Source organism: Pinus tabuliformis, chromosome J (genome assembly GCF_031772625.1).
Source record: "Pinus tabuliformis cultivar Carrire ecotype Pingquan chromosome J, CPIR1, whole genome shotgun sequence".
Classification (NCBI taxonomy): domain Eukaryota; kingdom Viridiplantae; phylum Streptophyta; class Pinopsida; order Pinales; family Pinaceae; genus Pinus; species Pinus tabuliformis.
The window spans coordinates 1,178,268,854-1,178,413,032 of NC_142295.1; positions in this window are offsets into that span (position 1 = coordinate 1,178,268,854).

Genomic DNA, 144,179 nt, shown 5'->3' on the forward strand with positions numbered 1-144,179 from the left:
CCATTGCTTGGGGCGCCACCACTTACCATGGGGGCCAAGCAATGCCTGCACAGCTTCAGGGACTGCCTAACCAAGGCCAGTCGTCTTACGCGCAAACCCCCCAAGGGCAGCAATATTACAGCCAGTCTTACCCAGGGAAACCTGGGGGCCCACAAGGACAACCCTATCAGGGACAACCTTCGGCCGCTGGTGGTCCATCTTTCACTTATCTCACCCAACCTTCTGGTAATCTAGGGCAACCTGGTATCCAGCAAGGTTACTCGTCTGGGCAACCAGGACAACCTTACATCCAACAAGGTCAACCTGGTGTCCAGCAAGGTTATCCCTCTGGACAAGCAGGACAAACTTATATCCAACAAGGACAACCGATAGTTTAGCAGGGGTACCCTTCTGGGCAGGGGGGTCAGCCTTACGTACAGCAAGGCCAACCCACTGCCCAGCCTCGTCATCCATCTGGACAAGTTGGTCAACCTCAGTGTCAACCGGTCGTCCAGCCTGCTCAACCATCCGTTCCACAAGGAAAACCCTCGGTTGCACAAGGCCAACCTAATACCCAGCAAGCTCATCCTTCTGGGAAAACGGGTCCGTCCCAAACCCAGCCAGGACAACCTTCTGGCCAGATGGTCCAACCTCAACCTGTTCAAGGACATTCTTCTGGGCCCCACACTCAAACTGGTCTTCAAATGCAAGGTGGGTTGCAATCCCAACCTTCTTACCAAGCACAGCCTGGTCACCAGGCTCAGTATGGAGCTCAGCAATCGTATGGTTACCAGCAACCCCAGGGGAAAACTTAGTTGGCCCCGTATCAAAATTATCAACAAATGCAGGTCACCCCTTATCAGAATTATCAGCAACAATATGTTGCGCCTGCAAGTCAAGTTGCTAATCCATGGGGTCCTAGGGGGCAGATCCAGAATCAACTATCTGCTTATGGACATAACCCTTATGGACAGAATCCCTATGGACAGAACCCTTATGGGCTAAGCCCGTCTGGACAAAGTCCATGGGGGCAACCGCCACCTGGTTGAAACTCTCGTACTACCTCTTTTCCACGGCCACAGATGTCCTTCAATCCTCAGTTACCTTTCTTAGCGACAATGGAACTGCCAGATGTTTCTAAATTGACTAAGGATCCATTCTTCATAATCCATATTGGCCACCAGTTCCAACCAAGATACCCGGTGATTGCCCGAAATTCGATGGCAAAGCTGGAGAGGACCCTCAAGCCCATGTCATGACCAACCACCTTTGGTGTTCATCAAACTCGTGGCTTGATGATTCCATCCGGCTCCGCCTCTTCCAAAGAATTCTCATCGGCTCGGCCGCTAAGTGGTACATTGAGTTGAATCGCGGATCCTTTCAAGATTTCAACTCGTTGGCAATGGCATTTCTGACTCACTTTCAGTTGCCCATTCGGTATGAGACAGGGACACATCTCCTTACGTCTCTCAAACAGGACATGACCACGCATATATCCGATCATATACATGAATGGAGATGGCGTCGTCGTTTGATCAAGTTCTGGATTCCTGATCAGCTCCTAACTGATTGGTTTACAACCTCCTTTGTCCCTGCGATCGCACGAGACATTGCTATGGGAGCTTGTGTAACTGAAGAGCAAGCTATCGCGCGTGCTCAGTACCTCGACTTAGTTTATTCTCAGTCAGGTACCTTATATGATTATTTGCCAGACGCCCCGAGACCCAGAACATCCAAAGCTCCGCCAAAGCCATCTGTTGACGGTGTTATTGCTTCTGTAAATGCATCTTCAAAGATACCATCTGCGAACCCTGGGAAGCAAAAACCAAATGCTCCTAACGAAAACACTTCTCAGGGTCAATCTAATTCTGGAAACACTTCCGAGGTTAACGTCGTCCAGTCCACCACGGCGGATAAATCCTCGAAAGGAAAAAAGAAGGGGAAAGCCAAGAATAAATCTGAGCAGCCCAGACAAGACTCCCTAAACCTCCACCTGAGGAAGGAGCCAAACTTAAACCTAAGTATCCTTGTCTTATCTGTGACGAGGATCACTATACTAAAGACTGCCCCAGGTGGTCCGAAGTTAGTCGATTGTTGAAAGGTGCTCCTGGGACTCCTGCTGTGCTTAAAGAACCTTTCCCCTCATAGAAAACTTAAATGGTGGCAGATCCATCACAACCCTGTTCTTCATTTGGCTCTCAAGTATTTATGGCTGGGACGATTCCCGTCCACATCACCACTAGGGAAAAAGAATATCCGTCACATGCCGAGAAAGAGCCTGAGGTCCCCTCCAGTGCTCCTCCGTCCAGTTCTAGTCCACTCCACATCGAGAGACCAAGCACTGAGACGCCCATCCGACCCCCTCCAAAAGGTGTACTCCGGAAGTCTTCTTACAACCCTAATGCTCGTGCTGCCCAGCACTACAACATTGTTGAGGACTTAGCTCAGGCTCCTTCTACTATGTCCGCCTTAGAAGTGCTCCAGAGCTGCCCCTCCCAGAGGAAGTCCTTGCTATCGGCTATTGGTGGCATAGACCCGGCTGACTTGGATCTGATTTCTTTTGACCTCGAAGGCCATATGCCGAGACTGCTGCACCAAATCGCTTTCCTCATACAGGTCATTATCAACACTAAAATGATTCATCGAACAGTCATTGATGAAGGTGCTTTGACTTGCATCATGTCTGTTGCCTGTTGGAAAGCTATTGGTTCTCCGACGTTGAGCCAGTCTCCTACAACATTGGAAGCCTTTGACAGAGGAGAGTCTCGTCCTTATGGCATCCTCCAATGATTGCCCATCTCTTTGGAAGGGAAGACAGTCGAAGTGGAGGTCTAAGTTGTCGATGCTAATCTTACCTACAACCTCCTCCTCGGACGTAGCTGGACATATGCCATGCAAGCCGTGGTTTCCTCTCTTTTCCGTGTCATTCGTTTCCCTCATCAGGGGAAGATTGTCACCGTAGACCAGCTCTCCTTCTTCACCTCCTCTTCCGAAGGCAACGTGCCCTTCGTGGAGCATACCTCCAAATCATGTGAGAGTGTGGGAGCCGGACTCTTTAAAGATCCTACCCTGATGGGTGTATTTTCCCTCCCACCTCCTAATCTCACTCCTATTAATATGATTTCCGTGCACTCTGATCCGTGGGTCCTTCCTCCCGCTAATCAGATAGAATCTTGGGGCGATATGATGCCGTTGAGTGCTACCGAGCTCAACTACGTTGAAATCGTTGCTGCATCAGCTCCCCCTCCTGAACCTGCTCCTCTTAGCAGCGTTCCCGACTCGTATGTTCATTCCCCTTGGCTTGGAGATGACGCTACTTCAGATCCATTAAAGGAAATATTTCCTTCCGATGAAGCCATTATAGAGACTATGTCTCTCGAGGAACCTCCTTGGTCTGATCATCACCACCGTTCCTTGTTTCTCCCTGCCCGTCAGGAAATGATCGCCTGTCTCGAACGGTTTGCTTCTTGTATCCCATTTCAGCCCCTTCAAACACCTATTCAAGTTTATCAAGTGTCATCTGAAGGAAATATGGGAAACATTATGCAGACCCAACCCATTGACATCTCTGTGAAACCGGGGATTGTCGAGCATATTCACATTGGAGTCACTTGTACTCCGGAGGAAGTTCAGCTCTACACCGATCTTTTTCGCGAATTTCATGATGTCTTCGCTTGGTCCTACGAAGAAATGCCCAGCATTGACCCTAGCATAGTGGTGCATGAGATACCTACGTATCCGGGTGCTAAGCCTGTTCGTCAACGTCTATGCCCCGTGCACCCCTGAAAGGCCTCAGCCATTAAAGCAGAAGTTGAAAAGCTTCTCAAGGCCGGTTTCATTTACCCCATTCCACTTACGGATTGGGTTTCTAATATTGTCCCTGTGAACAAAAAGTAGGGTACCATTCGAGTCTGTGTTGATTACCGTGACATCAATCGCGCCTGTTCTAAGGATAACTTCCCCACAGCCTTCATCGATCAGCTCATTGATGAGTGTGCAGGAAGCAAAATCTATTCATTTATGGATGGTTTTTCTGGGTATAACCAGATCAATATTGCGCCCGCTGATCAGCATAAGACTGCTTTTATCTGTCCTTGGGGCACTTTTGCTTACAAGAAGCTCCCTTTCGGTTTGAAGAATGCCGGTGCTACCTTTCAACGTGCAATGTCCTATGCTTTTCATGACATCTGTCACATTGAACAACCGTACCTGGATGATCTACCAGCTCATTCATTCAAACGCCAGGACCACCCTTCCCATCTTTGTGAAATCTTTCTCTGCTGTCGACACTACTACATCAGGCTCAATCCTCATAAATGTGTCTTCTGCGTTGAATCATGCCGACTACTCGGGTTTATCGTCTCCCGAGAGGGCATCCGCCTGGATCCCCTCAAAGTCGAAGCTATTCTGAATCTTCCTCCCCCTGCTTCTTTGTAGCAGTTGCAGAGCTTGCAGGGCAAAGAAAATTTCCTAAGGCGATTTGTTCCGAACTATGCTGAGGTGGCTAAAGGCTTTACACGGTTATTAAAGCGAGATACCCCATTTCATTGGGATGCTATCGCTCAGGAGTCTTTTGAGCATCTCAAGGGTCTCCTTGTTTCTACTCCATTACTGCGACCTCCGAATTACCATCGCGATTATACTCTGTATCTGGCCGCCGCCGATACCACTATCAACATGGTTCTCATGCAAGACGACGATGATGACACTGAGCACGTCATATATTACCTCAACCGCAACCTCTTGGACACGGAAACTCGATACGCTTACGTCAAGAAGTTGGCGTTGGCCGCTGTTTGTGCTGTCCAATGTTTCCGGCATTATATCTTGTTGCGCACCACGACCATGATCTCTGACTGCAACCCGATGACGTACATTTTGTCACGTCAGTTGCTGGGGGGAAAATACTCAAAGTGGATTGTTATCTTCCAAGAGTTTGACTTGGAATTCACTGCTGCCAAGTATAAGAAGTCCCTGGTCTTTGCTGAGTTACTTTGCTCTTTGCCATCTCCTTTTGCACCCTCTCACTCAGAGGATCATATCCCGGATGAAACTCTTTTTTTGATCAGCACCCTCGACCCTTGGTATGGGGATATTACTGTATATTTGCAGACGTCCTCTTTCCGTCCCGTTGTATCCAAGGATGCTCGGCGACGGATCTGTCATCAGTCTCAACCCTACCGTATTATCAGGGACACCCTATACCGTCTCGGCGTTGACTTCGTCCTCTGCCGATGTCTAACTCTCGAGGAAGCTGAGAGAGTCCTAAATGACTGCCACTCTGGCGCCTGTGGTGGTCACATGTTCGGATATGCCACAACTCAAAAAATCCTCTGCGCTGGTTATTTCTGGCCCTCCATTTTTAAGGATTGCATCCTTGCTATCCGTTCGTGTCATGTGTTCCAGATATACCAGCGGAAGATGTGTGCGCCACCAGCTCCGCTGCACCCTGTTGTCACCGTTGGCCATTTTGCAAAATGGGGCATTGATTATATGACCTGTAAGCCTCACTCGGCTGGGGGGCATGGGTTTATTATCGTTTCCGTCGATTACTTTACAAAATGGGCTGAGGCGATGCCCACATTAACTGAAGATGGTCACACAGCGGCGCAGTTTTTGTTCAACCATGTTATTACACAGTTCGGAGTTCCGCAGGCCATCGTCACGGATCACGGGAAGCATTTCCGTAATCACATGATGACCGAACTGACAACCCAACTGGGCTTACGACATGATAGTTCAACCCCGTACTATCCTCAGTCCAATGGCCAGGTTGAAGCCGTCAACAAGATTTTGGTTACGATGCTTCAACGTACTGTTGGCATGCATAAGTCTAATTGGCATCTGATGTTATTTCCCGCCTTGTGGGCCTACCGAACCTCTATGAAGGATGCCACTGGTTTCACTCCATTTCAACTAGTTTACAGACTAGAGGCTACCCTTCCGATAGAATGCGAAATCCCTTCGTTAAAATTAGCCACCGAGTTGCTTCCCAACACTACTTCGGTAGAGGAACATCTTCTTTACCTAGAACGGTTGGATGAGACTCGTCGCCTAGCCTCTCTAGCTATCGAAGCACAAAAGAAGAGAGTTAAAACTCGCTTCGATCATACCATCCATCCTCGTTCCTTTGTTGAAGGGAGATTTAGTCCTACTATACGACCAAACAAATGACAAGCTGGGGGAAGGCAAACTCGAACCCATGTGGCTAGGCCCTTATATTGTAAAGAAAGTTTTGCAGAAGGGGGCATATGAGCTAGTTGACTATGAAGGTAATCCTCTCGATAAGCCCCACAATGGGCTGTACTTGAAAAAGTACTATGCATGATTCCATGCACTTCGATTTGTACATGCGTGTGTTTTAGCAAGTGTGTTGTGTGTATGTGTTTTCATGTTTTTGGCTTGGTGTGAAGGCGCGATTGCCCCTTATTGTGTCTTTTTCTTCTTGTGCAAATGTCTGGTGCACCTTATGTCGGTTTTGCTAACGGTGCCTACCGCAGCACTCACAATTTGTCTTTTGTGGCGTGGGTGATCTACGATCCTCACGGTGAGTTGATAGATCTTCAAGGTGTGTGTTTAGGCTGTACTACAAACAATGTCGCTGAATATAGTGCTATAATTGAATTATTAGCCGAGGCAATTAATCTCAATATTCATACATTGGTTGTTAACCTGGACTCTCAACTTGTCATCCATCAGCTCAATGGGCGTTATTCCGCCAGAGACCGTCACACTTTAAGGTTGTATTTACGTGTTAAATTGTTAGAAAGGAATTCTGATTTCGTTACATATCAGCATATTCCACGACGATTAAACACATTATCTGACGCATTGGCTAATCATGTATTAGATAGACATTCGCGTAGATTATAATCAAGACATAATACAAGCAAGCACATAAAAGCACAATAATAAATCATAGGAATATGTATATATATATATATATATCGTGTGGCGCACCAAGGCGCTCAAAAATAAGTGTACATGTCCAGATAGGGCATGTGTTCTCTGTACATCTGAGACACATGTCTCTCAAAAAACCACCAGTAGGAAATAAAGACCTAGATATCTACTGTGGTGGGTTGTGCTCCCTATAATCTACAGCCGCTCGTGCCACCCATCTCAAAAGGCGGTGCATCCTAGGTTCTACTCCCACTGTATGGATCTGAGATGGTATGGGGACCTCCTCTATCCCCTGGTAATCTGGAATCCTTGACAGTAAGCCCTCGAGGTTCCGTATCACGGTCTCTATCGTATCGTCTCCCGGAGGAGCCAGGTCCAGAGCTCCAATGCCCTATGCATCCCTCCACGCCTCTGGGGCCAGGCCAAGGGGTCTCGTCAGTCCTACATCTGCATACCATAGCATTCATCGTTAAGACATGTACATGAAAAATAAAAAACATCACAAAAATAAAAAATCCAAAAAATGAGATCAAGTGTCTTACCATCGTCATCCCACTGCTCCCCAGTAGGCAGCGGCATGCTTGGGTCTCCACGGAAGTCTAGGCCAGCATACGGCCAGTCCTCCACAAAAATAGTCTGCCTCTTAAACCACTCTCGGAAGTATACTCCCCATGCCACTGGTCGACCACCACCTCCTCGTGGCATGACATGGCCCCATCGTGTGGCCCTCGTCTCTCAAGGGCCTCTAGGTGGGTCCACAACCATATCCTGCAGCTGCTATGCCGGTACCCACTCCATCATGAGCGGGAGTAAAATCGACTCGTAGCCAAACTGCTTCGACTCACCACGATAGCAGTTGTTCAGCTGTCTCTTCATACTGGTCGCTACTGCCTCTGCCCAGTTGAATATGGTAGGATTCAAGCATTCAAGAGCCAGTCGAAGATGGGGCTTTGAGGCCTCGTGATTGGCTAGGGAGCCCGCTACCCGAGTCACCATGAAGAGTATAGTTCGAAGGATGATGTCCTCCACCGTAGGAATTGCTATCTTCCCGCTCCGCGTCTTGCGTGCCCTTGGGCACACCTGGGCCATCAGCATGTCTAGAGTATCACCACCAGGTCTCTGCCCCTCCAGAATAGGCATCTCACCTCGACGTGATAACCCGGTCAAAAAATAGATATCTGTGTGGTCAAACTCGATGTCTTGGCCTTGGATCACAAACTTCCCATCAGTGGGGTTGCAGGCTCTGATCAAGAATTCAAGAAGGTCAGGCTGTGCTCGTAGGCACGGAGTTAAGAAGAATTTAAACAACTCGCACCACCGCAATGCATTCCGGCACCCAACATTGGCAAATGCCGCTATGTCCTCGTTATCATGAGCTCGTTCCTGCCAAACGAACTCCATTTTACCCTGCATGATCAAAAAATTTCATTAGGGCCCTGTTCATAAAGTTTCATACGTTCAATTTGTCAAAAACTTGTTGCGCGGCGTCAGCGCGACTGTTTTTAAAACAGTCGCACTGATCATGGGCGCCCTTTGATATTTTTTCCGGGTCAGTGCGGAAGTACATCACTCTTTCGCGCTAATCTGGGAGTGGCCTGTGGAAGTTTTTTCGATCAGCGCGGACCCGATAGGGAAATCCGCACTGACCGAGAGTGGAATGAGTTTCAAAAAATCCACCCAAACCGCCACTTCCCACCGTTAAAATGCAGCAAAAAGACTTCAAAATGGAGTGTAAGGGAAGATGAACCTACCTGGGACAGACTGCGGGATAGTTGATGCACGTATGAGGTGGAATTTGGCTCGTCAACCTCACAGCTCCAAGTCGTTTTCCAAAGCTCCAAATGGTAACAATGGTAAAAATTTTGTTTACCCCCCTATTTATGGTAAATTTTGAAAATTAAATATTATTTTTCATTAATATGGGTTTTTTATGATGATTTTTACCATGTGCTTGGTTCCGATATAGTTTCACTATGTTTTTATGCATGTTGTCTATATTATTTCGAACAGGTTTACGCGTGCAGTGTTCCTTGTGCAGATTCTCATACTGGTGGAATTACGACGGTTCTATACACACTTGATCCCGAAACGTCATCTTTAAGCTCTTTTTCGACATGAAATAAGAAAAGATAGCCGATTTTCCCTCTCGACTCGTTAAAACAAGTGAGAGGTGGTCGCTTTTAAGCTCTTTTTTCGACCGTTTAAACTTAAAAAGATTGTCGGGTTTTTGTCGTTTCGAACTCGTTATTGGCTCCTAAATGACGTGCTTTTGACCGCTTTTCTACTTTTTCGGGTCGAAGTCACTACTTACGAAAAGTACTCCTCGATCATACTGGTCAGGCGGTTCTTTCGAGCATCGTTTTATACTTTTTCGAGCTCGAGAGACACAACTTTAAAAAAAAGGACCCCCCTGGAGTTCACTTTTCTGTTGTCTTTTCAGACTCTCTAAACAGGAAAAAGACACCGAGTTCTTCCTTTGTTAGACTCGTTAAAACTTAATGACATCGGATTCTGTCGAAATAGCATATGCTATCCTCGTCAAGCTTGTCATCAAAAAATAATCGGGGTACTCGCCAGAAATGGTGGGGAAAATGGTACCATAATCATTGTCGTGTTAGCAGTATGTCACTCTTGAACATGGCACTTGTCTACTTTCGTGTCTGGGTGGGACCCTCTCATCTTGCTTTGCACTGGCCTCCGTGGGTTTGGGTTATCCTGTTTGACCTCTCATCTGCTCATTGCCTTGTCGCCATGACCCTTGATCATTTAATGTAAAATACTGCCAAGTCCACTGTCATGTCGCCGATATGTTCAAGAGAAGTTGACCTCTATAAGAATACTCAACCTCCCTCTGATACCTCACGCAAAATATCTTATCCTTCTCTATCTCGTGTCGATGATGTGGGAAACATTATGGCCCACCTTCGATCAAGGTCACCTCCTGTCGACTTTAGCTCATTATCTAGGAAGTTGACCTAGAGACTCCCTTCCAGTGCCTTAGAGCCTGCATGACCCAATGGCAGGTTCTTCGTGTTCGACGTGAGGTTTTCATCATTGGCCTCCGACCGAATGATTCTGCGGGTGCCCGATGCCAGCTCATTGATTCACACACCGTAGATTGTACCTATAGTACCTTGAGGACCATTGTCATTATTGGTGGTACCTCTCGCGTCTGTTAACAGTTTTCATCATTGACTGGTAATCAGATGATGTTCTTGCATGTTCGACTTCAACTCCTATATTCACATGCTTGAACTTGTACTTTGTTTGGGTCGAGATGGAGCGCAAGACCCTGGATTTTGTCTATTGAGATCCAGGTTGTGATTTTGTGGACTATTATGATCATTACATGACTCGTTGATGGATGGGAGCGCCCATATCTGAGTCTTCATGGATGGCTGTGGCCATATCTTTACTGTCATCATGGTCTCATTAGCTAGGGGGCTACGTCCATACCACAGACCTCTTCCGTATGTCTTTTGGATGGCTGCGCCCATGCCTAGACTACATGTAATTGATTATCAGAGATATCAGTTGTACTTGCGTGTAGATTCTTCCAGGTGATGTTCCAGTCCAGTCGGTTTCATAAAGCATTTCACCCCTCCCACTCTCTCGGGCTTCATGCTTTAGGGGGCATCTGTTACACAGTAATTTGTTACTGTCTCCCTGTCAGTCTTCCTGCTGTGTCATGAGACCAAATTAATCATGCTCATGCTCTCTAATGCTGCCAAATGACCCACTTTTCCAAAGTTTTGCTATCATCGCGACTGTTGTAAAAATAAACGTGCTGATGAGCGCTCCAAAATAGACCAAATGCGCTGCCAGCGCAAAAGTACACGTGATTCCCGCGCTGGTCGAATTTCATGAGACATCGCATCTGTTACTTATATCTGATCATGCTAATATGACTTTCTTTGTTATTCAACAGCGATGTCAGTGCTCCAGTGCAGTTAGTCACCCGAGATGATCCAGTCTGGGCGAGTTTGTTCTAACAGCCAGCCTTTCAGATGACTCCAGACCTGGTTGTTGGCCTTGTAAATGTTGCCCTCCCTTCTCTGGCATGTTTGTTTCGTCATTTGAGCCACCTTCCTTGGAGATAAGCTCATCCTCCCACCATTCATGGAGACTTCTTCTCCTATTTAAGCTTCCACCATTGCCATGAGCTGCTAGTTTGGAATTCATAGTGTTTAGAGTGTTGCTGATAGTGTGTGAGCTTGATAGGTAGCTGGTGTGACAAGTGTGGGATTGCTAGAGAGCTTAAGGAAGGTTGTGAAGTGTTTCTTTCTTGTGTAAACTTGTGTGAGAGAGAGTTTTTGTCTTGGGAGATTTACCTTCAAGGGTGAATGCTTGAGAGACTTGTTGGCTGGGCCCTCTTGAGAAGGATTTGACGTCAGAACTATGGTTGTATTATTCTTTGTTTATTAATAATAGACGACTATCATTATGGTTCCACTCTTATTGTATTTATGATGGTATTTGAGTTATATCCTTTCTGACTGATATATAGTTACATCTACTGGATTTTATGCTCGTGTTTGTATCGTTCTTTGCAGGTGCAGGTGTACGTGCACGAGGATCGTGAGGATTGTGACCAACCGGGGCAAAGGAACGGGAGCATCAACTCTTCTACAAGTACTAGCGTTGGAATCTAGGTAGGCCTTCATCATTGGTCTTTTATTTGTAATTAGGAACCTGCGTGTTAGCGTTGTTTGATTGTTGCTAGACCTTGTTTGGACTAGTAGGGATCGCCTCTATCCGTAGATGGGATTTACCTCCACAACAATAAGTTATAATGGAATCATTCCACATAATCCTCCAAGATTTCTTCCTCCTTTTGTGTCATCTTGAATATTTCATCCCTCAAATCCCTAGTCCGACAATAGTCCTGATACTTGGATAGGAATGTATCTCTCATGTTGCCCCATGTCTGAATAGTAGTAGAGCCTAGTCACATAAACCATCTCATTTATGCTCCTTTTAGAGTAGTAGGGAACAATTTCAGCTTTTGAGCATCTAAAGTATAACCATAACTCCTGGACAAGACATCAAATTCAAACAAGAAGGTGTCAGGGTCTTCTACATCCATTCCTTGAAAAGACGGAAGAGATGACAAAGGAATGTCTTTCATGGGAGCTTCGCCCCTTATATCACCTATTGGGAACTCAAAGGTGGTAATGGTACCATCTTGTTTTTTTTTGTTATTGTTATTGTTGTCCTCCATTGTTGATCCTCCTGACTCTTGCTGTGATGAGTCTCCTTCTTCAGACCGTCTAGGTGACTGTCCTATGGGTGAAGTTTGTGAGATGATAGCTCAGGCTGCTCTGAGACTAGTTGTTTCACAGTGTTGCCTAAATATGGATATTGATAAGTAAATGAATGCTTTTCCGATTCAGGCCCTTGGTGTTCCCCACTTGTTCCCCCTTAGGCCTCAAACCTAAGGTCTTGACCACTAGTTTCCCCCTGTTTTTCTTGAATTGAGTCTACGATTTTGGGAGTGGATATACTAGTTTGAGGATGATGAGGTCTGTAGACAGAGGAACCTGATTATTCTGGCCTTACTATGGGGGTAACAGATTTTTGTGGCCCTATTTTTCTTGTATCCCTCTGTCAGTTTGACTGTATTTTCTCTACTTTTGAGATTCGTACCTGAATAAATGTTTTTATCCCCAAATCTGCTCTCTTCTTGTTCCTTTTATGACCTATTTTCCCTGTGATTTATCAGATTTGTTATGTTTTGGTATCTCTACTACTCCTACACCTTACACATGGACCCTATGTGTATTTATTTCACACCATAAGTGTCTCAGCTTCTGTAGTGGTGAGCCCACTCAAATATATTAGAGAAATGTGCAGGTTCTTACCTCTCGTCTTACTGCCTAGTGCATGTAAAGCTAAAAAAATGTATAAAGAAAATCCAAAAATTTTACACACCCTAAGTGTCCTAATGATCACAGTGGTGAGCCCACCCAGGAATGTTAGAGCGATGCATAGGTTCTTACCTCTCGTCTTACCGCCCAACACTTGTGCACTAGAAACACTATATTAATGAAACACACTTGGTTGATTATACCGTCAACTGCATTTCCCTACAACGATGCCAAAATTTTGTGCCAGTTTAATCACTATTTAATTGACTAAACTGCAACTATTTAATTGTCAACTAGGGTAGGTCTATTTATTTCAAAGGTGTCTGCACTATCTGTGTTGATACATAACAACCAAAGGTAGAAATAAAGAACTGAAATAAATGTCACTGAAACAATTGCAGAAATTAAACACTCGTGCAAAAATCAAAAGAATTCTATAAGAATGAAATCACAGTTCGTGTTTTACCAAGAAAAGGGTGCGCCACACAATATAAATTACTTAACCAACTAATCAATTATTACATCTTAATAAATCATGTGTAGTAGCATATCATAAATCTGAAAAGCATAAGTAATATGCTCTATGAATTATATAGCAACAACAATAACTTCACACTTACGAGAAAGAAACAATTAATCTACTTCTATAACTACTACTACAACCCTACTAAAGAGGAAGACCCTTTCCCCCTAGCACGACGCAGGGATGAATTAAGAACTAGTTAGGGATTCAACGTAAAATCTATAAAAGCATCACCACGATGTTCTTGTATTAAAAGAGCTGTGAATTACATAATCAAAATGACAATACTATCTCGTGTTGCCTTCCTATTTTGCTTTCGTTGAACTGAATCCTTTTATAAAGTTTACATGCCTAAAATAGGGAACATATCAGTCATGAGAATCAATATTAAAAGAAAATAGAAATTGTTACAACTGGTTTCTAAATACAAGGCATATTTAGGTTACATCATTTTCTAAAATCATAACCACCTAGATTCCTTGACCACCGACAAATAATTCATACTTCATGATAGTTGTCTTGTGGAATAGTACCCATGATCTTTGACAGATGCGGTGTAACAAGAACTTGAGGTGTAACAACAATGGTCTATAACAAAAAAACCTCAAAGCATATTTGTGAATTAATAGCAAAACTATCCATCCTTTGGCCTTGAATTCATGGGAAACACCTGAAAGAAAAAGATCCATAGAACTTCTTCCACAATTACCCTAGTTAGCCATCAAAAATATATCACTTCATTCATATTTAACAAAAATGGAAAAAAAATATGTCACAACAAGAGTTGCTTCTTATAACCAGAAAAATGATAATTAGGATGTAAAGCTTGTAGGTTGAAAGATAAAATTGTCAAAAAAGGGAGAAAGAGGTATCTAAAGTATGCACAAAAGTTGCACCCAATAATGAGGTCCTAGCCACACGCATAGGCATGCCTCCATGCAGTTATGATTGAAATTTCCTAGTTCAACGCATGTGGTCATGAGATCTATGCCAAATTTTCAAGAAATCCTCTGGACTACTGCCCAGAACTACCTGTAACATTCTAGAAACATAAGCAATATGTTGACAGTTCTAACCATTCAAAACTTGAATAAGAGCTTGACCTATCCATGCCTAATCCATGATAGACATTTCATCAAACATATGATAAACATATAAGATATAGGTCATGAATTCATATCTGATGATAAACTTTTAAAATTCATCTGAGAATCCCTAAGAAGGCTCCAAGCCCTCTCTAGCTAGGTGCAATAACACTTGTTAGATCATGCATTCATCAACCATTTAGTAATTTATCAAAACGTATGAAGAGCCTAACATAAAATACACCATATAAAAAGCATACAACTAATTAAATTAAAAAAAGTCTTTTGGTAGAAATCAAATGAGAAATTTTTTTGGTCGACACGTTTCAAACCAACAGGTGTGGTTCATCATCAAGACTAGATGAAGAGGCAGACCATGGCAAAGGCTTAAATAGAGAGCAATGTAGAGACATAATTTCAAGTAACGGCTATATTTGAACAATAATGTTTAAATTATAATATTAATTTATTAATATATTAAAAACAAATATTATTAAGTATATTAAAATAGTCGTTTAATATACTTAGTAATATTTGTTTTTAATATATTAATAAATTAATAGTATAATTAAACATTATTGTTCAAATATAGCCGTTACTTGAAATTATGTCTCTACATTGCTCTCTATCTAAGCCTTTGCCATGGTTTTCCTCTTCATCTGGCCCTGATGATGAACCACACTTGTTGGTTCAAAACGCGTTGGCCAAAAAATTCTCTCATTTTATTTCTACCAAAATACTTTGTTTAATTCGTTATGGATCACAGAAGCTTGAATACAGAGAAAAGCATACAACTGTTGGATGTCATATATGACCTAACATTTAATTTTCAATCTGAGAATTCATAAACTTGGATGCACATCACTATAAATGTGTGAGAGTCCCTAGCAATCTACAAATGAAATTCCTACAATAACTTCCTTATCAACACCCTTCTAGATTCCTGCAAACACTAATTAATCATGCACTTGAAAGCATTCATCAGAACTGAAACCCTTAACTACATCAAACACTAATCCTTCACTAGTTTATCAATCCTTCAAATATTGGAAGTTTATTTAATGGAAAGACCTAAGCTACCATTCAACCTTCAACCTGGAAACTACTTCCTACACTTGCCAGGCACACCAACCAGAAATATTGCTCAAACCAAAATAAATCACTCTCTGAATGTAATTAAAGATAAAAAAAATAATTAGATTTATCTTCAAACTTCATCAAATGAATTATCTATCGAATCAACTGGAGTATGCACCCCACTCAACCAAAAAGAAACTATTGTGCATTCAAAGAAAATATTCCCCTGTCACTCTATTTGCATTTCAACTCATTCCACAATAAAAATATTATCTTCAACTCACTATCAATATAACAGAGTCTGTAATGGTTTTGCACATGCAAATAGATGAATAAACCAAAATGAAAGTTTTGGAAATAGAACATCAAACCATCACCTTGTAACAAAAAACAAATATCTCCAAACATTGAATCTCCATACTCTATTTTAACACAGTCTGCCTACACTCAATGTCAGTTTAGCACTCAGTGTGACTCCTGCACTACACACATAGTAGAGGTAATATTTTACTTAGAAGGAATGCATAAATGGTCTAAGTGTAAAGAGAAGGGATAAACATCATAGTTCAAGCACTCTAGTTCATTATGAAAATGTTAACTTAAGTGAACATCGTATGAATAACAGAATACTCACAACAATCTACCATAAAAGATGCAAACAAATCAACTCACCATCCTTACAGGTTTCACACCTTTGGAAATAATACTTTGTCACTGCTCATAGGAAAGAAGTGTTAAAGAGATAGAGAATAAACCATCCCTCAAAATTTCTTGGAGAAATAATCGAACAATTCCTTGAACCACACACTGAGAAAAATGGGACAATGCATCACATATATAGTTGAGAAACCTCAAAACAACAAGACATATAGTGCGCAATACATATATATTTTTAGCTTTTATTTCAACACATCACATCTATTAAAATTCCACCATTGGGACTTTCGTAAGGCCAATGAACAATATATAAATAGGTCAAGGCATTACACGTTCTCCAATATCACAATAAACATAATGCAACTCAAAAACTCTTAAAACAATTCATGTTACTCTTCAATATAGAATTTAAATTCTAATGGATCTAATGCAACCTGAAAGGAACTTCAAACTGCAATAAATAAATCTTTATCATGTTTAGGATTACACATATTGTAAATCAATGAAATGGTCCATCCCAAAATGACCTTCACTGAACAGAATGATACAAACTTGATTTACTCAAATTTAAATATGATATTTATAATATTGGCTTTATTATCATCATATTACCAAATCCAGATATATGAAATTAAGACATAGTATGTAATATTTCGTTGAAATAAACCAATAAGTCTGAAAGTAAAAATACTAGTCTCGAAAATACTGAAAATTAAGTGTAAATCTAAAACCTATAATACTAAATAAAATAAAAAGGGAAATGAGGAGGACAAAAAGGTGAGTTGTGGGTCCCTCCCAACCACCTTGTTTCCTCTTTAAAATAAATCAAATTACAAGATCACAAGTTAAATAAATACCAAAAATAAAACCTAGCACAAGATGCCTGCATCGAAAATATAATTCAGCCTTCTACACCATGAGAATATCTCTGAGTTCCAAAATGAAAAATAGGGTTTCCTCTGAGCTTAAACCAACAACATAAGAGTATGAAATGGCTTCCCCCTCTCCTTGATGCCATAACTCTGCTTTTTATGCATTTCATAATACAAATTTGGCTTTAGTCCAAAAAATCCATTACATTAAGGTGAAAAATAAAATCCCAACTATTTTCAATTGATGGATACCCATTACAACCATAATATAATCAAAGAAATACAAATATGTTATGTAATTTTATATCTTTTTGAAAATCTAGGCATGATACTAGAATTCTGGAAAATGTGTTTTTTTTCAAATTTTCCTCAAACAACCCTATGTAACTCTCAAACCATGAACAATTTTTGAAAAATGTTGAAGGAGAGCTTAATTTTCCATATTGTCAACAAAAGCCATGTTTTATAATTTTGGGACAAAGTTGGTAGTTTGGAAACTATGCCAATTTTGGGGTTGATCTATCGATTTCATTCTAGAAACTCATGTGTGCAGCCTAGGTGCATTCTAACTCATGTGGAGTGCTAAAACATCATTTTGAATAAAAACCTTCCTCAAGTTTCTTCAAAAGTGTGCCAAGATTTTGAATCCTGAAATTTTAATGTAGGGAGATCTTACATACACACAAATTATATTTAATCATGATTTTAATGTTAAATTTTGTTAAAATAAGGGAAATGTGCTAAATAGTAAATATTTACCCTATAATGAAAAAAATGATGATAGTAACCAAGTGAAAACATGAAGGACTTCAAAGAAAAAAGTAATGTAAAATCGGACAAAACAGAGGCCTGACAATAGCCAACATATAACCAAAATCAGAGCCATGGAAAATCATCCATAATATCTCCATCATAATCAATACAAATGATCATAAATTACAATAAGAAAATAACTCATATTAACATATGAAAATGCCAACCAAGTCAGGGAATTCTACATACCACCTAACCATAGATCATGCCAAACCAAATATCTCTTTCATAAAATCACCAGCATGCCCTATTCCAATCATGAATGTGGGATCATAAGGATTAAACCGAAAAAAACCAATCAAGGCTTTCAAAGGCCAAACCACCTCAACCATAGTGATCTCACCTACACAGTACATAAATCACACTAACCATACTAGTCTCTACCCAAGTTGTCCAAGGCTCTAGGAACTAGTAACTCAATCCATAACCAATTTAGGGATCAAGATCATTTTTCCAATCCACGGCTACATGGAATAGTAACTCAACCCTTAAGGCTCCATAGCGTTTGTCCCAACCAACATTCTCTAGGAACTAGTATCTAAACCCAACTTGTTCCTAGGCTCCAAAGAATTTGTTCCAACCCAAAGTCATAGGGAACTTGATTACCAATCAAAAAAATAAGTGGGAAACCAACAACACCATGGCTATCCAGGAAATAGGAAGGAAATGTTGATACCACTGTCAATCTAGGAAAAAGTCCATGCTAATAATGACTCCTAACCAAGGAATCACATACATATACCATACATCTAAAAATAAATAAGGAAAACACTCGTGCAACCTATTACCTGAAAGTATCCTTATTGTAGATTTTGATATAACTTTTTCCTTGTGCTCCCTTTCTTTTGTTTTATTTCTTTCTCCAATCCAAGTTAATGCTATAGTTCTACAAGCATGCTCCAAGGATGTTCTAAGTGTGTAAGAGTATGAGAGTATGAGAGAATGAAAGGAGAGAAACAAAAACAAATTGACATAAAGTCTAATGAACAAAAGGTTTGAATTGATTCTCTGATGCATTTTTATTTTTGATTTCTCCCTTTTCTTCATTTTCCTTCATTTTTCCTCTAATTTCCCTTGCATGTAAATTTGTGTATCGTCACCTTCCATTTCTCCTAGTTTCCTTTATTTTGATATTTAAATGTCAATTATTGCCTCTTTTCCTTTGCCAATGCCTTTTCCAATTTCCATAGCCATTAGTAAACCATGCATTATTTCCACTATAATGTTTTTCCCACCATCTAGCTTGGAATATGTGTCCCATGACCTTGGTTTTATTTTTATTTACAAGAAAAAACAACCAGGGGTTATTACAAACGCCTCCCCCTTGGGGGAACACCATCCTTAGTGTTCAATGGCACTTAAAACTAGCAAAACATCCCACCCATGGAGCTTTATAATACATCTGGATGCGACATTTATATCATAGAAAACTAGCGAAACCATGAACACCATACACTAGTTATTAGAGTGTTATAAGAAAACTCGATGCAGTATTTACAACATATTTCTTATTTGAGATTTATAGCACAACTCATTGCAGTATTTACAATACACATTTACATATATATAATTATAAACCAAAACAGATATAACAAACACATATGTTCAACTAGAAAATAAGGAAGGAAACAAAGCTCGCATCTTATCAACTATCAATCATGTAGGTTCATCGGGTCCAAAGTGCTTCTCCTACACTTTAACTTGCTCTATTGCTCGGCTCTGAAGCATGAATTGTTTCCATTGCAAAATGCACTAAGTTTCTGGCTAGAACTGTCCCTCTGGTTCCACCTGCAATACAGACCAATTGATCACATGATCAACATCCCGAACATATCTCTTATGCAATGAAACATGGAAAACATCATGGACTTTCACTATTGATATTAGTGCAATTTGGTAGGATTTTGGTCTAATCCTCTCAAGGATATCAAAAGGTCTATAATACCAATGTTCTAGCTTGGCACATGATCCAATCCTCAAGGGGATCCTCTTAGGATTGATTTACGAATACACATGCTCACCAACTTGAAACTCATTGAATGCTTTATGTTTATCTGTGTAACTCTTTTTCCTATCCTATGTTTCCTTTAAATTCCTTTTAATAACCTGTATTTCCTATTCCATCTCAACCAACATATCCATTCCAATCAGTACCCTGTTCATTGGATCACTCCAACTGATAGGTGTATTGCAATTCCACCCATAAAGAGACTCAAATGGACTAATCCTCAAGGAATCCTGATACGCATTATTATATGCAAACTCCACCAATGGAAGATACTCCTCCCACTTCCTCTATTGATGGATGACATACATCCTCAACACATCCTTAAGAATCTTATTCACCCTCTCCATCTTCCTATCTGCTTGCAAATGATAAGTTGTACTGAAAGCTAATTCTATCCCTAAACTTGCAAACAACTCCTTCCAAAACTTGGAAGTGAACTCAACATCTCTATATGATATAATCTTCTTGGGAACACCATGCAATCTCACTATCTCCCTAATGAATATCTAAGCTACCTCACTTGTTGAATTTGTAGAAATCATCCCAATTAACTAACCTACCTTAGTCAACCTGTCAACCATAACCATAATGTAATCATGTTGCCTCGATGTTCTTGGAAAGCTTGTAATGAAGTCCATGGAAATGACCTACTATTTTGATTCTAGAATTGAATTTGGTAGTAATAGACTAGTTGGGTGCTTACACTTAGCTTTCATCTACATATAGTCTAAACATATAGAAACAAGCTTAACCACCTCTTTCTTCAAGTTTGACCAATGATAAAACTTCTTAATTGTTTTCAGAGTCTTATGATATCTTGGGTGACCGAAAAACAAGTTGACATGAAACTCTGTCAAGATAAGCTTGTTGAGCTCCCTAGTATCTGGCACATAAATCATGTTCTTGAATCGCACCAAACCATCTCCAGTGAGGTGATACTACTCATCTTGATCATCTTCATCCTACTGCTGCAATATCTGCTTCAGTAAATTTGTCCCATATGAACTCACAGCTCAAATATGATTCACCTGCACTCTTCTACTAAGAGCATCTACAACCATTTTATCCCTGCCCTTGATGTATCTGATCTCAAAGTCAAAATCATTGAGGGTAGCCAACAGGGAAAATTTTAAGGATGGAAATTTATCTTAAAGTTTATAAACCTTGGCGAATATTACTAGTTTTAGATAGAGGAGGAATGACTTGTTATAGAGTTTTGTAATATGCAAATTGTAAATTCTTTTGTGATATTTTTGTAGAAATATTTAGACTTCCAATGATTTTATGGTATTCAATATAATATTTTGGCGACTTTTTAAGGTAAAATAATGGTGTATTATAAAATTTGGATGAATCATTTTAGAAAAAAAATGGAAATTGGCGAATCATTTTTTTGGGAAAAGCATGGAAAATTAGACCACTTGCGAATATTAGCCCCTAAAATTTTCCCTGGTAGCCAACCATGTGGCTTTACTAGAATTCAAATTGGGTTAGTCAAACAAGTACCTCATCCCACTGTGATCACTCATCAAGATGAGCCTCCTGCAAAGAAGATAATACCTCCACATATTTAATGGATGAATGATAGCTTCCAACTCAATATCATAAGTCACATAGTTACTCTTGTGCTTCTTCAACTTCCTTGAATCATTGCATACCACCTGTCCTTCCTGCTCTAGGAATCCACCAAGTCCTTCCTTTGAAGCATCTATGCAAACCACAAACTCCTTATCAAGATCTGCAATCTTAAAAAATGGAGCATTTGTAAGAAAATGCTTTAATTGCTCAAAACTAGATGCACACTTCTTAGTCCATTCAAACTTTTGCCCTTTCCTTTGCAAAGATGTTATAGGATAACCAATATGTGAGAAGTTCCTGATGAACTCCCTATAATAACCTACTAGTCCTATGAATGACCTCACCTCATCCGCATTCCTAGGAGTTCGCCACTCCATGATAGCTTTAATATTTTTTGGGTCCACTGATATCCCATAGTTGGAAATAACATGTACCAAGAATGAATCTAAGACTAAAAGAAATTGCACTTGCTAAGCTTGGATTACAATTGATTCTCTCTCAATAATATCAACATTGTTGCCAAGTGCTCTGCATTCTCTTCCTCATTCTTGGAATATATCAATATATAATCAATACACACTATCACAATCTTGTTCATATAAGGACACAACACATCCTTCATCAAACACATGAAAGTAGTTGGAGAATTAGTAAGACCAAAAGGAACCAGTACAAACTAATAATTCCCATACTTGGTGGTGAGCCATGGTATTGCACCAAGAGAGTTGTAACTCCCAAGGGCTCCTCAACTCTATTTATCAACTCGGGGTTCATACAAACTTCAAGGTGACAATGTTATATGCACCGTAGATGGGATTTTACTCATGCCACCCTAAACTAGGACATCTGATCAATAGTGTTCCAATACTCTTCCTCCTACTGAATTAGAATGAAAACGAGCTAATGAAGATGCAATTTAGAAGCTACCTCTAATTATGAAAAGTAAAATGTTTTTAACTTCAACCTGCAAATTCCATATAAACAATTCATGAAAAGAAAAGATCTAAACTACTTGCAAAAAGGAAACCAAATTATCTTGCAATCATCCATCTAGTTATCAGATCTACTTGTAGATAAGAAGATAACCTACCAAATAATAATTCAAGATTCGATGTACCATATAACTAGCTCACACTTGCATATAAATCAATGTTCTATTTGTGCCAAATTTATGATAAGGAAACTAAAACTATTATGTTTTTACAGTGAAGGAAAAATATGGTTTGGAGTGGCCTAGGAGCTTCTCTTGATCGTGAAGTCACAGTTGGAGGTCAACATCCTTCTAAACTAAGTCAAAATTGTAGGAAAGGTCAAAATTGGTGAAGAAAAAGGCCACTACATGTGTGCTATAGGAGGTTTCTACATGTGCCCTGTATTGCTACATGAAGGTCTGTAATGCTACATGAGGGATACCGAGAAGGTTCAAGAGGTGGACATTATCGTATCAGGGTATGGAAAGGTGGATGGAGGTTGAGGTAGATAAGTGAAGGGTAGCCAAATCCCCTAGCCAAGATCAGAGCCTTTTGGAGGCCTGTTTTTCACTAGGAGGGATGCTCTTGGTGATCCTAGGAAAATGATCTCATGAACATAATTTTTAGGAAAAAATTTGGGGTTCACAAAAGAAGGTGAGGAATTCCAAGATGGAGGTGATGAATGTTCCCTTGCTTTCAGATCCAAACATCCCTACAATCATCACATGCATATACCCATTTATCATTGACAAAATGAAACAACTAGTAGTGGAAACAATGAGTTGAAATTAAATGTTATCCAATCTATGCCAAAAGCCTGATCTAATCAATAAACCAACTCCTAAGATACATCAAGCACGTGCACAATAAGATGACTAACACAAATATTCTTCCAATAAATCATAAACATAATACTTTTAGACTGTGGCCGTAAATCCTTCTATTCATGCTCCTATTAGAGAGATGAGGTAGAGGTTGCAATCAAATATTTTTATCGATTATCCTGTACTGAAATTAAAGAAACTAGAAGTTCTATGAACTAAAAAGAGATACAAATACATAAGAGGGACCTAAGCCACTAGGGTTGGGCCCAAACCTAAGAGCCTCAACCCTCTAGAAAAAACTTAATGATGAATCAATAAGAAACTTCTCATTATCATTTAATCGATGTCTAATACATCATATAACAATAGAAAATAATAGTGGCAAGTTCTTGAGCCCAATGGCTACCTAGCTGAAAAAAATCCAATCCTAATGACCTATTTTACATGCTTATTTATAAAAGAGGGTAGCTACTAGAAGCTACCTAGAAAATAGGAATATTTTTCTCCCACAACTCAAGAATGGTGGATCTTGTTCCTCATTACTTGCACTTTATTGACTGCCAATGGCGTCATTACTTTCACTTGCTTGGTTTCCAATGACCTCGAGCTGATGAGGGAGAGAGTGTTGTGATCTTGGGCTGATTGATGGTGTTAAAGAGGTAGACAACCCCCTATATTCTCTCCTTGTTGTCTACTCTGAGCCCCTACATAGAAATCATCTAAAAAATTGCTCCATTTCCTGCAATTAAACCATATTAGGCCACATGACATAACAAACATCTTTTATCCTTCTCACTAAGCATAATATAACAAAAAATGTAAATAAATGCGAGAAAGAGACAATTATAAAGATGGATGATGGCACCATGACTCTTATAATGTACCTATTGATGCATCTCATCATCACCCACCTACTGAAATTGTTTCTCATCCTCTCAGAAATTGTATCTCTCTCATGGACCTGGTGGCCTCCCTGACATCCCAAGGCTCCTCAGATGGCTTGCCTTCTTCAGGATAAAAACCTGCATTCTTCTCTATTCTTGTCCACTCCTACTCTTCTGCTTCATCACTTCCTTCCTATAGGCATAGCAACAAGGGTGGACTGAGATTGAGTCCTATCCACTTGAATTTCAACTTTTTCATGATCCTCTTGTATAAGGGTGTTCTCTCCAAGGAATTCCTTAGCATTTTAGGAGAGTGATATTCTCTTATCTGGAGGTTATGGGGTAAGGCATGCCATTTGGTGAACACTAGTATTGCAGCAATAATGTTGCAACTCATGGGGCTTCCTACTTTACTTTTATCAACCAAGTAGTTCGTAACAAACCTGGAAGCGACGGTGCTGTATGCACAAGTACTAGTTCTTACTGCAGGCTGTCACTTTGTCAGCTGGCGCAAGATCCCTAGGAGCTCAAGACAACTTCTATGAATTCCAGAAGAAGTTTTAAATGTGATGAAAGAAAGGAAAGATTACTCTACAGAGGATATTCTACTTGCAGAAAGAGAAAGAAGACTAGAATGTAAAGCAAAACCTAGAAAACCCTAATTTACCAACTAACCCTACTTTTGCAGAAAGAGAGATGAAAACCTATGAAATGAATTCCATTACCTACTAAGGAATTAAACAACATCTATTCAAGCTATTTCTTGAAGGAAATGAGAAAAAAACATCTTTCTGGATTTTTATGTGTTTTATGTGAAATTGTCATGCATGTAATTTATATGTTTGTGGATGTGGCAGCGATTAGGTGGCTATGGAGATGAATTTTGAATTTTCAGAGGTGTAGGAAGGTGTGGAGGGGTCCTAGGAGGCCTTTGGTAACCTTCTGGTGGCTTTCCCTGCAATCGGACTTCAAAAAGTATCCTAAAGGAAATTCTACAGGAGGCTGTAGGGGATCTACAGGAGGATGTCGAGGGTTGTTTTAAAGGTTTTAAAGGTGGAAAAATGGTTGGAAAGGGTAGCTAAAGGCTTAGAAGGATGGGTTAAGGTGTCTAAGGTTCATCAAGGAGGATTAGGGAAGGGAATGATGGGTGGATTTGTTGAAGAGATGAGAGGAAAGTTTATGAAAAAAATGCAGAAAATTAGGGCAGATTCATGAGGGGCTGTGAGTGACCTGTGGAACATGTAGCAAAGAGATATGGTGATGTCTAATTTATTGAATTATTATGAGCAGAGAAGTACTACAAAAGAGCTGCAAATCAAACACTAAAATTGAGCAAGAAAAGAAACTAGTTGTACCAAAAAAACAGAATTGTATCTCATGTTAACATAAATTCTGATCTAGGAAAATAGAATGTTGAACAATGCTATATGGAAAGGAAAGCATGGAAATAAATTTATTACAGAAACAAAAATGAGTATGGAAAAATGGATCTAAATCAAAGCATTAACCTCTAAATCAAACTATAACACTATAAATTGCATGGAGAAGGCAAAACTGTGTTTTGTGGTAGTAAGTAGATATTGACCTTAGTGCATGGTCTGAAAGGGAGGAAAGGAGGTCAAGGCTCTATTTATGGCCTTTTTGTATCTTTTTCCTATCACTACTTTACCTACTTCAACAAACCGAAATGGAAACAACTATGTAAATCACTAAAAAGCAACCTATTCTACTAGGGAAGAAATCTGTCTAACAACAACTAATTCATGAACTGAAACAAAACATATAAATACAAAACAGGAGGTGTTGGGTAGCTTGGGTTGGGCCCTAACCCAAGAGATTCAGCCCTCTGAGAGGACTCATTTCTGGCTCAGAAAAATCTCATCTTCATTATCAAAATAATAGTCACATTACATAATATTGTCCACAAAAGTAAGCTCGAAAATGAGTTGAACAAAAGCTGCAACAAAAGTTCAAAAATTTGACTAACATCCAAAAACCTAATGAGGCCCTAGGCCTCTCTACTTATACAACTAGAGCTCCCAACAGCTCCCCTAAAATCAAGGAGGCTTGCCTCCCAAGACTTGAGATAAACAACAGTTATTCTTCACTTGCTCAGTTGCCTCTTTGATGCATTGATGTGGCTGCTTGCGCTCTGAGATTTTTGAAGGAGGATTCAAAGGAGGGAGTCATAAATCAGGGGGACACCCTCCTACAAATCCTCTCCCTTGTCTTCTTCGAATATTTGCTGCCATATGCTCATTAAACCTTTGACTTTGTCTCCAAAATTGAACAAAAATCTACATTAAGCACACATTATACTTCATGGCATAATGACTAACCCAACTCACTCTATTAGCATAAATATAATAAAAAACATGCAATAAACTAATGAGGATGGTGGATTAAGCTAATTTAGGAGACAAAATGAGCCCATATAATTACCCATTTCTGGGGCTCATCATCACCCCCTACTGAATGTGTTGCTCATCCTCTAAGCAACTAGTCCATCTCTTCATCTTTGATGGCCCTGATGGCCTCCCTGACATCCCATGCTTTTGATGTGAGATCCTCTTCTTTATCATGGAATCCTGCCTTTCTGTCTACCTCTTCCCACTGTTGTCTTTCTTCTTCTTCTTTTATGCCCTCTAGCAGTCCTAGTAGTAGTGGGGGGCTCAATTTGAGGCCAATCCAATTGACCCTCAAACTCTGCATAGAGTGCTTGTATAGTGGCACTCTCCTGAATGCTTTTTTCATCCTGGTTGGGGAGTGATACTCCCTGATCTACAAGCTGTGTGGCAGTATATTCCACCTTCTCATATAGGCATGAATGCAGCCATCTCCAAGCAATCTCTCCATGTCCTCGAAGTGTGTAATTGCCTGAGCGTGATCATTAATATATTTAAGGGCAATTTGATGATTATTTGCAAGTAGCTAGTGGCTACTAATGAGAGCCATAGGGTTTTATGGCTCTGCTCTAATCATGAGGGGTTCATTTTGTTCTTTTTCCATCAACTTTTCAATTTCTGCTGCCCTTTTCTCCTCTTGACTCATCCATGATGCCATGGCCATCAGCTGCAAATCCCTTAACCTATTATTGGGGTCACATAGGTTCATATTAGTTAGGGCCATGTTATGCAAATAGAACTCTGCTATCTTTGCCTTGTCTTCCACTGAACTGTGGTCACATAGGTCCATGAACTGTTTATAATACTTAAAAGGCATGATGCCTCTCTGTGCCAATGTCTTGATTTGAAACTGTAGCCACTGGTCTTTGAGGTATACTCCATATGATTTTGCTGGTGTCCTACACTGTAGTGCCTCCATAGACCAGCTGGCCATGCATGCCAATTGTGTTTCCATTTCTTGCAACTGTTTTCTTAACATTTCATTTTCTACTTCCAAGTGAGATCTTTTGATTGATTTTGTATGTCTTACAGTACTTAACTCCTTACCCATTTCTCTCAGCTTGCTCTCCATGTGGCCAATGTCTTCCACCCCTTTGGACTTGGCGATCTGCATCCATCTATGGCTCCTTATCCTTTCTTTTTCCAGTTCAAAGAAAAGTGGGACTGCAAATTTCTGTGGAATAATTTTCCCCCCTTCAAGAAGATTGTAATAAGAGCCCAAACTAGGTTGGGGGTCAGGTTCTTGTGTCTCTGCTACCTCATCCTTCCCCTTGGTCTACTCCTCTACCCTTTTCTCAAGTTTTTCAGTCTCTTGTAGCTTTGTTAGGGTCTCCTGTAGAGTAGTCTGTGCCTCCTGTAGGACTGCCTTTGAGTCCTATAATTTTATCCTTTCTTTCCAAGTGAAAGATCTAGGGCTGCCTCTTTCATAAGTGATGGGGGTTTTGGAGGGAGATTCTTCCCTTTTGACAGTAGGGGAATATTCAATGATTATAGGCTCTTTTGAGGATCGTTGTGGCTTCCCTATTTTTATTCTTGTGCTTTTTCGAGCCCTGAAATACATTGATGGGTATCTTTTCCTCTTTTGTGTGTTTAACTGGGGTGCTGAGGGCAGAAAGAACAGTTGATGCCTCATTTTCTAGTGTCTCAAGAGACACTTCTATCTTCTTTGCCCCTTTTTCTTCTCCTTTTGTCTTCTCTGCCTCTGCTAGCTTTGTTTCCTCTAGCTTTGTTTTGGTTTCCTTCTCATCCTGTTCAGTTTCTTTCTTTTCTGCTTGGGTCTTTTTTTCTCTGTTTTAGGTTTTGGTCTTTTTCTTCTCCGCTTTGGTCTTTTTCTTCCGTGTTTTAGGTTCTTCCTTCTCTGTTTTGGTGTCTTCTTCCTTTGTTTTGGTTTTTTTCTTCTCTGTTTTAGTCTTTTTCTTCCCTGTTTCAGGTTCTTCCTTCTCTGTTTTGGTATCTTATTCCTTTGCTTTTGTTTCTTCCTCATCTTCCCCTTTTTTCTCTTCCCCCTCACTTTTAGAAGGTTTGATGTCATATGTGAGAGCTTTTATATCATCTTCTCCTGTCATATTTCTAAAGATCTCCCAGGCTATGGGGATTGTGAAGGTGTGGAGGGCTTCCTCCATCGGCAGTTTAATTAGTCCATGGTGGGCCAATTGATTTGTACCTCCTGCCTTCAATTTAATGCTGGAATCCATAATGGACTGTAGGAGAAAATAGGGAATACTAAGTTTTTGGGGTGTGGGAGTATCCATGCCATATCTCAGCTCATGCAAAAGTCTGAAATGGTAACCATAAGCTATGTTATACCTCCCTTCATAGGAAATGTACTTGATAATTTGGTAACTGACCTCATCCCAAGGGTAAGGTACGATTGTTCTTCTGATGCCATTTTTGTCCTCTATATGGTGCTCATTTGGTTGGAAGAAGGCTTTCTTGGGAACTTGACCCAGTGGCTTTTCATATTTGCTCTAGGGTAGTCCAAGTGGAAGACTGGTAACCCTACTGATAAAATTTGGGGTGATTTCCATGGTGAGACCTCTGAAGGTAATAGTGGCATGGGTCTTTGAGTGGGTACCAAGGAAAAGGAAAACTCCTGAGTCACTTCTTAAACATACCCTCGAAATTTTTCAAAAAATGGCATCCAATTGGCTTTAGTAAAAATGGCTATTACCTTAGGATGTTCATGGAGCCTGACTAAATTTATGGGTTCCTTCTTCATGAATCCCCCTATCATTATGTTTATAATATTTTGGAATACCCCAGGTGGAGAAGGAGACAACAATTTTTGCAGAAACAGGAAACAAATAAAAAATTGTGTTCTTTTCTCTTTTAAGAAATAGGCAATTTTTTTAATGCAATTCCTCTTCTTTTTCAGGCTTAATTCTTCCCTAAAATTGCATCACTCCTTGTATATATGAATATACAAAGTGGATTTGTACCAAGCCTACCTCTTCAAGCCAGAATTCGAGCAAAAACCTCGTGTTTCTTTCTTAAAAATTGCTTACTATCCCTCCTCTAGAACTGGGTGTAGGTGCTTCTGTATAACCCGTTCCTGTAGAACCTATTACTACTCTTGTACGACTTCGATAGCAGAAGGTTGGTTGAAATCGATAGAGAACGATGTTTTCGAGGCTATGGAGGTGGTATGGAGCTTGCTATAGCTAAGTGGATGAGGAAAAAATGGAAGAAAAGGTGGTGAAGGAGTTTCGAGGAGGAATACTTATGTCTTCTTTGAGATATTTCCAGTGATGGGGTGAGCTGGAAAAAAGGTACGTTTCCAGATTTGGACCACTGGTCCCCACTACTCTGTCATCATGGCTCTTCATGACTCTTTCCTGCAATCACTTCCCTTCATTGCATCGGAGTTCATTGAAGTTTGTATAACCTCCACTACCTGTCCTTTGGATTTTCTATGAGTTGACTAGGCACATGTGTGGTGGCATCTCCGGATGAGCACAGTCAACTGGATGAGGGTGGCCAGTTAACTGGCCACCTTTCTAGTTTAATCCCAACCATTTCATTTGTTCATGCAATTTTTGAATTATACAGATGCAATAGAGGAGAGGGTTAGATACTTACCTGCAGGTTGAATGCTCGTGTTGCAGTGTTGTTTGGCTCTTTTGTTGCTACATGCTCGGATTTCCATGCTGCATGCCTGTATCTCCTCTACTGTATGCTTTCTGCTCCCTGATGTGTGGCTTGCTTGCTTTGTTCAGGTATCCTTTGGCTGGATCTAGCTTCAAATGTTTGCTTCAACCTTCAGATTTGCATCCTCATGTTGCTGATGCTATATTTTAATGGGATAGTGACTTATTTTGTCCATATCTCCCAAACGGTAGATTGGATTGACCTAAATTTTTTTGAGCATGTTTCCATCATCATTATGCACCTCCCATAGAAACATTTTGGTCAATGGATGCATGGATATCGAGAAAAATTGAAAATTGTTGAAGGTGATGGAGGCTGATTTCTTGGAAACCGTGCACTAGAATTGGCTAAAATTGCTTGGGCATGTTACCATGATCCATATGCATCTCCCTGTGAATTTTTTTTTTAAATGGATGCACGGTTTTCAAGTTAGAGGAAAAACAAATTTCTGCTCTATGTATTTTTGTATGAGAGCATCCTGCATTTTTTTCTTGGACAGTAAAAAAAATGAGCTTGGGGTGTGATGCAGAATTGGAAATGATGCAAGAGAGGTTTGAAGAGTGCAGGAGGATTTATAAAACTTTTATGAAGCTTCCTTGTTCCCCAAGCTACTTTTAAAATCCATTTATGGCTCTCTGTAATTTCTATAGGAGCCTCTTGTAGAAAACACAATTTTTGAAAAAGAAGCACAGTGAGGTGAAAAGAATGTCAAGAATGATGGAGAAAGTTGAGGGAAGGTAGGATAGGTGCTAGTATTTGTTTCAGAGCTCCCTCAGCACCTACTGCTGCTTCCTAAAGTCCTCCTGCAAACTTGCAATACAACTAGAAATTCATTTCTCTTTTTCTTTTTGCTCTTTTTTTTTTTTCCTTGAAAACAACTAGGGTGCCTCAGAGAGGTTTTCACCCTAATTGCCTGCCCTGGGGGCCTCCAAGGGAGGTTTTCACCCAGGGATATTATTCTTTTTCCTCTTTTTTTTCTTTCCAACCTATTGACCACCTCATGGAGGTTTTCAATCAATGAGCCAATCAGAGGAACCTCCAAGGAGGTTTTCACCTTAGATTTTTATTTTTTCTCTTATTTTTCACTTTTTCCTTTTTTTTCTCTACCCTACCCTGCTTGAAAAACAAAGCCACTTTCAAGTATAAGAATACTTCCAATGGAGCCATGTGCACATCGAGATGATAGACAAAATGATGTGGAGGCTGGAAATGTATGCTTTGACATATATCCAGATTTTAGAGACCAAATGATTTGACTTAGAAGGGATCAAGCATAGTTGAGGAAGAGAGTGATGCTGCAACTTAGTGACTGTTTGGAACCATATCTCAATATAGTTGTGATGTCCTTGGCCCTTCTGCTGATCTAGATCATTCTTCATGTCTTCTTCTACCATGAACTTCATATCTTCCTCTTTTTGTCGATTTTTCTCTTGAATACATGGAGGATTTGATGGTAACCATGAGGGAGCTCTCTCGATATCTGATTTTGATGTTTTCTCTTCATCAAGTGTAGTCCATGGTTCTTTGATCTTCTATTTTACATCTTCTTCTGCTGGATGTGGTCCTTCGATGATATTAATATAATCTCTTTTTTGCAATACTCTTCCTAAGCTATGATAAATACCATTGAGCCCAAGAGTAGTTGTTTGGAAGTGTTGTACCTCAACATTGTAAATGGGTTGAGCTACTTCAATGTGTGGGTTTGGAAATGGTGGTACAGGTAGTCATGTGGGAGTGTATATTTGAGATGGATGTGGATGGAGTTGTGGTTGGGCAGGTGGTGGGGGCAGAAGAGTGGGAAGAGACATGTATTGGGGCCTCCACCCCTGATGAGGTGCATTCCACTAAGGTTGCAACTGAGCATAGGGTTGAAATGAATGGGTGGATGGTAAAGCATGATATGGAGATGTGAAGGACCAAGGAGGAGGTGTGGACCAGGAAGGATGAGTGGGGGAGCCCAAGAAGGTATGGGTGTGGCTTAGTTAGGGTTGTAGTATGCCTGAGATGTCCCTTGCATCTCCTGCTGATATGGTCTAGGTCCATGCAGCCTCCTTTGGTATATGTAATAGATCTATTTAGTGGCTCCTTCGGCCCCTTAGTATACAGCTTTAAGTCCGGGCAAGGATGGGCACTTGTCGGTATAATTATTTTCTTCACAGATTGAACAAACCCTTATAGAGTTCAATGGGCATTCATTCCTAGGATGCCTCCTGTGCATCTAGGGCAAAAAATGGCCAAAGCCCTCCTCTTGTTTCCATTTGATATGTAAGGCATCCATTTTCATGGAAAGAATCTACAACATCTCACTCTTGAGGTCTTCCAGCATGTTTCCAATTTCACCTTTAATGGATGAATTAGAAGAAAAGGTAATGCTCCCAACATTTCTATTTTCAGTCATTGGCTCCAGAGGAATGTTTTCTTCTTCTTCTTCCCCTATAGGTTCTTCAAATATGTTTGGTTGTTACCTAAGGGTTTTTCTTGATTGCAGCCATCGAAGAAGAGAGAAAGTTGGCTGTGTGAAGCAGTGGGGGTGTTGGGCAAACATTTTCCTAAGTTACCTCTACTCCTACGAGGCATGAAATGAAATCTTTTTGGTTGGTTTTTGTTTCTTTTTTCCCACTGACAGTACCTGCAAAACTAAAATTGATTGAACAAAATAATTTGCAACTAACTGAAATGAACTCGCTGAAATGGAATTGCAAAACTAAAGAGGAAAACAAAATGAAATGCAAAAATGAAAGTAAGGAAATGACTAATATACTTTTGCTGAAAGGGAAATTGCAGAATTCAAAAGGAAAGCAAATGAAATGAAGAACTGAAAGCAAGGAAATGACTAATCTACTTTTGTTGAAATGAAGTTGCTGAAATGAAATTTGCAGAATTGGAAATGAAAGCAAATGAAATGCAGAACTAAAAAAAAAGGAAATGACTAATCTACTTTTACTGAAATGGAAATTGCAGAATTGAAATTGAAAGCAAGGAAATGCAGAAACGGAAAGAAACAACTATTCTACTTTCACTGAAATAAACTACTTTGCAGAAGGTTGTGATAGAAAATAGAAGAAAGAATTAATCACAAAATACTCTGACACTTCCCCCGCAACGACGCCAAAAAGTGGTGAGCACCAGTATTATAGCAATAATGTTGCAACTCATGGGGATTCCTACTTTACTTTTATCAACTTGATAGTTTGTAACAAACTTGGAAGCGACGGTGCTGTATGCACAAGTACTAGTTCTTACTATAGGTTGTCACTTGGTCAACTGGCATAAGATCCCCAGGAGCTCAAGCCAACTTCTATGAATTTTAGAAGAAGCTTTAAATGTGATGAAAGAAAGGAAAGCTTACTCTACAGAGGCTATTCTACTTGCAAAAAGGGAAAGAAGACTAGAATGTAAAGCAAAACCTAGCAAATCCTAATTTACCAACTACCCTACTTTTGCAGAAAGAGAGATGAAAACCTACGAAATGAATGCCATTACCTACTGAGGAAGTAAACTACATCTATTCAAGTTATTTCTTGAAGGAAATAAGAAAAAAATATCTTTTTGGAGTTTTATGTGTTTTATGTGAAATTGTCATGCATGTGATTTATCTGTTTGTGGATGTGGCAGTGATTAGGTGACGATGGAGGTGACTTTGGAATTTTCAGAGGTGTAGGAAGGTGTGGAGGGGTCCTAGGAGGCCTCTTTTAACCTTTTGGTGGCTTTCCCTGCAATCGGACTTCAAAAAGTCACCTATAGGAAATTCTACAGGAGGCTACAGAGGATCTACAGGAGGATCTACAAGAGGATGCCGAGGGCTGTTTTAGAGGTTGTAAAGGTGAGAAAATGGTTGGACAGGGTAGTTGAAGGCTTAGAAGGATGGGTTAAGGTGTCTGAGGTTCATCAAGGAGGATTAGGGAAGGGAATGATGGTTGGATTTGTTGAAGAGACGAGACGAAAGTTTATGAAAAAAATACAGAAAATTAAGGCAGATTTATGAGGGGTTGTGAATGACCTATTGTTATAGACATTTTTGGGAACTGCAACCCCAAGAATAAATGTCCATAAACTAAGGGCTCCTAAGTCCCTAAAATTGTTGTTCCAACCCCTAAAAGAACAAGGTCAACTGACTACAGCTTCTCCCAGAAGTTCTCCATGAAAAACTGCTCAGAACTGGTCAAAACTAGACCATTTCACCTGCTCCATAGGCAAAGTGCGTTGCATCTCACCTAAATATACACAGTAGGTGCATTGCATTTCAAAAATCCCTTCTATGGGGTGCGATGGGTGAGAAGGGACAAATGGCAGTTGTTAGGACTCAGAATTGACCTATTTTGACCTTATATTTTTGCCATAATATTATCCTTTTCAGTCATAAGTTGTAAGCTTTGATTACATAATGACTTAATCACCCCAAGGTACGAAGTAACTTTCCGCATATCTATATGTTTAATTGTTCATTGCATATTCGTGAGTATCTTTATATTTATCTTTGAAAAGCTGACTAAGTTGCCAAGTAATTGTCTTAAGCCTGCAGGAATTATAATTTATAGTTGCTGTAACACCAGAAACAGCAACCACGCAGTTGCTGCAACACCAGAAGCAACAACTACGCAGTTGCTACAGTCAGCAACAGCAACTATCTAAAGCAGGCTATTTTGCAACAGCTGGGAATAACAAACGGCAACTATCTGAAGAACGCTGATGCGACATGATCACGCAGCTGTCTAAAGCGGGAAGAACACAGTTACCATTGCCTAAATCAGGAACAGCATGGGGAAACGGCAAAGGAATGCGAAGATCCCAAGAAGACGGTCGAAGACAGTTACCAGCTGTGTAACAGCCAGAACCTAAGAAAGAATATGTTGTTATACTGTTGTAACAACGGTCTGTAATTCTTATTTTTGATAGAATGGGTTAACTGAATGAACTGTAATAATCTATTGTAATAGATGTCTCCTCTATAAAGAGGAGACATCTACATTAGAAGGGGTTAATGTGTAATCTGTAAGGGAGATTTTGAGAGACATCAGCAAGTCTGAACTTTATTGTACTTGAATCTTTTGGCAGATGAATAGAAGATTGTTCTGAGCACTTAATCTAGCCTTTGTGTTCTGGGGAATCTTGTGAGAGGGACTGGGCCCGCCTTCCTCACAAGATTCACCCATTTACTTTTCTGTCAAAGTGTGTAAGTGTGTGATAGATTCTTTCCGCTGGTACTCTGTTTGGATTCTGTATCATTACCTCTGGTATTTCCGCTTTGCTAGTACTCTGTTTCATTCATTGCTTGAAGTTGTGCAAGGATATTCCACCGGTGAATTAGAGTGCAGTGTGTGTTAGCAATCTGGTTACAGAGGCAGGTGCTGAACGTCCTCACCTGGAGGATAGGGTCCTAATCCTCTGCCAACAGAGCATCCATCATTTCACTTTTCAGATTTGTAATCTTAATTAATTACTTTCATTTTATCAGTACAGTGATAACTTAGCGTAAGGATTACGTATACTACAGTTTTTTAATGCTTTTATGATTAAGTACATACAGTACGCGGTAGCCTTTGGAATAAAAAGACTTTCCCATGTTGACAATTAATGTGGTACTTGATTGTTTAATCAATAAACAATTCAACTAGCCAACATTTTGGCGCCGTTGCCGGGGAAGGCAACTAGAGATTTCTAAAGGCATTAATGATTTCTTTTTGAGAATAACAAATGCATGAGAGGACGCAAGAAACCTAATTTCACAGGTGGCAAAGGAGGAAGAAAAACTTATATTGACGAAATCATCTCAAAGGCTGAAACATCACAGAGGACAAGTTCCCGGAGACCTCAGATCCAATATTCCTCACAAACAGACCGACAGACGGAGGAAGTAATAGGACCTGAAAGGAAGCTGGAAGTACCAGAATACACCGAGGAACCGGTAGAAGAACCTGAAGAAACAGAAGACACAGAAGATAAAGCAAGTGATTCAGGAAAAAGACCAATGGAGGATAACAGAACAGAAGGAAGAGGGGAAAATTCGCTCTCTACCCTGGAATTCCCTATTGGGGAGCTCCCGAGAGGAACAACCCCCATGAAAAACATTCCACTCTCAGCATTACCCAACTTTCATGGGTTATCCTCTGAAGACCCGGATGAATTCCTCTTCGAATTCGACATACTATGTAGGAGTTATGATTATGTGAGCGCTAATCAGAAACTAAAACTATTTCCAGCAACACTGAAAGGGAATGTGCTAAGATGGTTTATGAGCCTAGGAGCTCAGGCAATCACTACCTAGGACCAGATGAAAGAAAGCTTTCTGGCTAAGTATCAAGACTACTGCCGGACGAGAGAAAGGAAGGAAGAACTGTTTAAAATGGTTCAGAAAGAGGACGAGAATTTGGAAGATTTTGTGGAAAGACTACAGTATAATCTGTAGCGGTTTGATCATCCTAATATGAGTAAAGATATTCTGAAGACTATATTGCTAAAAGGAGTACAAGATGACTGCCTGGACATGTTAAACATGCTGGGAAAAGGGGACATTTCCAAAGAACCCTTTGATGAAATTATCAATCTCTGCATGAGATGTTCAAGGGGAGCAGTAGGCAGATCAAAAAGCAGAGATAATGTATATTCAAGAGTTCAGAAGTCAGCAAGTGGAGGAGCAACAAGGGCTGAAATAGGTAATTTATTAGAAGAATTTAAAACTGAGATGTTAAGCTCTTTTGCTTCACAAATTGATGCTCTGCAGGTTAAGAAGAAACAGGCGGAAGCAGAAGCTGCTCTGGCTATTTTCTGTTCCAAATGCAGAGAAAAACATCCACTCAGGGAATGCCCACTGGATAAGATACCTATCTACACAATCTGTGAGAAGGACCATGAAACCCAGCAATGCCCCTCCCTGCCTGGAATCAAAGCAGCATTGCATTCAACTGAAGAAGAGGCTGAAGCAGTGTACCTGATGACACAGAGGAGGCAATGGCCACAAAGACAAGGTATGAACTCTAACACAGCATTCAGTCGTTGGAATAATAACTCTCCTTTTCAAACAAACTACCCACCCATGAACCAAATGCAGTACCCACCCTTTAATACAATGAATTTTCCACTTATGCAGCAACCAAATCTTCCTTTTCCTGATCCTACTGTGTGGAATCCTTGGGCTCCCCAGCAACCGTATTTTAATCAATGGAATCCAAACTGGGCAGCCCAACAGATACCATTTCCTCAACAACAACAGTCTCTTTCCTTACCATCCAATACTCCTCCAAATAATCAGGCAATGAGACCACAGCTGCCTGTGCAACCTAACCCCAATCCAAATAATAATAAAGCCCTGCAAGTTATTGACATTCAAAATCAGCCTGTCTCTCCCCTGCAATGTAATGATATTCATCTTCGCTCAGGGAGAATTGTTGAACCCATTATAGATGATATTACTGACTCTGACAAAGAAGAAGCTAGAAAAGAGAAACCAGCTAACAATAATGCTGAAACATCAGAATCAACACCTAATAATAATGATCAAACAATAGATCCGCCATTCCCTGGACGGTTGGCTCTCACTAAAACACCTGAGCAACCTAACTTTAACCTTTTAGGAGAGCTACAGAACTTGTATGTTAAAAACCCATTATTGCAAGCATTAAGGGATGTTCCTATTTATGCTAGACCTTTATCTCTAAAGTCCTAGTAGATTTAGGAGCTGCAATAAATATTATGACACTCGAAACAGCACAATTGCTCCAGTTAAAAAACTTTATCAGGGAAACTCCAACTATCTTGGAGTTGGCTGACCGTTCTACGATTAAACCTGAAGGGGTCATTGAAGATCTTATAATCTCTATAGAATCCTGGAATTACCCGGTTGACTTTGTGGTGTTACAAACTAAAACAAAGTTGGGGGGTCATCCGTTGATTCTAGGGAGACCTTGGTTGGCTACAGCAGATGCTTTCATCAGCTGTAGATCTGGATCAATGACCATCTCTAATGGACAGGAAACCAAACAGCTTACCCTCTATCCTCATGCTACACCCATGATTAATAATGACAATTCTGTATGGGTAGACTATGAGGATGAAGAGACCCAACCTATATTAACTATTGGACAAGCCTTGACTTTTAAGGACTCCACCGAAGATGAATTAATCAGCAGCTTTATTTCTGAACCCTCTTCGGTCAGCCCTGAAACATATAATCACTTCACTGCAATCTTAGAATCTGAATCCCAACAGAACATGAAAGATGAAAACTTATTTCAGACAGCAGTAGGCAACCCTTCCAAAAGTACAACAATTGAAATTGAACCTGGCAAAACATTAAATATAAATCCTGATTTGACTGATAATGAAAAACAGAAATTAATAAAGTTACTCCAAGAAAATAAAGATGCATTTGCATGGGACTACACAGACATGAGAGGGATCTCCCCTGAACTATGCACTCACCGTATTTATATTAAGGAGGGATCCCAGCCAGTCTGCCAACCCCAGCGAAGAATGAACCGAAACCTTAGAGAAATTGTGAAGGAGGAACTTCAAAAACTCTTGAATGCAGGATTTATATACCCTATATCTGATAGTGAGTGGGTTTCCCCACTTGTAATTGTACCCAAGAAAAATGGGAAATGGATAGTATGTGTGGATTACAGAGCATTGAATAAAGCCACCCAAAAAGACCATTTCCCTTTACCATTTATTGATCAGGTATTGGATAATTTAGCAGGTAAGAAATTCTTTTCATTCTTGGATGGGTTTAGTGGATATAATCAGATTAAGATTGCACCCCAGGACCAGGACAAGACCACATTTACTAGCCCATGGGGGACCTTTGCTTACAGAGTACTTCCATTTGGGCTATGTAACGCTCTAGAAACATTCCAAAGAGCGGTGATAGGGATCTTTTCTGATATGTTAAATGATTCATTAGAAATATTTATGGATGACTTTACTCCCTATGGAGTGACCTTTGAGGATGCACTGCAAAATCTTGAAAAAGTACTTAAGCGGTGTATAGAAGCACACCTTGCTTTAAGCACTGAAAAGTGCCATATGATGATGAATCAAGGTATTGTATTGGGTCACTTTGTTTCATTTTTAGGAATTCAAGTCGATCCAGCTAAAATACAGGTAATTCAGAACCTTCCTATCCCCAAAACACAAACTGATGTAAGAAGCTTTTTAGGACATGCCGGATACTATAGAAGATTCATTAAGGATTTTTCCAAAATAGCTTCTCCTCTATTTGTGTTGTTAATGAAAAATGCTGAATTTAAGTGGACTGATGATTGTGAAAATGCATTCAATAAACTTAAACATCAGTTGTCCGCAACTCCCATTTTGAGAGGACCTGATTGGGCATTACCCTTTCATATCTTCTCTGATGCCTCAGACACGGCAATTGGAGCTGTCCTGGGTTAGGAAGAAAACAGTCTCCCCTATGCCATCTATTTTATTAGCAAGAACATGACATGAGCTGAGCTAAATTACACAGTTACTAAGAAGGAATTTTTAGCAGTTATTTATGCTATCAACAAATTTAGACATTATATTACTGGCTACACTACCTTTGTGCATACTGATCACTCGGCCATTAAGTATTTAATGAATAAATCAGTTACAAATGCCCGAGTCACCAGATGGTTATTACTGTTACAAGAATTTGATATCACAATTGTAGATAGGCCAGGAAAAGAAAATGTAGTTGCTGATTTCCTTTCTCGTTTAAAAACTGATGAAAATGCTCGAGTAGATGATTCTTTTCCTGATGAGTATTTATTTGCAGTATCTGCTCACTCACCTTGGTATGCAGACATTGCCAATTATCTAGTTGCAGGAAAATTACCATCACACCTATCACACAGGGAAAGAAGAAAGATCATTCAGCAAAGTGCTAGGTACAGCTGGATAAGCGGGTGTCTGTTCCACACAGGAATAGATCAAGAAATCCGGAGATGCATTAGGGAAGACGAGATTTATGATATACTAAAAGCTTGTCACGATGGCCCTTGTGGAGGACATTTTGTAGACAAAAGAACAGCACACAAGGTACTTAGAATGGGTTATTATTGGCCATCACTTTCTAAAGATGCTAGAAAATATGTGAAGGCTTGTGACAGTTGTCAAAGAATGGGCCAGCCTAACCATAGGGATGAAATGCCACTTAATCCCCAGGTAACTCTTGAACCTTTTGAGAAATGGGCATTAGATTTTATAGGTCCCATTAATCCTCCATCTAATCAAAGAGTCTATATATTAGTATGCACGGATTACATGACTAAATGGGTAGAGGCCAAAGCACTCATTAAAGCTAATGAAGAAGCAGTACTAACATTCTTATTTGAAGAAATCTTTGTTAGATTTGAACTACCCAGAGAATTAGTCACTGATGGAGGACCTCCTTTTAATTCTCATGGCTTCAAAAATACGCTCCAAAAATATCATATCAAGCACAAAATGACTACACCGTACCACCCCCAAGCAAATGGGCAGGTGGAAAGTACCAACAAAGTCATAGAAGCTATCTTAACGAAAACGATAAAGGAGAATAGAAGGGACTGGTTTCAGAGGTTTCTCGAGGCTCTATGGGCCTATAGAACCACTTGGAGGAATACAACAGGCTTTTCACCCTATGAATTAGTTTTTGGAAAGAATGCTATTTTCCCTGTAGAGTTTGAGATTAAAACCTTAAGAACTGCCTTAGCTGTTAACCTTGATTTAACTGATGCACAGACATCCAGGTTGCAGCAGCTTCAAGAATTGGATGAGAAAAGACTGGATGCCGTCCATCAAACAACTATGATACAGCAACAAAGAAGCAGATGGCATGACAGAACCATCAAGCAAAAGCAGTTCCAGAAAGGTAACTGGGCTCTACTTTATGATTCCCGTTTCGAGAATTTCCAAGGGAAGCTAAGAACAAGGTGGTTAGGGCCGTATGAAGTGGATGCTGTTTTTCCAAATGGAACAGTCAGAATTTTAACAATTGATGGAAGCAGAACACCACTGTTAGTGAATGGCTACCGACTTCGGTTATATCAGCGGCCGGTTTCCAAAGAGGATTTTAAAGCCACTTGCATGGCAATAAAATAGTATTCTTTTCCAGGGGAACTTGCTGTCCCTCAAAGCACTTGAGTTTCTATTATTTATGTAATTTTTTTTAGGTTAGATATTCTTTTTTTTCTTAAGAAACTAATAAATCCTGCCAAGGATTGCGATATTACATTTCAGTATTTTGCAAATTTTAGCCTGGGAAGTAGCTGAGAACAAAAGTTTCAAAGGAATTACTTTGCGGACTCGGAACTCCTGTTGCTGCAACACCATTTCCCTGTTGCTGCAACACCATTCCCTGTTGCTGCAACACCATTCCCCGTTGCTGCAACACCACTCCCGTTGCTGCAACACCATTCTCTGTTGCTGCAACACCATTCCTATTGCTCCAGCACAATTCCCGTTTTTACAAACGTCTCACATCATTCCCTGTGGCCACATCAGCAATTTTCCGTTGCTGCAACACCAATCCCAGTGCTACAACATCACTTCCCGATCACGGAATATCTTTCCCAGCAAATTCCTTCATGTACGAAAATGCCAGTCTTACCACTTCAGCCTCAAGGAACAAATTTTGATAAAATATACCACTTCTTATGATGATTACAACACCCTACTATCACTTCCTGTCATTATCATTACAAATCACTGGTATTCCCATGCTTTTAGATCCGCGGTAATCATTATAATCCAGCACAAGACAAGACAAGACTTTTTGACGCAGCAATCAAAAAGGTAAAATACAAAGGTACGCATGATTATGTATGGACATTAAATAATAGATAATGCAGAGAAGTTGATAGGACTATCAAATAATTGTACTTCCAATCATATCGTTTACACGTAGGAGGGGGGGGATTACCAAAGCAACTCTCATAATGACATACTACGCCAACTACCGCCACCCTTAACTCTCCCGGTAATATGTAAAAGCCACCCTATCACGGCATGTTACCATTTGCGACGTTCTACTCTGAACTGAAATTGGAAGCTCGGCTCTGAACTCTGAAATTTACTGAAACAATAGCTATGGGAGGAACCCTCATTACACATGAGCCTGGCACGACAGCAGTCCTTGAACTCTTTCCGGAGATTTATCAAATTTTCTTGCAAGCGGGATGGATAGAGTACTTCAGGAGACTTCTGGACTTTGACGAGCATCAAGTCCTTGAATTCACATGCAATTTAACAGAAGGATTCTCTGTCGTCCAGGGAATTCAAGTTCCAGTCACGGAGGAAATCATAGCCGAAGTTACCGGGCTACCAGCTAATGGCACACGGTGGTTCAGCAGAAAGCACCTGATTCTTAATGCGCAGCAGGATTTTCTCCGACCAGGTGAGCAGGTAGAGCCCAAAGGCAGAGGCGTAGCACTTCGGTCGTTACCTCAACCGTGGCCAAAATTCGCTGAATTTGTCAAGCAATATCTGACGTGCGAAGGCCGCTACTAGGTAATTTACCAGCATGATTTCATCCTGTTAAATCATTTGAGAAATGGTCAGTTAATAAACATGCCATATTATCTATTGGGTTGTCTCCAAAATATGTCACGTTATGCTGTGAAAGTGAAGCATCCACTAGTTTCCTTAAAACACTACTGCTTAGCCCAATTGCTGATTAATAGAGCCCTCGCTCTAAATAACCCTCCACCCCCCATTAATCCCCACCAGGAGGCAGAAATTCCACAGCCGGAACATGAAATTCCTCACCAAGAAGAGGAAATTCTTCACCAAGCTGAGGACACACCTCAGCAAGATGAAGAACTCCCTCAGCAAGCAGAGCACATTCCTGAACAAATCCAGCAAACACCCCCGCAAGTTGCTGAGAATGCCACAAGAACAACCCCATCTCCCAAAGGAACCAATCCTTCCATTCCCATACTTGGTATTTCTACTAATGACTCCGATGACAATATCCCTATTACCCTGCTTAAACGAAAAAGGCAGCAGGAAAAGAAAACCCCATCGAAAAGAAGAAGAACTAGGGTTTCAGCTAAGGCACCTGCTACTCCGGCTACTATCCCCATCCTAAAGAAAGCTAGCCTAAAGAGAAAAACGCCTGAATTCCCTTCTTATCTACCAAAGAGAATAACTCGGTCATCGGTAGCAGCTAAATCTCCTAATTCCCCTAGTTCACCGCCCATCACTATAAGGATCCGCACTCCCACCAGTCCTCAAAACTCCTCTCCCTCACCCTCGGAAGCTAAGATGCAGAGTGTTCATAGCTTCGTGACATCATACTTTAAGGCAGCTGACACACAAGAACCAGCTGCCGACACCCAAGGTAATAGTGACCAAGTGGCTGCAACACAAGAAACAGCCACTACCCCAGGTGACACACAAGAACCACCTGTGGGGAATACTGATCAGAATGATGAAACACAACCTCTGCCTCCATTGGAATCTACTGCTCCGCAGGACCAGCCTACCATACCTGCCCTACAGGAAGAAATTGAATTCCTGAAATCTCAGATTCAGGACTATCAGGAGGAAATAATAAGGGTTAAGGAAGCATATCAGAATGAATTCAGCCTGCATGTTTTAGCACGAGTAGCGTCTGCAGCAGAGAAAAGTAAGGATAATGAATATGTGTGTACCAATTGTGGTGAAATATACACTCAGGCAGGATATAAGGTAGTGGCAGAACCAATGAAGGAAGCCTCTGATGCTGTAGATGAAACAAAAGAGCCTGTTGTTACACAGACGGAAATGCCACAATCCTCTGCTGAAATAAAAGAACCTGTTGTCACACAAGAACCAACAGGTACTCCAGAAGAAGTGCAGACAGAAGAACCTGTTGTCACACAAGAACCAACAGGCTCTCCAGAGAAGATGCAGGACCAAACTGAAGAACTTACTGACACACAAGAACCAGTAAGTTCCCCAGAAACTGCACAAGACCAAACTGAAGAACTTACTGACACACAAGAACCAGTAAGTTCCCCAGAAACTGCACAGGTCCGAACAAAAGAGCTTACTGATACACAAGAACCAGTAAGTTCTCCAGAGATTGCGCAAGAACAAGCAGAAGGGCTTGCTGACACACAAGAACCAGCAAGTTCCCCAGAAATTATGCAGGAAGAAACAAGGAATGAGAAAGAGGAGAATACAGATTCACCCCGGCCTACCCAAATTGCTATGGAAGAAGTAGTTACACAAGAATCAGGAAATGCAGAAGAAAACACAGACTCATCTCGGCCCACTCAAAGTGTCATGGAACGAGAAGAAGAAGAAGAAGAAAATCAGGAAAAAGGTATAGACTCACCCCGGCCTACCCAAACTGTTATGGAGGAAAAAGAAATAGTTTCAGGAGGAAATGAAGAAAAACTGGACTCACCCAGCTCTATTCAAATTGCCAACAAAGCAGAAGAAGAAGAAGGAAATGAGGAAAAAGGCACAGACTCACCCCGGCCCACCCAAATCACCATGGAACAAAATGAATCAGAACAACAGGAAGAAGAGACACTAGCCAGAAATGAAGAAAAAGATGTTGGATCATCCCAGCCTACTCCTACAGAGCAGGTTATCCTTGTCGATGCCTTTACACAAATAGAGCTCCCCTTCGTTAGTGATGTATGCACGGAAATGGATAGTTTTCAAACATTAAAGGGACAGTGGTGGAGAGAATATGAGCAGTCACAAGGCAAGGCATTCCAACAGCAAAAAGGGATCTGGTTTAGTCATGCATACAAGAACTGGGAAGCACTTGAGCAGTGCAGAGCCCAGTACAAGGAGATCAAGGAGCTAAAAGCCAGATTGACCCAGATGTTTGAGTTGTTCCAAAGACTACTTGCTACAAGGAAACCCTCTTTTAATTATGCAACATTTCTGAGGGAAAGACTCACATTTTTGCAGATAAAGGCTGTCAAAGAAGGTAGACCTCATCAGGTAGTTACATCAGAGCAGTTTATGCAAACCTTTGCAGAGGCACCTAAAAATGATCAAAATTTGTTATGCGAGCTTTATCTCCATAATGAAGCCATGTCCGAAGAAAGAAATATGAATATGATACCTGTAGTTGGCGACATACAGCTGAGAGCCTTTATCTCCTTTTTAGCTAATCAACTTACATGGCAGAACGCCTTTGCTTCAGCTCAACATAATGAACAGAATTGTCTTCTGTGGATTAGAGCTGAACCGCAGAACACAGCCACCTTTATTGCACAACACCTGAGAATGGTAAGTGATCCTGAAATGAAGGACCATGTTAAGCAACTGCAAGCAATGGTCCTGAAAGACTGTCAGCATTATGTAAAGACTAAGGCATCCTTGGCTGTCAAAGCAAACAAACTGTTTTGGGAGAACTGCCCCAAGGAGAGGCAGGAATATCACCCTTATAATCCACCTAATTTGCAGGTGGAACTCTCAAGGGTACCTCATTATGTTAATTGCATGCAGCACTGTGCTGAAAATTGGATGGGTTACAGATTTAGATTTCCACTTTTATGGCTATCTGGTGAACAATACAAAGGACAGTTTGGATTATCCAACAGGGAAGAAGCAGCAGCATGGAGGCAAATACAGACTGCCTGTGGATTCAGAAAGAAGTTTGATGCCACTTCCTATAACTATTGTCTCAGTAATCTACATTGTTCATCCCAGTACTCCGACTCAGACTCAGAGTAGGCATTGCATAGGGACATGCAATCTCTTCAGTTGGGGGGGATGTTAGGACTCAGAATTGACCTATTTTGACCTTATATTTTTGCCATAATATTATCCTTTTCAGTCATAAGTTGTAAGCTTTGATTACATAATGACTTAATCACCCCAAGGTACGAAGTAACTTTCCGCATATCTATATGTTTAATTGTTCATTGCATATTTGTGAGTATCTTTATATTTATCTTTGAAAAGCTGACTAAGTTGCCAAGTAATTGTCTTGAGCCTGCAGGAATTATAATTTATAGTTGTTGTAACACCAGAAATAGAAACCACGTAGTTGCTGCAACACCAGAAGCAACAACTACACAGTTGCTACAGTCAGCAACAACAACTATCTAAAGCAGGCCATTTTGCAATAGCTGGGAATAACAAACGGCAACTATCTGAAGAACGCTGACGCGGCATGATCACGCAGCTGTCTAAAGTGGGAAGAACACAGTTACCATTGCCTAAATCAGGAACAGCATGGGGAAACGGCAAAAGAATACGAAGATCCCAAGAAGACGGTCGAAGACAGTTACCAGCTGTGTAACAGCCAGAACCTAAGAAAGAATATGTTGTTATACTGTTGTAACAGCGGTCTGTAATTCTTATTTTTGATAGAATGGGTTAACTGAATGAACTGTAATAATCTATTGTAATAGATGTCTCCTCTATAAAGAGGAGACATCTACATTAGAAGGGGTTAATGTGTAATCTGTAAGGGAGATTTTGAGAGACATCAGCAAGTCTGAACTTTATTGTACTTGAATCTTTTGGCAGATGAATAGAAGATTGTTCTGAGCACTTAATCTAGCCTTTGTGTTCTGGGGAATCTTGTGAGAGGGACTGGGCCCGCCTTCCTCACAAGATTCACCCATTTACTTTTCTGTCAAAGTGTGTAAGTGTGTGATAGATTCTTTCCGCTGGTACTCTGTTTGGATTCTGTAGCATTACCTCTAGTATTTCCGCTTTGCTAGTACTCTGTTTCATTCATTGCTTGAAGTTGTGCAAGGATATTTCACCGGTGAATTAGAGTGCAGTGTGTGTTAGCAATCTGGTTACAGAGGCAGGTGCTGAACGTCCTCACCTAGAGGATAGGGTCCTGATCCTCTGCCAACAGAGCATCCATCATTTCGCTTTTCAGATTTGTAATCTTAATTAATTACTTTCATTTTATCAGTACAGTGATAACTTAGCGTAAGGATTACGTATACTACAGCTTTTTAATGCTTTTAGGATTAAGTACATACAGTACGCAGTAGCCTTTGGAATAAAAAGACTTTCCCAGGTTGACAATTAATGTGGTACTTGATTGTTTAATCAATAAACAATTCAACTAGCCAACAGCAGTGTCAATCCGCGAGGTGGAGAAGCATGGAATCTTCTAGAAACTTCTCCTGTGACACTTGCCTCTCTGAATTTGACCAGGGATGAGTAAGAGATCATCAATCTCCAAGTGGAACCAAGAACTATCAGAGGGAAGACACTAATCAAATCTCAAAATCTGACTCACCTCCCTTGCAGACATCTATATGGATCCCTTATCCGAGAGATCCAGAGGCTGGAATTTTGCATCTTGTAAGGAATTGTTGTTGGTTTCTTGAGGCAAAATCATAGTGTTGGGTGATCTAAGCTTTCCATGAGGTGAAGAAGGGCTCACTTGCTGAGAGGATGATGCTGGGTTAGAACGATTGGTTGTAACTCTCTTGGCTCTTTCTTGATTATCAATAAAGCTATTCAAGTTTTCCTCCATACTCTTGTGTGATTTATGTTTTATGCATTTGTATGGTCAATTTACATCTGATCCTAGATTGTTTATGATAATAGATCCATGTTCTCGTATAGTGTTATGCTGCTTTGATTCTACAGGTACTTTGTGAAGCTGGGTATACAAGAAAGCAAGTAGCAAAGGACTATCAGAAGAGAGAGGAATCGAGCAAGGAACCAAGTGCAAGAGAGAGGTTGGTCTCCTTTATTCTTCTCTCATCTATCTTTCATAAAGGAAAACGAAAGTAGTTTTACTTTGTTTGTTTCTAAGGTAGCTACCAGCCTTAGTGGGATTAGCAGTTCTGCATAGACACTTTTCCCTGTAACAAAATGGCGACTCCATTGGGGAAAAATTGGGAAGAAAACTTGAAAAAACTTTGTTGGTAGCAAGTCACTCTTGAACATGACACTTTCACTCCGCATCCAAGTCGGGTTGGGTTGTTAACGATAAAGCTGCCAAAGGGAGTAGTACACAAATCGACATTTAATCCTCGTGCCAGAGCAGCACAACATTATAATATAGTAGGGGACTTGGCCCAATCGCCGTCCGCTATGTCGACACTTGAGGTACCGCAAAATTTCCCCTCCCAAAAGCAAGCTTTATTATCAGCAATAGGTGGGATTGACCCAATGGATTCCAATCTTGTGGCCTTTGATCATAAAGGATATGACCCTCAGTTACCAGCTCAACTAGCTTTCCTTATTCAAGTGAAAGCCCTCAACAAAACTATTCATCGAACAATTATTGATGAGGGGGCATCTACATGTATTATATCGATGCGTTGCTGGAAAAATTTAGGCTCACCACCCTTGTTGAGATCGTCAACGACGTTAAAAGCATTTGATGGACGATCAGACACTCCATACGGGATTTTAAGTAACTTGCAAGTTGAACTGGGGGGAAAACAGTAGAAATTGATGTTGAAGTAATCAACGGAAACCTCGATTACAACATCCTACTGGGAAGGCCCTGGATATATGCCATGGTCGCAGTTGTGTCGACCTACTTCAGGAAGATTGCATTTCCCTTCCAAGGAAGAATTACAATCATCGACCAACAAACATTTCTCCCCAAAAGTTCACAAGTTACGAGAAGCATTCCAATGATCCATGGAAGCCCCCATACACTTCAAAATATTAGAGTAGGCCTCCTAAAAGACCCTGCCTTAATGGGTACTTTTGCCCTACCGCCTCAAAGTAATCTGGCGAAAGTGGCCACAGTGGAAACCTACAATATGAAATCTTCTATATCTAATGGATTCAGAAGATTCCTAAACATTTTGTCAGCATGGATCATCACCATTTTAGAAATATTGTAGCAATCAATTTTCTTGGCCTGGGGGGCAAACCCAAATCAACGCTCATCGAGTGTTTGGATAAATAGGTCTAAGGAATATGGCACCTCTTCAGATCCTTGGTCGCATGTAAATTCTACAGACGAAGGAATCATTCAATCAATGATGATAGGAGAGGCACCATGGGAAGATTACCACCATCACTCCCATCTTCCAGATTACCACGAAGATTATTCCAGCAACCTTAATCATCCTTCAGTTTTTGATTTTCTATCAAATACTGTAAATATGGTGGATTTCGAAGATGGTTCTTATCTCGTGTCGACCTCGTTAAAAAATGAAACATGGAGTCATGAGGATAGTTCTTTTACTGTGTCAAACTCATTAAAAAATGAAACAAATCCCCTTTCCAAATCTCAAAGGTAAACCTTCATTCCAACCACCGAGTTGAATACAATGAAGCTTGGGGGGCATGCACCTCGATTTGCGTTATTATGCTGGGGGAATGTAAACTTATCATGAGCAGTGTTACTGCAGGGTTCAATCTCGTTAAAAAATAAACCTGCATCGAGCAGTTTTATCGCGGAATTTAAGCTCGTTAAAAAATAAACATAATCCATGAGCAAGTTTTTCCCCTAGTGTTTAAGCTCATTAAAAAATGAACTAATTTCCAGTAAATAACCATCGTGAATGTAGTACTTCAGCCTTTAAAGACTTGTTCGTGTTCTCATCATCACCTCCACTCTATATTGGCCGATCATTCACCTCCACTTGATTGTTTACCCCTTTTGAGGAACAACTGCGAAGAGTGATCTTGTTAGCCATCCTTGTGACACTGCCGTGATTGGAAAATTCCAAACCTTACCTGGAATCAACTGCTACCCGAATTTATCACTCGTTCCTCAAAAAACGAGTCTCCCTTAACCTCTTTTCAACTGACTCGTAAAATATGAAAAGATTGCCAAGCAATTGGCCTCTCCAGCTCGTTAAAGTGATTGGAAGTGTTATCCCTCCTTTAGATTTTAATCTTTTTTGACTTGAGGGATTATTACAGAAAAAGATTGAGCGTTTGTCTTGTTCGGCTCGTTAAAAGTACCGAAAATTCATCCCTTCTGTATTGTTTTATACTTTTTCGGACTTAAGGGATTAGATGACAAAAAAGGATTTATTGGAGTCTCCTTTACATTCCCTTTCAGACTCTCTAAAATTGAAAAGGACCGAGTTATCTTTGTCGTTAAAATTGCTAAAACCTAATAGTGAGAAACTTGTCCATAACAGACAAGAACGAGTTTCACTATCGCTAGGCTCGTTAAAACATAGCGATGGGTTTGCCCGAAGGGAAAATTATAGAACAAGCATATGTTATCCTCCTCAAGCTTGAAAAAAATAAATAGGTACTGGTCAGCAATGACTGGGGAAAAATTGGGAAGAAAACTTGAAGAAACTTTGTTGGTAGCAAGTCACTCTTGAACATGACACTTTCACTTCGCATCCTAGTCGGGTTGGGTTGTTCCATTCACTAGTCATATTACCATGGTTCCATCACACCATCCACATTTGGGGTTAATGCTACCAATCCATCATGTCAGTGTCGCCGATATGTCCAAGAGAAGTCATTTAGAGAATTCACCTGTGTCTCACCCACTATAATACATTTTCGCTCCATTCTTTCATGACCGCCACCCTGAACCGTATATCACCAGATTGTTTTCACCTCCATTAAAATCATTTGCTCCATTCTGTGTCATTGATGTGGGATTCATTAATGCCCTCCTATAACGGATCGCTTCTTGTCAACATCAGCTCATTATCCAAGAAGTCGATCTAGGAACAACCCTTTTAGTACTTTGAAGCTTGCATGCCTCAATGGCAAGTTTCTCACTTCCGACAACAGGTTTACATCAATGGCCTTCGACCGAAATATTTTACGTGATGTTTGACGCCAAGTCCCTTACTCACACCACGTGAATTGTACTGCAGTACCTTGAGGATCATTATCATTATCGGAGATTCCTCTCGCGCCTGTTAACAACTTACATCATTGGTTGTTAATCAGGTGATGTCTTTCCATGTTCGACTCCAGAACATCTCTCACATGGATCGACTTGTACTTTGAGTGAAGATCGAACGAGATTGAAGACCCCGGATCTAGTTTCATCCATCCGGGCTGCGATATATATTCAAGAAAATAAAGACATCAAATGTACATCATTGTTGCACAGATAATAATCCAATCTAAGGGATGATGGCTCTACCAGAATCATCAGTCTACACTCAGACGATTGTCTGTCTCATGTACATGAAAAATGAATTTATAAAGCTGAGCATGGGAATGCCCACCTCAGCTAGATCATGAAAAAATTATGAAGATAATGTATTGTATTGTATCTTATTACAGGTCTCCTTCCAACTTGAAAGAATTTCGGATCCTCATGATAAAGCATTTCACCAGACATCAAAAGATTAACGACCTCATGCTTTAGGGGGTAATTGTTATAGACATTTTTTGGGCACTGCAACCCCAAGCATAAATTTCCATAAACTAAGGGCTCCTAAGTCCCTAAAGGTGTTGTTCCAACCCCTAAAAGAACAAGGTCAACTGATTACATCATCTCCCAAAAGTTCTCCATGAAAAACTACTCAGAATTGGTCAAAACTAGATCATTTCACTTGCTCCATGGCTAGGGTGCGATGCATCTCACCTTGTACACACGGGAAGTGTGTTGTATTTCAAAAAGCCCTTCTATGGGGTGTTATGGATGAGAAAAGACAAGTGGCGGAGACAGTTTGCGAGGTGGATGATCATGGAATCTTCAAGAAACTTCTCCTGTGACACTTGCCTCTCAGAATCGCCCAAGGATGAGTAAGAGATCAATGAGATCTGCAAGTGGAATCAAGAACTATCAGAGAGAAGACACTAATCAAAAACCCAGAGCTGACTCACACCTCTGAAAATATCTATATATAGATCTCTCATCCCAGAGATCCAGAGGTGGGGAGGCAAGAATTTTGCATCTTGTAAGGAATTGTTGTTGGTTTCTTGAGGCAACATCATAGTGTTGGGTGATCTAAGCTTTTCATGAGGTGAAGAAGGGCTCATTTTTAGAGAGGATGATGTTGGGTCAGAACGATTGGTTGTAACTCTCTCGACTCTTTCTTGATTATCAATAAATCTATTCAAGTTTTCCTCCATACTCTTCTGTGGTTTATGTTTTATGCATTTGTATGGCCAATTTACATCTGATCCTAGATTGTTTATGATAATAGATCCATGTTCTTGTATAGTGTTATGTTGCTATGATTCTACAGGTACTCTGTGATTGTCGATTACCCTATTACTATTGTATTTGATCTGAATTAATTGGTTTCTATTAGTTCAAGAAGACAATGGAATTGAACATCCTATATATTATTTGAGTAAGAACTTAAATGATACAGAAAGCAAATATTTCTATGTTGAAAAGCTAGCGCTCGCAGCTATTCAAGCGATACAAAGATTTCGACACTATGTCCTCTTTCGGAAAACTACCATTCTTTCAGATTGCAACCCCATGACTTATATATTGTCGCGATAGTTGCTGGGGGGCAAATATTCAAAATGGATAGCAATTCTACAAGAGTTTGATCTGGAATTTGTAAAATCCAAGTCAATAAAGCCCTGGTTTTTGCAGAATTATTATGCGATCTCCCATCGTCATCCAATGATGAAACGTCCAAAGAAACAATCGTGGATGAATCTTTGTTTCTGATATCTTCAAGCAATCCGTGGTATGGAGATATAATCATTTATCTCCAAACCCAAAAATATAGGCCTAATACATCCCGCTCCAAACAAAAACATATTCAATACCAATCAAAAGACTACATGATCGTCGGTGATACACTTACCATCGTGGTGTTGATACAGTTCTGAGGAGGTGTCTCACCCATGAGGAGGCCGAAAAAGCCCTTAATGATTTCCATTCGGGCGCGTGTAGGGGGAATCAATTTGGTTACACTACGGCGCAAAAAAAATTACGAGAAGGATACTTATGGCCAACAATGTCCAAAGGTTGCATAACCACAGTCAGGAGTTGCCATGCATGTCAAATTTTCGATAGCAAAACCAGAAGACCACCCGCACCTCTGCAACCAATAGTTTCTGTTGGGCCATTCACCAAATGGGGCATCAATTTCATGACATGTAATCCCACCTCGACCGGGGGGCATGGGTATATCATAGTCGCAGTTGACTATTTTACCAAATGGGCCAAGGCGATGCCTACATTAGATAACACTGGTGAAACAGCTGCCCTTTTCTTTTTCAATCATGTAGTCGCCAGATTCGGCATTCCACAGGCTATAGTCACAGATCATGGATCACATTTTCACAATCACATGATGGCCGAATTAGCTGCCAAATTAGGGTTGTCTCACGACAGCTCTACTCCATATTACCCGTAGGCCAACGGACAAGTTGAAGCAATCAACAAGGTCCTGAAGCGCGTGCTGCAAAGCATGATTGGAGTCCACAAAAGGAGTTGGCACCTGATCCTGTACTCAGCCATGTGGGCATATTGAACATCAGTAAGGAATGCAACTGGGTTTACACCTTTCCAACTGGCGTATGGCCTCGAAGCAATCTTACCAGTTTAGTGTGAAATCTCGTCCCTCAAACTCGCAATTGACCTTCTCCCCGGAACTTCAGAAGAGGAAGCTCGTTTCTTGGAATTAATCCAATTGGATGAAACCCGTCGTGATGCCACTTTGGCTAATGAAGGCCATAAGAAATGAGTCAAGGCGTAGTTCGACAAGAATGTCAACCCCCGTGTCTTCTCAGAAGGTGACTTGGTCTTGCTTTATGACCAGGAATCCGATAAATTGGGAGCAGGTAAATTCAAGTCTTTATGGATGGGCCCCTATATTGTTAAGCGAGTGTTATCAAAAGGAGTCTACGAGTTAATGGATTATGATGGGATTCCACTGGCACAACCTCGTAACGGGTTGTAACTTAAGCGTTACTATGCATGATTCAGTGTAGTAACCAATATGCTTTTGTTACATTTTTGTTTTCGCTAAAGTATTTTTTTTGGTCAAGTAAATCAACTTTTTACATTTGTCACAGATGTCGAACTTGTTAGAATCATTTGTTGGATATGCCGACGAAGCAAGTCGTAGTTCGCTAAACCTATCTTCTGCGGCATGGGCCATTTTTGATCCAAGCGACGAGTTAGTAAGTTTCAGAGGGGTATGTATTGGTCGATCAACAAATAACATCGTTGAATATAGCACGTTGATAGAACTTCTCTCTGATGCCATCACACATGGCATATGCCGACTGGTCATCAGGCTAGACTCACAGCTCATCATACTACAACTCACTGGTATCTACTCCGTCTAAAATCCAGCTATCTATCGCATGTTCCTAAGGGTCAATATTTTGGAAAGGGAATTTGATTTTATTCAATATCAGCATATTTCCAGAAGCTTAAACACATTAACTGACTCATTGGCAAATTATGTGTTAGATAGACTTTTGCAACATTTATAAAAAGAAGCATTTCATCAATTTTTGCATGTGGATCATATAACTTAACCAAAATAAAACTCCGAAAATAAAAAATATATATATAACTGTTTATGGTTTACACATAATGTTCTGTAACCAAGACAAAATTGGTCAAATGACCCAAAATGCAAAACGCTAGGGGGCACCCTATTCTAATGATGCTGGTGATAACAAGTCACCACCTTTGCAATCATGCGTAAAAGCCTAGTCCATCAACTTGGCATGCCAGTGGTATGTCACTGCAACCTCAGGGGCAGTTCGTCAGTCCTCACATCTGGAATACTGAGAGTGAGGCCCTCGTCCTGGTCCTGTAATGCAGAAAGAGTCTCGGCCACATCAAGGTTGCGAAGGATAGCCGTTCCCACAGCCTCTCCTACTAGAGCAGCGGCTGGCCCTCTCAGGCGTACTACTGGCCAGATGAGACCCACATCTGCATGAGCACATGAGTTCTGATTAGTCTTGACAGAATAAAGCACAAGGAAATTATAAAAAAAAAAAAACGATAAACAGAAATATGGTCAAGAATTTACTAATGGCACCGCACTACTCGCCAGCCGGCAGTACCAAATCCGGGTCACCCCGGAAGTCCATACCAGCATATGGGTAATCAGAATAAACCATCTCCTGACGATCAAACCATGCGAAGAAGGTATCAGAAAAAGAAATCTGAGACTGACCAGCATGTCTTTGACATGTGGTCGACCCATCTCTGCATCCGTGGTTCGGTCGGTGGAGGTAAACCAAGTGCAATATACTGCGGCTGCATCAATGGCCTTTCTAAGGCGAAGGTGGTCAAAATAGAACCATACCCAAAGTTCTTCAATCTCCCATTTTTCACCTTGGTCAATTGTTCTTTATCACAAGGAGTATTGCATCACACCAGTTGAACACCTTCGGTTCAAGACATTCCAAGGCGTACTGCATATAAGATCGGTTGGCCACATGGAGAGCCGCACCACCAGCCATCCTACCAAAATTGAACATAATGGTCCTCAAAGACCTATCAGTGACATCTCGGATGATGATCTTGTCATCTTTACTCAGCTGAGATCCCTCTCTGCAATACCTGCGAACATAATCTCTCACAGATTCACCTCCACGGGCCGAACCTGATAAAGAGATAGGGGCACCCTGCCTCGATAAGCTGGTCAAAAAATAGATGTCTACTATAGTCAAGGGGATGGATTTGCCCCTAATCTAGAACACCTGGCTGGTAGGATCACAAGCATCGAGCAAATACTGTAGCAAGTTGATTTGTTGTCTCATGCTAGAGATGCGGAAAAACTTCAACAGGCCACATTTCCGCAGTGCGTTTACTCTAACCGGATCATGTAAAGCAAGCATGTCCTCTTCTTCATGCTCACGTTCTCGCCATGTAATCATCATCTTACTCCAATAAATCTCTAAAAGTAAACAAGAGAAGAGTTAGATCATGATTCGGTGAGAAATAGGCAAAAATTTCCATTAAAAATTGTGCACAAATTTCCCTCCTTTCGCCCATCACACCTCCAGCTTAGTCCTGGGTGCGTTTCATGTCAACTGCCCAGTGAGTAGGCCAACATGCAACGCACCTTTCGATGCAGAAAGGGTGCGATGGGGCTAGAGTGAGTTTTTCAAACCCCAAAGGCTCAGAAAAACCTGAAATCAAGCTCAGAATGCAAAATGGAAAAGATGAAATAAAAGAGCTCAAGTTTAGCTCCTACCTGGTCCAAACAGCACCAAAAATCGTCCACCAAATCTCTCGAAATCAGCTGGTGAAAATCAAGGGGGAAAAGCACCTCAAATGCTCCAACAAGTCAAAGTTCAAATGAAATGGTAAAATGAGAGGTAAAATCACTTTTAAATTACTTTTTTTTCGTAATTCAAGTAAAATATTAGTGTCTTAACTCATTTTTCAAACATATATTGTTCATTTCTAACTAGTTTGATGAAGCAATTGAGCATGCAGTACAATCTTTGAAGGAACAAAGCTATTAATGGTAAAGTCAGGAAATGACCGTTATATCGAGCAGTTTTAACGCGGACTTCATGCTCGTTAAAAAATAAACATAATCAATGAGCAAATGTTTCCCCCAGTGTTTAAGCTCATTAAAAAATGAACCAATTTCCGGTAAATAACCATCGTGAATGTAGTACTTCAGCCTTTGAAGCCTTGGTCGTGTTCTCATCATCACCTCCACTTTGTATTGGCCGATCATTCACCTCCACTTGATTGTTTACCCCTTTTGAGGAACAGTTGCGAAGAGTGATTCTATTAGCCATCCTTGTAACACTGCCATGATTGGGAAATTCCAAACCTTACCTGGAATCAGCTGCTACCCGAATTTATCACACATTCCTCAAAAAACGAGTCTCCTTTAAGCTCTTTTCAGCCGACTCGTAAAATATGAAAATATTACCGAGCGATTGGCCTCTCCAGCTTGTTAAAGTGACCGGAAGTGCTATCCATCCTTTAGATTTTAATCTTTTTGGACCTGGGGGACTATTACACAGAAAGATCGAGCGCTTGTTTTGTTCGTCTCGTTAAAAGTACCAAAAATTCATCCCTTCTGTATTGTTTTATACTTTTTCGGACCTAAGGGATTAGATGACGAAAAAGGATTTTTGGAGTTTCCTTTATGTCCCTTTTCAAACTCTCTAAAATTGAAAAGGACCGAGTTATCTTTGTCGTTAAACTCATTAAAACCTAATAGCGAAAAACTTGTCCATAACAGATAAGAACGAGTTTCACTATCGCTAGGCTCGTTAAAACATAGCGATGGGTTTGCCCGAAGGGAAAATTATAGAACAAGCATATGTTATCCTCCTCAAGCTTGACAAAAATAAAGAGGTATTGGTCAAAAATGACTGGGGAAAAATTGGGAAGAAAACTTGAAGAAACTTTGTTGGTAACAAGTCGCTCTTGAACATGACACTTTCACTCCGCATCCAAGTCGGGTTGGGTTGTTTCATTCACTGGTCACATCACCATGGTCACATCACACCATCCACATTTGGGGTTAATTCTACCAATCCATCATGTCAGTGTCGCCGATATGTTCAAGAGAAGTCACTCAGAGAATTCACCTGTGTCTCGCCCGCTGCAATACATTTACGCTCCATTCTTTCATGACCACCACCCTGAACCTTATATCACCAGATTGTTTTCACCTCCATTAAAATCATTTTCTCCATTCCGTGTCATTGATGTGGGATTCATTAAGGCCCTCCTATGACGGATCGCTTCTTTTTGACATCAGCTCATTATCCAAGAAGTCGATCTAGGAACACCCATTTCAGTACTTTGAAGCTTTCATGCCTCAATGGCAAGTTTCTCACTTCCGGCGACAGGTTTACATCAATGACCTTCGACTGAAAGATTTTTCGTGGTGTTCGATGCCAAGTCCCTTATTCACACCACGTGAATTGTACTGCAGTACCTTGAGGAACATTATCATTATCGGTGATTCCTCTCACACCTGTTAACAACTTACATCATTGGCTAGTAATCAGGCAATGTCTTTCCATGTTCGACTCCAGAAGATCTCTCACATGGATCGACTTGTACTTTGAGTGAAGATCGAATGAGATTGAAGACCCTGGATCTAGTTTCCTCCATCCGGGCTGCGATATATATTCAGGAAAATAAAGACATCAAATGTACATCATTGCTGCACAGATAACCATCCAATCTAAGGGATGATGGCTCTACCAAAATCATCAGTCTACACTCAGACGATTGTCTGTCCTATGTACATGAAAATGAATTTATAAAGCTGAGCATGGGAATGCCCGCCTCAGCTAGATCATGAAAATATTATGAAGATAATGTATTGTATTGTATCTTATTACAGGTCTCCTTCCAGCTTGAAATAACTTCGGAACCTCATGATAAAGCATTTCACCCGACATCAAAAAAGATTAACGCCCTCATGCTTTAGGGGGCAACTGTTATAGACATTTTTGGGCACTGCAACCCCAAGCATAAATTTCCATAAACTAAGGGCTTCTAAGTCTCTAAATGTGTTGTTCCAACCCCTAAAAGAACAAGGTCAACTGATTACAGCTTCTCCCAGAAGTTCTCCATGAAAAACTGCTCAGAACTAGTCAAAACTGGACCATTTCACCTACTCCATAGGCAAAGTGCGTTGCATCTCACCTAAATACACACATTAGGTGCATTGCATTTCAAAAATCCCTTCTATGGGGTGCGATGGGTGAGAAGGGACAAATGGCAGTGTCAATCCACGAGGTGGAGAAGCATGGAATCTTCCAGAAACTTCTCCTATGACACTTGCCTCTCTGAATTCGACCAGGGATGAGTAAGAGATCATCAATATCCAAGTGGAATAAAGAACTATCAGAGGGAAGACACTAATCAAATCTCAAGAGCTGACTCACCTCCCTTGCAGACATCTATATATGGATCCCTTATCCCAGAGATCTAGAAGCTGGAATTTTGCATCTTGTAAGGAATTGTTGTTGGTTTCTTGAGGCAACATCATAGTGTTAGGTGATCTAAGCTTTTCATGAGTGAAGAAGGGCTCACTTGTTGAGAGGATGATGCTAGGTCAGAACGATTGGTTGTAACTCTCTTGGCTCTTTCTTGATTATCAATAAAGCTATTCAATTTTTCCTCCATACTCTTGTGTGATTTATGTTTTATGCATTTGTATGGTCAATTCACATCTGATCCTAAATTGTTTATGATAAACTTCCGACAACACTTTATAGATACTGTTTCTAGTGCTCCCCAGCAGATGGCACCCCTTTAGATCCTTGGTCGCGAGTGCATTACACCGACGAAGGAATTGTTCAACCAATGGTAATTGAAGGGGCACCATGGGAAGATTACCACCATCCTTCCCTTCTTCCGGATTGTGAAGAAGATACTCTTGAAGACCTTCATCGTCCTTCAGTTCTTGATTTCCTATCAAATACTGGAAACACGGTGGATTCCAAGTGAAACTTGTCCAACATTGAAGAGTCTATCGCCATAAATATCTCGACCAAAACAGATGTCGTAGAGAATATTTATGTTGGCAAATGTTGTTCTCCTTCAGAACTGGAAATATATAACGCTCTTTTTCGCGAATTCAGAGATGTCTCTGTCTGGTCATATGATGAAATGCCAGGCATTGACTCGAGTATCGTTGAACATGAAATTAAGATGTATCCAGACGTCAAACCAGTACGACAACGGCTACGGCAGGTGCACCCCAAGAAAGCCGCTGCCATCAAGGCAGAAGTTGAAAAACTTCTCCATGCTAGTTTCATTTACCTGGTTCCTCTAACCAATTTGGTATCAAACATTGTTCCTGTTATGAAAAAATAAGGAACGATTAGAGTGTGCGTCGATTATAGGGATGTAAATCAAGCTTGTCCAAAAGACAACTACCCTACACCCTTCATTGACCAGATAATTGATTAGTGTGCCAGATGTGAAATATTTTCATTTATGGATGGATTCTCCAGGTATAATCAAATAAATATCCGCCCACATTAGCAGTCAAAGATTGCATTCATTTGTCCGTGGGGCATATTCGCATATCGCAAATTACCCTTTGGTTTAAAGAATGCAGGGGCAACTTTTCAGAGGGCAATGAATTATGCCTTCCATGACATCAAAAACATCGTTCAACCATATCTCGACGACCTTCCAGCTCATTCGTGAAAGCGGACTGATCATCCGTAGCATTTAAGAGCGATATTTCTACGTTGCCGACACTACAAGATACGACTCAATCCACACAAATGTGTGTTCTGTGTCAGTTCTGGTCATTTACTTGGCTTTGTAGTCTCAAAGGACGGGATTTGTCTCGACCCATGTAAGGTTTAGGCAATCATAAATTTGCCTCCACCTTCAAATTTGCTTCAGATTCAGAAACTCCAAGGGAAAGCAAACTTTCTGAGGAGGTTCATTCCAAATTACGCTGAAATTGCTAAAGGTTATACACGTCTATTGAAAAAGGAAGTGCCCTTCATTTGGGATCAGGTTGCACAAGCTTCCTTTGATGCTTTAAAAGAATCCCTAATGAAAGCATCATTAATGTACGCTCCCGATTATCAAAAAGACTTTAACCTGTATCTGGTTGCAGCGGATACAACCATCGCAATGGTTTTAGTTCAAGAAGACAATGGAATTGAACATCCTATATATTATTTGAGTAAGAACTTAAATGATACATAAAGTAAATATTGCTATGTTCAAAAGCTAGCACTCGCATCTGTTCAAGCGATACAGAGATTTCGACACTATGTCCTCTTTCGAAAAACTACCATTCTGTCAGATTGCAACCCCATGACTTATATATTGTCGCGACAGTTTCTGGGGGGCAAATATTCAAAATGGATAGCAATTCTATAAGAGTTTGATATGGAATTTGTAAAATCCAAGTCAAAGAAAGCCCTGGTTTCCACAGAATTATAATGTGATCTCCCATCGTCATCCAACGATGAAACATCCGAAGAAACAATCGTGGATGAATCTTTGTTTCTGATATCTTCAAGCAATCCATGGTATGGAGATATAATCATTTATCTCCAAACCCAAAAATATAGGCCTAATACCTCCCGCTCCGAACAAAAACGTATTCAATACCAATCAAAAGACTACATGATCGTCGGTGATACACTTTACCGTCGTGGTGTTGATACAGTTCTGAGGAGGTGTCTCACCCATGAGGAGGTCGAAAATCCGTGAATGATTGCCATTCAGGCACGTGTGGGGGGCATCAATCCGGTTATGCTACGGCGCAAAATTTTTTACGAGCAGGATACTTCTGGCCAACAATGTTCAAAGATTGCATAACCGCAGTCAGGAGTTGCCATGCATGTCAAATTTTCGATAGCAAAATTAGAAGACCACCCACACCTCTGCAACCAATAGTTGTTGTTGGGACATTCGCCAAATGGGGCATCAATTTCATGACATGTAACCCCACCTCGACCGGGGGGCATGGGTATATCATAGTCGCAGTTGACTATTTTACCAAATGGGCCGAGGTGATGCCTACATTAGATAGCACTGGTGAAACAACTACCCTTTTCTTTTTCAATCATGTAGTCGCCAAATTCGGCATTCCACAGGCTATAGTCACATATCATGGATCGCATTTTCGTAATCACATGATGGCCGAATTAGCTGCCAAATTAGGGTTGTCTCACAACAACTCTACTCCATATTACCCGCAGGCCAACGGACAAGTTGAAGCAATCAACAAGGTCCTGAAGCACATGCTGCAAAGGATGATTAGAGTCCACAAAAGGAGTTGGCACCTGATCCTGTACTCAGCCTTGTGGGCATACCGAACATCGGTAAGGAATGCAACTGGGTTTACACCTTTCCAACTGGTGTATGGCCTAGAAGCAATATTACCAGTTTAGTGTGAAATCTCGTCCCTCAAACTCGCAATTGACCTTCTCCCCGGAACTTCAGAAGACGAAGCTCGTTTCTTGGAATTAATCCAATTGGATGAAACCCATCATGATGCCACTTTGGCTAACGAAGCCCATAAGAAACAAGTCAAGGCGTAGTTCGACAAGAATGTCAAACCCCATGTCTTCTCAGAAGGTGACTTGGTCTTGCTTTATGACCAGGAATCCGATAAATTGGAAGCAGGTAAATTCAAGTATTTATGGATGGGCCCCTATATTGTTAAGCTAGTGTTAGCAAAAGTAGCCTACGAGTTAATGGATTATGATGGGATTCCACTGGCACAACCTCGTAATGGGTTGTATCTTAAACGTTACTACGCATGATTCAGTGTGGTAACCAATATGCTTTTCTTACATTTTTGTTTTCGCTGAAGTATTTGTTTTGGTCAAGTAAATCCACTTTTTACATTTTTCGTAGATGTCGAACCTGTTAGAATCATTTGTTGGATATGCCGACGGAGCAAGTCGTAGTTTGCGAAACCTATCTTTTGCAGCATGGGCCATTTTTTATCGAAGCGGCGAGTTGGTAAGTTTCAGAGGGGTATGTATTGGTCGATCAACGAATAACATCGCTAAATATAGCGCATTGATAGAACTTCTCTCTGAAGCCATCACACATGGCATATGCCGACTGGTCGTCAGGCTAGACTCACAGCTCGTCATACTACAGCTCACTAGTATCTACTCTGTCTGAAATCCAGCTATCTATCGCATGTTCCTAAGGGTCAAGATTTTGGAAAGGAAATTTGATTTTATTCAATATCAGCATATTTCCAGAAGCTTAAACACATTAACTGACTCATTGGCAAATTATGTGTTAGATAGACATTTGCAACATTTATAAAAAGAAGCATTTCATCAATATTTGCATGTGGATCATGTAACTTAACCAACATAAAACTCCGAAAATCAAAAAGATATATATAACTGTTTATGGTTTACACATAATGTTCTGTAACCAAGAACAAATTGGTCAAATGACCCAAAACTCAAAACGTTAGGGGGCACCCTAGTCTAATGATGTTGGTGATAACACGTCACTGCCTGTGCAATCATGTGTAAAAGCCTAGTCCATCGACGTGGCACGCCAGTGGTATGTCGCTACAACCTCAGGGGCAGTTCGTTAGTCCTCACATCTGGAATACTGAGAGTGAGGCCCTCTACCTGGTCCTGTAATGTTGAAAGAGTCTCGACCACATCAAGGTCGCGAAGGATAGCCGTTCCCATAGCCTCTCTTGCTAGAGCGGCGGCTGGCCCTCTCAGGTGTACTACCGACCGGACGGGACCAACATCTACATGAGCACATGAGTTCTAATTAGTCTTGACAGAATAAAGCACAAGGAAATTATAAAAAGAAAAATGATAAACAGAAATATGGTCAAGAATTTACCAATGGCACCCCACTGCTCGCTAGCCGGTAGTACCAAACCCGGGTCACCCTGGAAGTCCATACCAGCATATGGGTACTCGGAATAAACCATCTCCTGACGATCAAACCACCTGAAGAAGGTATCAGAAAAAGAAATCTAAGACTGACCAGCATGTCTGGACATGTGGTCGACCCATCTCTGCATCCGTGGTTCGATCGGTGGAGGTAAACCAAGTGCAATATACTACGGGTGCATCAGTGGTATCGTTTCCAAGGCGAAGGCGGCCAAAATATAACCATACCCAAAGTTCTTCAATCTCCCGTTTTTCACCTTGGTCAACTGTTCTTTCATCACAAGGAGTAATGCATCACACCAGTTGAACACCTTCGGTTCAATACATTCCAAGGCGTACTGCATATAAGACCGGTTGGCCACATGGAGAGCCGCAACACCATCCATCCTACCAAAAGTGAACAGAATGGTCCTCAAAGACCTGTCAGTGACATCTCGGATGATGATCTTGCCGTCTTTACTCGGCTGAGATCCCTCTCTGCAATACCTGCAAACATAATCTCTCACAGATTCACCTCCACGGGCCGAACATGATAAAGAGATAGGGGCACCCCGCCTCGATAAGCCGGTCAAAAAATAGATGTTGACTATAGTCAAGGGGATGGATTTGCCCCTAATCTGGAACACCTGGCTGGTAGGATCCCAGGCATCGAGCAAATACTACAGCAAGTTGATTTTTTGTCTCATGCTAGAGATGCGGAAAAACTTCAACAGGCCACAGTACCACAGTGCATTTACTGTAACCGGATCATGTAAAGCAAGCATGTCCTCTTCTTCATGCTCATGTTCTTACCATGTAATCGTCATCTTACTCCAATAAATCTCTGAAAGCAAACAAGAGAAGAGTTAGATCCTGATTTGGTGAGAAATAAGCAAAAATTTCCATTAAAAATTGTGCACAAATTTCCCTCCTTGCGCCCATCGCACCTCCAGCTTAGTCCTGGGTACGTTGCATGTCAACTGCCCAGTGATTAGGCCAACATGCAACACACCTTTCGATGCAGAAAGGGTGCGATGGGGCCAGAGCGATTTTTTCAAACCCCAAAGGCTCAGAAAAGCTAGAAATCAAGCTCAGAATGCAAAAATGGAAAAGATGAAATAAAAGAGCTCAAGTTCAGCTCCTACCTGGTCTAGACGGCACCAAAAATCGTCCACAGAATCTCCCGAAATTAGCTGGTGAAAATCAAGGGGGAAAAGAACCTCCAAAGCTCCAACAAGTCAAAGTTCAAATGAAATGGTAAAATGAGATGTAAAGGCACTTTTAAATTACTTTTTTTTCATAATTCAAGTAAAATATTAGTGTCTTAACTCATTTTTCAAACATATATTGTTCATTTCTAACTAGTTTGATGAAGCAATTGAGCATGCAGTACAATCTTTGAAGGAAAAAAGCTATTAATGGTAAAGTCAGGAAATGACCATTATATCGAGCAGTTTTAACGCGGACTTCATGCTCGTTAAAAAATAAACATAAGAAATGAGAAAATGTTTCCCCCAGCGTTTAAGCTCATTAAAAAATGAACCAATTTCCAGTAAATAACCATCGTGAATGTAGTACTTCAGCGTTTGAAGCCTTGGTCGTGTTCTCATCATCACCTCCACTTTGTATTGGCCGATCATTCACCTCCACTTGATTGTTTACCCGTTTTGAGGACCAGCTGCAAAGAGTGATTCTATTAGCCATCCTTGTAACACTGTCGTGATTGGGAAATTCCAAACCTTACCTGGAATCAGCTGCTACCCGAATTTATCACTCGTTCCTCAAAAAACGAGTCTCCTTTAAGCTCTTTTCAGCTGACTCGTAAAATATGAAAAGATTGCCAAGCCATTGGCCTCTCCAGCTCGTTAAAGTGACCGGAAGTGCTATCCCTCCTTTATATTTTAATATTTTTGGACCTGGGGGATTATTACACAAAAAGATCGAGCGCTTGTTTTGTTCGGCTCGTTAAAAGTACCGAAAATTCATCCCTTCTGTATTGTTTTATACTTTTTTGGACCTAAGGGATTAGATGACGAAAAAGGATTTTTGGAGTTTCCTTTACGTCCCTTTTCAGACTCTCTAAAATTGAAAAGGACCGAGTTATCTTTGTCATTAAACTCGTTAAAACCTAATAGCGACAAACTTGTCCATAACAGACAAGAACGAGTTTCACTATCGCTAGGCTCGTTAAAACATAGTGATGGGTTTGCTTGAAGGGCAAATTATAGAACAAGCATATGTTATCCTCCTCAAGCTTGACAAAAATAAAGAGGTACTGGTCAACAATGACTGGGGGAAAATTGGGAAGAAAACTTGAAGAAACTTTATTGGTAGCAAGTCGCTCTTGCACATGACATTTTCACTCCACATCCAAGTCGGGTTGGGTTGTTTCATTCACCGGTCACATCACACCATCCACATTTGGGGTTAATTCTACCAATCCATCATGTCAGTGTCGCCGATATGTTCAAGAGAAGTCACTAAGAGAATTCACCTGTGTCTCGCCTGCTGCAATACATTTACGCTCCATTCTTTCATGACCACCACCCTGAACCTTATATCACCAGATCGTTTTCACCTCCATTAAAATAATTTGCTCCGTTCCGTGTCATTGATGTGGGATTCATTAAGGCCCTCCTATGACGGATCACTTCTTGTCGACATCAACTCATTATCCAAGAAGTCGATCTAGGAACACCCATTTCAGTACTTTGAAGCTTGCATGCCTCAATGGCAAGTTTCTCACTTCCGGCGACAGGTTTACATCAATGACCTTCGACCGAAAGATTTTGCGTGGTGTTCGACGCCAAGTCCCTTATTCACACCATGTGAATTTTACTGCAGTACCTTGAGGATCATTATCATTATCGGTGATTCCTCTTGCACCTGTTAATAGCTTACATCATTGGCTGGTAATCAGGCGATGTCTTTCCATGTTCGACTCTAGAACATCTCTCACATGGATCGACTTGTACTTTGAGTGAAGATCGAACGAGATTGAAGACCTCGGATCTAGTTTCATCCATTCGGGCTGCGATATATATTCAGGAAAATAAAGACATCAAATGTACATCATTGTTGCACAGATAATCATCCAATCTAAGGGATGATGGCTCTACTAGAATCATTAGTCTACACAGATGATTGTCTCTCCTATGTACATGAAAATGAATTTATAAAGTTGAGCATGGGAATGCCCGCCTCAACTAGATCATGAAAATATTATGAAGATAATGTATTGTATTGTATCTTATTACAGGTCTCCTTCCAGCTTGAAAGAACTTCGGAACCTCATGATAAAGCATTTCATCCGACATCAAGAAAGATTAACGACCTCATGCTTTAGGGGGAAACTGTTATAGACATTTTTGGGCACTGCAACCTCAAGCATAAATGTCCATAAACTAAGGGGTCCTAAGTCCCTAAAAGTGTTGTTCCAACCCCTAAAAGAACAAGGTCAACTGATTACAACTTGTCCCAGAAGTTCTCCATGAAAAACTGCTCAGAACTGGTCAAAACTGGACCATTTCACCTACTCCATAGGCAAAGTGCATTGAATCTCACCTAAATACACATAGTAGGTGCATTGCATTTCAAAAAGCCCTTCTATGGGGTGCGATGGGCGAGAAGGGACAAATGGCAGTATCAATCCACGAGGTGGAGAAGCATGGAATCTTCCAGAAACTTCTCCTGTGACACTTGCCTCTCTGACTTCGACCAGGGATGAGTAAGAGATCATCAATCTCCAAGTGGAAGCAAGAACTATCATAGGGATGACACTAATCAAATCTCAAGAGCTGACTCACCTCCCTTGCAAACATCTATATATGGATCCCTCATCCCAGAGATCCAGAGGCTGGAATTTTGCATCTTGTAAGGAATTTTTGTTGGTTTCTTGAGGAAACATCATAGTGTTGGATGATCTAAGCTTTTCATGAGGTGAAGAAGGGCTCACTTGCTAAGAGGATGATGCTGGGTCAGAACGATTGGTTGTAACTCTCTTGGCTCTTTCTTGATTATCAATAAAGCTATTCAAGTTTTCCTCCATACTCTTGTGTGATTTATGTTTTATGCATTTGTATGGTAAATTTACATCTGATCCTAAATTGTTTATGATAAACTTTCGACAACACTTTATAGATACTGTTTCTAGTGCTCCCCAGTGGATGGCACCCCTTTAGATCCTTGGTCATGAGTGCATTACAACGACGAAGGAAATGTTCAATCAATGGTAATTGAAGGGGCACCATGGGAAGATTACCACCATCATTCCCTTCTTTTGGATTGTGAAGAAGATACTCCTGATGACCTTCATCATCCTTCAGTTCTTGATTTCCTATCAAATACTGTAAACACGGTGGATTCCAGGTGAAACTTGTCCAACATTGAAGAGTCTATTGCCATAAATATCTGGACCAAAACAAATGTTGTAGAGAATATTTATGTTGGCAAATGTTGTTCTCCTTCAGAATTGGAGATATATAACGCTCTTTTTCGAAAATTTAGAGATGTCTTTGCCTGGTCATATGATGAAATGCCAGGCATTGACTCGAGTATCGTTGGACATGAAATTAAGATGTATCCAGATGTCAAACTAGTACGACAACGGCTATGGCAGGTGCACCCCAAGAAAGCCGCTGCCATCAAGGCAGAAGTTGAAAAACTTCTCCATGCTGGTTTCATTTACCTGGTTCCTCTAACCGATTAGGTATCGAACATTGTTCCTGTTATGAAAAAACAAGGAACGATTAGAGTGTGCGTCGATTATAGGGATGTAAATCAAGCTTGTCCAAAAGACAACTACCCTACACCGTTCATTGACCAGATAATTGATGAGTACGCCGGATGCAAAATCTTTTCATTTATGGATGGATTCTCCGAGTATAATCAAATAAATATCCGCCCACAGGACCAGTCAAAGACTGCCTTCATTTGTCCGTGGGGCACATTCGCATATCGCAAATTACCCTTTGGTTTAAAGAACGCAGGGGAAACTTTTCAGAGGGCAATGAATTATGCCTTCCATGACATCAAAAACATCGTTCGACCATATCTCGATGACCTTCCGGCTCATTCGCGAAAGCGGACTAATCATCCGCAGCATTTAAGAGCAATATTTCTATGTTGCCGACACTACAAGATACGACTCAATCCACACAAATGTGTGTTCTATGTCAGTTCTGGTCATTTGCTTGGCTTGGTAGTCTCAAAGGACGGGATTCATCTCGACCCGTGTAAGGTTCAAGCAATCATAAATTTGCCTCCACCTTCACATTTGCTTAAGATTCAGAAACTCCAAGGGAAAGAAAACTTTCGGAGGAGGTTCATTCCAAATTACGCCGAACTTGCTAAAGGTTATACACGTCTATTGAAAAAGGAAGTGCCCTTCATCTGGGATCAGGTTGCACAAGCTTCCTTTGATGCTTTAAAAGAATCCCTAATGAAAGCATCATTAATGTACGCTCCCGATTATCAAAAAGACTTTAACCTGTATCTGGCTGCAGCGGATACAACCATCGCAATGGTTTTAGTTCAAGAAGACAACGGAATTGAACATCCTATATATTATTTGAGCAAGAACTTAAATGATACAGAAAGAAAATATTGCTATGTTGAAAAGCTAGCGCTCGCAGATGTTCAAGTGATACAGAGATTTCGACACTATGTCCTCTTTCGAAAAACTACCATTCTATCAGATTGCAACCCTATGACTTATGAATCTTTGTTTCTGATATCTTCAAGCAATCTGTGGTATGGAGATATAATCATTTATCTCAAACCCAAAAATATAGGCCTAATACCTCCCGCTCTGAATAAAAACGTATTCAATACCAATCAAAAGACTACATGATCGTTAGTGATACACTTTATCGTCGTGGTGTTGATACAGTTCTGAGGAGGTGTCTCACCCATGAGGAGGCCAAAAAAGCCCTAAATGATTTCCATTCAGGCACGTGTGGGGGCATCAATCCGATTACGCCACGGCGCAAAAATTTTTACGAGCAAGATACTTCTGGCCAACAATGTTCAAAGATTGCATAACTGCAGTAAGGAGTTGCCATGCATGTCAACTTTTCGATAGCAAAACCAGAAGACCACCCGCACCTCTGCAACTAATATTTGTTGTTGGGCCATTTTCCAAATGGGGCATCGATTTCATTACATGTAACCCCACCTTGACCGGGGGGCACGGGTATATCATAGTCGCAGTTGACTATTTTACCAAATGGACCGAGGCGATGCCTACATTAGATAACACTGGTGAAACAACTCCCCTTTTCTTTTTCAATCATGTAGTCGCCAGATTCGGCATTCCACAGGCTATAGTCACAGATCATGGATCGCATTTTCGCAATCACATGATGGCCAAATTAGCTGCCAAATTAGGGTTGTCTCACGACATCTCTACTCCATATTACCCGTAGGCCAACGGACAAGTTGAAGCAATCAACAATTTCCTGAAGCGCATGCTGCAAAGGATGATTGGAGTCCACAAAAGGAGTTGGCACCTGATCTTGTACTCAGCCTTGTGGGCATACCGAACATCGGTAAGGAATGCAACCGGGTTTACACCTTTCCAACTGGTGTATGGCCTAGAAGCAATCTTACCAGTTCAGTGTGAAATCTCGTCCCTCAAACTCGCAATTGACCTTCTCCCCGGAACTTCAGAAGAGGAAGCTCGTTTCTTGGAATTAATCCAATTGGATGAAACCCATCGTGATGCCGCTTTAGCTAACGAAGCCCATAAGAAACGAGTCAAGGCGCAGTTCGACAAGAATGTCAAACCCCGTGTCTTCTCAGAAGGTGACTTGGTCTTGCTTTATGACCAGGAAATCCGATAAATTGGGAGTAGGTAAATTCAAGTCTTTATGGATGGGCCCCTATCTTGTTAACCGAGTGTTATCAAAAGGAGCCTACGAGTTAATGGATTATGACGGGATTCCACTGGCACAACCTCGTAACGGGTTGTACCTTAAGCGTTACTACGCATGATTCAGTGTGGTAACCAATATGCTTTTGTTACATTTTTATTTTCACTAAAGTATTTGTTTTGGTCAAGAAAATCCACTTTTTACATTTTTCGCAGATGTCGAACCTGTTGGAATCATTTGTTGGATATGCCGACAGAGCAAGTCGTAGTTCGCGAAACCTATCTTCTGCGGCATGGGCCATTTTTGGTCCAAGCAGTGAGTTAGTAAGTTTCAGAGGGGTATGTATTGGTCGATCAACAAATAACATCGCTGAATATAGCGCATTGATAGAACTTCTCTCTGATGCCATCACACATGGCATATGTCGACGGGTCGTCAGGCTAGACTCACAGCTCGTCATACTACAGCTCACTGGTAGCTACTCCGTCTGAAATCCAGCTATCTATCGCATGTTCCTAAGGGTCAAGATTTTGGAAAGGCAATTTGATTTTATTCAATATCAGCATATTTCCATAATCTTAAACACATTAACTGACTCATTGGAAAATTATGTGTTATATAGACATTTGCAACATTTATAAAAAGAAGCATTTCATCAATATTTGCATGTGGATCATATAACTTAACCAAAATAAAACTCCGAAAATAAAAAATATATATATAACTGTTTATGGTTTACACATAATGTTCTGTAACCAAGACAAAATTGGTCAAATGACCCAAAACTCAAAATGCTAGGGGGCACCCTAGTTTAATGATGCTGGTGATAACAAGTCACTGCCTGTGCAATCATGCCTAAAAGCCTAGTCCATCGACTTGGCACGCCAGTGGTATGTCGCTGCAACCTCAGGGGCAGTTTGTCAGTCCTCACATATGGAATACCAAGAGTGAGGCCCTCGACCTGGTCCTGTAATGCTGAAAGAGTCTTGGCCACATCAAGGTCGCGAAGGATAGCCCTTCCCACAGCCTCTCCTGCTAGAGCGGCGGCTGGCCCTCTCAGGCGTACTACTGGCCGGACGGGACCAACATTTGCATGAGCACATGAGTTATGATTAGTCTTGACAGAATAAAGAAGAAGGACATTATAAAAAAAAACGCTAAACAGAAATATGGTCAAGAATTTACCAATGGCACCCCACTGCTCGCTAGCTGGCAGTACCAAATCCGGGTCACCCTGGAAGTCCATACCAGCATATGGGTACTCGGAATAAACCATCTCCTGACGATCAAACCATGCGAAGAAGGTATCAGAAAAAGAAATCTAAGACTGACCAGCATGTCTGGACATGTGGTCGACCCATCTCTGCATCCGTGGTTCGGTCGGTGGAGGTAAACCAAGTGCAATATACTGCAGCTGCATCAGTGGTATCCTTTCCAAGGCGAAGGTGGTCAAAATAGAACCATACCCAAAGTTCTTCAATCTCCCATTTTTCAGCTTGGTCAATTGTTCTTTCATCACAAGGAGTACTGCATCACACCAGTTGAACACCTTCAGTTCAAGACATTCCAAGGCATACCACATATAAGACCGGTTGGCCACATGGAGAGCCGCACCACCAGCCATCCTACCAAAAGTGAACAGAATGGTCCTCAAAGACTTGTTAGTGACATCTCAGATGATGATCTTGTCGTCTTTACTCGGTTGAGATCCCTCTCTACAATCCCTGCGAACATAATCTCTCACAGATTCACCTCCACCGACCGAACCTGATAAAGAGATAGGGGCACCCCGCCTCGATAAGCCGGTCAAAAAATAGATGTCCACTACAGTCAAGGGGATGGATTTGCCCCTAATCTGGAACACCTGGCTGGTAGGATCCCAAGCATCGAGCAAATACTGCAGCAAGTTGATTTGTTGTCTCATGCTAGAGATGCAGAAAAACTTCAACAGGCCACAGTTCCGCAGTGCGTTTACTCTAACCGGATCATGTAAAGCAAGCATGTCCTCTTCTTCATGCTCACGTTCTCACCATGTAATCGTCATCTTACTCTAATAAATATCTGAAAGCAAACAAGAGAAGAGTTAGATCCTGATTTGGTGAGAAACAGGCAAAAATTTCCATTAAAAACTGTGCACAAATTTCCCTCCTTGCGCCCATCGCACCTCCAGCTTAGTCCTGGGTGCGTTGCATGTCAACTGCCCAGTGGGTAGGCCAACATGAAATGCACCTTTCGATGCAGAAAGGGTGCAATGGGGCCAGAGCGAGTTTTTCAAACCCCAAAGGCTCAGAATGCAAAATGGAAAAGATCAAATAAAAGAGCTCAAGTTTAGCTCCTACTTGGTCCAGACGGCACCAAAAATCGTCCACAGAATCTCCCGAAATCAGCTGGTGAAAATCAAGGGGGAAAATCACCTCCAAAGCTCCAACAAGTCAAAGTTCAAATGAAATGGTAAAATGAGAGGTAAAAGCACTTTTAAATTACTTTTTTCGTAATTCAAGTAAAATATTAGTGTCTTAACTCATTTTTCAAACATATATTGTTCATTTCTAACTAGTTTGATGAAGCAATTGAGCATGCAGTACAATCTTTGAAGGAACAAAGCTATTAATGGTAAAGTCAGGAAATGACCATTATATCAAGCAGTTTTAACGCGGACTTCATGCTCGTTAAAAAATAAACATAAGCAATGAGAAAATGTTTCCCCCAGTGTTTAAGATCATTAAAAAATGAACCAATTTCTGGTAAATAACCATCGTGAATGTAGTACTTCAGCCTTTGAATCCTTGGTCGTGTTCTCATCATCACCTCCACTTTGTATTGGCCGATCATTCACCTCCACTTGATTGTTTACCCCTTTTGAGGAACAACTGCGAAGAGTGATTCTATTAGCCATCCTTGTAACACTGCCATGATTGGGAAATTCCAAACCTTACCTGGAATCAGCTGCTACCCGAATTTATCACTCGTTCCTCAAAAAACGAGTCTCCTTTAAGCTCTTTTCAGCTGACTCGTAAAATATGAAAATATTGCCGAGCCATTGGCCTCTCGAGCTCGTTAAAGTGACCGGAAGTGCTATCCCTCCTTAAGATTTTAATATTTTTGGACCTGAGGGATTATTACACAAAACGATCGAGCGCTTGTTTTGTTCGGCTCATTAAAGGTACCGAAAATTCATCCCTTCTGTATTGTTTTATAATTTTTCAGACCTAAGGGATTAGCTGACGAAAAAGGATTTTTGGAGTTTCCTTTACGTTCCTTTTCACACTCTCTAAAATTGAAAAGGATTGAGTTATCTTTTTCGTTAAACTTGTTAAAACCTAATAGTGACAAACTTGTCCATAACAGACAAGAACGAGTTTCACTATCGCTAGGCTCATTAAAACATAGCAATGGGTTTGCCCGAAGGGAAAATTATCGAACAAGCATATGTTATCCTCCTCAAGCTTGACAAAAATAAAGAGGTACTTGTTAGCAATGACTGAGGAAAAATTGGAAAGAAAACTTGAAGAAACTTTGTTGGTAGCAAGTCGCTCTTGAACATGACACTTTCACTCCGCATCCAAGTCGGGTTGGGTTGTTTCATTCACCGGTCACATCACCATGGTCACATCACACCATCCACATTTGGGGTTAAATCTACCAATCCATCATGTCAGTTTTTCCGATATGTTCAAGAGAAGTCACTCAGAGAATTCACCTGTGTCTCGCCCACTGCAATACATTTACGCTCCATTCTTTCATGACCGCCACCCTGAACCTTATATCACCAGATCGTTTTCACCTCCATTAAAATCATTTGCTCCGTTCCATGTCATTGATGTGGGATTCATTAAGTCCCTCCTATGACAGATCACTTCTTTTCAACATCATCTCATTATCCAAGAAGTCGATCTAGGAACACCCATTTCAGTACTTTGAAGCTTGCATGCCTCAATGGCAAGTTTCTCACTTCCGGCGACAGGTTTACATCAATGGCCTTCGACTGAAAGATTTTGCGTGGTGTTCGATGCCAAGTCCATTATTCACACAATGTGAATTGTATTGCAGTACCTTGAGGATCATTATCATTATCGTTGATTCCTCTCGTGCCTGTTAACGGATTACATCATTGGCTGGTAATCAAGTGATGTCTTTCCATGTTCGACTCCAGAACATCTCTCACATCGATCGAATTGTACTTTGAGTGAAGATCAAATGAGATTGAAGACCCCGGATCTAGTTTCATCCATCTGGGCTACGATATATATTCAGGAAAATAAAGACATCAAATGTACATCATTACTGCACAGATAATCATCCAATCTAAGGGATGATGGCTCTACCAGAATCATCAGTCTACACTCAGACGATTTTCTGTCCAATGTACATGAAACTGAATTTATAAAGCTGAGCATGGAAATGCCCACCTCAGCTAGATCATGAAAATATTATGAAGATAATGTATTGTATTGTATCTTATTACAGGTCTCCTTCGAACTTGAAAGAACTTTGGATCCTCATGATAAAGCATTTCACCCGACATCAAAAAAGATTAACAACCTCATGCTTTAGGGGGCAACTGTTATAGACATTTTTGGGCACTGCAACCTCAAGCATAAATTTCCATAAACTAAGGGCTCCTAAGTCCCCAAAAGTGTTGTTCCAACCCCTAAAATAACAAGGTCAATTGATTACAGCTTCTCCCAGAAGTTCTCCATGAAAAACTGCTCAGAACTGGTCAAAACTGGACCATTTCACCTGCTCCATAGGCAAAGTTCATTGCATCTCACCTAAATACATACAGTAGGTGCGTTGCATTTCAAAAATCCCTTCTATGGGGTGTGAGGGGCAAGAAGGGACAAATGGAAGTGTCAATCCGCGAGGTGGAGAAGCATGGAATCTTCCAGAAACTTCTCCTGTGACACTTGCCTCTCTGAATTCGACCAGGGATGAGTGAGAGATCATAAATCTCCAAGTGGAAGCAATAACTATCAGAGGGAAGACACTAATCAAATCTCGAAAGATGACTCACCTTCCTTGCAGACATCTATATATGGATCCCTCATCCCAGAGATCCAGAGGCTGGAATTTTGCATCTTGTAAGGAATTGCTGTTGGTTTCTTGAGGCAACATCATAGTGTTGGGTGATCTAAGCTTTTCATGAGGTGAAGAAGGGTTAACTTGCTGAGAGGATGATGCTGGGTCAGAACGATTGGTTGTAACTCTCTTGGCTCTTTCTTGATTATCAATAAAGCTATTCAAGTTTTCCTCCATACTCTTGTGTGATTTATGTTTTATGCATTTGTATGGTCAATTTACATCTGATCCTAGATTGTTTATGATAATAGATCCATGTTCTCGTATAGTGTTATGCTACTTTGATTCTATAGGTACTCTGTGAAGCTGGGTATACAAGAAAGCAAGTAGCAAAGGACTATCAGAAGAGAGAGGAATCGAGCAAGGAACCAAGCGCAAGACAGAGGTTGGTCTCCTTTATTCTTCTCTTATCTATCTTTCATAAAGGAAAATGAAAGTAGTTTTACTTTGTTTGTTTCTAAGGTAGCTACCAGCCTTAGTGGGATTAGCAGTTCTGGGGAGCGAATATATTGATTGTTTATCTACATTTGTTTACTTTATAAACTTACAAACGGAGCCTGAAGTCAAGCTAGCTAGCCTTCGAACTGCATTTGCTATGCAATTGCAAAGTAGATCAACGCTACTTCAGTTAATCTTCGGGCTTTATTTATGAATTAAACAATTAATTTACAAGCTTTCTAATTGCCCTCATGGTGGCTCTAGTAACCTCCTTAGATCTACCCCTGTGATTGATTTACTGATTACCACTTGCTCGGCCAAAATCCCTGAACTGAACTGCAAACTGTGACCCGGAACCCAATCAAAGTCTCATCCCTGGTCCAACGTACTGTCTTTTCTGTGAATCTCAAATTCGGCGCACTTCCCGAGTGTAGTAGGTGCGTTGCATTTCAGTTTCACTGTGTTACAGGTGCACTGATCAGACTAAGCATTGTTCCTAAATTTTGGTTTCTGTGTTCACTCTTTTCAGATCTATTCAAGAGTTTTGTTTCCTGTAGTCAGTACACCTTTGTTTGAAGCCCCTTTCCTTGTTGTTATTCTTCCTCCATTGTGCAAAGAACTGTAAATGTTTTTATGTATTTTTTGATTCATTTTTAGTTCTCCTTTCAAAGAAGTAACGTAATTGTACTGTAGTTTCTTGATTTGAAAGTGTCGCAAGTGTCATTTTCAGTCATAGAAGAGAATATGATTGTTCTTGATAGTTGATTACCCTATTACTATTGTATTCTATCTGAATTAATAGTTTTTCTAGTGCATTACACCGACAACAGAATGCACTAGAAAGCGCTTGGTTCGCCATCGCTTTTGCCTGAGATGAGAAATCTGACAGGCTTTGACAAAGTAACCAGTCGACCATTAGGGATCCTTCCCAATGTACCCTTAACATTGAGAGGGAAAACCGTTCACATGAACGTAATGGTAGTCCAAGGACCCCTGGATTATAATCTACTCCTTGGGCGAGACTATATTTATTGCATGGGAGCCATTGTCTCATCACGCTTTAGAGTAATGTGTTTTCCGCACGAAGGAAGAGTGGTCAAGCTCGTAGACCAGCTTTCATTCCCCGGTTCACGCATAGAAAATAGTCATATACCATCCCTGAATGGTCTTTTCCTGCAAGGAATGTCTCATCAATCCCCAGTCCGTCCACTTGATGAGCGCGCGTAATTCGGGGGACATGACTAAAACCCAGGGGGCATGCACCCTGGTTTGCTTCGGCAGGAAAAATCCAGGTATAGGGTAGGTTTTCGCGACAGATATATGACTAGTCTGACACTCCCGTCTGAAATTGGAAAAGGGGGTTGGACTAGAACAAGATTCCCTCGTCAAAGTTATGTGAGTGGAGGCGTCTGCACCATTCACCTTTGTCTATTTCGGTAGACATCGCCGAAGAAGTGTTTTGTTTGTGGTACAAATAGAACAATCTTTGGTAACCTGAAAGAGGTAGGCCTTTTTGGAAAAACAAATGTTTTGTCTGCGAAATTGCGGGGTAACCTTGAAACTCTATGTCTCTATACCTGGGGGCATGCAAACCTTTTGGCATGCAAGCGAAGAGCGACCATTTCTTTTTTAAATTTGTAGGTCCTCTAACACCTTAAACTCATAGGATTGGTCGTTTCCTAACTTGCATAAAGAAATGATGTGGGGCAAAGCTTTGAAATAATGCCGTTTTTATATATGAGACATTCTTATTATACGACTGGATTAATCGAGCAGTTTTAATGTGGACTTCATGCAAGTTAAAAAATAAACATAAGCAATGAGCAAATTTTTTCCCCAGCGTTTAAGCTCATTAAAAAAATGAACCAATTTCTGGTAAATAACCATCGTGAATGTAGTACTTCAGCCATTGAAGCCTTGGTCGTGTTCTCATCATCACCTCCACTTTGTATTGGCCGATCATTCACCTCCACTTGATTGTTTAGCCCTTTTGAGGAACAACTGTGAAGAGTGATTCTATTAGCCATCCTTGTAACACTGCCATGATTGGGAAATTCCAAACCTTACCTGGAATCAGCTACTACCCAAATTTATCACTCGTTCCTCAAAAAATGAATCTCCTTTAAGCTCTTTTCAACTGACTCGTAAAATATGAAAAGATTGTCGAGCCATTGGCCTCTCCAGCTCGTTAAAGTGACCGGAAGTGCTATCCCTCCTTTAGATTTTAATCTTTTTGGACCTGAGGGATTATTACACAAAACGATCGAGCGCTTGTTTTGTTTGGCTCGTTAAAAGTACCGAAAATTCATCCCTTCTGTATTGTTTTATACTTTTTCGGACCTAAGGGATTAGATGACGAAAAAGGATTTTTGGAGTTTCCTTTACGTTCCTTTTCAAACTCTCTAAAATTGAAAAGGATCGAGTTATCTTTGTCGTTAAACTCGTTAAAACCTAATAGCGACAAACATGTCCATAACAGACAAGAACGAGTTTCACTATCGCTAGGCTCGCTAAAACAAAGCGATGGGTTTCCCGAAGGGAAAATTATAGAACAAGCATATTTTATCCTCCTCAAGCTTGACAAAAATAAAGAGGTACTGGTCAGCAATGACTAGGGAAAAATTGGGAAGAAACTTGAAGAAATTTTTTTGGTAGCAAGTCGCTCTTGAACATGACACTTTCACTCTGCATCCAAGTCGGGTTGGGTTGTTTCATTCACCGGTCACATCACCATGGTCATATCACACCATCCACATTTGGGGTTAATGCTACCAATCCATCATGTCAGTGTCGCTGATATGTTCAAGAGAAGTCACTCAGAGAATTCACCTGTGTCTCACCCGCTGCAATACATTTACGCTCCATTCTTTCATGACCGCCACCCTGAACCTTATATCGCCAGATTGTTTTCACCTCCATTAAAATAATTTTCTCTGTTCTGTGTCATTGATGTGGGATTCATTAAGGCCCTCCTATGATGGATCGCTTCTTGTCGACATCAGCTCATTATCCAAGAAGTCGATCTAGGAAAACCCATTTCAGTACTTTGAAGCTTGCATGCCTCAATGGCAAGTTTCTCACTTTCAGTGACAGGTTTACATCAATGGAATTCGACCGAAAGATTTTGTGTGGTGTTCGATGCCAAGTCCCTTATTCACACCACGCTAATTGTACTACAGTACCTTGAGGATCATTATCATTATCGGTGATTCCTCTCGCGCCTGTTAACAGCTTACATCATTGGCTGGTAATCAGGCGATGTCTTTCCATATTCGACTCCAGAACATCTCTCACATGGATCGACTTGTACTATGAGTGAAGATCGAACAAGATTGAAGACCCCAGATCTAGTTTCATCGATCCAGGATGCGATATATATTCAGGAAAATAAAGACATCAAATGTACATCATTGCTGCACAGATAATCATCCAATCTAAGGGATGATGGCTCTACCAGAATCATCATTCTACACTCAGACGATTGTCTGTCCTATGTACATAAAAATGAATTTATAAAGTTGAGCATGGGAATGCCTGCCTCAGCTAGATCATGAAAATGTTATGAAGATAATGTATTGTATTGTATCTTCTTACAGGTCTCCTTCCATATTGAAAGAACTTCGGATCCTCATGATAAAACATTTCACCCTACATCAAAAAAGATTAACGACCTCATGCTTTAGGGGGCAACTGTTATAGACATTTTTGGGCACTGCAACCCCAAGCATAAATGTCCATAAACTAAGGGCTCCTAAGTCCCTAAAAGTGTTGTTCCAACCCCTAAAAGAACAAGGTCAACTGATTACAGCTTGTCCTAGAATTTCTCCATGAAAAACTGCTCAGAACTGGTCAAAACTGGACCATTTCACCTGCTCCATAGGCAAAGTGCATTGCATCTCACCTAAATACACACAGTAGGTGCATTGCATTTCAAAAACCCTTATATGGGGTGCGATAGGTGAGAAGGGAAAAATGGAAGTGTCAATCCGTGACGTGGAGAAGCATGAAATCTTCCAGAAAGTTCTCCTGTGACACTTGCCTCTCTAAATTCGACCAGGGATGAGTAAGAGATCATCAATCTCCAAGTGGAAGAAAGAACTATCAGAGGGAAGACACTAATCAAATCTCAAAAGCTGACTCACCTCTCTTGCATACATCTATATATGGATCCCTCATCCCAAAGATCCAGAGGCTGGAATTTTGCATCTTTTAAGGAATTGTTGTTGGTTTCTTGAGGCAACATCATAGTGTTGGGTGATCTAAGCTCTTCAAGAGATGAAGAAGGGCTCACTTGCTAAGAGGATTATGTTGGGTTAGAACGATTGGTTGTAACTCTCTTGGCTCTTTCTTAATTATCAATAAATCTATTCAAGTTTTCCTCCATATTCTTGTGTGATTTATGTTTTATGCATTTGTATGGTCAATTTACATCTGATCCTATATTGTTTATGATAATAGATCCATGTTCTCGTATAGTGTTATGCTGCTTTGATTCTACAGGTATTCTGTGAAGCTGGGTATACAAGAAAGCAATTAGCAAAGGACTATCAGAAGAGAGAGGGATCAAGCAAGGAACCAAGTGCAAGACAGAGGTTGGTCTCCTTTATTCTTCTCTCATCTATCTTTCATAAAGGAAAACGAAAGTAGTTTTACTTTGTTTGTTTCTAAGGTAGCTACTAGCCTTAGTGGGATTAGCAGTTATGCATAGAAACTTTTCCCTGTAACACCTGTGGAACATGTAGCAAAGAGAGATGGTGATGGCTAATTTATTGACTTATTATGAGTAGAGATGTACTACAAAAGAGCTGCAAATCAAACACTGAAACTGAGCAAGAAAAGAAACTAGTTGTACCAAAAAAACAGAACTGTATCTCATGTTAACCGAAATTATGATCTAGAAAAATAGAATGTTGAACAATGCGATATGGAAAGGAAAGCATGGAAAGAGATTTATTGTAAACACAGAAATGAGTATGGAAAAATGGATCTGAAGCAAAGAATTAACCTCTAAATCAAACTATAACACTATAAATTGCATGGAGAAGGCAACACTGTGTTTTGTGAGAGAACTCATTGCTGTCTCAGAAAAGATCTCATCTTCATTATCAAAATAATAGTCACATTACATAAAATTGTCCACAAAGTAAGCTAGAAAATGAGTTGAACAAAAGCTGCAACACAAGTTCGAAAGTTTGAATAACATCCAACAACCTAATGAGGTCCTAGTCCTCTCTACTTATACAATTGGAGCTCTCAACAACTCCCCTAAAATCAAGGAGGCTTGCCTCCCAAGACTTGAGATAGACATCAGTTATTCTTCACTCGCTTAGCTGCCTCTTTGATGCATTGATGTGGCTGCTTGTGCTCCGAGCTTTCTAAAGTAGGATTCGAAGGAGGGAGTCATAAATGAGGGGGACACCCTCCTACAAATCCTCTCCCTTGTATTCTTTGAATATTTGCTGCCAAATGCTCATTAAACCTTTGACTTTGTCTCCAGAATTGACCAAAAATCTACATTAAACACACATTAGACTTCATGGCATAATGACTAACCCAATTCACTCTATTAGCATAAATATAATAAAAAAAATGCAATAAAATAATGAGAATCATGGATTAAGCTAAGTTAGGAGGCAAAATGAGCCCATATAAGTACGCATTTCTGGCGCTCATCTTCACCCCCTACTGAATGTGTTGCTCATCCTCTGAGCAACTAGTACATCTCTTCATCATTGATGGCCCTAATGGCCTCCCTGACATCCCATGCTTCTGATGTGAGATCCTCTTCTTTATCATGGAATCCTACCTTTCTGTCTACCTCTTCCTACTGCTGTCTTTCTTCTTCTTTTGTGCCCTCTAGTAGTCCTAGCAGCAATGGGGGGCTCAATTTGAGGCCAATCCAATTGACCCTTAAAATCTACATAGAGTGCTTGTACAGTGGCACTCTCCTGAATGATTCTTTCATCCTAGTTGGGGAGTGATACTCCTTGATCTGCAAGCTATGTGGCAATGTATTCCACCTGCTCATACAGACATGAATGCAGTCATCTCTAGGTAATCTCTCCATGTGCTCGAAGTGTGTAATTTCTTGAGCTTGATAATTAACATATTTAAGGGAAATTTGTGGATTATTTGCAAGTAGCTGATGGGTGCTAATGAGAGCCATAAGGTCTGATGGATCTGCTCTAATCATGAGGGATTCATTTTGTTCTTTTTCCATCAACTTATTGATTTTTTTTGCCCTTTTCTCCTCATGACTCATCCATGATGCGATGGCCATCAGCTGTAAGTCCCCTAACCTAGAATTAGGATCACATAGGTTCATATCAGTTAGGGCCATGTTATGCAAATAGAACTCTGCTATCTTTGCCTTGTCTTATGCTGAACTGTGGTCACATAGGTCCATGAACTGTCTATAATCTTGAAAAGGCATGGTGCCTCTCTGTGCCAATGTCTTGATCTGAAACTGTAGCCACTAGTCTTTGAGGTATACTCCATATGATTTTGCTAGTGTCCTGCACTATAGTGCCTCCATAGACCAGCTGGCCATGCATGCCAATTGTGTTTTCATTTCTTGTAGTTGTTTTCTGAACATTTCATTTTCTGCTTCAAAGTGAGATCTTCTGATTGCTTCTATATGTTTTACAGTGCTTAACTCCTTACCTATTTCTCTCAGCTTGCTCTCCTTATGGCCAATGTCTTCCACCCCTTTGGAATTGGTGATATCTATCCATCTATGACTCCTTATTCTTTCTTTTTCCAGTTCAAAGAAAAGTGGGACTACAAATTTCTGTGGAATGATTTTTCCCCCTTCAAGAAGATTGTAATAAGAGCTCAAACTAGGCTGGGGGTCAGGTTCTTGTGTATTTATTGCCCCATCCTTCCCCTTGGTTTGATCCTCTGCCCTTTTCTCAAGTTTTCAGTGTCCTGTAGCTTTGTTAGGGTCTCCTATAGAATAGTCGATGCCTCCTGTAGGACTGTCTTTGAGTCCTGTAGTTTTATTCTTTCCTTCCAAGTGGAAGATCTAGGGTTTCCTCTTTCATAAGTGACTGGGGTTTTGGAGGGGGATTCTTCCCTTTTGACAGTAGGGGAATCTTCAATGATGATAGGCTCTTTTGAGGATGGTTGTGGCTTCCTTTTATTTATTCTTGTGCTTTTTCGAGCCCTGAGATACATTGATGGTTTTCTTTTCCTCTTTTGTTTGGGTATAACTAGGGTGCTGAGGGTAGTAAGAAAAACTGCTACATCCCTTTCTAGTGTCTCAGGAGACACTTCTGTCTTCTTTTCCCCCTTTTTCTTCTTCTTTTTTCTTCTCTGCCTCTGCTAGCTTTGTTTCCTCTAGCTCTATTTTGGTTTCCTTCTCATCCTGTTGAGTTTCTTTCTTTTTTTCTTAAGTCTTTTTTTCTCTGTTTTAGGTTCTTCCTTCTCTATTTTCGTCTTTTTCTTCTCTACTTTAGTCTTTTTCTTCCATGTTTCAGGTTCTTCCTTCTCTATTTTGGTGTCTTCTTCCTCTGTTTTGGTTTTTTTCTTCTCTGCTTTAGTCTTTTTCTGCCCTGTTTTAGGTTCTTCCTTCTCTGTTTTGGTGTCTTCTTCCTCTGTTTTGGTTTCCTCCTCATCCTCCCCTTTTTTCTCTTCCCCTCACTTTCAGAAGGACTGAGGTCATATGTGAGAGATTTTATATCATCTTCTCCTATCTTATTTTTTAAGATCTCCCAGGCTATGGGAATTGTGAAGGTGTGGAGGGCTTCCTCGACCAACAGTTTAATTAGTTCATGTTAAGCCAATTGATCTGGACCTCTTGCCTTCATTTTAATGCTGGAATTTATAAGGGATTGTAGGAGAAAATGGGGAATACTATGTTTTTGGGATGTGGGAGTATCCATGTCATATCTCAGCTCATGTAGAAGTCTGAAATGGTAACCATAAACTATGCTATACCTCCCTTCACAGGAAATGTACTTGATAATTTGGTAACTGACCTCATCCCAAGGGTAAGGTATGATCGTTCTTCTGATGCCATTGTTGTCCTCTACAGGGTGCTCATTTGGTTGGGAGAATGTTTTTTTGGCAACTTGACCCAGTGGCTTTGCATCTTTGCTCCAAGGTAGTCCAAGTGGAAGATTGGTAACCCTACTGATAAACTCTGGAGTGATTTCCATGGTGATACATTTGAAGGTAACAGTGGCATGGGTCTTTGAGTGAGGTACCAAGGAAAGGGCAAACCCCTGAGTCACTTCTTCATCATACCCTCAATTTTTTTTGAAAAATGGCATCCAATTGGCTCTCGTAAAAATGGCTACTACCTCGGGATGTTCATGGACCCTGACTAAATTTATGGGTTCCTTCATCATGAATCCCCCTGTCATTATGTTTATAATCTTTTGGAATATCTGAGGTGGAAAAGGAGACAACTATTTTTGCAGAAACAGGAAACAGATTAAAAAACTGTGTTCTTTTTTCTTTTAAGAAACAAGCAAAAAAAATTTAATGCAATTCCTCTTCTTTTTCAGGCTTAATTCTTCCCTAAAATTGCATCACTCCTTGTATATATGAATATCCAAGGTGGGTTTGTACCGAGCCTACCTCTTCAAGCCAGAATTCAAGCAAAAACCCTATGTTTCTTCCTTAAAAATTGCTTATTGTCCCTCCTGTAGAACTGGTTGTAGGTGCTCCTATAGAACCCGTTCCTGTAGAACCTGTTACTACTCTTGTAGGACTCCGATAGTAGAAGGTTGGCTGAAATCGATAGAGAATGATGTTTTCGAGGCTATGGAGGTGGTATGGAGCTTGCTACAGCTAAGTGGATGAGGAGAAAATGGAAGAAAAGGTGGTGAAGGAGTTTCGAGGAGGAAAACTTATGTCTTCTTTGAGATATTTCTGGTGATGGGGTGAGCTGGCAAAAAGGTATGTCTCCAGATTTAGACCATTCATCCCCATTGCTCTATGCTCATGGCTCTTCATGACTCTTTCCCACAATCACTTCCCATCATTGCATCAGAATTCATCGGATTTTGTATAACCTCCACTACCTATCCTTTTGATTTTCTGTGAGTTGACTAGGCACACGTGTGGTGGCATCTCCGAATGAATGCAATCAACTGGATGAGGGTGGCCAGTTAACTGGCCACCTTTCTGGTTTAATTCCAACTATTTCATTCATTCATGCAGTTTTTGAATTATACAGATGCAATAGAGGAGAGGGATAGACACTTACCTGTAGGTCGAATGCTCATGCTTTGGTGATGCTTGGCTCTTTTGCTGTTGCATGCTCAGATTTCTGGGCTGCATGCTTGTATCTCCTCTACTATATGCTTTTTTCTCCCTGATGTGTGGCTTGTTTTCTTTGTGTAGGTATCCTCTGGCTGGATCTAGCTTTAAATGTCTGCTTCAACCTTCAGATTTGCATCCTCATGCTGTTGATGCTATATTTTGATGGGATAGTGACGAGTTTTGTCCATATCTCTCAAACGGTAGACTAGATTGACCTGAAATTTTTTGAGCATGTTTTCATCATGATTATGTACCTCCCATAGAAACATTTTGGTCAATGGTTGCATGGATATCAAACAAAATTGAAAATGGCTGAAGGTGATGGAGGCCAATTTATTAGAAATTGTGCACTGGAATTGGCTGAAATTGTTTGGGCATGTTACCATCATCCATATTCATCTCCCCATGAAATAGTTTTTTAAATGGATGTACGGTTTTCATGTTAGAGAAAAAAAAAATTCTGCTCTATGTATTTTTGTATGAGAGCATCCTACAATTTTTTTTTTTGGATAGTAAAAAAAATGAGCTTGAGGTGTGATGCAGACTTGGAAATGATGGAAGAGAGGTTTGAAGAATATAGGAGGATTTATAAACCATTTATGAAGCTTCCCTATTTCCCAAACTACTTTTAAAATCCATTTCTAGCTCTCTGTAATTTCTACAGGAGCCTCTTGTAGAAAACATAGTTTTTGAAAAAGAAGCACAGTGAGGTGAAAAGAATGTCAAGAATGATGGAGAAAGTTGAGGGAAGGTAGGATAGGTGTTGGTATTGGCTTCAGAGCTCCCTTGGCACCTACTGCTGCTTCTTGAAGTCCTCCTGTAATACAACTGGAAATTCATTTTTTCTTTTTCTTTTTCTCTTTTTTTTTTTTTTTGAAAATAACTATGGTGCCTCAGAGAGATTTTTGCCCTAATTGCCTGCCCTGGGTTCCTCCAAGGGAGGTTTTCATCTAGGGATCTTATTATTTTTCCTCTTTTTTCTTCTTTCCAACACATTGACCACTTGATGAAGGTTTTCAATCAATGACCCAATTTGAGGTGCCTCCAAGGAGGTTTTCACCTTAGATTTTTATTTTTTCTCTTATTTTTTATTTTTCCCTTTTTTTTCTACCCTACCCTACTTGAAAAACAAAATCACTTTTAACTATAAGAATACTTCCAATGGAGCCATGTTCACATCAAGATGACAAACAAAATGATGTGGAGGCTAGAAATGTATGCTTTGACATATATCCAGATTTTAGAAACCAAATGATTTGACTTTGAAGGGATCAAGCATGGTTGAGGAAGAGAGTGATGCTGCAACTTAGTGACTGTTTGGAACCATATCTCAATATATTTGTGATGTCCTTGGCCCTTCTACTGATCTGGATCATTCTTCATTACTTCTTCTACCATGACCTTCATATCTTCCTTTTTTTGGTTATTTTTCTCTTGAATACATGGAGGATTTGATGGTAACCATGAGGGAGCTCTCTCAATCTCTAATTTTGATGTCTTATCTTCATCAAGTGTAGCCCATGGTTCTTTGATATTTTCTTTTGCATCTTCTTCTATTGGATGTGGTCCTTCGATGATATCAATATAATCTCTTTTTTTCAATACTTTTCTTGAGCAATGGTGAATACCATTGAGCCCGAGAGGAGTTGTTTGGAAGTTTTGTACCTCAACATTGTAAATGGGTTGAGCTACTTCAATGTGTGGGTTTGGAAATGGTTTTATAGGTAGTTGACTGGGAGTGTATATTTGAGATGGATGTGGATGGAGTTATGGTTGGGCAGGTGGTGGAGGCAGAAGAGTGGGAAGAGAGATGTATTGGGGCTTCCACCCCTGATGAGGTGCATTCCACTGAGGTTGCAGGTGAGCATAGGGTTGAAATGAATGGGTGGCTGGTTGGGCATGATATGGAGATGTGAAGGACTAAGGAGGACGTGTGCACTAGGAAGGATGAGCAGGGGGGGGCCAAGAAGGTATGGATGTCACTTGGTAGAGGTTGTAGTATGCCTGAGATGTCCCTTGCATCCACTGCTGATATGGTCTAGGTCCATGTAGCCTCCTTTGGTCTATGTAATAGATCTATTCAGTGGCTCCTACGACCCCTTAGTATACATCTTTAAGTCTAGGCAAGGACGGGCACTTGTCTATAGAATGATTTTCTTCACACATTGAACAAACCCTTATAGAGTTCAATGGGCATTCATTCCTAGGATTCCTCCTGGTACATCTAGGGAAAGAAATGGCCAAAGCCCTCTCTACCTCCTCTTGTTTCCTTTTTATATGTAAGGCATCCATTTTCATGGCAAGAATCTACAACATTGCGCTCTTGAGGTCTTCCAGCATGTTTCCAATTTCACCTTTAATGGATGAATTGGAAGAAAAGGTACTACTCCCAACATTTCTGTTTTTAGCCACTGGGTCTAGAGGAATGTTTTCTTCTTCTTCTTCTCCTATAGGTTCTTCAAATATGTCTGGCTATTTCCTAAGGGTTTTTCTTGATTGCATCAACCGAAGAAGAGAGAAGGTTGGCTGTGTGAAGCAGTGGGGGTGTTGGGCAAACATTTTTCTAAGTTACCTCTACTCCTACGAGGCATGAAAGGAAATCTTTTTGGTTAGTTTTTGTTTCTCTTTTCCCACCGATAATACCTGCAAAACTGAAATTGATTGAAAAAAACAATTTGCAACTAACTGAAATGAACTTGCTGAAATAAAATTGTAGAACTGAAGAGGAAAGAAAAATGAAATGCAGAACTGAAAGCAAGGAAATGACTAATCTACTTTTGCTGAAAGGGAAACTGTAGAATTGAAAAGGAAAGCAAATGAAATGCAGAATTGAAAGTAAGGAAATGACTAATCTACTTTTACTGAAATGAAGTTGCTGAAATGAAATTTGGAGAATTGAAAATGAAAGCAAATGAAATGCAGAATTGAAAGCAAGGAAATGACTAATCTACTTTTGCTGAAATAAACTACTTGGCAGAAGGTTGCAATAGAAAATAGAAGAAAGCAGTAATCACAAAATACTCTGATGCTTCCCCGGCAACGACGCCAAAAAGTGGTGAGCACCGGTATTGCAGCAATAATGTTGCAACTCCTGGGGCTTCCTACTTTACTTTTATCAACCTGGTAGTTCGTAACAAACTTGGAAGCGATGGTGCTATATGCACAATTACTAGTTCTTACTGCAGGCTGTCACTTGGTCAGCTGGCGCAAGATCCCTAGGAGCTCAAGCCAACTTCTATAAATTCTAGAAGAAGCTTTAAATTTGATGAAAAAAAGGAAAACTTACTCTACAGAGGCTATTCTACTTGCAGAAAGAGAAGGAAGATTGGAATGTAAAGCAAAACCTAGAAAACCCTAATTTACCAACTAACCCTACTTTTGCAGAAAGAGAGATGAAAACCTATGAAATGAATTCTACTACCTACTAACGAAGTAAACTACATCTATTCAAGCTATTTCTAGAAGGAAATGACAAAAAAAAACACTTTTTGGATTTTCATGTGTTTTATGTGAAATTGTCATGCATGTAATTTATCTGTTTGTGGATGTTGCAGTGATTAAGTGGTGATGGAGGTGAATTTTGAATTTTCAGAGGTGTAGGAAGGTTTGGAGGGGTCCTAGGAGGCCTTTGGTAACCTTCCGAAGGCTTTCCTTGCAATCAAACTTCAAAAAGTTACCTACAAGAAATTCTACAGGAGGCTGCAGGGGATCTACAAGAGGCTTCCAAGGGCTGTTTTAGAGGTTTTAAAGGTAGGAAAATGGTTGGAAATGGTAGCTGAAGGCTTAGAAGGATGGGTTAAGGTGTCTAAGGTTCATCAAGGAGGATTAGGGAAGGGAATGATGGTTGGATTTGTTGAAGAGACAAGAGGAAAGTTTATGAAAAAATGTAGAAAATTAGGGCAGATTTATGAGGGGCTATGAATGACCTGTGGAACATGTAGCAAAGAGAGATGGTGATGGATGATGTATTGAATTATTATGAGTAGATATGTACTGCAAAAGAGATGCAAATCAAACACTGAAATTGAGCAAGAAAAGAAACTAGCTGTACCAAAAAAACAAAAGTGTATCTCATGTTAACCTAAATTCTAATCTAGGAAAATAGAATGCTAAACAATGCTATATGGAAAGGAAAGCATGGAAAGAGATTTATTGCAGAAACAAAAATTATTATGGAAAAATGGATCTGAAGCAAAGCATTAACCTCTAAATCAAACTATAACACTAGAAATTGCATGGAGAAGGAAAAACTGTGTTTTGTGGCAGCAAGCAGATCTTGACCTCAGTTCATGGTCCCAAAGGAAGGAAAGGAGGTCAAGGCTCTGCTGATGGCATTTTTGTATCTTTTTCCTGTCACTACTTAACCTACTTCAGCAAACTAAAATGGAAACAGCTATGTAAATCACCAAAAAGCAACCTATTCTTCTAAGGAAGAAATCTATCTAACAACAACTAATTCATGAATTAAAACAAAACATATAAATACAAAACAAGAGGTGTTGGGTAGCTTGGTTTGGGCCCTAACCCAAGAGCTTTAGCCCTTTGAGAGAACTCATTGATGGCTCAGAAAATATCTCATCTTCATTATCAAAATAATAGTAACGTTACATAAAACTGTCTACAAAAGTAAGCTCAAAAATTAGTTCAACAAAAGCTGCAACAAAATTTCAAAAATTTGACTAACATCCAACAACCTAATGAGGCCCTAGGCCTCTCTACTTATACAAAGCTCCTGATAGCTCCCCTAAAATCAAGGAGGCTTGCCTCCCAAGACTTGTAATAGAAAGCAGTTATTGTTCACTTGCTCGGCTGCCTCTTTGATGCATTGATGTGGTTGCTTGTGCTTCGAGCTTTCTGAAGGAGGATTCAAAAGAGGGAGTCATAGGACACCCTCCTACAAATCCCTCCCTTGTCTTCTTCGAATATTTGCTGCCAAATGCTCATTAAACCTTTTACCTTGTCTCCAAAATTCACCAAAAATTTGCATTAAGGACACATTAGACTTCATGGCATAATGAATAACCCAACTCACTCTATTAGCATAAATATAATAAAAAAAATGCAATAAAATAATGAGAATGGTGGATTAAGCTAATTTAGGAGGCAAAATGAGCCCATATAATTACCCATTTCTAGGGCTCATCATCACCCCCTACTGAATGTGTTGCTCATCCTCTGAGCAACTAGTCCATCTCTTCATCTTTGATGGCCCTGATGGCCTCTTTGACATTCCATGCTTCTGATGTGAGATCCTCTTCTTTATCATGGAATCCTGCCTTTCTGTCTACGTCTTCCCACTGTTGTCTTTCTTCTTCTTCTTTTGTGCCCTCTAGCAGTCCTAGCAGCAGTGGGGGGCTCAATTTGAGGCCAATCCAATTGACCCTCAAAATTTGCATAGAGTTCTTGTATAGTGGCACTCTCTTGAATGCTTCTTTTATCCTGGTTGGGGAGTGATACTCCCTAATCTGCAAGTTGTGTGGCAGTGTATTCCACCTTCTCATATAGACATGAATGTAGTCATGTCCAAGCAATCTCGCGATGTCCTCAAAGTGTGCAACTGCCTGAGCTTGATCATTAACATATTTAAGGGCAATTTGAGGATTATTTGCAAGTAGCTGATGGGTGCTAATGAGAGCCATAAGGTCTGATGGCTCTGCTATAATCATGAGGGGTTCATTTTGTTCGTTTGCCATCAACTTCTTGATTTATGTTGCCCTTTTCTCCTCATGACTCATCTATGATGCCATGGCCATCAGCTGTAAGTCCCCTAACCTAGCATTGTGGTCACATAGGTTCATATCAGTTAGGGCCATGTTATGAAAATAGAACTCTGCTATCTTTGCCTTGTCTTCTACTGAACTGTGGTCACATAGGTTCATGAACTGTCTATAATCCTGAAAAGGCATGGTGCCTCTCTGTGCCAATGTCTTGATTTGAAATTGTAGCCACTAGTCTTTGAGGTATACTCCATATGATTTTGTTGGTGTCTTGCACTATAGTGCTTCCATAGACCAGCTGGCCATGCATGCCAATTGTGTTTCCATTTCTTGCAGTTGTTTTCTTAACATTTCATTTTCTGCTTCCAAGTGAGATCTTCTGATTACTTTTGTATGTCTTACAGTTCTTAACTCCTTACCCATTTCTCTCAGCTTTCTCTCCATGTGGCCAATGTCTTCCACCCCTTTGGACTTGGCATTCTGCATCCATCTATGACTCCTTATCCTTTCTTTTTCTAGTTCAAAGAAAACTAGGACTACAAATTTCTGTGGAATAATTTTTCCCCCTCCAAGAAGATTGTAATAAGAGCTCAAACTAGATTGGGGGTCAGGTTCTTGTGTCTCTGCTGCCTCATCCTTCCCCTTGGTCTGCTCTTCTGCCCTTTTCTCATGTTTTTCAGTCTCCTATAGCTTTGTTAGGGTCTCCTGTAGAGCAGTCTGTGCCTCCTGTAGGACTGTCTTTGAGTCCTGTAGTTTTATTCTTTCCTTCCAAGTGGAATATCTAGCACTGCCTCTTTCATAAGTGATGGGGGTTTTGGAGGGAGATTCTTCCCTTTTGATAGTAGGGGAATCTTTAATTATGATTAGCTCTTTTGAGGATGGTTGTGGTTTCCCTATTTTTATTCTTGTGCTTTTTCGAGCCCTGAAATACATTGATGGTTGTCTTTTCCTCTTTTGTTTGGGTTTAACTGGGGTGGTGAGGGCAGCAAGAATAGTTGTTGCCTCCCTTTCTAGTGTCTCAGGAGACACTTCTATCTTCTTTGCCACCTTTTCTTCTTCTTTTGTCTTCTCTGCCTCTGCTAGCTTTGTTTCCTCTAGCTCTATTTTGGTTTCCTTCTCATCCTGTTGAGTTTCTTTCTTTTCTGCTTAAGTCTTTTTTCCTCTATTTTAGGTTCTTCCTTATCTGTTTTGGTCTTTTTCTTCTCTGCTTTAGTCTTTTTCTTCATTTTTTTAGGTTCTTCCTTCTCCGTTTTGGTGTCTTCTTCCTCTGTTTTGGTTTTTTTCTTCTTTACTTTAGTCTTTTTCTTCCCTGTTTCAGGTTCTTCCTTCTCTTTTTTGCTGTCTTCTTCCTTTGCCTTGGTCCTCCTCATTTTCCCCTTTTTTCTCTTCCCCCTCACTTTTAGAAAGACTGAGGTCATATGTGAGAGCTTTTATATCATCTTCTCCTGTCATATTTCTAAAGATCTCCCAGGCTATGGTGATTGTGAAGGTGTGGAGGGCTTCCTCCACCAGCAGTTTAATTAGTCCATGGTGAGCCAATTGATCTGGACCTCCTGCCTTCAATTTAATCCTGGAATATATAAGGGACTGTAGGAGAAAATAGGGTGTACTGAGTTTTTGGGGTGTGGGAGTATCCATGCCATATCTCATCTCATGTAGAAGTCTGAAATGGTAACCATAAACTATGCTATACCTCCCTTCACAGGAAATATACTTGATAATTTGGTAACTGACCTCATTCCAAGGGTAAGGTATGATTTTTCTTCTGATGCAATTTTTGTCCTCTACAGGGTGCTCATTTGGCTGGAAGAAGGTTTTCTTGGCAACTTGACCTAGTGGCTTTTCATCTTTGCTCCAGGGTAGTCCAAGTGGAAGACTGGTAACCCTACTGATAAAATCTGGGGTGATTTCCATGGTCAAACCTTTGATGGTAATAGTGACATGGGTCTTTGAGTGGGGTACCAAGGAAAGGGAAAACTCCTGAGTCACCTCTTCATCATACCCTCGAAATGTTTCGAAAAATGGCATCCAATTGGCTCTGATAAAAATGGAAACTACCTCGGGATGTTCATGGAGCCTGAATGAATTTATGGGTTCCTTCCTCATGAATCCCCCTGTCATTATGTTTATAATCTTTTGGAATACCCCAGGTGGAGAAGGAGACAACAATTTTTGCAGAAACAAGAAACAATTAAAAAAACTGTGTTCTTTTTTCTTTTAAGAAACAGGCAGAATTTTTTTAATGCAATTCCTCTTCTTTTTCATGCTTAATTCTTCCCTAAAATTGCATCACTCCTTGTATATATGAATATCGAAGGTGGGTTTGTACCGAGCCTACCTCTTCAAGCCAGAATTCAAGCAAAAGCCCTGTGTTTCTTCCTTACAAACTGCTTACTGTCCCTCCCATAGAACTAGTTGTAGGTGCTCCTATAGAACTTGTTACTGCTCCTGTAGGACTCCGATAGCAGAAGTTTGGCTGAAATCGATAGAGAACGATGTTTTTAAGGCTATGGAGGTGGTATGAAGATTTCTGTAGCTAAGTGGACGAGGAAAAAATGGAAGAAAAGGTGGTGAAGGAGTTTCGAGGAGGAATACTTATGTCTTCTTTAAGATATTTCTGGTGATGGGGTGAGCTGGTAAAAAGGTACGTTGCCAAATTTGGATCGTTGGTCCCCACTTCTCTGTCATCATGGCTCTTCATGACTCTTTCCCACAATCACTTCCCATCATTGCATCAAAGTTCATCGAATTTTGTATAACCTCCACTACCTATCCTTTGGATTTTCTGTGAGTTGACTCGGCACACATGTGGTGGCATCTCCGAATGAGCACAGTCAACTAGATGAGGGTGGCCAGTTAATTGGAAACCTTTCTGGTTTAATCCCAACCATTTCATTCGTTCATGCAGTTTTTGAATTAAACTATGTAAACTTTGAAACGGGAACTATAAACTCAAAACAGGAACTCTGGCCAAAAAACCCCGAAGAACATCAAAAATAGTGCTAAAAATGAAAAGTGTGTATACTGGAAGGATGATTTTATTTTTTAGGGGTCAATTTTGAACATGTTTTAAAAATGGTAGTGATTACGAAATTTACTATGAAAATTTCGTGCAAAATATAGCTTCAAAACGAAAGTGATGATACTAGAAAAATGATTTTTTTTTTAGGGTCAATTTTCAAACTTTTTAAAAAATGCTAGTAAAACCAAATTTTTATGTGCCAAGAAAAGTTGTTTATGAGGAAAGAAACACATTAATGTTTTTGGTAGAATATCATTTTTCTTTCCTAAGTATAAATTCAACATGTTTTCAACCATAACATGCTAGATACAAAAGAAATTGAAATTTTTTCAACTATAAAATTAAAAAACCATGACATTATGAACAAATTACATCACTAAATGAATTCAAAAGCCATTATCTGTATATTGAATAAAACATACATTATATCTCTAATTTAATATTGCATTGTAGATATTTTAAACAATCAAAATTACCATAATTAAGACATATAATCCAACAACATAAAAATGCCTCACAACTTCTCATTTAACACCATATGGAAATCATCAATTTTATTTCAAGATACGATGCATACATCAGTTATATAAACTGTTTTAAACAATTATTCAAAATCACTCATATTTTCTTGCACACCATCAGAATTCACATCTTCAGATGAGTGACTAGATGCTGACGAAGATGTTCCATATTCTTCTCTTTCATCAACTAGTGCCCCATCTGAGTCCACATGCATGCCCAACATTTCAGGTTTCAAAATTCTTCTAGATCTACGACTGGTTTCAGCAGACTCCCATCTCAACACTGTTCCTTCTGGTAACAACCTTTTCAGAATCTCTATCATCTTGAAGTGAAGAGTTCCTCTCTTTGTTAAATTGAAGTCATAAACAAGTATGTCAACATCCTCCAATTTTAATATGTCTGTGCGGCGGTGATTTATATTTGTACCCTTTCTTTTTCTCTTTCTGCCATTTTTTTGTCAACTACCATCTCTGGCTTATACACACCATTGAATGGGTGTGTATTTGTGGCATACCAATGTACTTCAAAACTTGTAACATCCTCATTTTCTGTAAGGACCTTTATAACTTTAGCATCCCAGAATGAATAGCCATTGGGATCTCCATCTGCGAGCACTGCAATTATGCAACCCTCCTTATTATCCTGTACTGAACCCCTGTAAAGGACTTCCATGGCTTCACGTTGTGCATGAGATCTTCTGGAACCAATATACATCTCTCTTTCCACTTCCTGTGAATAATTAATAATACCTTGAGATTGTTGCTGTTCAACAATGTTTATTTCCTTATGTTCATTCGACACATTTTGTGGCCAAATAAATGGAATTTTGAAAGGTATATCTTCATTTTTTGTTGTCGAAATGATATCACTTTGATTATTGAAAAATGACTCCCACCAAACTGAATCAGCAATGTCAAAGTACTCATATGTATATCTAATACATTTTTTAATTTCTTCCAGGCAATCAGAATAATTTATATCTCTATTTTGTCTGCATGCATTCTGAACTTCACCAAATGATTGTAATAACAATATTTTTGATGCAAATATTGGATGATCTGGAATGAACTTCAAAAATTTCAAACACGATGATGGTGCCCATTTTGCAGTAGTTGAATACTTCTTGCCCCATATTAGTGTTTTCCCATCAATTTTTTTGATACGAAATTGATGTTGGAAGCTAATGTCATTAAGTTGTTCAATGCATTTCCCCTCACCATATGATCCCAAAATAAACCTTCGCCTATCAATAGTTTCTTCCAACACATCAAAAGTAGGCTCTGGCATGTATGATTTCTTAAGACATTCAATTAGTGATGGAAAGCTCCCAACTTGCTTCCTCCCCAATATGACTGAAAAATGACTGAACATCTGATCAATATGGTCATGAGTGTGCCTAACAAGAAGGAAACCAACCTTTACCTTTTGAAAAATTCTCAATTCAACAAGCATGTTTAGATATCCAAAAATAACCTGATTTTTGTTTCCACGGCAAGTGTTGTCCAATTGTAGATACAGAACTTCAGGAAGATTACCAGACCAATGAGAAATCACATCATGAATTATGGTTATGGTCAGATTTGCATCATTATGAATATTTGGAGCTGTGAAGTACACCCTTGGCAACATTTTCCCATTGAAGACCATACAACCTACCAAGTGAAACTGAATAAAATTTTCGTCCTGTAAATTTTTGGGTGTGCGAACAAAATGTGGTAAAAGTGTTTTCTTTTGGTCCATACCATCAATTATCAAACCCAAATATTTATTTGGATTATCATAACACTTCTTTCGATGCTTGTACAACTTCTTTCTTTCATTTTTTTTTTATTCGTGATGCTCCTGAAGTTCTTTGACAATTAAATCTACACAACATAAAAAAAATTCATTAAGAAATATGTTTTTATAGTTGATGACTTACAATTTTAAAAGTTAAAGTTATGAATGCTTACCTCTTTCTAACCCTTCACATTTGTCCCTTTTTGATTTAAGATAAGTACATGTACTACAAATCCCAATCCTTGTCTTCTTAGGAATACGGACATTGTTGAATTCTTTCTTCCATACTTTCAAAAAATATTGATATGTAATAAACCTACCATGTCCCTCAGCAGCTTCTACATATTCTTTGTATAAGTTGTAGATTTCTCGTTTTGAAAAATTATCTAGAATATGTATTGTCTCTCTATTTGGCATACACTCTACATGCTCTGAAACAAAATCTTTCATCCATGACATTGCAGTATTTGATAATGGCCCAAACTGTCTTTTATGATGTACTTCTGAATAAAATGTGAGATCCTTTTCCAAATTTTCTTGAATTCTCGAGAGACGAAAATTCCCAATCGAATGCAACATTTTGAAAGCTTTTCTATAGATAAATAAAGTCCTAATATGATAATCACAACTTGACAATGTAGATTGCATGCACCCAACTAAATATGAATTCTGCATGCTTTTATTCATTGACAAATATCTCTTCCTGATTTCTAATGCAAATTTTAAATCCATATGTTTCAAGCAATCTTTTTGGTAACATTCACTTGAAATGAGAGCACTGATAGAACTTCTTCTCATCAGATATTCTAGTCTACCCCTTGTATAACTAGAATAGCTTGCATTGATATGAAAATCTCTGCTCCTACTCCTCGATACAATATTTCTTGGCAACATCTCCATGATTGGATCATCATTTGTATAAGGATTTCATCATCATTAAGAGGAATGTTATCCACACTATGATCAGCTCTGCTTTTCAAATATTAACTTGGAGGATATTCTTCATCTGCCCTTTCTTCAGTGCTACTGTCATAGTCCTTAGAATTCGAACTGAATGGAAAATTTGACTCGATGTTTAATGGATATTCTTCCTTATGTGCATTGTCAGTGCTACTCTCATAGTCCATAGAATTAGGACTACATCGAAAATGTGACTATTTACTTATTAAAGATGCTACATCCTATCCTTTGTCACTGCTACCTTTATACTCATTAGAATTAGGACTAAGTGCATCATCCTGTCTTTCATCACTGCTGCTCTCATAGTCCTTAGAATTAGGACGAAGAGGACACTATGACACTCCATTCTTTTGAAATTCATCATCACACTCTTCATGACTGTTGCTCTCATATTCCTTAGAATTAGGACTAAGTGGACACCGTGACACTCCAATCTTTTGAAATTCATCCTGCTCTTCATCACTGCTGCTCTCATAGTCCTTCAAATTAGGACTAACTGGACACCGTGACACTCCATACTTTTGAAATTCATCATCATGCTCTTCATCACTACTGCTCTCATAGTCCTTAGAATTAGAACTAAGTGGACACTTTGACACTCCATTCTTTTGAAATTCATTATCATGCTCTTCATCACTGTTGCTCTCATAGTCCCTAGAATTAGGACTAAGTGGACACCCTGACACTCCATTCTTTTGAAATTCGCCATCATTCTCTTCAAAACTACTGCTCTCATAGTCCTAAAAATTAGGACTAAGTGGACACCGTGACACTCCATTCTTTTGACCTTCACCATCATGCTCTTCAAAATTGTTGCTCTCATAGTCCTCAGAATTGGGACTAAGTGGACATCGTGACACTCCATTCTTTTGAACTTCACCATCATGCTCTTCATCATTGCTGCTTTCATAGTCCTTAGAATTAGGACTAAGTGAAATCTGTAACTCTTTATTTATTTGAAATTCTCCATCCCCTCTTTCATCAGTGCTGCCCTCATAGTCCTTAGAATTAGGACTAAGTGAAAGAATTGACTTTCTATTCATAGTGGAAGAATTCCCGCTATATTCATCAATATGAATAGAGTTGTTACGAGATGAAGATGTTGATGGTGTATAAATCGAGACTTCACTATCAGAACAATCCATCCCTTTCAAAAAGAAGATGTTGAATGATATAAATGGAGAGTCTCCTAAAGATATTATATAGATTAAAGAATGAAATTTTCGCGAAAATATTTCCCTCCAAAAAGTTTGTTATATTTATTTACTTTCATTATTTTATTCTACAATTTATTGAAAAATGTAAACTAATTTTTTTTATGAAATAAATCATTAAAATTAAAATTGTAAACTACAACTTCTACATTAATTATTTTAATAGTTAAAGTATATAATATTTACTAAACAATTGAATTTTTTTTTAATTTTTATAATATATTCTAAAATAAATTAATCCCACATTCAACCCATTGTAAAACAATTCTACAATATTCGCTTTATAATATTTTAAAACAAATTATCCCACATTAACCGTACGGTAAAACATCTTCGTAATTTCACTTATATATTAAATTTCATTATCACTATTACTCACATCACATCCACATTTTCTGAAGTTTGTTGAAAGACTCGTGAATTTGTGGAGTAGCTACATTGCTATCAACAACATATTCAATGAAGAATTCTCGCAATTGAAAGGTAAGTTAAAATTTTTTCCTTGAAAATTTTCATATTAAATTACTTTAATGAAGAAGATTTTTTTTTTTAATTAATAATTTTTCTGAGCCAAAATAACAATTACGTCTGTCGTGAGGATGGTGGGCCCGATTAAACTCAATTGCCCAATAGCCATGGGTGGGCTGCTATGGTGTTGCAGAGTGGGCAGGGAGGTCAGGCGAGCGGGTGGGGTGTGAGGGCAAGGGGCGTGGCGGCGGCCTGGCGGCTTGCCCGTCTGTCACAAGGTTTGGGCAATTCTGAGAATCGCCCAACCCCCGTAGTGGGCGGGTGAGCTGCCGGGCTGGGCGCCGCAACCCGACTCGCCCCCTACCACCTTCCCCCCTTACCAACACCCTTACCCCCTTCACCCACACCCTGCGCCCCTGATCCCTTAACCCCCCCTCCAAATTCCACCCCCACATCGACCCCTCACCCACCACCCTAACCCGCACGCCTACCCCCTCACCCCCCCCCCCAACCAACCCACCCCCTCACTCGCCCTTCTCCCCCTCCCCCTAACCCACTCTCCCCACCCCACCTTCCCCTCACCCACTCCTCTCCCCATCCCCCTCCCCTCATGCCTCTCCATCCTCCTCTCCCCTCCCCTTCCCCTCACGCCTCCCCTTCCCCTAACCCTCTCCTCCCCCTCACCACCCTCCCCACCCCATCCCCTTCCCCCTCCCGACCCTCACTCCCCGCTCCCCCTCACCACCCTCACGCCTCCCCCTCCCCCTCACGCCTCCCCACGCTCCCTCCCCTCCCCCACGCCCTACCCTCCACTCCCCTCCCCTCCACTCCCCTCCCCACCTCCCACATGCCCTCCCCTCACCTCTGCCCCGCCCACTACTCGTGCCCTCCCCTCTGCCCCTGCCCACCCCCCCCTTGCAGGCTCTCCCCCTCACCTCTGCCCCGCCCGCCCACCGTGCCCTTCCCCTGGCCCCTTCCCACAGCCTTTGCCTCCACCCACGGCTCCCACCCCCCGCTTATGGCCCCCACCCACCACCTTCGCCCCTGCCCACATCCTCTGTCGACGCCCCCCGCCCACGGCCTCCACCTCCGCCCCCCTTCCACGGCCTGCCTCCCCACCCAACTGGTGGTGGGCGATTCCCAAAATCACCTGGCCATCAGTCGGGCAGTGGGGTGGGTCATCGGGGTGGCTCCGGCTGAGGCCGCCCCATAGCCGGCACCACCCTGGCGGCCCGCCCCCCACCCGACTGGTGGCTAGGCGATTCCGGGAATCGCCCGACCACTAGTCGGGCAGGGGGGTAGGCCACCGAGGTGGCACTGGCTGAGGCTGCACCACCCCGGCGGTCCACCCCCCCGCCCGACTGGTAGCCGAGTGATTCCAGGAATCACCCAGGCACCAGTTGAGCGGGGGCAGGGGGTAGAGGCTGTGGGTGGGGGCAGGGGTGGAGAGCGGTGGGCGGTGGATGGAGGGGGAGGCCCGTGGGTGGGGAGGTGAGCAATGGGCGAGGGCGAGGGGTGGAGGTGGAGGCCGTGGGCGGTGGACGGGGTAGGGGCTGTGGCGGTGGGTGGGGTGCGGAGGACCGTAGGCGGGCCCGGGTATGGGGAGGCCCGTGGGCGGAGGGCAGGGCAAGGGCGGTGGGCGGAGGGGGAAGCCCGTGGGTGGGGGCAAGTAGGGGGAGGCCTGTGGGTGGTGGGTGGGGCGGGGGCCGTGGGCGGTGGGCGGAGGGGGAGGCCTGTGGGCGGTGGCGGGTAGGCGGAGGCTCGTGGAAGTTGGCGGGTAGGGTGCGGCCTGTGGGTAGGGGGAGGGGAGGGGGCGGGGGTGTGGAGGGGAGGGGAGGGTGGAGCGGGTATGGGAGGCATGAGGGGGGGAAGGGTAGGGGAGGGTGGAGCGAGTAGGGGAGAGGGGGCTAGGGAGGGGGGTATGGGAAGGGAGCGTGGAGCGGTCAGGGGAGAGGTGGCAGGGGGGAGGGTATGGGAGGCAAGAGTGGAGAAGGGGTCCTGCATGGGGGGGGAGGGGAACAGTGGGTGGAGCACGTAGGGGAGGAGAGGGTGAGCAGGGTGAGTAGGGGAGGAGAGGAGAGGGGAGGGGAGGGGGGAGGGGAAGGGTGAGTAGGTCGATGGGGTGGGTGAGGGGAGTCTGGGTTAGGGGGAGAGGGACGAGGTGAGGGGTTGGGGAAGGTGGGTTAGGGGAGAGGTGGAGAAGGGCATGGGGAGGGCGAGTGAGGGGGAGGGTTGGTTAGGAGGGGGGGAGGAGGTGAGGGTGTGAGTGAAGATAGTCAGCGTGGGGGTGGAAGGGGGCTGGGTGCGGGTGAGGATGGGGAGGTTGGAGGCCGCCCCCCCCCCTCGCATACTTGCCCCCATCCACCGCCCGCCCACCCACACATGCGTACCCCTCTCACCCACACCCACTCGGCCCACCCGCCGACCCTGCCACCCTCACCCGCCCGACTGCCCACCCCACCCCGCCATCCCTCACCCGACCTCCCATCCACCCACCGACCCACCTACCCCCCCGCCCGTTAGGGATGGCTCGGCGATTCTGATTATACAAATAAGAAATTTATGATATATTTTTGTTGTTAATTTAAGTTAATATGTGTTTGTTATTTACTAGTTTATGTGTTTCTATTTTTCAGGAAAATGGCATCAAAGAAAATTTCTGTGAATCTTTCTGGACCAAAGACTCTTAAAGGTACATCTTCAAGAAACATTAGTGAATGAACTCTTCCTGAGCTCATGACTACAATTCTTTCAAGTGCCTCAAGTGATAAGAAGATGATTTCAGACTGGAAGAATTCAAAAGAGGTGAAATTTCCATCAAGAATCTAGCATGTGAAGGAAAAAGAAAGAATAAATGTGAATATATATCTATATATTGATATACCGAATGATAATGGAATTTTTGAGGTGATGGAAGAGTCATAGATATGTGTTCGTACCGGACACTGAAGTTGTTTACATACTTACGAAAGCTCCCAAGTCACATGAAAGGATTAAATACAGACTATCATATTCATTGTATGACACGAGAGAGGTATATACAAAGTTGTGTAAACAAATCGTAAATGATATGACACAAAACATCGTAAGTATTGTTATTTATATTTGTATTTTTCATTCTTTAAAGTGTCTTGCTATACTTTTTTAACTTTGTTTTTATTGACATATGATATTTTGTTTAGCAGAATTTTGTTGAAAGTTGTTCAATTAGGCTGGGAGGCGTTCATTTCATAGAGCATGATATCATGAAAATTGTCAGCAGTTTTTACTCAGTGTCAGAAGAAGATATGGAAAACAAGAAAAATGTAGTAATTGATGATGCTACAAAACTACATCCAAAGAATCAGAAGAAAAAAAGGCCTCTGGTGGATAAATCTAGCAAGAGTAAACAAGTTACTTTTGGGGACGATGAAGTTGAAACTGACAGTGAAGCATATGTTTCCATTACTTAAGATGACATTGGAACTGAGAAGAGTCGTAAAAGACAAAAAGTAAAAATTCCCAAGAATAAATCTATTGAGAATGTTATGACGAAGAAAAGTAAAGTTGAATATTTTGATGTAGTCATTACCAGCAGCCAAGAACCTATTGAAACTTCAAATGAAAGCAGAGAAATCATTACACCATGAGTTGATTTAGATGATGACATTATCAAAACAAAACAAAATGCCATTCGACAGAATTTGACAAAGAGAAACTTAATTGATGGTGGTCGTACATTTCAACTTAATGTTAGACAAACCTATAAGGCAAGTGAAGGACAATATCAATATCAAGTCAGAAAGCCACATCATCTGCATGTTCACAACTTGAAGACATAGATGAGGTAGAATCCATATGCTCATGTGGTTAGTTATGTGCTTCTTGTTGATCCACTTCAAGTTCCCAACAAAGAAGCATTTGATAAGTCAAAATGTTTTGAATACAATTATTATGTGCTTGGGGGGAACCATTCTGTAGAAGCTCAAAGACAATTGATGGAGGAATATCCTAATAACCCATGTTTTGAAACAATGAAATGTATCATTTATGCTGGTTTATCAGATACAGAAGAAAAGTTAGTGGCATGGGATCATAATTTAGATAATGAATATAGGATGTCTATGACTTTCATCCAAAGGGTTAGATTTATTCATAGTGAATTTCAAGAAAAATGTGGTGGGGATAGGATAAATGTTACTGCAGATTTCCGAAAGGAATGTTGTATGGAAATAGGCTATCAAATTGAAGAGAAAACCAATTCAAAAGGTGGAAAAGGCAACAAATATAGTGATTTACTCAGAGGTGTTGATAACATTTTCCAATTGGAATTTATAACTAGAGATGTTTAGAAGTTGATTGATGAGATTTTTAGCATGTGGGAAGACATTGCCATTAAAAACCAGAGGGTCAAAAAGTCTAAGCCATTGATAAGTAGCAACAATAAATCAGCTCCTAAAATGAAGCAGCTTCCAGACGATATGACTATCACACCTTGGAGGGTGATGCAAGGAGTGAAAGATGAAAACATCATCAAAACAATATTATCTTGTGTAAATTCAGGGGAATTATCATTGGAGGAAATGTCTGAAGAATTTCAAAAGTAAGTTTGTTGAATTATTTTTATTTATTTCTAGATTATATCTATCTTTTAAATAAAACATGTTGTTCTCGGTAGTATTTGTTATACAAATCATTATATTAACTTTTTGTTACTTTATCTATGCAGTCACAAAGTTTACATGAAAATTCAAGAACAAATGGTTAGATTGTTGAATGAAGATAGTTGGGATGATGTTGTACGCAACTATCCAGATTCAAGTTTTACATCAAAATTAAAAGCTTTTTATCTTGCATTTAAAAAGGTATCCTGATTTATACATTTATTTTTATTCATTTGTGTATTATTTTTAATTTATAACTTACAAATATATTTGTTTATTTTATAAAATATGAGGAAGGATGATAATGGAGCACCAAATAGTTTCAAAACCTTTATTGAAAAAATAAAGATCGAAAGACTAAGGAAGCAACGTATTAAGAATGTTGAACTTGATCCAACTCTTAATCATTTCATTTGGAATGGGCTAGACACCATCCAATATCAAGTAATACAAGGTGATTGTGAAGACATTGCTAAAATCATACCTAAAATGGATTATGCCCTAGTCATTGCAGATATTCCCCACGGTTTCAATATTCCAAACATTGACTATGATAGTGACCCTTATACTTATCAAGCTCTTAGTAAAGTGGTTGTGGGATTTGTAGAAGTCACGTCATCACCATTATGGAGATTTGTGACATTTCATTCAGACACACAATTGGCAATGATATTGTCAAGCTTCAAGGAGAAAAGAAATTCAAGGATGCAGCTTACATGGTAAGACATTTAAAATGTATATTTGATTAATGTTGAAAAATTCATTTATGTAGAAGTTAATTCATAAATGATTGTGAGTTCATTCATATTGATAGTTGGGCAAAAGATGATAGCCATATGTCTATGATTTTTAATCGGGTAGACAGAAAGAGTCATAGCCAAATACTGACTTATGATGCTATTGTGAGAAAACTAACATATGAAGACAAAGAAGCAAAAGGAGAGATAGTTAAAGTTTATCAAAAACCACAATTATTGATTAACTATCTTATAGACATATGTTCAAATGAAGGAGATTGGGTTCTGGATTTATTTTCTAGCTCAGGTAAGTTTTATTATATGGAATTTAATTTCAATATGTTATTTTTCAATTAATATGTCATTGTACTAATTTAGTTCATTATTTCTTTTGTGCTTGATAATTAGGTACAACACTAGCATGTTGCCTTCAAAAAGGAAGAAATTGCATTGCAATTAAAAAAGATCCAGTACAGTGCAATATCATTCAGCAAAGAATTACTGCTCTTCAATTTCTTCCAAATGCAATGCAAGAAATTGGGTTGAAGAAAGGGGACTTTAGTGAATCACATGTGGCAAAAAAGGCAAAGGAACCCCAACCACCATTACATGGAGTGTTTGGAAAAACATACATTGGGAGATTCACAGACATCAAAGATCCGTTAGAAGAGGAAGATGAGCAAAAGAAAGCAGAAAATATTGTGGAAGAAGACAATGCTGAAACTCTAGAGGACGAAGAGTTTGGATTACGTGACATTGTTGATTAAATTTAAGCTATGCTTGGAAATCAAACTTTGCTATGTTTTGACTTTGACATTTTATGAGAAGAATAAATACTCAATTAGGGTTGTTATGCGTTCAATATTTGTAATATGTGATTTTCGCATTGATTTTTAAGTTAATCATTATTTTTTGAAAACAAAAGTGATTATTATTATTTTTTTAACATGAAATTCATAAAAAAACTATTATTTGACCATTTTTAGTTAAAATTTTCGTATAAAAATTGTGATTTTGACATGTCAATTCTAGCAAAAAATTATCAAAACGTGTAGTTTTTTTGTTATATTTATGTTAAAAATGGTTATTTTTATGTCCATTGTTAAAAAATATTGTTTTTTAGAAACAATTATTTCATGTGGTTTGAAATATTAATTAAGGATGTAGAAATATGTAGAATAACGAAAATTCAAAATATCGACTTCTAATTTAAAAATGCAAAACAATAAAAACCTCACTACAAAAAAAAAAAATTAAAATAAAAAACAAGAATATATGAAGAAAACGACCACTTAAAAAATTATCAAATTTACAAAATAATTATTTACATTTTATACATTAGAAAATTTAAAGCCAAAAAACAGGTTTTTTAAGAAAAGGGTCTGATGCAGAATACCCACTTTTCAAATCAGCATGAAAATCAATACCATTCTAAAACGTAATGTACATAAAAAAAATTGAAGTGCCAAAAACTATGCTCTAAAAAAAACATGTGTGTTTTGCATCAACCCTTTTCAAAATGAGGTCACTTTTTTGCTATCTCTACGAAACGGGTAACATTATCAGTTCCCGTTTCAAAGTTTACATTGATATTATACAAATACAATAGAGGAGAGGGTTAGACACTTACCTGCAGGTCGAATGCTCTTGCTACGGTGCTATTTGGCTCTTTCACTACTGCATGCCTGTATCTCCTTTGTTGTATGCTTTATGCTCCCTAACGCGTGGCTTGTTCGCTTTGTGCAGGTACCCTCTGGCTGGATCTAGCTTCAGATGTCTGCTTCAACCTTCAGATTTGCATCCTCATGCTGTGGATGCTAGATTGTAATGGGACGGTGATGTGTTTTGTCCATATCTCCAAAACGATAGACTGGATTGACCTAAAATTTTCTGAGCATGTTTCCATCATCATTATGCACCTCCCATAGAAATATTTTGGTCAATGGTTGCACAGATATCGAACAAAATGGAAAATGGCTGAAGGTGATGGAGGCTAATTTCTTGGAAACCATGCACTAGAATTAGCTGAAATTGCTTGGGCATGTTACCATCATCCATATGCATCTCCCCATGAAACAAGTTTTTAAATGGATGTACGGTTTTCGAGTTGGAGAAAAAACAAATTTTTGCTCTATGTATTTTTGTATGAAAGCATCCTGTAGTTTTTTTTTTTTACATTAAAAAAAATGAGCTTGGGGTGTGATGCAGACTTGGAAATGATGGAAGAGAGGTTTGAAGACTATAGGAGGATTTATAAACCCTTTATGAAGCTTCCTTGTTTCCCAAAATACTTTTAAAATCCATTTCTGGCTCTCAGTAATTTCTACAGGAGCCGCCTGTAGAAAACACAGTTTTTGAAAAAGAAGCACAGTGAGGTGAAAATAATATCAAGAATGATGGAAAAAGCTAAGGAAAGGTAGAATAGGTGCTGGTATTGGTTTCAGAGCTCCCTTGGCACCTACTGCTACTTCCTGAAGTCCTCCTCCAAACCTACAATACAATTGGAAATTCATTTTTTTTCTTTTTCTTCTTTTTTTTGAAAACAACTATGGTGCCTTAGAGAGGTTTTCACCCTAATTACCTACCCTGGGCGCCTCGAAGGGAGGTTTTCACCCAGGGATCTTATTCTTTTTCCTCTTTTTTCTTCTTTCCAACCCATTTACCATCACATGGAGGTTTCAATCAATGAGCCAATCTGAGGCACCTCCAAGGAAGTTTTCACCTTAGATTTTTATTTTTTCTATTATTTTTCATTTTTTCCTTTTTTCTTTTCTCTACCCTACCCTACTTGAAAAATTAAATCACTTTCAAGTATAAGAATACTTCCAATGGAGCCATGTGCACATCGAGATAATAGACAAAATGATGTGGAGGCTGGAAATGTATGCTTTGACATATATCCAGATTTCAGAAACCAAATGATTTGACTTCGAAGGGATCGAGCATGGTTGAGGAAGAGAGTGATGCTGCAACTTAGTGACTGTCTGGAACCATATCTCAATAGAGTTGCGATGTCCTTGGCCCTTTTACTGATCTGGATCATTCTTCACGTCTTCTTCTACCATGACCTTCATATCTTCCTCTTTTTTTGATTTTTCTCTTGAATACATGGAGGATTTGATGGTAGCTGTTAGTATCGGTATCTTCATCTCTCCATCAGTGATCAAAATTCTCTTGCTGCATGCATTTTAGGTCTCTCATCTGATTTACTGCATTCCATTAGGTCATGGATCATCTGATGGTAGTGGCATATTATCAATTTTCCCTCATGATCTTTACCTGCTGGCCTATTTTCACAAATTCAGGTCATTTACAGTCATTTTATATCTTTACACTTGCAAAAGCCATTTTTAGGGTTTTAGGTCTCATTAGGTCTAGGGTTTGTCATCAAAGTCTTGTAAAAGCTCAATAATGGTCAGCAAGCACATGAGGAGGTCAAATAAAGTCTTAGCATCAAAAATTTCAATAATCACATGCTCAGTGACTGATTTTTCCTCAAAACAGGGTTTTGAGGAAAAACAAAGTTTTATAGTTTTATGTATAACATTTCATATAATTTTATTCTTCCTATATGTAATAAGTCTGAAAATGTAGCCTTGGTCACCTTGCCAAAATCCTGCACTTCAGCTCTTCCAAAAGGACAAGAAATTCAAAGCATTAGTCCATCAAAAGTCAAAAAGAGAGCCAAACTGCAAAATAGAGTTTTTAAAGAACCAAGTGAAAAGCACACTTTATAAAGTGGGTTTTCTAAATGCAAAAATTAAAGTCAAAAGGGTATACAAAGTTGTTTTCATGTTATAAACTTCATTTGTGCCAAAGAGTGAGAGAACAAAGTGGAAATCATGATTTGAGGTGAAGGAGAGGAAAATCGCAACAAAAGTTTGAAGTTTCCTGGGCGCAGCGCACATGGGTAGTGGCACGGCACATAGAGCGCATAATTTGCAAAGAAACTTGAATAGGTGTGGTGCACCTGTGTGTTGGCACGATGCACCTGTGTGTTGGCGCGGCGCACCAGTCCTGCAAGCCTAAACTTCACTCAATCGACTTTGCCAAGCTCCAAAATCTTGCAATCTTTTTCCACAGAAAGTGAAACATTCCACTTTGCCATTCCAAGAGATTCACTCCTCATTGATGGTGTTCTAATAGGTAAAAGATAAAACCCTAGTTTGCTGCACAGTTACATTACAAAAATTGTCTAGGGTTTGCAAAGTTGTCATTCTTGCTATTAATCCCCTGAAATCATTTTCACATTACTGACACTGAAATTTCCCCTCATTTCATTTCCCTTTTTCCCTCTCTCATTCACACTCATACTACCCCCTATCCCCAAAAGCCTATAACCCTATCAAATTCCCACTATTTCCAAACCCTAATTTACATCCTAAACCCTATCACTTCTCAAAAACACTACAACCATCATCAAAATCGCTCATTCACTATCCCCCTCATCAATCCCATTCATTAAACAACAAACACTGATTCTTGATATAAAATCTCTCCATACTTATCATTTTACACCAAACAATGGAAAATATGCAAATAGATTCAACTTATGAAAGGGATGAGGAAACTATGAGTAATTCCTCCCAAGAAATTCATGCACCAAGAAAACCACATAAGGGAGGAAAACACATTCGGGAGTAGCCCACTACACTCACAGAGCTATTGGCTTGTCCTCTTGTAGTGGCATGTTTGAAACATCAATTTTGCTACTAGTTTTGTGAGATGGTGGAAAGAGTGAAATACCACCATGATCTTGCTAGACTATTTTTCCTTCATCTTCACAATAGCTAGGTCAATTTAGCAGGTGTTACCTTCACTTTGACACCTGAAACTATAGCTGAAGCAACAGGTATTCTGAAAGTCTGTGAACAATGGAACAAAGGACAGCTTATGGACAAAGAGCATTATGAGCCTTATATCAAGGCTAGCTATTAGAAGAAAATCAGTAGGGTCTTTCCTTTCAGATACCTACAGGACACATATGCTCGACTCATGAAGCTCATTATCAAATACTTCAGCTGCGAAGGGAGATTTTCTTGCTTGTACACCTATCATGTTAGACTATTAATGCATTTCACTAAAGTGAGGATGATGAACCTACCCTATTTCATATGCAGAAATATTGAGAAAATGACCACATTGGTGCAAAGGAAACCTCCTCAACAACAATACAACAACATTTATCACTTTGGATTATTCAAGATTGTTGTTTTGCATCAGTTGAGTTTCCTGAATGTTTCATGAGATGATTTCATTTCACATGAGGTTTTCAAAATCCCTCAAGTTACCCCATAAATATTTCATGAGGTAGGAGGGCCTTCAAATCAGCAAGAAATTCATGAGACTCAAACTACCAGTGTGCCAATATTTTTCACTTATCAAAAAGGCACAAGGAGATTATTTGCAGCAGCCAAACGAGTACTATCTCCATCCAGGGTGGAAGGGATCTCATTTCCTTCATCAGACCATAGGCAAATGTTATCTTCACTCGAGGTGAAAGGGGCTTTTCCTTCTTCTTCAGCAAAGTAGGTATAAGACAAAGGTAAACAACCATTGCTTGATGAAGAGCCTTCTAAAGATCAAGAGAAATATTTCATTTTGATTCATGATGAGGAAACTGATTTCAACTCCCAAAGCTCAAAACTCAAGGAGATCATCAAAGAACAAGAAGCTGACATTCATGACATATCTCTTAACCTTGAAAGAGCTAAGTGGATCATAAATTACCTTGAGCAATGGAACAAGAATTGGAAGACTAGCAGACAATCATGGAGCTGCAAAACATAAGGGAAAACAGGCAAGCAACAGAGGAGGAAAGTCAAGTTGACACTGCTTAAGCAAGAGTTTGATTTTGATCAGGAATCTTGGTTAGAGAGGGTAAACATGCACTTGGAGAAGCAACTTGAGAAAGCAAATAAGGATAAAAAGATGTTGAGGCATATGGCTTTTCATCATTTGGCAAGAAACAAGATTTGCAAAGCGAGGATAAGGAGCTTAAAGGCTAAGTTGAGGAAAAATTTGAGGAGCAAGAAAGAGCAAGATAAGCTAAAAATCTTGGCTGAAGCTTCCTTGGCCCAACCCATTACTTGATGCAGGTCACTCACCCCAAAGTTCAAGAAATTTGGCACACTTTTTGAAAATTTTGAATTTTTGAAGGAAAAAACAGGTTTTTCTGCCTGGTGCGTAGTGCCACCGGTGCTCGCTTTTGTGAGAGACCTCCTCTGGAGGAAAATTCTATTTTTTTGGATTCCTTGTGAAAAATCATGCATACCCAAAAATTACTAGAAATGTTTGATAGGTTTTGAGCTTCCAAAAGGGTCAAAAAGACATCAAAAATGCCCTCTCTGCCCCTTTTTGGCTGCACAGGAAGCAGTGTTGGGAGAACTAATTTTTGGAGTGGAAAATGGACACCAAAATCAGAAATTCCACTTGTTCTGGAAAGTAGACAGATATACCTTTCCAGCAAGCCTACTTGGAGCAAATTTGGTGCATGTGAAGGCTTCCAAAATCAGTTGGGAAAAAGCGCTACGCATAGGAAAAGTGGCGCGACGCATAGGATGGAAAATGGTCATTTTTGCCAAAAAACTCTGTTTTCGCCGAGTTTTTTCTCAGTTTGATTTATTTTTTTTCTCTCTCATGGTAAAAATCATGATGTAATTTGATGTAACTTGATGGAATTTGATGTAAAAATGTTGAAAATTCACTCATGGAGGTAGATACATCATAAATAGGTGGTTTTGAACTGAATGAATTAGTTTCCTAGGTTTTAGAGGCAAGCTGTTCTACTCCCTACTTTTCAGTTCTTAGTTTAGATCTTATTGAAATAGCTCCTAAAATCATGAATTCAACCCCTAAAGGCTAGCATGAGTTTTTTTTTGCCTATATCTAGTACATTTTCAGTCATTTGTAAAGGTTGGACTCTTGTGAATGCTTTAAGCATTATTGTACATTCATCTCTGTAGTTTGGCAAGAAAATAGACCAACGTTTGCAGCATTTTGTGGGATTCTTGTGGAAAGGTGATTTAGTATTATTTTTCCTTCTGTGATTCAATTTTACATGTGTTTATGTGTGCCATCATCTCTCTCTTTTCAGCTTAACTAAATGAATCAATGATAAAGGTAGAAATCATTGATGTTACAGTGCTCTACCTAGGGTTTGTTTATCTATTTATGTTTTCAATAGTTTGAAGAGGATTCCTGATACTTTCATGCCTTCTCCAACTCCTCAACAGTCTTAAGACTCTCCATTTCACTTAATTAAAAGTACTAAACCGTTTGCCTACCTCGCCCCATAGAAACCTCTGCAAGACTGAGTCGATTCCCCAGACCCAAAACTGCCTTTCACATTTGATCCAACAAAACAACATTAAATCCAATCAAACTCCTCTGTGCATATACCTAGCCTAATATTAGTCTTTATATTAGTCATCTCCTACCTCGTTTGCTATATTTTCCTGAGATTGACAAGAAGAGAACCCCCTCCAAACCTGGTAGGGCTAGCTACCAAGTTAAGCGTGGTTTGATGTTACCCTAGACCTGCCTTTCTTTAGCCTGAGGTAGATTTAGGCCATAACATATTGGCAGCCATACTGGGGATGAAAATTTTGTTATTTGCTTTATAAACTACAGATGGAGCTTGAAGTTAGCTAGGTAGCCTTCGAACTGCTCTTGCTTTGCAAGTGCATAGGAGATGAACACTGCTTCAGTCAATCTCCGATTTAGTTTATGAACTGAACATCTGGTTTCCTCAGCAAAATGTAGTTAAGTTCATATTTGATTGTTGATGGTGAACAATGATCAGACACTAGAAGGCTAAAATCATTCACTTGGCAATTCCAAATCAGTTTTGAGATCAGATCCAAGGACTCCACTGGAGGATGATCCCGACCAGCAGAAACATGAAAGGACAATATGGAAAGATTAGGTATTCAAGTTGGAATTTCATCCAAGACATTTTGTTCTTTGTTATAAGTTATTTCTACTCTTATCCTGAGAATTTCAATAAGGCTTTGCAAAGTATATTGTATTTGAGAAAAGATCTTGGGCTTGCATTTGATTCCTTCCCTTTGAAGATTGCAAATACCAAAGATTTGCATGCCTTTGAGTTTGATCAAGACCCTTTTTCTGAAGCTTGTGATGACCGTCTTCAAACTGATGAGCTTAAAGAGACCATGACTGATTATATACCTTCTGTACATACCCCTATACCTCGTACAATTCCAGAACGATACAATATTTTGATTTTACCTCCTATATTCCATGCTTTCCCCAAAAATCATGACCTATATCTACCAATATTTGAATGGTGAATGCGACAATATCACTGCTGAGAGACATCTATTGAATTTTGATTATTTTATTGACCTTTTTGAAGTTGATGAAGAAGATGTCATTATTAGACTTTTTTCTCTTTCTTTGCAAGGCAAAGCCAAGAGTTGGTTCAAGACCCTGCCTGATGCGAGCATCTCAGATTTCCAGCAGTTTGTCAAAGTTTTCCTCGATAGGTGGGTGGTTAGACAAAACCCTTTCTTGATTCTAGAAGAGTATAACCAGCTGAAAAGACTACCAGGGGAGGCAGTACAATAATTTTCTACCATATTTAACCAAGTCTTTTTGTTAATGTCGGTTAATATAAGACCTCCTCTTGGATCTGCTCTCTTGCACTACCCAGGTGCCTTTGATCCAGAAATGGAGTTTCAGCTGAGAGAAAGGAATCTTGCAACACTTGAAGAGATGCAAAATAGTGCAGTAGATGTAGAGGCTCATTTGCTAATTAGAAGGGCAAAGTTTAAGGAAGAAGAGATGAAAAACATAGATCTAGAGGAATCGACATCTCTAGAGGTAAAGCTTGAAATTTTGGTAAGTGCAGTGGAAGAGATGATGCAAAGGATCACCACAAGGAATGAGTATGATGTTCAAGACCATGGCTCGGTGATTGAAGAAGAACAAGTGGCTGATCCAAAACATTTTCTTTCTTGTCCCAGTTGTCATAGATTAGATAATGATAGTTTTATATATCATCTTGGAGAAGAGAGATCTATTGATATGACATATATGCTTGATGATGTGTTTTATACTAACGATTTGCATCAATTTGATCAGTATGATGATGATTATGTTCTCCAAACAGAAGCTAATCTTGTAGACGAATCAACAGCTAGTCTGTGGGAGGAGGAAGTTCACTTTCAACAGTTTGAATATAGTGATCAGTCATTGCATATTAGCTATGGAAGTGAGGAGGAAACTGCAGCAAATTTTGAAGTAAGTGAAGGATATTTTCCTTTTTGTTTTGCTTCATTTCAGTTCATCAGAGACAACTTTCATGCATTTATAAGTCAATCATCGACAATTCTTGATCTGGACCATCTTGAGGGCAATGAAAACCTTGTTCAAGACTTCTCTTATCTAGAGTTGTAGCCTCCAAATGCCATCAATTATGAAGTTACAGATGAAGACTTGGAAACTGGGCTATATGATCAAATGATGCTAGATGATTCTGTACCATTTTGTTTTGAATCATTTCAGTTTTTGAAGAGTAATTTGTATAATATATCTTCAAATGGGCAGACTGTAGAAATCATGCAATCTCATTGGAACCAATAGAAAATGGGTTGTAGAAGTTTTTTCACGATCCAATAGCTGATGTGTTGGATGATGTCTGTAGTCAAATTCCGTCTCCTATCTATGAGCTTGACAATAGTATTAATACAAACTTGATCAAGTAGCTGGTTTCTTTGTCATTTTCAGCAGGAGTCTCGTCACAAAGCTCAGATCAAAGTTTTCATTCATGGTATGAGGAGAAGAGAAATAATCCATTAGATGAGCTAAGTCGTGTGCATGAGTTTCAAGATCCTTATGCAATGTTTTTGGAGGCGGATAGAGAATCCATAGTATTTAACGGATCTGTTCACAAGTTTTCATGGGAGTTGCCTTTCAATAGTTCTCTCTTGTTGTTCATAAGCAAGCACTTGCAGAGAATTCAAATAGCAGCCAAAATACTTACTTGGTTGCATTGGTTGTTTCATTTCACTTGATCAGGTGATGAATGGAATAGTTAGATTAGGATTTATTTAATAAGCTCCATTTTGAGCATATTTTCTAGTTTGTTAGTTTTGTTTTAGTGTTGAGTCAATTTCAAGTCAATTTGTGTCGTCAAGTCGTTAGTTTTCAGTTTGATCTTTTGACTCCATAGCCGAATGGAAAAGGAATTGTCTACTTTCCAGAGATCTGTTGTTCTTGGCACCTCCAAGGAGCTACCATCCCCATTGGAGCCAACGTTAGTATCGATATCTTCATCTGTCCATCAGTGATCAAAATTCTCTCGCTGCATGCATTTTAGGTGTCTCATCCGATCAGCTGCATTCCATTAGGTCATGGATCATCTGATGGTAGTGGCATATTATCAATTTTCCCTCATGATCTTTACCTGTTGGTCTATTTTCACAAATTTAGGTCATTTACAATCATTTTCTATCTTTACACTTCAAAAGCCATTTTTAGGGTTTTAGGTCTCATTAGGTCTACGATTTTTCATCAAAGTCTTCTAAAAGCTCAATAATGGTTAGCAGGCACATGAAGAGGTCAAATAAAGTCTTAGCATAAAAAATTTCAATACTCACATGCTCAGTGACTGATTTTTCCTCAAAACCCTGTTTTGAGGAAAAACAGAGTTTTATTGTTTTATGTATAAAATTTCATGTAATTTTATTCTTCCTATATGTAATAAGTTCAGAAATGTAGCCTTGGTCACCTTCCCAAAATCCTGCACTCCAGCTCTTGCAAAAGACACAAGAAATTCAAAGCATTAGTCCATCAAAAGTAAAAAAGATAGCCAAACTGCAAAACAGATTTTTTAAAGAACCAAGTGAAAAGAACACTTTATAAAGTGGGTTTCTAAATGCAAAAATTAAAGTCAAAAGGGTATATAAAGTGTTTTTCATATTATAAACTTCATTTATGCCAAAGAGTGAGAGAACAAAGTGGAAATCGCGATTTGAGGTGAAGGAGAGGAAAATCGCAGCAAAAGTTTGAAGTTTCCTGGGCGCGGTGCACTTGGGTAGTGGCACGGCACACCTGCCTGGTGCGGCACACAGAGTGAAAAATTTGCAAAGAAACATGAACGGGCGTGGTGCACTTGTGTGTTGGCATGGCGCACTGGTCCTCCACGCCCAAACTTCACTCAATCGACTTTGCTAAGCTCCAAAATCTTGCAATATTTATTCCACAAGTAAGTGAAACATTCCACTTTGTCATTCCAAGAGATTTACTCCTCATTGATGGTGTTCTAATAGGTAAAAGATAAAACCCTAGTTTGTTGCACAGTTACATTATAAAAACTATCTAGGGTTTGCAAAGTTGTCGTTCTTGCTGTTAATTCCTTGCAATCATTTTCACATTACTCACAATGAAATTTCCCCTCATTTCATTTTCCTTTTTCCCTCTCTCATTCACACTCATCCTACCCCCCATCCCCAAAACCCTAAAACCCTATCAAATTCCCACTATTCCCAAACCCTAATTTACATCCCTAAACCCTATCACTTCCCAAAAACCCTACAAACAGCATCAAAATCTGTCATTCACTGTCCCCCTCATCAATCCCATTCATTAAACAACAAACACCTATTCTTGATATAAAATCTCTTCATACTCATCATTTTACACCAAAAAGTGGCAAATATGTAAACAGATTCAACTTATAAAAGGGATGAGGAAACTGTGAGTGATTCCTCCCAAGAAATTCATGCACCAAGAAAACCACATAAGGGAGGAAAACACATCCGAGTAGAGCCCACTACACTCACAGAGTTATTGGCTTTTCCTCTTGCAGTAGCATGTTTCAAACATCAGTCTTGCTACCAGTTTTATGAGATGGCGGAAAGAGTGAAATACCACCATGAGCTTGCTAGACTATTTGTCCTTCATCTTCACAATGGCCAGGTCAATTTAGCAGGTGTCACCTTCACTTTGACACCTGAAACTATAGCTGAAGCAATAGGTATTCTGAAAGTGGGTGAACAGTGGAACAAAGGACAACTTGTGGACAAAGAGGATTATGAGCCTTATATCAAGGCTAGCTATTAGAAGCAAATTAGTAGAGCCTTTCCTTTCAGATACCTACAGGACACATATGCTCCACTCATGAAGCTCATTATCAAATACTTCAACTATGAAGGGAGATTTTCTTGCTTGTACACCTATCATGTTAGACTATTGATGCATTTCACTAGACTGAGGATGATGAACCTCCCCTATTTCATATGCAGAAATATTGAGAAAATGACCACATTGGTGCAAAGGAAACCTCCTCATCAATAGTACAATAGCATTTATCACTTTGCATTGATCAAGATTGTTGTTTTGCATCAGTTGAGTTTTCTGAATGTTTCATGGGATGATTTCATTTCACATGGGGTTTTCAAAAGCCCTCAAGTGACCCCATCAATATTTCATGAGGCAGAATGGCCTTCAAATCAGCAAGAAGTTCATCAGACTCAAACTACTAGTGTGACAGTATTTTTCACTTATCAAAAGGGCACAAGGAGATTATTTGGAGCAGCGAAACGAGTACTATCTCCACCCAGGGTGGAAGGGGTCTTGTTTCCTTCATCAGACCATAGGCAAATTTTATCTTCACCCGGGGTGAAAGGGGTTTTGCCTTCTTCTTTAGCAAAGTAGGTATATGATAAAGGTAAAAAACCATTGCATTATGAAGAGCCTTTTGAACGTCAGGAGAAAGATTTCATTTTGATTCAGGATGAGGACACTGATTTGGGCTCCCAAAGCTCAAAACTCAAGGAGATCATCAAAGAACAAGAAGCTGACATTCATGACTTATATATTAACGTTTAAAGAGCTAAGTGGATCATAAATTACCTTGAGCAATGGAACAAGCAGTTGGAAGACCAGAAAACAATCATGGAGCTACAAAACATAAGGGAAAATAGGCAAGCAGCAAAGAGGAGGAAAGTTAAGTTGACACGCTTGAGCAAGAGGTTGATGCTGATTGGGAATATTAGCTAGAGAGGGCAAACATGCACTTGGAGAAGCTGCTTGATAAAGCAAATAAGGCGAATAAGATGTTGAGCATATGGCTTTTCATTATTTGGCAAGAAACAAGAATTGGAAAGCGAGGATAAGGAGCTTAAAGGTCAAGTCGAGGAAAAATTTGAGGAGAAAGAAAGAGCAAGATAAGCTCAAGATCTTGGATGAAGCTTCCTTGGCCCAACATAGTACTTGATGCAGGTCACTCAATTTCAAGAAATTTGGCACACTTTTTGAAAATTTTGAATTTTTGAAGGAAAAAACAGGTTTGTCTGCTTGGTGCATAGCGCCACCCGGCGCTCACTTTTTCTAGAGACCTCCTTTGGAGGAAAATTCTATTTTTTTGGATTCCTTGTGAAAAATCATGCATACTCAGAATTACTAGAAAGTTTTGATAGGTTTTGAGCTTCCAAAAGGGTCGAAAACACCTCAAAAATGCCCTCTCTAACCCTTTTTGGCCACACAGGAAGCAGTGTTGGGAGAACTGATTTTTGGAGGGGCAAATGGACACCAAACTCAAAAAATCCACTTGTCCTAGAAAGGAGACAGTTGGACCTTTCCAACAAGCCCACTTGGAGAAACTTTGGTGCATGGTAAGGCTTCCAAAATTAGTTAGGAAAAAGCACTATGCACAGAAAAGTGGTGCGGCACACAGGATGGAAAATTGTCATTTTTGCCAAAGGACTCTGTTTTTCGCCTAGTTTTTTCTCAGTTTGACTTTTTTTTTCTCTCTCATGGTCAAAATCATGATTTAATTTGATGTAACTTGATGGAATTTGATGTAAAAATGTTGAAAATTCACTCATGGAGGTAGATACATCATAAATAGGTGGTTTTGAATTGAATGAATCAGTTTCCTAGGTTTTAGAGGCAAGCTATTCCACTACCTACTTTTCAGTTATTAGTTCAAATCTTGTTGAAACAGCTCCTAAAATCATGAATTCGACCCCTAAAGGCTAGCATGAGTTGTTTTTTACCTATATATAGTACTTTTTCAGTCATTTGTAAAGGTTGGACTCTTGTGAATGCTTTAAACATTATTATACATTCATCTTTGCAGTTTGGCAGAGAAATAGACCAGGGTTTGCAGCATTTTGTGGGATTCTTGTGGCAAGATGATTTAGTATTGTTTTTCCTTCTGTGATTCAAGTTTACATGTGTTTATTTGTGCCATCATCTCTCTCTTTTCATCTTAACTAAATGAATCAAGGATAAAAGTAGAAATCATTGATGTTGCAGTGCTCTACCTAGGGTTTGTTTAGCTATTTATGTTTTCAACAGCTGGTGAATACCATTGAGCCCGAGAGGAGTTGTTTGGAAGTGTTGTACATTAGCATTGTAAATGGGTTGAACTACTTCAATGTGTGGGTTTTGAAATGGTGGTACAAGTAGTCGAGTGGGAGTGTATATTTGAGATGGATGTGGATGGAGTTGTGGTTGGGCAGGTGGTGGAGGCAGAAGAGTGGGAAGAGAGATGTATTGGGGCCTCCACCCCTAATGAGGTGCATTCCACTAAGGTTGCGGGTGAGCATATGGTTGAAATGAATGGGTGGATGATTGGGCATGATATGGAGATGTGAAGGACCAAGGAGGAGGTTTGCACCAAGAAGGATGAGCAGGGGGGCCCAAGAAGGTATGGATGTAACTTGGTTGGGGTTGTAGTATGCCTGAGATGTCCCTTGCATCCCCTGCTGATATGATCTAGGTCCATGTGGCCTTGTTTTATCTATGTAATAAATATGTTCAGTGGCTCCTGCAGTTCCTTGGCATATAGCTTTAAGTCTGGGCAAGGACGGGCACTTGTCTATAAAATGATTTTCTTTACAGATTGAACAAACCCTTATAGAGTTCAATGGGAATTCATTCCTAGGATGCCTGCTAGTGCATCTAGGGGAAAAAATGGCCAAGGCCCTCTCTGCTTCCTCTTGTTTATTTTTGATATGTAAGGCATCCATTTTCATGGCAAGAACCTGCATCATCTCACTCTTGAGGTCTTCCAGCATGTTTCCAATTTCACCTTTAATGGATGAATTGGAAGAAAAGGTACTGCTCCCAACATTTTTGTTTTCAGCCATTGGCTCCAAAAGAATGTTTTCTTCTTCTTGTTCCCCTATAGGTTCTTCAAATATGTCTGGCTATTATCTAAGGGTTTTTCTTGATTGCGTCCACTAAAAAAGAGAGAAGGTTGGCTGTGTGAAGTAGTGGGGTTATTGGGCCCTCTCTGTTTCCTAAGTTAACTCTACTCCTACGAGGCATGAAAGGAAATCTTTTTGGTTGGTTTTTGTTTCTTTTTTCCCACTGATAGTACCTGCAAAACTGAAATTGATTGAACAAAACAACTTGCAACCAACTGAAATGAACTTGCTGAAATGAAATTGCAGAACTGAAGAGGAAAACAAAATGAAATGCAGAATTGAAAGCAAGGAAATGACTAATCTACTTTTGCTGAAAGTGAAATTGCAGAATTGAAAAGGAAAGCAAATGAAATGCAGAACTGAAAGCAAGGAAATGACTAATCTACTTTTACTGAAATGAAATTTGCAGAGTTGGAAATGAAAGCAAATAAAATGCAGAACTAAAAGCAAGGAATTGACTAATCTACTTTTTCTGAAATGGAAATTGTAGAATTGAAAATGAAAGCAAGGAAATGTAGAAAGTGAAAGAAACAACTATTCTACTTTTGCTAAAATAAACTACTTAGCAGAAGGTTGCGATAGAAATAGAAGAAAGCAGTAATCACAAAATACTCTGACACTTCCCCGGCAACGGTGCCAAAAAGTGGTGAGAACCAATATTGCAGCAATAATGCTGCAACTCCTGGGGCTCACTACTTTACTTTTATCAACCTGATAGTTCGTAACAAACTTGGAACCGATGGTGCTGTATGCACAAGTACTAGTTCTTACTGCAAGCTGTCACTTGGTTAGCTGGTGCAAGATCCCTAGGAGTTCAAGCCAACTTCTATCAATTCCAGAAGAAGCTTTAAATGTGATGAAAGAAAGGAAAGCTTACTCTACAGAGGCTATTCTACTTGCAGAAAGAGAAAGAAGACTAGAATGTAAAGCAAAGCCTAGCAAACCCTAATTTACCAACTAACCCTACTTTTGCAGAAAGAGATATGAAAACCTATGAAATGAATTCCATTATCTACTGACGAAGTAAACTACATCTATTCAAGCTATTTCTAGAAGGAAATGATAAAAAAACATCTTTTTGGGTTTTTATGTGTTTTATTTGAAATTGTCATGCATGGAATTTATTTGTTTGTGGATGTGGCAGTGATTAGGTGGCGATAGAGGTGAATTTGGAATTTTCAGAGGTGTAGGAAGGTGTGGAGGGGTCCTAGGAGGCCTCCGGTAACCTTCTGGAGGCTTTCCCTACAACCGGACTTCAAAAAGTCACCTACAAGAAATTCTACAGGAGGCTGTAGGGGATCTACAGGAGGATGCCGAGGGCTGTTTTAGAACTTTTAAAGGTGGGAAAATGGTTGGAAAGGGTAGCTAAAGGTTTATAAGGATGGGTTAAGGTGTCTGAGGTTCATCAAGGAGGATTAGGGAAGGGAATGATGGTTGGATTTGTTGAAGAGATGAGAGGAAAGTTTATGAAAAAATGCAGAAAATTAGGGTAGATTTATGAGGGGTTGTGAATGACCTATGGAACATGTAGTAAAGAGAGATGGTGATAGCTGATTTTTTGACTTATTATGAGCAGATATGTACTACAAAAGAGCTGCAAATCAAACACTGAAACTGAGCAAGAAAAGAAGCTAGCTGTACCAAAAAAATAGAATTGTATCTCATGTTAACCTAAATTCTGATCTAGGAAAATAGAATGCTGAACAATGCTATATGGAAATGAAATCATGGAAAGAGATTTATTGCAGAACATAAATGAGTATGGAAAAATGGATCTGAAGCAAAGCATTAACCTCTAAATCAAACTATAACACTAGAAATTGCATGGAGAAGGCAAAACTGTGTTTTGTGGCAGCAAGCAGATCTTGACCTCAGTTCATGGTCCCAAAGGGAGGAAAGGAGGTCAAAGCTCTGTTGATGGCCTTTTTATATCTTTTTCCTATCACTACTTAACCTACTTCAACAAGCTGAAATGGAAACAACTATGTAAATCACCAAAAAGAAAGCTATTCTACTAAGGAAGAAATCTATCTAACAACAACTAATTCATGAACTGAAACAAAACATATAAATACAAAACAAGAGGTGCTGGGTAGCTTGGGTTGGGCCCTAACCCAAGAGCTTCAGCCCTTTGAGAGAACTCAGTGCTGGCTCAGAAGAGATCTCATCTTCATTATCAAAATAATAGTCACATTACATAAAATTGTCCACAAAAGTAAGCTCAAAAATGAGTTGAACAAAAGCTGCAACAAAAGTTTGAAAATTTGACTAAGATCCAACAATTTAATGAGGCCCTAGGTATCTCTACTTATAAAACTAGAGCTCCCAATAGCTCCCCTAAAATCAAGGAGGCTTGCCTCCCAAGACTTGAGATAGACAACAATTATTCTTCACTTGCTCGATTGCCTTGCATTGATGTGGCTACTTGTGCTCCAAGCTTTCTGAAGGAGGATTGGAAGGAGGGAGTCATAAATGAGGGGGACACCCTCCTACAAATCCTCTCCCTTGTCTTCTTCGAATATTTGCTGCCAAATGCTCATTAAACCTTTGACTTTGTCTCCACAATTGACCAAAAATTTGTATTAAGCACACATTAGACTAAATGGCATAATGACTAACGCAACTCACTCTATTAGAATAAATATAATAAAAACAATGCAGTAAACTAATGAGAATGCTGGATTAAGCTAAGTTAGGAGGCAAAATGAGCCGATATAATTACCCATTTCTGGGGCTCATCATCACCCCCTACTGAATGTGTTGCTCATCCTTTGAGCAACCAGTCCATGATAACCCTGATGGACTCCTTGACATCCCATGCTTCTGATGTGAGATCTTCTTATTTATCATGGAATCTTGCCTTTTTTTCTACCTCTTCCCACTACTGTCTTTCTTCTTCTTCTTTTGTGCCCTATAGCAGTCCTAGCAGTAGTGTTGGGCTCAATTTGAGGCCAATCCAATTGACTGTCAAACTCTACATAGAGTGCTTGTACAATGGCACTCTCCTGAATGCTTCTTTCATCCTAGTTGGGGAGTGATACTTCGTGATCTGCAAGTTGTGTGGCAGTGTATTACACCTTCTCATACAGGCATGAATGCAGTGATCTCTAAGCAATCTCTCCATGTCCTCGAACTGTGAAATTGCCTGAGCTTGATCATTAACATATTTAAGAGCAATTTGAGGATTATTTGCAAGTAGCTGGTGGGTGATAATGAGAGCCATAGGGTCTGATGGCTATGCTCCAATCATGAGGGGTTCATTTTGTTCTTTTGCCATTAACTTCTTGATTTTTGTTTCCCCTTTCTCCTCACGACTCGTCCATGATGCCATGGCCATCAACTGCAAGTCCCCTAACCTAGCATTGGGGTCGCATAGGTTCATATCAGTTAGGGCCATGTTATGCAAATAGAACTCTACTATCTTTTCCTTGTCTTTTGTTGAACTGTGGTCACATAGGTCCATGAACTGTCTATAATCCTTAAAAGGCATGGTGACTCTCTGTGCCAATGTCTTGATCTAAAACTATAGCTACTGGTCTTTGAGGTATACTCCATATGATTTTGCTGGTGTCCTGCACTATATTGCCTCCATAGACCAGCTGGCCATGCATGCCAATTGTGTTTCCCTTTCTTGTAGTTGTTTTCTTAACATTTCATTTTCTGCTTCCAAGTGAGATCTTCTGATTGCTTCTGTATGTCTTACAGTGCTTAACTTCTTACCCATTTCTCTCAGCTTGCTCTCCATGTGGCCAATGTCTTCTGTTAGTGCCTAGAATTACCTCAGGCTAAAAAGGTAGGATCCAGGGCCAACATCAAACCACACTGAGCCTGGTAGCTAGCCCTACCAGGTCCAGGGAGGGCTCTCTCTGGGTCAATATCAGAAAATGATGATCTATGGGGCTTGAGATGACTGAAATATCTTCTAATTTTAGGCTAGGTATATGTGCAAGAGAGTTTGATTTGATAAAATGATTATTTGTTGGCTCAGAGGGAAAGACACATTTTGGGGTGCGGGGATTGAGGCTCAGTTCTGCAAAGATCTCGATGGGGCAAGGTAGGAAATTGTTTTGGCACTTAAATTTTAGTGAGATGTAGGGAAAAGACAGGTGAGGTGTTGAATAGGGCAAGAGCGATCATGAATCCTCCCCAAACAGCTGAAAACATCAAACAACTAAAGTAAACTTCAAGTAGAGCATTGCACTTTCAATGAATTCTACTTACACTCTTTTTTGTTTAGTTCAGAAGAAATAAGATAGATAATGAAATCACATAAAAAAAATTCACAATCACAAGGAGAAGCACTGTACCGAGACAAATTGCCACATGAATCACAAAGAGTGCTGCAAATCCTGGTCTCAATTCCTTAGCCAAAATACTAAAAATGAATGTATAATGAATCTCAAGGCTTTCTCAAGAGTCCAACCATGCTAATGAATGAAAAGAAACATAATATAGACAAACATAGCTCATCCTTGCCTCTAGGGTTCGAGCTCACAAGTTTAGGGGCTGATCTAACTGATTCTAAACTGAGAACTAGAAACTAGGCAACATAACAGCATGCCTCTAGAAACAAGGGAACTGATTCATTCATTTTCAAACAACCTCTAAACTGATGAATCTACCACTACAAGTGAAAATCCAACACATTTACATCATAATCCATCAATTTTTATCAAATTACATCATAAATTTTCCATTAGGAAAGTGAAAAAGTCAAACTAGGCGAAGCTGGGTGAAAAACAGAGCAAAACTTGGTCAAACTAGCAATTTTTCCTCTATGCGCCGTGCTTGATACTCTATGCATACCACCTGTTTGGATCCACTTTTGGAGGCCTTCCCAATGTCCAAATGAGCTCCAGGTGTTCTTTCTGGAAAGGTCTACCTGTCTACTTTCCAACCCAAGTGGAATTTTTCAATTTGGCCTCCATTTCCCCCCCAAAAGTCCATTCTCCCAACACTGCTTCCTGTGTGTCAAAATAGGGGCAGTGAGGTCATTTTTTGAGTGTTTTTTGACCTTTTGAGGGCTCAAAACCTGCCCAAATTTCTTGGCCATATGAAAACAAGTGTAATTTTGCATGACAAATCCAAAAATGCTAAATTTTGAGATTTGGAGGCCTCTAGCAAAAGCGAGCGCCACGTGGCACAGCGCATAGGGTAGAAAAACCTATTTTCTGTGCCAAAAAATTGCAAAAATGCAAAAATTGCTCCAAATTTCTTGAAATTTGGGCTGAGTCTTCTCTATCAAGTGCTGTGATGGGCCAAGGAAGCCTTAGCCAAGATCTAAAGTCCTTAATCCTCTTTTTGTCTCCTTGATGCTCTCTTCAACTTTTCTTTCAAATTCCTGATTCTTGCTTGGCACACCAAATTCTGAGATAAACAATGATATGACAAATTTCAAAGCATATTCTTCTCATTTATCACCTTCTCCGGCTTCCTCTCCAAGTGGATATTGACTCTTTCAACCCATGACTCCCTATCGGCATTGATCTCTTGCTCCAAGGAAGTGAACTCCACCCTCCTCCTTCAGGCATCTTGGTTGTTTTGCCGAATGTTTTATAACTCCATAATCACTTGCTGATCCTCAAGCTGCTTGTTCCTTTGCTCCAAATATTGTATAGTCCATTGGGCTCTATCCAAGTTGGTAGACAAGGCATCAATGTCTGCCTGCTGCTCCTTGATGATCTCTCTAATGTTTTCACTTTGTGGGTCCATGTCAGTATCATCACCCTCAATGAGGATGAAATCAGTCTCTCGCTCACCCGATGGTCCTTCCTCCTATAGAGGCCTCTTGCCTCGGTCCTGAACCTACTATAATGATGAAGGAAGCGAGGCCCCTTCCACCCCGGGTGGATGTTATAGACATTTTTGGGCACTGCAACCCCAATCATAAATGTCCATAAACAAAGGGATCCTAAGTCCCTAAAGGTGTTGTTCCAACCCCTAAAAGAACAAGGTCAATTGATTACAGCATCTCCCAGAAGTTCTCCATGAAAAACTACTCAGAACTGGTCAAAACTGGACCATTTCACCTACTCCATGGTACAAGTGCGTTGCATCCCACCTAAATACACACAGTAGGTGCGATGCATGTTGAAAAGCCCTTCTATGGGGTGCGATGGGCGAGAGTGGACAAATGGCAGGGTCAATCCGCAAGTTGGAGGATCATGGAATCTTCCAGAAACTTCTCTTGTGACACTTGCCTCTCTAAATTCACCCAGGGATGAGTAAGAGATCATCAATCTCCAAGTGGAATTAAGAAATATCAGAGATATGACACTAATCAAATATCAAAAGCTGACTCATTCCCCTTGCAAACATCTATATATGGATCCCTCATCCCAGAGATCCAGAGGCTGGAATTTTGTATCTTGTAAGGAAGTGCTATTGGTTTCTTGGTGAAAAATCATAGTGTTGGGTGATATAAGCTTTTCATGAGGTCAAGAAGGGCTTTCTTGCTGAGAGGATGATGCTGGGTCAGATCAATTGGTTGTAATCCTCTTTCCTCTTTCTTGATTATCAATAAAGCTATTAAAGTTTTCCTCCACATTCTTGTATGATTAATGTTATATGCATTTGTGTGGTCAATATATATCTGGTCCTATATTGTTTATGATAATAGATCGATGTTCTTGGATAGTGTTAAGCTGCTTTCATTCTGTAGGTTCTCTTTGAAGCTGGGTAGACGAGGAAGCGAGTGGCGAAGACCTATCAGAAAGGAGAGGAATCGAGCAAGGAACCAAGCGCAAGACGTAGGTTGGTCTCCTTATTCCCCTTTTATCTATTTCTCATAAAGGAAAACAAAAGTAGTTTTTAGTTTGTTTGTTTCTAAGGTAGCTACCAGCCTTAGTGGGACTAGCAGTTCTGCATAGACACTAGTTTTCCCGATAACGAAATGGCGACTCCGCTGGGGAGCGAATAGATTGTTTGTTTATCTACATTTGTTTACTTTATAAAATTACAGATGGAGCCTGAAGTCAAGCCAACTAGCCTTTGAACTGCATTTGCTATGCAAGTGCAAAGTAGATCAATGCTGCTTCAGTCTATCTCCAGGTTTTGTTTATGAATTAAACGATTGATTTACAAGCTCTCTAATTGTGCTTGTGGTGGCTCTAGTAACCTCCTTAGATCTACCCCTGTGATTGATTTACTGATTACCACTTACCTGGCCTAAATCCCTGAACTGAGCTGCAAACTGTAACCTAGAACCCAGCTAAAGTCTCATCCCTGGTCCATCGCAATGTGTCTTCTCTGAAACCTGAATGCATCGCACTTCCCGAGTGTAATAGGTGTGTTGCATTTCAGTTTCCCTGTGCTACAGGTGCGCTGATCAGACCTCTTATGCTCTTAGATTTTGGTTTCTATGTTCATACTTTTTATCTCTATTCAGGAGTTTTGCTGCCTGTAGTCAGTACACCTCTGTTGAAACCCCCTTCCTTGCCATTATTATGCCTCCATTGTGCAAAGAACTGTAAATATTTTTTTATGTATTTTTGAGTCATTTTCAGTTCTCCTTTACAAAGAAGTAGCGTAATTGAACTGTCATTTCTTGATTTGAAAGTGTTGCAAGTGTCGTTTTCAGTCATAGAAGAGAATCTGATTGTTCTTGATAGTTGATTACACGGTTACTCTTGTATTTGATTTGAATTAGTAGTTTTTCAAGTGTCAAAAGCAAGTTTTCAATTCCAAATAACAAAGTGTCGTCATTGTCCTCATTTTGTTTTGAAAAGAAGCTTGTTAGTAATTGTCGCTTTGAAAAATAATTCAGATTTGCGCTTAGATTTCTTTTTATCATTCAAACATTAAGAAGGCTGAAAACAAATACATGCATGTGCATTTGCATTTAGACTGTTTGTTGGTTTGATTTAGGACAAGTGCATATAGTGTGTGCTCTCTGCTCTTTGTTGAAAGAACGCCATCTCTCTTTCCTTAGTAGCTAGGATTTTCATTGCAAAAAGAAGATTAAACGACTGTTTATCATCTTAGGTTGCATTTTAGGAATTGTACATCTACATCACGCGGTGAACCTGAAACGAAAATTTCTTAAGAAAGATCAACTATAAAATAAATTTAATGAATCTAAAAACGCTTTGGAACCTAACGCACAACATCTAGAAGTCTAGGCTAGAGACGTATTCTGGCGTCGTAAAGCCTTGTAACTGTTGTTTTCACTGTTGGTTGGGTGATTCCTCCACTTTGAGACGATAAGTGCCAGTACAGGCTTGTGCTCCCATGTACCATCGAGTATATTTTGGGAGACCACAATAGGCTTTATCCTTTATCCATAGGAAGCTGTGTCTGCCACCCTATCAATCGCAATGCACTGAACACGGCATTCGTGAAGATTGACTGTCGTACTGTAAAAAGTATTCTGTAGTTCTGTGATTGGTTTGGTAATCCCTCTATCTATATTTACAGAGCAGTCCCTTTTGTTCCTTTTCAGACTCCATAAAAGAAAAGGTCCATCTGAGCACTTGTCACTTCAAGCTCATTAAAAAACGAAGGCGACTAGAGTCATCTTTTGTTTTTTCTCGACTCTTAAAAATTGAAAAAACAAGTTGCGTCAAAGCATCTAAAATTTATTTTAATCTGAATAAACATCACCTTTCCTATGTTGGTCTTAGGTTGAGAAAAATGGAGTCCACCAACCAAGGAGTTCCCCTTGGAGGAAATCCTAGTCCCTTCTCCTCTTGGGAAGATGTTGGTGCACCCCATATGGCCACATTGTATCTTCCAGGATTGACAATCGGCTTGCCTGTATGGCTCTTCTCAACTTCTGTCATTCAGAAAACCGCGATTCCTGAACAATCAAGTCAACAACTAAACGATACCAGAGTTACCTCCCAACCCTCTACTTCATCCAATTGTTCCTCTCCTCCTTCCTCTTCGCTTGATGAAGCTGGTAAAGCCCAAAATCAAGTAACTGAGAAGAAGAAGGAGAAGAAGAAGAAAGAGAAGAAGAAGAAGGAGCCAAAGGTGAAAAGGGGAAACCAAGCATCGTCTAGTGAAAATCCACACACTGCACCGACCAGGCCTAAATCGCCATGTGTCATTTGCAAAGGATACCACTATCATCGAGATTTCCCTTGCATCCCTCGGATCTTAAGGGACTGGTTTCCTTGTTTGCACAATCTGGCGTCATCAACCTCTGATGATCATGTTGAGCATACACCGTCAACTAGTGAAAGTGAAGCCCCTAAAATGGAAAATATAAATTTCCTTGTAAATTGTGTGAAGACAATCACGCTGTCCACCGTTGTCCCTTCTTAGACGAAGCTAAAATAGTTTTGGACGACCGTCCGGTTTCACCGTTACGGCTTCCTCTTGGATATAAGAAACTCTTGCCGAGTCCGTCACTAGTTGAAAATCCGGCTGACATGCCCTTGTGGTCGGTCGAAGCATCTATCATTGAAGATAAACCATCTGAATCCACACCAGATGAAAGTCAAAAGGTTGAGGCGTGCCTTTAGAGGATCAATCTTCAGATGATACAGTCGTCGAAGAGAACAAGAACGACACCGTTCAAATTCTCTTCGTAAGCACAGACTTCGATGAACATGGGGGCAGTCTACCCGTTCCTTTACCGCAGGAAGTTTATCAGAGTCATATCCGGTTGTTTATTCAGTCCCACCTCCAAGCAACCTAGTTGTTTCCTTTGACTGGAATCTACTAGGTAGACCCCGTTTACCGGCTAGTGTACCATTTCAAATCATTGCTCAAATATATTGAATGGTCATGGCCAGTACCATCATAGATGAAGGGGCTTCTGTGAGTATCCTTTCCTCAACTGCTTGGAAAGCACTTGGTTCGCCATCGCTTTTGCCTGAGATGAGAAATCTAACAAGCTTTGACAGAGGAACCAGTCGACTGTTAGGGATCCTTCCAAATGTGCCGATAACATTGAGAAGGAAAACCGTTCACATGAACGTAATTGTAGTCCAAGGACACCTGGATTATAATCTACTCCTTGGATGAGACGATATTTATTGCATGAGAGCCATTGTCTCCTCACTCTTTAGAGTAATGTGTTTTTCGCACGAAGGAAGAGTGGTCAAGCTCGTAGACCAGCTTTCATTCCCCAGCTCACACATAGAAAATAGTCATATACTGACCCTGAATGGTCTTTTCACGCAAGGAATGTCTCATCAATCCCCAGCCTGTCCTCCTGATGAGCACGAGTGATTCGGAGGACATGACTGAAACCCAGGGGGCATGCACCCTGGTCTGTTTCGGTAGGAAAACCTTCGGTATAGGGTAGGTTTCCGCAGAGGATATATGACTAGTCTGACACACCCGTCCATTAGGAAAATGGGATTAGGTTGGAACAAGATTCCCTCGTCAAAGTTATGTGAGTGGAGGCATCTGCGCTACTCACCTTTGTCTATTTCGGTAGACATCGTCGAGGAAGTGTTTTGTCTATAGCACAAATAGAACAATCTTTGGTAACCTGGAAATGTTTCGCTATACTTGGGGGCATGCAAACCTTTTGGCATGCAAGTGAAGAGCGACCAATTGGTCGTTTCCTAACTTGCATAAAGAAAGGATCCGAAGCAAAGCTTTGTAAGGTGCAAGCTCCATAAAAATGGCATCTTAGATGAGACATCCTTATTATACGACTGGATTGAGCAGTTTTAACATGGAATTCAAGCTCGTTAAAAAATAAACATAAGAAATGAGCAAATGTTCCTCCAGAGTTTAAGCTCATTAAAAAATGAACCATTTCCGGTAAATAACCATCGTGAATGTATTATCATCAGCCTTTGAAGCCTTGGTCATGTTCTCATCATCACCTCCACTCTGTATTGGCCGATCATTCACCTCCACTTGATTGTTTACCCCTTTTGAGGAACAGCTGCGAAGAGTGATCCTGTTAGCCATCCTTGTGACACTGCCATGATTGGAAAATTCCAAACCTTACCTGGAATCAGCTGCTACCCGAATCTATCACTCGTTCCTCAAAAAACAAGTCTCCTTTAAGCTCTTTTCAACTGACTCGTAAAATATGAAAAGATTGTCGAGCCATTGGCCTCTCCAGCTTGTTAAAGTGACCGGAAGTGCTATCCCTCCATTAGATTTTAATCTTTTTGGACCTGAGGGATTATTACACAAAAAGATCGAGCGCTTGTTTTGTTCGGCTCGTTAAAATTACTGAAAATTCATCCCTTTTGTATTCTTTTATACTTTTTCGGACTTAAGGGATTAGATGGCGAAAAAGGATTTTTGGAGTTTCCTTTATGTCCCTTTTTAGACTCTCTAAAATTGAAAAGGACTGAGTTATCTTTGTCGTTAAACTCATTAAAACTGAATAGCGACAAACTTGTCCATAACAGACAAGAACGAGTTTCACTATCGCTAGGCGCGTTAAAACATAGCGATGGGTTTGCCCGAAGGGAAAATTATAGAACAAGCATATGTTATCCTCCTCAAGCTTGAAAAAAATAAAGAGGTACTAGTTAGCGATTACTGGGGAAAAATTGGGAAGAAATCTTGAAGAAACTTTGTTGGTAGCAAGTCACCCTTGAACATGGCACTTTCACTCCGCATCCGAGTCAAGTTGGGTTGTTCCATTCACTGGTCACATCACCATGGTTCCGTCACACCATCCATATTTGGGGTTAATGCTACCAATCCATCATGTTAGTGTCTCTAATATGTTCAAGAGAAGTCACTCAGAGAATTCACCTGTGTCTCACCCACTGCAATACATTCACGCTCCATTCTTTCATGACCGCCACCCTGAACCTTATATCACCAGATCGTTTTCACCTCCATTAAAATCATTTGCTCTATTCCGTGTCATTGATGTGGGATTCACTAAGGCCCTCCTATGACAGATCACTTCTTGTCGACATCAGCTCATTATCCAAGAAGTCGATCTAGGAACAACCCTTTCAGTACTTTGAAGCTTGCATGCCTCAATGGAAAGTTTCTCACTTCCGGAAACAGGTTTACATCAATGGCCTTTGACTGAAAGATTTTGCGTGGTGTTCGACGCCAAGTCCCTTATTCACACCATGTGAATTGTACTGTAGTACCTTGAGGGTCATCATCATTATCGGTGATTCCTCTCGTGCATGTTAACAGCTTACATCATTGGCTAGTAATCAGGCGATGGCTTTCCATGTTCGACTCCAGAACATCTCTCACATGGATCAACTTGTACTTTGAGTGAAGATTGAACGAGATTGAAGACCCCGGATCTAGTTTCATCCATCCGGCCTGCGATATATATTTAGGAAAATAAAAACATCAAATGTACATCACTGCTGCACAGATAATCATCCAATCTAAGGGATGATGGCTCTACCAGAATCATCAGTCTACACTCAGACGATTGTCTGTCTCATGTACATGAAAATGGATTTATAAAGCTGAGCATGGGAATGGCCGCCTCATCTAGATCATGAAAATATTATGAAGATAATGTATTGTATTGTATCTTATTACACGTCGCCTTCCAGCTCGAAAAAACTTCAGATCCTCATGATAAAGCATTTCACTTGACATCAAAAGACTAACGACCTCATGCTTTGGGGGCAACTGTTATAGACATTTTTGGGCACTGCAACCCCAATCATAAATGTCCATAAACCAAGGACTCCTAAGTCCCTAAAGGTGTTATTCCAACCCCTAAAAGAACAAGGTCAATTGATTAGAACATCTCCAAGAAGTTCTCCATGAAAAACTACTCAGAACTGGTCAAAACTGGACCATTTCACCTGATCCATGGTCCAAGTGCATTACATCCCACCTGAATACACACAGTAGGTGCGATGCATGTTGAAAATCCCTTCTATGGGGTGCGATGGGAGAGAGTGGACAAATGGCAGGGTCAATCTGCAAGGTGGAGGATCATGGAATCTTCCAGAAACTTCTCCTGTGGCACTTGCCTCTCTGCATTTGCCCAGGGATGAGTAAGAGATCATCAATATCCAAGTGGAATCAAGAACTATCAGAGAGAGGAAACTAATCAAATCTCAAAAGCTGACTCATTCCCCTTGCAAACATCTATATATGGATCCCTCATCCCAGAGATCTAGAGGCTAGAATTTTGTATCTTGTAAGGAAGTGATGTTGGTTTCTTGGTGCAAAATCATAGTGTTGGGTGATATAAGCTTTTCATGAGGTGAAGAAGGGATTTCTTGCTGAGAGGATGATGCTGGGTCAGATAAATTGGTTGTAATCCTCTTTTCTCTTTCTTGATTATCAATAAAGCTATTAAAGTTTTCCTCCACATTCTTGTATGATTAATGTTATATGCATTTGTGTGGTCAATATATATCTGGTCCTGTATTGTTTATGATAATAGATCGATGTTCTTGGATAGTGTTATGCTGCTTTGATTCTACAGGTGCTCTTTGAAGCTGGGTAGACGAGGAAGTGAGTGGCAAATACCTATCAGAAAGGATAGGAATCGAGCAAGGAACCAAGCGCAAGACGTAGGTTGGTCTCCTTATTCCCCTCTTATCTATTTCTCATAAAGGAAAACAAAAGTAGTTTTTAGTTTGTTTGTTTCTAAGGTAGCTACCAGCCTTAGTGGGACTAGCAGTTCTGCATAGACACTAGTTTTTCCGATAATAGTGGAGATAACACTCGCTTTGCTGCTGCAAACAACTGTCTAGTGCCTCTCTGATAGGAGATGAACAGCGGCACACTAGCGGTCTCATGGCCCTCATGCTGATAAGAAGGTCCACCTGTCTCATGCCTAGCCTCTGAAGGTCCATGTGAAGCTCTGAAAAACTCACGAGAGATGAAGTCATCCCAAGTGATGCCCTGTAAACCAAGCTGATGAACTACCACAATTTTGATGAGAGAAAAATGATAAATATTGTTGAACTGCTGCTGAGGGGTCTTGTGCTGCACAAGAGTGGTCATCTTCTCTATGTTTCAGCATATGAAATAAGGAATGTTCATCATCCGCACCCAAGTAAAATGCATCAGCAACCTGATGTGACAAGCATATAAGTGGGAGAACCAGCCCTCACAGGTGAAATACTTCTTGATGAGTTTCATTAAAGGAGCATACTCATCCTTGAGGAACCGAAAAGGAAACACTCTCTTGAGCTGTCTCAAAAACCAATCTTGATGTATGGTTCATAGTGCTGCCGGTCAATTTTTTGCCTCTCATTCCATGGTTCATGTTATAGACATTTTTGTGCCTTACAGCATGAAGCATGAAATGTCAATAATTTGAGGGATCCAAAGTCCCTAAACATGTTGTTCCTACCCCTAGAGGAACAAGGTCAGCAAACCAACAGCACTTCCTTACATTCACAAGATTCCAGCCCCCTTAGACCTCATGAGAGAGCTCTATGTATAGGAGATTTGGAGAAAGGATGAGTCAGCTTGAGGTTGGCATGGAGCTGACTAGTGTCCTCTCCCACTTCAGTTATTCTTCAGTTCTTGCTTCCACTTGGAGATCTAGATCCTCTTACTCATCACAAGGTGAATTCCCTGATCCAAGTGTCATTTTGGAAGCTTCCTGGGCATTTGACACCTTGTGGAATGACTGTGCCACTTGGCCAATCTCGCCCAGCGCAGGTAGCCTTCATTACTGTTGACATTCAGCGCAGGTACAGAGTGGAGCAGTTGACATTCAGCGCAGATGCTCAGTGGAGCAGTTGACATGATCCAGAATTTGCTTGTTTTTGAGTGTTTTCAGGTGGAGAACTGATATTTAGTGCTGTGGTTTGCTGACCTTGTTCCTCTAGGGGTAGGAACAACATGTTTAGGGACTTTGGATCCCTCAGATTATTGACATTTCATGCTTCATGGTGTAAGGCACAAAAATGTCTATAACAGTTCACCAATGTTTGTTATGTCGATTGCCAATGAAATGGTTTCTGGTGTTAATGTGAAAGTGACACCAACAAGAGTGGCTTGATCACCATGTAAATGCAACACAAATAAGTGGGCCAACTCATGATGAAACTGAATATTAGCAACCTTCTCGCAAAATTCATAACATGACTAATGGTGGAAACAAAAGATGGTAAGAGGGCAGGTCTGTAATTCAGCAAGAGTGGTTGGTTCTTCTCTGATATGTCTACCACCTCTATGAGGCCTCCTGGGTGAATGTCCCTCCATGGGTGAGTCACTTTGGGTCTCCTCTTCATAATCATATGAAGGATCAGATGCCATAGCTGCTGGTAGACAAATTGCCTTAGAGAAATAGGTGTTGATGTGTCAAACTGTGTTGGACTGCATTTGATGATGGTTTGACCTTTGCCACCAAGGGAAAACAGTGAAACAAGGGACTGTAAGGGGAGGGAAAAATAGTAGGAATTTTGGAACTGTTGGGATATATTTAGTTAGAGAAATATGGGATGTTATGGGAGCTTTTGTATAGGGTTATGGTTTGGGGTTTGTATTTTGGTTTTAGGAAATAGGAATAGGGGTATATGTTTAGTGAATTAAGGGGTATGTAAACTTGGGAAATAAGGGAAGCAAGGGGAGTATGGAACTAGGGAGTGATGAGGTGGGGGGATACTTGGTAGTAAAATGACCAACACAAAACCCTAGCAGTGATCTCCTTTGACAACTTTGAAGGGATAGGGTTTTCTTTCCTTAACACACTTCACCATTCATCAAACACCATCAACAACCATCAATATTGGATGAAAAACCATGAGAGAAGTTCAACCTACTTGTATTGATGGCAATGCATACGTTTTGGGTGATTTTGGAGTGAATTTGGAAATTTTTGGGCTTCTTGGCTGTGTGCACCATGCAGCATACCCAATTCGCCACACCCAGTATATGTGCCATGCCTGTGCAAATTTGAAATGCAGTTTGAGGCCCAATGCGCCGCGCCGGATGTATGCGCCACACCTCCTGCCCAGTGCACCGCGCTGGTCACTAGGAGCGATTTTCACCCAATTTTCTCTCTTGCTCGACAAAATCCCTTTGCCTTGCTTCTCCTTTGCAAATGAACTCTTCAAATGATAAAATGGCTTATAAACAAAGAGCTTTAAATTTTTGGCTCATCAAACCCACTTTTACAATGTTTTTAAAATGACTTTATTTTGAACTCTGTTTTTTGGAATTTTTCACTGCATTTAGGCTTTGTGATGAACAAAATAACCTCTGCTTTGTTTGTCTTTCAGGAGTTGAAGCTTCTGGGCTAAGGAAAGAAACTAGGGTGCAGATGAAGAAATTTACAATGCAGGAAACAAATTTTTCATGATTTTTTACAGCAAAGGCTAAATTTATAAGTATAACTTCAGCGTAAATCACATAAAGAGAGACATTTGTCAACATGTTTCGAACCAACCAGTGTGGCTCATCGTCAGGACAAGTTGAAGAAATAGATCCAGCTATGCATGCTAAATAATCTGAGCAGAGCTTCCAATGGATATCTTGATCAACGGCTAATTTTGACTCAAGGCCTAAAAAGTCAAAATGATCAATTAATGGGAGTTAATTAAATTATAAAAGAAATAATTATATATGTTGATTTTGTTAATAGTTTAATAAGAATTGGTTAGATTAAGGACCTGATATATATATATATATATATACTTATAAAATATAGAATATAAATTATATGTGAGGCAATTCTAGTTAGTTATAGTAACTAGATTTTATTAGACCAATTCTTATATAATCTAACCAATTCTTATTAAACTATTAACAGAATCAACATATATAATTATTTCTTTTATAATTTAATTAACTCCCATTAATTGATCATTTTGACTTTTTAGGCCTTGAGTCAAAATTAGCCGTTGATCAAGATAGCCGTTGGAAGCTCTGCTCAGACTATTTAGCATGCATAGCTGGATCTGTTTCTTCAACTTGTCCTGACGATGAGCCACACTGGTTGGTTTGAAACTGTTATAGACATTTTTGTGCCTTACAGCTATAAGCATGAAATGTCCATAATCCAAGGGATCCAAAGTCCCTAAACATGTTGTTCCTACCCCTAGAGGAACAAGGCTAACAAACCACAGCAATTCACAGAAGTTCTCCACCAGAAACTGCTCAAAAACAAGTCAATTCAGGATCAATTCAGAGGCTCCACTAGCTACCTGCGTTGAATTGCAGAGGCTACAATGGCTAGTTTCATTGCAACACAGGTGGAAGCACTACCAGGGTGCGATGAGCGGGAAATGACAACTGGCAGGGTCCTTTGTGCGAGGTGTAAAGACTGTGGAAGCTTCCAGAATCTTCCTCCATGACACTTGCCTTGATGAGTTCGACTAAGTGATGAGTAAGAGGCTCTTAGTCTCCAAGTGGAAGCAAGAACTGATAGAGGGAGAGGACACTAGTCAGATCTCAAGCTGACTCATCCTCTCTCCAAACATCTATATATGGATCTCTCCTCCATGAGATCCAGGAGGCTGGAATTTTGTTATTACAAAGAATTGTTGTTGGTTTGAGATTGGAATCATTGGGTGCTTAATGCTTTGAAGGGAGGTGAAGAAAGGATTTCATTCACTGGGAGGTAGATGCTGGATTGGAACTCTCTGGGTTGTATCTCCTCCTGAACCTTGTTATTCATCAATAAAGCTATCTTGGTTTCTCCTATATACTGATGTATCTTTGATGTATGATTGCATTAGTATGTTTAGTTTATTTCTAATCCTGAACTAGTTATGAATATGAATTTATGTCTTTGTGTAGTGTTCCCTTCTTGTGATCTTGCAGGAACCTGTTGAAGCTGGGCGAGCGAGAAGGCAAGTAGCTGGGAACTCTCAAAGAGAAGAGACACCGGATCGAGGGACAAACGGAAGACACCGGTTAGTCCATCCATCTCTCTTCATTCTTAATTCATAAAGGAAGAATACTAGAATAGCTGTTTCTGTTTGTTGCTAAGGCACTGTCACACCTTAGGTGGATAGGATCGTCCTGCATAGGCATTTTTCCCCACAACAAATTGGTGACTCCACTGGGGAGATCTGTTTAGTCATTCTATTTGTGTCTCTATCTTTGTTCGTTTCATAGATTCAAGAGCAGCAATCGAACTGCATCTGCTATTTTCAGATGCAAAGTAGACAGCTGCTGCTTTGATCCAATCACTGGATTTATCTATGATCTGAACAATGGACTCACAAATGATTTGATGATCCTTTGTGATAGATCTTAGCCCTCCTTCAAATCATCCCTTTGATTGTACCTTGCTTGTTGCTTTTATTTGGCCTGAAACCGTAGATTAATCAGCAAACCGTGACCCAGAACCCAGAGAAGAACTCTCGTTTCTGCTCCAGCGCAGGCTCTGTGAAGAGACTCTGCATTTCAACGTAGTTCCCGTGAAGGCTACCTGCGTTGCAATTCAGTTTCTCTGTTATACAGGTGCGCTGATCCAGCTTAGGCCTTGTGCAGCTGGGGTTCTCTGCTATGTTTTGCCTTGTTTTGATATCTGATTTCTACAGCCTGTAACCAGCATAGGTACCTGTCTGATAACTCCTTTTCTCTGCTTTAATTCCGCCTCCTTTTGTACAAAAAGACTGTGAGTGTTTTTATGTGTTTGTGGCGTCATTTACAGTTTTCCTTTGCAAGAGTGAAATAGTCATCCTGTAGCCCTTGATTCAGATCTGTTGATTGTGATCTTAGGAGAGAGTTCATTGGCTGTTTACAGTTGATTATACGTTTACTTTTGATTTTGGTTTGAGTTTGTCTCTTTTAAGTGTCGAAACAAGTGTTCATTTTGAAAGTCGTAAAGTGTTGTAATCTCTTCTACCCTTTCTGATTTCGAAAAAGTAAACTTGTTTGTATTTGTCATTTAAAAGCAAATTCAAAGTTGTACAAAAAGCTTTCTTTTTAGGCATCAATATTAAGAGAGCGGAAAACAAACACTTGCATTGTGCATTTGCATCTTGATAATTTGCATGCTTGATTTAGGAAAAGTGCATTTAGAGTGTGCTGATTTCTCTTTGAGAAAAGATGGTGTCTTTCTTTTCCCTTTGTAGCTAGGATTTTCATTGTTGAAAAAGAGATAAAATTTGCTTATCATCTTTTAGATTGCATTTAGGAGTTGTATCTACATCTCGTGGTGAACCTCAAAAGGCAAACTTCTAAGAAAGATCAACATAAAATAAACTGAATGAACTTAATAACGCTTTGTAACATAACGCACAACATAGAGGTCTAGGCTAGAGACGTGTTCCGGCGTCGTAAAACCTGGTATCTGTTGGCCTCGTCGATGGTTGGGTGATTCCTCCTGAGGGACCAAAAGTGCCAGTACGGATTGTGCTCCCACGTACCGTCGCGTATATATTGGGAGACCCCTATAGGCTTAAAACCTTTATCCTTAGGAAGCCGTGTCGACCGCCCTACTGATCGCAATGCACCGAACACAGCATTCGGGAAGATTGACTACCGTACCGTAAAACGTATTCTGCAGTTTTGTGATTGGTTTGGCACATCCTCTACCTAGATCTCCAGAGCAGTTCCTTTTGGCTTTTTCAGACTCTATAACAGAAAAATTCCATCCGAGCATTTTTCACTTCGGGCTCGTTAAAACATCGAAGGCGACTAGAGTCATCTTTTGTTTTTTCTCGACTCTTTAAAATTGAAAAAACAAGTTGTGTCTAAAGCGTCATTAAAATTTATTTTAACGGAATAATAAATCACCCCTATTCCCGCGTTGATCTTTCAGTTGAGAAAATGGAGCCCTCCAACCAAGGAATTCCCCTTGGTGGAAGTCCTAGTCCCTTCTCCTCTTGGGGAGATGTTGGAGTGCCCCATATGGCCACATTGTCGCTTCCAGGACTGACAATCGGCTTGCCTGTCTGGCTCTTCTCAACTAATGTTGTTCAAAACACCACTATTCCTGAACAATCGAATCAGCAATTAGACCAGTCCAGAGCTGCCCACCAGCCTTGCACTTCCTCTAACTCTTCCTCTCCTCCTTCCTCTTCGCTTGATGGAGCTGGCAAAGCCAAAATCCAAGCTCCTAAGGAGAAGAAGGAAAAGAAGAAGAAAGAGAAGAAGAAGAAGGAGCCAAAAGCGATTGGGGGCAAGCGAATGGCGTCTAATGAAAATCCACACACTGCACTGACCAGGCCTAAATCGCCATGTGTCATATGCAAGGGAGACCACTTTCACAGAGATTGTCCTTGCATCCCTCGGATACTAAGGGACTGGTCTCCCCGATTGCACAATTCGGTGGCGTCAACCTCTGATAGCCATGTTGATAGCACACCGTCAACTAGTGAAAGTGAAGCCACAGGACAGAGAGGGAGAGCTAGATTTCCCTGCAAACTGTGTGAAGGTGACCATGCCATCCACCGTTGTCCCTTCTTAGATGAGGCTAAAAGAGTTTTGGAAGATCGCCCGGTTTTACCAGCGCGACTTCCTCCTGGATATCAAAAGCTCCTGCCAAGTCCTTCACCAGTTGAGAACCCGGCTGGCCCACTCAAGTGGTCAGCCGAAGCACCTATCATTGAGGATGAACCGTCCGAATCCATACCTGACGAAAGTCAAAAGGTCGAGGCGGCAGTTGACCCGGTCTTGCCTTCAGAGGTTCTATCTTCGAATGATACCATCACAGAAGAGAATAAAGACGACACCGTCCAAATCCTCTTCATCAACACAGACTCCGATGAACAAGGGGGCAATTTGCCCATTCCTTTTTCGCAGGAAGGAACTTCGTCAGAGTCATACCCGGCCGTATATTCGGTCCCACCACCAAGCAACCTAGTTGTATCCTTTGATTGGAACCAACTAGGCAGACCCCGGTTGCTAGCAAGCATACCATTCAGAATTATCGTTCAAATATACAGAATGGTAATGGCTGGCACCATCATTGATGAGGGGGCGTCTGTGAGTATCCTTTCCTCTATTGCTTGGAAAGCGCTTGGTTCGCCAGCGCTTTTGCCTGAAATGAGAACTCTAACAGGCTTTGATAAAGGAACCAGTCGACCTTTAGGGATTCTTCCCAATGTGCCAATAGCATTAAAAGGGAGATCGTTCAAATGAACGTGATGGTCGTTCAAGGACCCTTGGATTATAACCTACTCCTTGGACGAGACTATATTTATTGCATGAGAGCTATAGTCTCCTCACTCTTTAGAGTAATTTGTTTTCCACATGAAGGAAGAATGGTCAAGCTCATGGACCAACTTTCATTCCCCAGATCACGCATCGCAAATAGTCATATACCATCTCTAAATGGTCTCTTCACTCAAGAAATGTCTCAACCCACGGTCCGTCCTCCTGATGAGCGCGAGTAATCCGGGAGGATATGACTGGAACCCAGGGAGCATGCGTCCTGGTCTGCTTCGGCAGGAAAACTTTGGGTATAGAATAGGTTTCCGCGGGAGAATATGACTAGTCCGTACCCCGTCCGTGATTGGAAGAGGGGTTGTTCTAGAATAAGATTCTCTTGTCAAAGTTATGTGAGAGGGCGGGCGTCGTCACTCACCTTTGTTTATCTCGGTAGACATCGCCGAAGAAGTGTTTTGTTTGAAAGATTAACAGAACAATCTTTGGGTGACCTGAAAGAGGTAGGCCTCTCTCGGTAAAACAATTGTTTTGGCGGAAGTGAAGTAGAGGTAACCTTGAAACTTTGTTTTATACCTGGGGGCATGCAAACCTTTTGGAGTGCAAGCAAGGGCGACCATTTATTTTTTTAAATTTTTAGGACCTCTAACCCTTTAAACTCGTAGGATTAGTCGTTTCCAAACTTGCATAAAGAAAGGATCCGGAGCAAAGCTTTGTAAGATGAAGCTCCATAAAAAATAGAATCTTAATGAGACATTCTTATCATATGACTGGATTAATCGAGCAGTTTTAGCACACAGTTCATGCTCGTTAAAAAATAAACGCAAGATCCGAGTAGTTTTAGCGCATAGTTCATGCTCATTAAAAAATAAACATAAGATCGAGCAAATGTTTCCACCCGCGTTTAAGCTCGTTAAAAAATAAACTATTCCAGTAAATAACCACCGTGAATGTAATATCATCAGCCATTAAAGCCTTGGTCGTGTTTGCCCATCACCTCCACTTTTCCATTGGCCGATCATTCACCTCCATATGATTGTTTACCCATTTTGAGGAACAGTTGCGAAGAGTGATTTCACTAGCCATCCTTGTGAAACTGCCATGATTTGGAAATTCCAATCCTTCCCTGGAATCAGCTGCTAACCTTTTTATCACTCGTTCCTCAAAAGACGAGTCTTCTTTAAGCTCTTTTCGTCTGACTCGTGAAATATGAAAAGATTGCCGAGTTTTGGCCTTCCAGCTCGATAAAGTGACCGGAAGAGCTATCCCTCCTCTAGATTTTAATCTTTTTGGACCTGAGGGATTATTGCACAAAAAGATCGGGCGCTTGTTTTATTCGGCTCGTTAAAGATGTCAAAAATTCATCCCTTCTGTATTCTTTTATACTTTTTCGGACTTAAGGGATTAGATGACGAAAAAGGAATTTTGGATTTAACTTTACGTACCTTTTCAGACTCTCTAAAGATGAAAAGGACCGAGTTATCCTTGTCGTTAGACTCGTTAAATGCATGAAATGGCGACAAACTTGTCTTTAGACGAGAACGAGTTTCACTATCGCTAGGCTCGTTAAAACATAGCGATGGGCTTGCCCGAAGGGCAAGTTATAGAAAAAGCATATGTTATCCTCCTCAAGCTTGACAAAAATAAAGAGGTACTGGTCAGTAATGACTGGGGAAAAATTGGGAGAAACTCAAGAAAACTTTGATGGTAGCAAGTCGCTCTTGAACATGACACTTTTCCTCCGTACCACAATCGGGTTGGGTTGTTTCATTCACCGGTCACATCGCCATGGTCTCGCCATACCATCCATATTTGGGGTAATGCTACCAATCCATCGCATAAGTGTCGCCATATGTTCAAGAGAAGTCGTTCAGAGAAGTCACCTGTGTCCCATCCACTACCATACATTATACTCTTTCATGACCGCCACCCTGAATCATATGTCATCAAATCGTTTTCACCTCCATCAAAATCATTAGCTCCGTTCCATGTCATTGATGTGGGATTCATTAAGGCCCTCCTTTGACGGATCACTTCTTGTCGACATCAGCTCATTATCCAAGAAGTTGATCTAGGAACACCCCCTTCAGTACTTTGAAGCTTGCATGCCTCAATGGCAAGTTTCTCACTTCCGGCGACAGGTACACATCAATGACCTTCGACCGAAATATTTTGCGTGGTGTTCGACGCCAAGTCCTCTATTCACACCACGTGAATTGTACTGCAGTACCTTGAGGGTCATCTTCATTATCGGTGATTCCTCTCACACTTGTTAACAGTTTACATAATTGACTGGTAATCAAGCGATGTCTTTCCATGTTCGACTGCAGAGCCATTCTCACATGGATCGACTTGTACTTAGAGTGAAGATCAGACGAGATTGAAGACCCTGGATCTAGTTTCATCCATCCGGGCTGCGATATATATTTAGAAAATAAAAACATAGAAATGTACAGCTTTACAGCACAGATAATCATCCTACCAAAAGGATGATGGCTCTATCAGAATCATCAGTCTATCATCAGACGATTGTCTGTTATATGTACATGAAAATGAATTTATAAAGCTAAGCATGGGAATGCCCGCCTCAGCTAGATCGTGAAAAAGTATGAAAATAATGTATTGTATTGTATTGTATTACAAGTCTCCTCCCAGCATTGAAAGAACTTCGGATCCTCCTAATAAAGCATTTCACCCGATAAACGGCCTCATACTTTAGGGGGCAACTGTTATAGACATTTTTGTGCCTTACAGCTATAAGCATGAAATGTCCATAATCCAAGGGATCCAAAGTCCCTAAACATGTTGTTCCTACCCCTAGAGGAACAAGGCTAACAAACCACAGCAATTCACAGAAGTTCTCCACCAGAAACTGCTAAAAAACAAGTCAATTCAGGATCAATTCAGAGGCTCCACTAGCTGCCTGCGTTGAAATGCAGAGGCTACACTGGCTAGTTGCATTGCAACGCAGGTGGAAGCACTACCAGGGTGCACTGAGTGGGAAATGACAAATGGCAGGGTCCTTTGTGCGAGGTGTAAAGACTGTGGAAGCTTCCAGAATCTTCCTCCATGACACTTGCCTTGATGAGTTCAACTAAGTGATGAGTAAGAGGCTCTTAGTCTCCAAGTGGAAGCAAGAACTGACAGAGGGAGAGGACACTAGTCAGGTCTCAAGCTGACTCATCCTCTCTCCAAACATCTATATATGGATCTCTCCTCCATGAGATCCAGGAGGCTGGAATTTTGTTATTACAAAGAATTGCTGTTGGTTTGAGATTGGAATCATTGGGTGCTTAATGCTTTGAAGGGAGGTGAAGAAAGGATTTCAGTCGCTGGGAGGTAGATGCTGGATTGGAACTCTCTGGGTTGTATCTCCTCCTGAACCTTGTTATTCATCAATAAAGCTATCTTGGTTTCTCCTATATACTGATGTATCTTTGATGTATGATTGCATTAGTATGTTTAGTTTATTTCTAATCCTGAACTAGTTATGAATATGAATCTATGTCTTTGTGTAGTGTTCCCTTCTTGTGATCTTGCAGGAACCTGTTGAAGCTGGGCGAGCGAGAAGGCAAGTAGCTGGGAACTCTCAAAGAGAAGAGACACCGGATCGAGGGACAAACGGAAGACACCGGTTAGTCCATCCATCTCTCTTCATTCTTAATTCATAAAGGAAGAATACTAGAATAGCTGTTTCTGTTTGTTGCTAAGGCACTGTCACACCTTAGGTGGATAGGATCGTCCTGCATAGGCATTTTTCCCCACAACAGAAACGCGTTGACAAATGTCTCTCTTTATGTGATTTACGCCGAAGTTCTACTTATAAATAATATGGATCACAGAAGCCTCAATTCAACAAAGGCTAAATTCTCTGTTTTTTCCTCAAAACAAAGTTTTGAGGAAAAACACATTTTCGATCACTTGGTGATGAAATTTATTGATGTTACAACCTCTTCATGGACTGCTGGTAATTATTGGACACTTTAACACATTTTTTGACAAAACCCTAATGAAACCCTAGACCTAATTGACAATGAAACCCTGAAGACAACCTTTGAAATTTTCGAGATAAAAAGAAGACTGTATATACTCTTTAATGAACAAACATGAGCCAGTAGGTAGATAACA